We start from the raw sequence: 111584 nt of genomic DNA on the forward strand, positions 1-111584 counted from the left end.
AAGGTCAAGAGATTCAAATACATGGAGGAATATTATATTTATTTTCAATGTTTTACTTATTGAGCATTTTAGGTAAACTGTTGGGCTGCTTAAACAAATCTTACATTTTGGGAAATACACTCAGCTACTTGCCACATTAGATGAGAAGACTGTAGCTGTCAGTAGCCAGCTTAATTTAAAATCTTGAAACGGGCCTAGTGAACACCTAGCCTAGTGATGTCCTAAGTAGGGTTGGGAAATATATTGGTGAATAAATCAGAAATCATCGGTTGTTGTTTTACACATCACCCAGCCCTCGCCCTAACACAATTCACCCACCAGCACCTCTAAAGTTTACTAATTAACACATTTGTGTAGCTGGTTCAATCCTCACAAAAATGTAAGTGTAAAATGTAAAAACAACCGGCAGTAACCTCCTAGTGTCTTCTCTTGCTCCCAACTGGCAAAAACATACATGAAAAGTAAAAAATACGAAGGCTGAGAAATGAAGGTCAATTCTGGCTTATTTTGCTTTTCGTCATACGACGACAGACTGTTCAATCGCTCCACAGGATGATCAACATTAGAGTTGACACCGTTTGACGTAGTGCTGGCTGGCAGGTTCTACTCCACACAATGCTACTGTTGAAAGCCGAAACACCGGAGCCCAAGGGACGCAGGGCTGGCCCGGGCCGAGGTCAACAAGGACCTGTTTGGATGGGTGTGCCTTCGAAAACACACATCAATCAAGCCATATAAGATCACCGCCAAGCCACCCGATTGGCTGATGGAGACGCCAATGGACAGGAAATACTAAAAATAGACTTGACGGCCCATTTTGGCTTAATGAGCCTGTGAGACATCAGTGCGTTGTCCAGGTCCCACCCCTGCCTTGATCATGACTGGGGGAAAAAAGAACTTAAGCAGTCCTGGCACAAGCTCTGCCTTCACAAGGCTTCTGTGTGTATTTAACCAAGACCTACAGTATATAACACATGTGCCTCACAGATACATGACACACACACATACACGCATAAACGGCAGGCTGTTATTCATACTAAGAGCAGCAGTGAAGTGTAAACAAAGTTCTGAATCACAGCGAGGCCTAATCTAATCCAGCTGTGCAGTGTGTGTCTGTGTTAAAGCTACAATTTTACCCTCACCATCAAAACGCTCCTTAGAGAACCAGAAAGTTAAATTTAGACTTTATACAGCAGTTGAGGCAGGCTCAGGGCTGGTTAACCTCACAACCACAAGAGAGGGGAACCAGATCCTTTCTGCTCCAACTGCCAGAGAGGCTAACCTAAATCATCTACCCTCTCTCTCAAGCACAATAACCGACTATAGGAGAGCCAGTAAGTCAGTCCGATTTTTAAATTACCGGCACAGGCTCTCCAACACATGAGAGCTGTTCCAAGTCTATATGAAGCAAAGAGAAAGTAAATTCAGGTGGAAACAAACAGAAAAAGAAGGTAAAGTCTGCTCAGCAAAAAACGAAAACAGAAAAAAAAAAAAAAACCAACATCCCTGCCCCCTTGTAAAGGAACACAGTGTCCAAACAAACAGTGCTGCACAGCCAAAGGGGGCACGCAGGAGGATGAGAGCAAAAGTTGGGCAAGCATGACTGAGTAGCTGACTTCTGGCCACACGCCATTTCATTCCAACTAATTTCTTAACAAAGCCTGCAACCAGCAACACAACTAACACTCCTCTCCCCTTCTTCTGTCAGCTATAGGGACTGGCTATGTGCCATGCCACCGCTGTCCCTCTGTCCTCAACTCCCTCCCCCTCTCTCCCCTCCCACAAGTCAAGAATACGCCGCGTGTCTGACTACAGCAGAATCGCTGCCTGCTACAGCAGCACTGTCCTCAAATGTCTCCTACAAAACCGCAGCAGCATAACAGAGGGGGTGAATGGGAAGGAGAGGGGGACAGAGGTGAGGGGGGGAGGTAGGTCAGATGGAAGAAGTTAATGAAGGTCTGAAAATGTAAGTTAAAGAATTTTTAAAAAGCCAAGCCTGATGTCAACAATAACAATCAGCAGCAACAACAGCAAAGAGGAAGGAAAAGGTCACGGAAAGGAAAAAAGAGTAACAGTGACTTGGTTAACTACCGATAGAAGAAGCAGTCGCAGCACACCAGAACCCCCATCCAGTCGTTGGTGAAGCAGAGCTGGGGTGACGAGGCTCCGACCCACAGCACCCTTCCTCCCCTTCACCTCCCAGTCTCCGCTCCTCTCTTGCAAACCCGGCTACAGGTGCAGCAGCTCCAGCATAGCACCTTGTGTAATCATGCAGCTACTGAATCGGCCTCTGACTTTAATGCAGGTTTTTCTTTCTACGCAGGACGGACAGACGGATGGACTGGCCGACGGAGGCCTTTCAGAGAGTCAACCCAACAAACACGGCGAAATTCACTTTCAAAACAAAAACAAAAGAAATCACAAAACCAGACACACTTCTCTGAGCATGTTTCTCTTTCTCTCTCCTGTCCAACTACTGCAACTGCCTGCCTCACTTTCACTCTCTCTCTCCCTCTCCCTCTCCCTCTCTCTCTCTCTCTCTCCCTCCCTCTCTGCCTCTCTCTTTCTCTCTCTCTCGTTCACTTTGCTGGCTCTCACTTGAAAGGCGGGAAGATTAGCTTGGCAAACAGAGTCCCATAAACAAACTGCTGACTGCTGGGCAGCACAGGGTGGACTGCAGAGGAGAAAAGAGAGAGCGAGATGGACACAGTGAGAGACACAGTGAGAGAGAGAGAGAGAGAGAGAGAGAGAGAGAGAGAGAGAGAGAGAGAGAGAGAGAGAGAGAGAGAGAGAGAACAATCCCTGGGAGGCAGAAATCTCAGCGATCTGTATACATCCTAAACAAGGGCTAAACATCCTATCTCCACCCATCGCTCACACAGACCAAACACGCTCTGTTTGCTAAATCCGAGTCGGAGCCAAATCCTGTCAAACCTCTCTGGAAAGTTAATCAGTGCAGCGAGCTGACAGCCTCTACATGCATTTTGCACATGGAGGGATAACGTGACCATGTTAAACACAGCAGACGGCTAACTGTCAACTCTTAAGTAAACACCGAGGAGAGGCTAAACGAGCGAATGAACATGCGGCACGGGATGTACACCGTTTCGCGCACGTATACAACAACTGTGACTCTTCATTCACACAAATGATGCAGCAGTACCGGGTGGGAGGGGCTAGCGCAGAGACAAGCCCCCAGGAAGCGAGCCAATCACTGCAGAGTCCTGTTGTTATGGTGTGGGCAAATAAGGTGAAGGACACAGAGTGAATTATGGGCTTCGTTACATCTCTTCCCCCTGCATTCGTTCAATAAGAGCAATCACTTTCTTTTGCCCTCTGCTAGTCACTTCCTTCTTTACAGATCAAAACACACGGGCAGACAACGCACGCGAGGGCTGCAGTGGTCAGGTGGCGTGTGATGCTGTAATCGAAAGCTGCAGTCAGCGGCGGACTCGACAGACACCAGCACAGGATTAACCGACCATGACGAAGGCAGCCGACACCACTGAGGCTCAATGTCAAACGGGCTGACTCTGCTCTGTTCAGAGAAAACAAATGACTGCAGCCCGTGAGGAAAAAAAGAACGACAGAGGCAGAGGCGACAGTCACCTTCGGATGACGGCAGTTATGTAGCAACCGCAGGGAATGGTTCTGTTCTTATTCTGTCACCAACTTATCAAAGAGCTCCTTTAACAGTGATGGATTTAAGGAGCCAGAGCTGGCAGATATTTCCACCCAACCCCGCTGCACACAAACTTCAGACGACACAGCAGGGCAACGCTGCACGTCCTCCCTCTCCTACTTCTTTCTGAGATAAAAAGATGACAAAGACAAACTGCAGCAGCCCGGGCGAAGCATTTTTTCACATCCCATGACGTCACCCCTCCCTCCCTCCTCAAATACCACCACCACCTCCTCCTCCTCCTCCTCCTCCTCCTCCTCCTCCTCCCTGGAGGCCTGTCACCAGGAGCTGCAGCTAAAAGGCCTCCTCTTTCACTGCTTAATTACCTCATCCCTCTCACCTGCACACACACACACACACACACACACAGATGTGAATGCACACACACAAAGGAAGGAAGGGGGGGGGGGTGATAGTCATACGCACTTTTCTTGCACACGCTTCCTAAGTGAGATCAGAAAGGCGAGGAAGAGAGGAGGGGGTACGGGGCGATAACATGGTTCTCACATTGTTCCGCCTGTGTGGGTGTTTGGCTCTCATTAGCTGCCTTTGTGTTTCGGTACCTAAAAGTCAGGATGTGGGTTTTGTGTGTGTCAAGTACAGCAGAATGCCATTTGCCCTTCTACAAGGCAAAGAGGAAAAGGAGTGCCGGTGGAAAAGTGTAAGAAGTGAAACTGCCATTAAATCAACTGTCGCTTTCTTCACGTGTCCGTGTGTGTGTGTGTGTGTGTGTGCCTGTGTACTTCCTCCAACTTTGGGGCCTTATCACAAAATCCAGACAAACAATAAAAGCAAGACATCCGCTCTAACGGTTATATGGGCTGAATTCAAGAAAGCTTTGTGACTTGGTGGGCAGACAGCAGCGAGACAAAGAAAGAATTTTTCCTATAAACTTGTGACTTGGAGAGATAACACAATAAAGAGAGAGAGAGAGAGAGAGAGAGAGAGAGAGAGAGAGACTGAACCCCTCAGCAGGGGAAAGACCCGACTCGTGACCGGGTTTAGAAACACCAGGATATGAATAGAGGCTGTTGCAATCATGTCATGAGAAAGTGGGTTAAGGGGGGGAAAGAGAGGCGCACGCACACACGCGCACACACACACATCATTCACCCTGCAACACACATACAAAGTTGCTAGGGGTGATGGGACAGCAAGGGGGGGGATTTGTGTGGAGGGGAAGGAGGGAGAAAGATAAAGACAAGGGGAGAGATCATTTTGCTCTTTTCCTAAATGCAAGAAAGGAAACAAAAGAAGGAGCCCCCCCCAACGTCCTTAAAGTGAGTCAGACAGGTTTTTCATCCAGTCTCACAGACTGAACTACACGTGGGCGCCACACTGGTGAAACGGGGGACCCTTGACTTGAATTGACATATTATCAAAGCCCGATGAGGCATCATCCTGTGTCGGGGGGGGGCAGAGGCAATATACTGTAGATTTGCTATTATAAATAACTGCATGTTCAAGTCCAATCACAATAAAATAGCTCGCCTCCAACGGTGGCAGTTGCAGTTTGTGTGCAGAATATTGCATTAAACATATATATATATATATATATAAACATATAAAGCCCTCCATTGGTACTGTTGAAGATATGGTAGGAGACATATCACCATAAACACTATAAAGCCAGTATGAGCAGCACTGTAAGCCTCCATGGAAATACACACCGAGAAAGTGAACTGATTTATGAGCTCAGCATACAACAAAACGTGCTGTCCTCCCCTACCCTCCCTCCCTCCCTCCCTCCCTCCACCACCTCTCCATATGGATAACACATTAATAAGTTACCGCTGCTCACGTTACACCAGCCTCTTACCTATTTAGCGTATAGGACCCGTTCCTTTTAAACCTCATCCTGGACGACAGGAAGCGGATGAAGAAATCCAGAATTGACGGCGTTTCAAGCTTTTCTGTCGCACCCCGAAAGAAACAAACCTCTCTCTTTCTCTCCCCCTCTCTCTCTCTCTCTCTCTGTGGACGGCTGCAGAACAAACAAACGCGGAACAATACGGAGTTGCTCCTTGCAGTCTTCTCTCACTCCTCCAACACCTTTCTCTTTATCTTTTCTACGGTTCTTCCCAGACCTCCCCTCTTTCCTTCTCCTCCTCCTCCTCTGGTCCCCCCCCCTCTCGGTTTAGTTTCCGTTGGGGCAGGGTTAACGAGTCTTTTTCAGACTGCAGTCGTTTCGCTTAAAACAAGAAACAACAAGCCCGTATCGGCGACATGCGTGCGGCGCGGAGCGATACAAGTTGAAGTGGGGGGAAGAGAGAGATAAATAAATCTCGTGATATTAACACAGAGTCTGGTGGAGGCTTTGTGTCCACACAGCCTCGCTGACGTAAATCACCGCGTTTTAACCCCCCCCCTCATACAAAAAAAATGTGAAGCTTTTCTTTCACTGTCCACACCTACATCCCCTCCTCCGACCTCCGGCTCGGTTCGGCGACATAAAACCGAACTAAAAGCAACACAAAAACACACATTTACAAGCCGGTGATGCCTTTTATGAAGAATGGTTATCGATGCGAGCCAGTTTCCTTCTCTCCATTCATAGTCCTGAGGAGGCTCTCGTGTTTCAACAGCGTTTCCTATCTGAGGAGCTATATATATGTACACACACACACACACACACATCTATATTCCTCCATATGCTGAACACAAACCAGACTCCTCCACCCCAACGCAGCTCTTGTCAACGCCTGCGGGGTGAGACAGATTTGAGGCTAAGAATAGGTCTGAGGATCCATTAATGCCATTTAAATCCAAAGTAGCCCTTCCAAGTATATATGTGTGTGTGTGTGTCTTTCCAATGGACACACATGTGCTCACTTTACACCCCATGAAGCTGGTAAACAAGCCTAAACTCCAGGGGAATTAATTAGCAAATACACTGCTGGATTAAAGTAGGATGGATTATAAAATGATGTGGTTTAATAAAGAAAGAAATAATGGCTTCCTGGGAGTTATACGTTTGATACTTCAAAATAATTGTACAGGTGATTGTTTGCCTGGTAATGATGATACAACTGGCGGTCTACCTACTTAATCTGCCACTACTGGACCAATGAACTCCTGACCTCACTCCAGGTGCTTACTGTGAGGACAATGGTCAAGAGACTAATAACAATGGACCATAATCACTGGCTGGCTAGTGAGCAATATCCGTGCTATGCAGCATTTTCAGCATCCTCTCTGACAAACACTGTGAGGACTGACAATGAAATGAGTTGCAGGAATGTTAAAATGTGGAGTAAATGACAGGAAGAATAACTCCAAGTGACTTTGAGCAGACACAGAGGTGACGCTGGAATTGCTTTACAATGATAAAGTGTGATTTTTATCGCCGCACCCAGCTGCCTCCCTCCAGCTAGCCTCAGGACAAGTGTGTATGCAATGCCCCCGGGGAGAGGGGGTTGCAAGCTGCCTGCGCTGGATGTGTGTACACTAGAGGCAGCTATGTCCAAAGCTCTTGTTTTGTCAAGTTTGGATTTGTATGGTACGGGATTAAAAAAAAAAAAAAGTTGGTGCAGAAGACCTGGAGAAGAGAAAAGATAGATGGATGGGGAGAAAGGGAGAGTGGGAATATGTTGAGGAGAGGGCCAGACCACAAAGAGTGAAAAATGGAAAGACCAGATGTGCTTTTCTTACAGCCAGTTGAGGAAGCCCTGGGAAAAGGAGAAAGACGTGCAACAAGGGTCCCAAACTAATAATGTTAAAAAGATAATGTTTATGGTTACATGTAATATGTTTTAGTAGCTTGAACTTGTCAAGACACCCCCTAAAATTAAGTTTTTAGAACTTTTTACGAAGCTATCTGGAAGGTAAAAGGAACAACTTTCTACTGACAGCACTAAAACTACAAATCATCTCCATAATGCTAACAACAGAGATTAATTAAACGGATCTCAGCTCATCTAAGCGTGAACATCCAGTTCAAAGAATCCTGAGAACACCATGTCCACCAAAAAAAAAAAAAAAAACTAATAATAAAATAAAATGTCTCATTAACTTTTGTGTGTATAGGTCTGGAGGGATTAAAGCAGAGAGAAGCTCAAAATGATGAATCCAGGCAAGCGGTAAGTTTAAGAGCATTCAGGGTTATTCAGCATTACATCATGGGAGTGCGGTGCAGAGAGTGTGTGTGTGTGTGTGTGTGTGATTCCTCTACTCCCGCAAAAGCACTCAGGGTTGGTTTCAATGGCTCCAAGCTCGTTTATTACAGTAAGAGCAGCCTGGCACCAGAACTGCTGATCAATCGCACCGCCGCCGCTGCTGCTGCTGCTCAGTTAGTCACTGCAGAGTTACACAACAGCCACTGGAGGGGGGAGAGGAGGAGGAGGAGGAGGAGGAGGAGGAGGAGGAGGAGGAGGAAGATGATGGGAGTTCAGGAGGAGGAAGAGGACTATGGGAGGAAGAGGGTTAACAGAAGATGAGAAGATTGGAGTAGAGGAGTCAAAAAAGGGAGGAAGGCAAAGAAGATGAACACTGCATACCAGAGGCACAATTAGCCTGAGCTTTATTGATGCAGTTCAAACACCCCCCCCCCCCCCCTTCTCTCCTCCTATTCAGTCTCAATCCATTCCTCCTTCCTGCACCTTAACTGCCCCTTGATTTTATTGCTCCTTTTGCAGCCCCTTCATTAAGGTAATTTGAGTTAATTTCTTGCTTCTTTCGCAATCCTTTTTCTATTCAAGTCTCTTTCTCCATGCATCATGAGCCCCCCGTGTCCACCCCTCTTTATCTTCTCCCCTTCTGTCGTCCATCCAGCTCATTCCTCCTACCGGTGCACGAACGATGTGAACTTTAAGTGCGTGTCCGTGCATACTAATGGAACACTTCTAAGGAGGCAGCTGCAGATTTCCTGCGAAGGTGTTGATATGAAGAATAAAATACTCTTAAACTCTTTTCTTTGCCTCGTTCCCAGTGACAGGGAAGCTTCCAAAAAACAGTCATCGCTGGCTGAAGTGTGGCTGTGGAATAGCCCAGGCCCCTCCACTCCTACACACGCTTTCCAGGAATACATTGCACAGAGTCAAAACGCTGGACCGCAGTGCACAAAGACACACAAATGAACACACACACACACACACACTCTACTGTGGCTCCAGCAACTTGAGTTCATGCATGAGAGGAGAGCTTTAGAGAGACCATGTCACTGCATGCGCCAAGTTCCCCAGCACAGAGGTGATACTGACAGAAAGCACACACACACACACACACACCACACACACACACACACACACACACACACACACACACACACATTTGCTGTAATATCAAAAAACAGAAGAAAAGATTAATCTTACAAAACCATGTGTGTATTACGCAATTTCATTTACATAGAACCTTGCTGCCAAGTACCAAGAACGTACTGTTTCTCTCACTCGCACACCCTAAATATGTCTGAGCACACACAAACAAACACACACTGAGCACAGTTAGAGGTATATGTATGCTGGGGCCAGTCCAAGGGGAGCAGTATGAAAGGGCCTATATATACGGCCAGGCTGGGCGACGCCAGGAGTCGGTCAGTCTGTCTGTGTGTGTCCGTCCGTCACATACAGCCTGGCCTATATTGAGGGGACGCCAGCATAACTCACGTTTCAGAGTTAACCTCAGTGAATCTGAGTGTATAAAAGCTCATAACATTAGAGTTAATTAAGTGTGAAATAAGGATGATGTTGACATTTTCTCAAATGTCTCCTGGTTGCCCCTCCAAAGGCAAATGTTATGTCTGGGTATTTCTGGGCTCTGCACCCAATCAGTATTATCTTTCTATAACTAGACAGCCTTGGTTTTAAATTTAAATTCCAGGAAATGAAATGCAACCTTACCCATGCACTGATCACTGCTCAGGCATTTTGAGAATGTGAAGTTCAGTGCTGGCTTTGGAAAACCATCCAAGTTGTAAAAGAAAAAGAAAAAAAGTACCTTTTTATGCTTTAATTTAAAGACGCTATGTTAATGTCCTTTAGAGCTGAAATGATTAGTTTATTTATAGATTAGTAGATCAACAGAAAATTAACTATCTGCAACTATTTTTGACAACTGATTAATCATTAAAAGGTCCAGTGTGTAGGATTTAGTGGCATCTAGTGGTGTAGTTGCAGATTACAACCCCCTCGCTTCACTTTCCACTTCCAAGCATGAAGGAGAAACTATGGTGGCTGCGAAATTTGCAATAAACACGAATGGCCCTATCTAGACCCACTGTAGAAACAGTGGACGACGAACCGCAGCATCTGTAAATAAAACGGTTCAGTAAAAGGTAACAAAAACACAACGTTCAGGTGATTGTAGATCTATATCTGATGAAAACGTTAAGCATATTATTCTCCATTTCTGCCCATAGATCATTGTAAATGTTACACACTGGACCAAATTCACTTCTTTTATCCTCTCAAATGTTAGTGTTTGCAGATTTTCTTAGCCTTCTATGATTGTAAACTTGAATATATATTCATGTTTTGGACTGTTGGTCTGACAGAATATGGAAGATCTATGGATTTTACAATATTAGACAATGAAAATAAAACTTTTTTTCTTCAGAGTTTGCATTTAAGGAGCCTGGAGGGAGTTAACTTTATGAATTAAAAAATAAAAACAAGCTGGGCATTTTATAGGATGATTAGTGTATTTTTAATCTACAACATATTTAGGTTTAACTACTTTTAGTTCAACAAAATAATTAAATGAAACAAAAAGGGTTCATTATTAAATCCTGGCAGTGTGGAGACTATTTAGACTTTTATGTGTAATTTCCTTGTGTAATTCTGATTGTTTTTTGGCTATATGCCTCTCAAATTAAAAAATCATTCATTGTTTGAACTGTGAGCACTTTCCACATCCATCCTGTGACCAGGGAGTCATGATGGACACTGCTTTGTCTTATGGGCTCACATATCAAACCAGAGGTGAAGCACTGACATGGGGAGCTGCTGAGGATGGTGGGACAATGATGCCACCTACTGTTAACCAGAAATATTGCACCAACGGAGTGGAAAAAACAGAATAGCATCTCCACTTTCTCATTCTTTCTCTGAGGGGCTGCTGTGCTAAGTGAGTTGTGCTGATGGCTGACAAGCAGCGATGAGAGAAAGGCAGCAGGGCCGGGCTGATAACCTGCAGGCAGAGGTATAGGCAGTCACTGATGTCCTGTTGACTGGTATGCAGTCTGGTATTGCTGGCATGTGAATAAAGGCTTTGCACCAGTGATGGAAGGGAGCTGAGGATAGAAGATTAAAAAAAGATGAAAGAAAAAGACACGGGAAGGGAGGAGAAGGAAAGCAGCGCTGAAGCCACAGTGACGTGTGGCATTGCCGGTATGTGAAAGACATTGAGGGCACGTTAAGAATGGAGGGAGACGAGGAGGAGAGGCCTGTGGTGGCAACAAAACCACTAGGGCGACTTGTTGGCTCTCTGAGCACCCAGAGGATCCTTTGTGGAGAAAATGTACAATTTTAAGAACACATTTAAAAGCTTCTGGGGCTTTTTCCTCAAAGCATAGCCTTCAGTGAAGAAAAATAAATCCCGGAGAGAGGTTTTACATTAATGGGAAACCTTAAAAACTTAAGACGAGAGGATGGGATGAAGGCATAAACCATCAGTGTGTCCTTTAGCATCGAATGACTGCAGCGGGCAGCCACTGAAAAATCATTTGAATATCCAAATATTCAGACCCGGGTTTTGGATAAACACAAATGACCTCCTAACCTTCACTTGAAAATAAAAAAATAAAGTAAATTAAAAAGAGAGTGTGCCTCAGCGCAGAGAAGAACAAAACTATTGATTGCTGTGTGTGCCTCTGGCTGGTGGTGGACTGGTACTGCTGGTCTAATACTGCAGCCGCTTGATACAGTCATGTGATACTGGACTGGAAAGAGCCGACGGAGCCCGATGCACACTGGGAAGGCCTGCAAGCCATGATTATGCAACATCAAGATCTGATTTCATGCTCATTGGATCTCTCTCTCTCTCTCTTTCTCTCTCTCTATTCCCCCTCCTATTCTTCCCGTTTCTCTTCTTCCGAACTCTTTCTACTTTTATCAGCATTTCTCTTTATGCCTCCTACATCTCTTTTCTTTTTGAAAATGCTTCCTGTCTTGTCCACACACACACACACACACACACACACACACACACACACACACACACACACACACACACACACACACACACACACACACACACACACAGGGTTGAATACACACCACCCTCGCTTGGAAAACAGTGAACTGATATGACCTGCTAAAATCAATATGATTGATCAAACAAAGTTACACAACTGCTGACAGGTACGCATTTTCTCCCCAGTCAGTTGCAGGCTCCCGCCTGCTGGACGGTCATGTGAAGTGGACGTGTGCTGCCCTCTTGTGGTAAACAGACACCACATTCATTTTACAAGCAAACCATCAATTCTCCTTGAAGTCAGTTTTGAGAGCTGCAACACACAGACAACAGCGTGCATTTCAGATGAAGAAGACTGAGAGGTCCTGAGCTGGGGCTGTGGTGTTAATGGCTAAGAGACAAGATGAAAGAGTGTAAAAAAAAAAAAAATAGAGCCTGGCAAGCTGGTCAAACCAGAACAGCTAAGAAGAGTCTACAGGCTGTTAGAGCAGGGCAGGGCAGAGGATCGGGCAGCCACATGTTTACTAACCACAGAGAGACTGAACATGTGGGAAAAAGAAACACAGTTCCTTAAGATGTCTATCACAAGGCCCCAAAACACACCAGGAAAGGTCAAGGACATTTCAGTAATGTTCAAGGTCATTTTTGTGTCATTTGATTTATCTGCTTTAATCAAAACAGAGGCTATCCTTCCTGGGGTCCGAGCACAAACCATAACTTTCAAAGTCTTATTTAGTGATTTCACACAGGGCTGATTGTTTTACTCAGTGTTAAAATGGTGGCCAATCAATGCATATCTCCATCAGAGGTTCACAGAGGGGTATTAATAGATTTGGTAGTTTTATTATTTATTTATTATTATTTCAGGCTCATTCAGAGAAATACACAGACTTTTAACACTTTAAAAACTGACAACCAGCAAATGACCTTGTGGATGCAGACAGACTGAATTAAGGTCCGTAACTGATTTTGGCTGGATTATTTTATTCCTTATCATGTATAAATTCAACATCTTTAGTGCCCTAGGTGGTACTATTTAAACTTTTTATTGCAGCTAAGTCAAAGAAAAACAAAGTAATGAATCACAATGAACTGTAATCTAGAAACTGCAACAATGTGTGACTTATCAGAAATGCAACCGCTTCACTATCACTGTAACCAAAACATCCTAAAACTGAACTTTCTGGGGTCATATCCTCAAATGTCAGATGCAGAAAAAAACAACAACACAACAAACATTTTAGATCAATTTCTCTACTATTTGTACAGCAGTGTTAACGTGATCCACCCTGATCCGCATTACCAAACACTGAGCTGTGAGCTGAACCTGACGGCAAATTCAAAAGATAGGAAAATGTGCAGTGACGTTCCTTTTAATGTATTCAAATCTTCAGACTTGTGACAATACGCCACAGAAAAGCGTGCTCGAACACACTGAGCATGTCCCTGCAGCTCTGAGCTGATACTAAAAAACACCGTAGCCAGGTAGCTAACCGCCACAGTGGAAACGGTTCCCTATCTCCACACACACACACACACACACACACACACACACACACACTGCTGAAGTGTGCACTCCACAGCTGCCAGCAGTTATGTAACAGCTGTTGTGTGCAGCGGTGTGTGCGCGAAAGTGTACATTATCCAGTCCCTGCACAGTCTTTGAAGACACCAGTGACCTCTAACAACCTTTGCCCACAGCTGCTCACCTTTCAGCTGCTTAGAGACTCACTTCCGATAGATAACTCTAATGTACCAGCTTCAGTGAAGGTCTCACTGTATTGCAAGGCAAGAGGAAGCCATATGGCCAGGTCAGTTGCTCCGAGCAAAGAAGCAGCACAATGAAGAATTTATGTGTGTTATGAAAGTTTCTGGGACAGACAGGATGTAAACTGTGATCAATGTCGGCAGCTATGGAGATCTTTGTATATTTCCTGGTATTTTTATCATTCCTGTTGATAACTGCTCAAACATGGCACTTTCCCAGAGGCCACTTCATTACACTGTCGAATTAACACATATAAAATACTGCAGAAGACACAAACGCTTACTACTGATATTCAGGCATGCAGTGCAGCTGCACAGAGCCAGAGTGGTATTCACAGCAGAGGGGACACGTCGACTAAGCGAGACGGAGGAGACCGAAAGACTGAGAAAGACACGTGCGGCTAGAGACGCCACTCACGTTGCCGCTTTCTGATAAACCGAGCAGAGTGACAGACGCCCAGCTGGACCCTGCATGAGGTAAGCAGAGCTTCCTGTGTTTGTGCATCTCACTGTTTGCTTTCCTCTTCGGCGCAACGAGTGACGAAGACTTCCTGCGAGCTCCTGCTCCAGACTCCCAGGCTTGGGGGAGAGGCAGAACAATGAGGAGGAAAGGAGAGCTCGTTACAGTACAGGGTGGGGCAGAGAGGGAGGTAAAGGCATAACACACACACACACACACACACACACACACACACACACACACACACACACACACACACACACACACACACACACACACACACACACACACACACACACACACACACACACACACACACACACACACACACACACACACACAAGCCCAACACGAGGCCATATGCAAACAGAGGCACGGATACAGGTGTAAATGAGGACACACACCCAGGCCAAACAAGCTAACATGCAGCCACAGCACAGATAACCGGAATTAAATCAGGTATGACGTTAAAACAGGGGGAAGGACCGAGACCACAAAAAGACAGATATCAAACCAAGACTTATGACCTGTCACCCTGCACCAAACCTCAATTAATGCAACAAGGCTAAAATTATCATTAACACGAAAGAGTCACCACCACCACCACCACCTCAACAAGGCTGCAAAAAATACCCCTCAGTTAGGAGAAACGTCCCATCTGCACGCACTGCATTTCTGCCCCCCCTCTCTGGCCCTGAGCGACACATGAACTCACCAGAGCGGACCAAAACCCCTGACCTACTGTTCCTCTATGAGAGGAAACGGATGTGGGGAATGTCTCTCACTCGCTCTCATTCTCTCTCGCTCACACACGAAACAAACGTGCAAATTGACACATCATCCAGCGGATGAAACAGCTTACAGAGCGGATATCCAGAACCACCAGAGTTTGAACTCATATAGCCTCATCCAGAGCCATAGATACACCGTTACCATTCCTATGTCGCTCTCGTCAAACGCTGGCTTTTGAAGTAGAGTCAAGAAGGTCACAACGGCTCCGTATTGAAAGTGTTGGAAGGAATCTGATGATTAATGAGCATTTCACCTATCTTGGCCTCCTGGCTTTGGCTTTGGGAGTACAAATGTATAACAGAAAGCCTGCGGTACTTCCTGGAGCATGGTTTTTGAATGACATGGGCATTTATCAGGCAAGGGAAGACAAATGAAAGAGTTGCATAATGGGAAATGTAGGATCCAGTGTTTGTTTGATGCTTACTGTGGACTAAAAGCTAGGATATTATTTTTAGAGCTGCAACAATTCCTTCTTGTTCACACTCCTCTAAATGAAGACCCTCTCAGCATTGAATCCCTCCCCAACAGATAAGCCATTTCAACTGCACTTTTAAATACAGATCTGTTTAGACGTGTGGAATATTAGTTATGTGAATATGACCAAGCAAAACTCGGGGCTGCAATGCTGCACACAGAACAAGCTGTGCTGACAATGACAAACACTAACTTGTTGCATAATAATTAGACAACACAGGGAACATTGTTGGCTTCTCAAAAAAGCCTCAACATAACCAGAGCAGCTTTGCAGAGGCAACATGAGACACTTAGGGAGGGAGACACGTAGGCCGGGAATGAAGAGAAGGGCAGGGTTGCAGAGCAGAGGAGGGAAAAGATAAAGAGAAATGGTATGCAAAAGACAGGAAGTCAGGAGTCACCGTTTGCTTCACAGATCTTCTCCCTCCATCGCTCTTTATGTAGGCTAATCTCTTCCATCTCACCTCCCAGAGATGGCCAGCTCACTTAGCCTCATTTAACCAGCTAACAGCCGGTAATAAATCAGCACACACTCCTCTCACCTCTAATCTGTAGTAGCCTGTTCTGCTCGGCACACTCCCCCTGATATATGACTCAGTCCACTCTGGCTTCCAATAGGAGGCAGCTACTGTGGGTAGAAAACCTCTTTTGGGAGTATGGGTTCAGACGGCTACCAGAAAACAAGGCCGAGGACATCAAATTGGAAGGTTAAGGATGAAACCGTAAAGAAAGGGTAGGCCAAAGAGACTTAAGCCCTTCAAACACAGCCTGTTCACGGTGGGAATTTTTGCGCTGTCATGCCCGGCGGGTCATTGTTGTTCCACCTCTGAGCCGGCAGCAGAGGTAGTAACAGAGTCAAATCGGCGTGTGTGTGAAAAGGGTGAGGCTGCAGGACGGGACACACGTGTGTGTAGTTTATGTGTGTGTGTGAGAAGCGGACCAGAGAAAAAAAGTGAGCAGTGAGGTTGTCAGTCTGGCAGTAAATGTACAGCGTTGGTTACAGTTTGTCAGTGAATAGAGGCCGCAGCTTCTCAAAGTAAAGCTCGCCTGAGCTATCTATTTAAAAAAAAAAAATACACACACTAGGGCGGCATTATGCCGGCATTGTTTGGTTCAATGTAAAAAAGCAAAGACAGCAAAATGGCTAAATGCCCTAACATAGCAATACCAAAATGGGTTTTTCCATACCTTAGTTTGGCTAATATAAACAGTTTTCATCAATTTCATCATTTAAAAAAACCCAAAACTCACAGAATCTCACAGCTTGCTAGTTAACTTGCTAATAGATTACATTTTATGGTGAAACAGTCATGTGAGGATACTGTAGAAACAGAAAGACACAGTATGCCTCTCAGATTAATATTGCAATTTGTCACAGACAGATTGAGTTGGATGTGACAGTGAGAAGGAACTTCCTTCCCCCTGGCTTCCTGGATTAAACTGTGGCAAAGTGAGCTGCTGGCCTCGCTCCCACACTCCTGGACTCCTCATAATACCCCACGCTCCCAGCCAGTCTTAAGCGCAGCTAGCTTTTAACCTAGCTCCTAATGCTACCAGGCTGTTGGCTCAGTGTTGGTATTTACCGTGAGCCATCCAGCTCGGAGTCCACCGGTGATTAGAAAGGCTTTTGGAAAGGTCACGTTCAGCAGGTCTGCGGCTGGGAGCACACAACAGAGGAGAAAAGGCCAGTGTTGTGCCATCACGGCAGACACTGGCTGCGTTATAATGAAGTGCAGAAGTGTGTGTATGAATAGGACAGCACACGGACAGAGCATGTTCCCCAGAGCTGCCCTATGTAAACCCTCAGTCAGTCAGACTTATCTGTGTTTACAGACACACACACGCACACACACACACACGCACACACACTTCCTCAAGGGGATATCAGAGGCCTTATAGGGGTCAAATCCTCTGATGTGCTTCTTGTGTTTTTGTGTTGTGTCCAGCCTTGAGCTGTTCTGCCTCACTCCTGGGAGGCCTTGTCAGCAGCTCCCATACAGTGACCCCAACCCAGCAGCGGAAATCAGATGACCCTGAACACCAGCTCTCTTTCGGTTATTCCTTTGCCTTCATTCCAAGACAAACTCTACTCTGGAAAACATCTCCCTCCTCCTCCACATCCTTTTTTAGATGTGAAGCTCCTCATGGAGACGGCTTGTGACACACTACTGTTTAGCAGGTTGTCCACAAAGGGCCTGTGTTAGATCTGCAGATGCAGAGATGTTGTTCTTGCATCCGTCAAGTGAAGAAAGTAATAGCTGATGCAATTTTAACATTTGCGGCCCCTCCAGGCAACGAGCGTAACAGCTACTTTTATTCTTCAGCTGTTTTTGTGTGCATGATTTTAAAAGGTATTACATTTAACAATTACAACACCTACGACATGTGAAGACTGGCAGCTTTTCTCTGTTTTATATAATTGTCTATGGAATATCTGTTCATCAGACAAATAAGACGTATAATGAAAGTAATCATTAGGTGCAGCCATGGTCTTCAGATGGTCCACCTCTGGAGTAAACACCTGTGTGAAACCTGTATCTGAATCGATCAAATAGACGTTTGCTGAAAAGTTATTTCTGGAAAATTGATTAAAAGAGTTTATTATGTTTACTAAACCTGCCAGTCCAATTTGCTGACGCTGTTATTTTCCTCACTGTTAGGTTGAACGGGTTTGACACATCGTCACGGAGCGATATTTGAGGGGCGTGGATTTGGGTGTTTTACATCAATTACGTTTTAATTAACTCCTTAACAAGGACGTTTTAAGATCATTCGACATCAGCGCTACACCCTCGCTCCTCCCCTCACTCTATCTCTGCCCATATGCTGTCTGCTCCCTCCCTCCCTCAGTTGGCTGTCATGGCGGCAGGAAGTTGAGGAGATGTACAGGCCATATGTGCATATCAGAGCCATACGGCAGGGTTGTCAGCAAACACACGAAGCATATGGCTGCTGGTGCTGGCCTGTCAGCTATTAAGCTAGTTCAGTTTGATCGCTGTTTCCCTCTAATCTGACTCACTGCTGTTTAATTCCTTTCCTCAACCAGCATCCACATGTGCTATAAGAATGTTAACAGACACATGCATGTACAAATGCACACAGAGAAAGATAAAAAAGGTGGGTCTTTCTCTTGTATATCTTCCTACGGGTTGCTGAATCTATTCCCTTTCTTCCTGCCAAGCCAGCCTCTTGTTTAAACCTGTCCAACACACCTCACCACACCTGCTCATGTGTTACAATGATCAGTAACACCTGACACCTTTTAGTGCACCATTTCTTCAGTTGCAGCCAAGGCAGGGGGATAAAGTCCCATTTTTCTTGTTTTATTTTGTTTCCCTGGCACTTGCACTGTTAGTCGTAGATGGTGAGGAGCATGATTACTATAAAGTTTACTGGTATGTTGATGACCTGAGGATTTACCTTTCCCCTACTCATTCATTCATTCATTCATTCATTATAAGTCTCTCAAAGACAGGACCATCAACTAAATTAGTAAATTCCGTTCAAGGAAACATGGCACCTCCATGACACATAGATCACATGAATGAGCCACAAAGTGAGACAGACAATAAACAGAAAGAGACACACTATACCCAGTTAACGTCTTACTGAGTAGTGGTAGTAGTGCAATTTAAGATGAGCTCTATTCCGTGCTTCCCAGTTGGTGAAGTAAAGGAAACTCTTCACAGATTAAGCCCAGATCTGTCAATGTTCAGTAAAAATATGCAATCTTGAAATCGGGACTAACCGCCCAATGACACAAAAATATGAATCCAGTCCTCAGCTGAGTTGAGCCATTTTCACAAGTCCAGAGAATCAGGTCTCCTCCAGCGCGGGGGAGGAGGCCTCATTTGTAATGATGACTGTACATTTACAAACACAAACCTCAAATCTTAACTGTGATGGAAGCTGAGAAAGGTGATAGAAACAGAGGGCAGCCTTTGACCCTGGACAGCGAGGCACTGGCTCTGCTCCAGTGAAGACTGTCAGTGAAGTCAGCTTAACCACTTTGAAACCAGAAGGTGTTAAAACCTCCGATACCGGCGTCGGTATCGTTGTAACTAACCTAAAGGAGAACTTCATGCCCAAAACAATTTGTATTTGTATATCCATTAAAAACAGCAGTATTTCAGTATGGGGGTTCACCTTATTATAACTACAGTTGCTTTGCTGCAACTCCTATAATCCCATTGAGAGAGGGTATGCATGGCACACAGGGCTGATCTACATACATGCGCACAAACACTAACATGCATACCTGTACACAAAAATGCATGACTACACACACACACACACACACACACACACACACACACACACACACACACACACACACACACACACACACACACACACACACACACACACACACACACACACACACACACACACACACACCTACATATATACAGAAGAGCCAGAGGGGAAGGGGTGGGTAGTTGATTAAAAGGGGGATAAAGAAAATAGCAGAATGCTGCGGAAAGAAGAAAGTTTAGCGGAAAAAATGAGCAGTACAGAGATGAACTTGGCTCCCTGAGGCGTGTGTGCTTTTAAAGTGTGTGTGTGTGTGTGTATACTCCACTTGCGTACCCTGATGCAACGCAGAGATCTCTAATCCAATTACAGTTCAGACCGGCCTAGCGGCCTAGCCTCAGCCACCAAGGACAAACCTAGCAAGCTTACACCGACGCTAGCAGCCCACCGGCTCTGCACAGATTTAGCAGCTCACCACTCGGCTGAAGCCGCGCCCGAGGGTGCTGACCACATCTTGGTGAAGAATAAATAAAACCACCCAGAATTAAAGGCTTCCTCCTCCAAGACAAATTAGGTCTCTTATCTCATTGATTTAATGAGGACCTACTGTTCTGCTGGGCAAATACTCAAAATCTTGGTTTTACGGTTTTGGGAATCAAACCAATGAATGCAAGATCCAGAGAAGGAATGTTTTTATTTCTCTATCCCCTGTGTTCGCTTTTCCTCCATTTCTGACCTGCACTCGGCTCCAAACTCCATTTCTCTCACTGTCACCGGCAGTCCGGGCCCCTGCTGTTAAATCTCCCTCTCCGTCCTCTATTGCAGACCTCTGCTGTTTCTAATCTAGCTCTCTGACCCACGCTGCCGCTTCCCATTTATCTCCATATCTCACCTATCGTCTCTGCACTACTATCGTTTCCCTCCTTCCCTCGCTCTTTACCCGCACTTTCTATATTCTCCTGCTGCTCTCCCCTCCTTATCAGCTGCCCTCTCTTCCTCTGTCCCCTCTTTCCTTTTCTCTGGCGTTTTTTCAATTTGCACTGCGCCTGCACCGCATCTGCCCATCTTTGTCTCTGCATTTTACTTCCCAACTCTCCATTTTATTGCCTCTGTGTGTTAGTTAGTTGTTAGCCGGCCAACTGAAACACTTCTGATCACATATTAGTGACATTTATGGAGGCGGACCAAAGAACGCCTGCACTGAAGTCAGTCACAAATGTTAATTCACACAGAAAAGTCCAGTTTTTTGCTAATTTGACCGTTAGACGAGATTGTCAGGATCTGTTTTAATCAGATTAAGGTCACTGATTTGTCACCTTGTATGTTCACTTTGTAATTAGAGCAGCACATTGCAATGTCTGGAAAATAAAAAACTGTTTCCACAAGTCCACCCTAGAAGATTTAAGAGAAAAAGACACTGGTTAAATGCCAGACTAATGTTCAACAGCTCCTTTTGCTAATTAACCCAAAGCTGTGGGGCTGATCTGACCTCTACTGATAAGGGTTATATGTGTGCCTATTAGGTATTACCATCACATTTAGATTATTTTGAAAAGGCAAATGTAAATTCAAAAATTAAATGTGCCTCTACCCAAAGAAGAAAGGTATCATTAAATGTAATTTACAGCCAGAACTGAATATGAAACACTGCAACCAGTCCTAAAATAAATGCAGGGTGTTCTGCAGGGTGTCCCTTGTGGGTGGATGGCAACAACAACCCAAAATCCTGCTGCAGGGGGGTTCAACTTATTTTAGCTGATCTTAAGACAGCTCTAGCTGGCAGCAGTCCACGACTATGATACTCTCTGACAGAACAGTAGCTGCTCCCAGGCCCGTGGAGGCCCATCCTGCTATTGTATGAACCAGTTAAGTCGAGAATCTGTGTGGCAATATTGGCTTGAACTTAAAGAACATGCTTTTAGAGAAAATGTCCTCCTCCCACCAATAACAAGAGATAGAAGGCGAGAGAGAGAGAGCAGCTGATTTGTCATGTCTGTTCCTGCCCTCTGTCAGGCTTTTCTTTTCACCCCTGTCTCTCCATCCGTTTGCAGTGCCAGTTGCGCGAGCTGGGCAGGGCTGTCCAGAGCGTTACGAAAGAGTAAACACCGTCACAGCATGGTGCCACTCTCCTGCCAAGTGAAACACACACACACACACACATACGTGCGCGCACACACACACACACACACACACACCAGGAGCAACACAACAACAGTGTGGCCCAAATGGGCAGAACGTCTTCATAGTGAAAGCAAATCCGAAATGGGCGTGACAATTGATATTTAAATGTACAGGTGCATTATATAAAAAGGTCTACAGTGTACATAAGTGGTTACCTCACCATATGCATCAGAGGCTGCTTGCTAAATGTCAGCAAACTGTGCAGTTGACATTGTGAAATGCAGCCTGTTCAAGCTTTTGAACAGGTCAGGACCCATTTGAGTGGGCGGAGGAGCTTCACAAGCACAGCCAGCTCAGGTATTGAGTTGGGTTGCATTTGCAGCCTCTTGATCCATCACAGTATTGGGTTGCACCATACTCACAGAGCGTGTACTGTCCTCAGGCTTTTGAAACCTCATCTTCACTCAAACATGCTGGCAAAAAAAGGGGCAAAAAGCACCACACCTTGCAAGAGTTTCCATCTCAAGTGCTCGCGAAAGTGCTTAATACAGCCGTGCATGCATTTGGATTCTCCAATTATCCACTTATGCATATTCAGTGAAAGGCAAACTGCAGAGTCATTCTGGTATCACGTTCATTTCTAGGCCTCTCCTTGTCCCTGCCTCTGAGAAAAGGGGAAGGGAAGACAGGAAAGTAGAGAGAAGCGTCTCAAGAGACAAAACCAGAGGGTACAGCAGTATTCACTCAGGAGCGTGTCTACGTATGTGTGTGTTCTTGTACCCAGGCTATTTGACTCCTCAAAAAGGCATTCAATAGAGCCTTTATATCTCCCTCAATGATGCACACTGATGTCCTAAAAAACACTCCATGATACACTATTGTGTCTTCAAGCCTGGGGAAAGGCTCACTTAGCATTCACTCAGACCAGCTACAACATGGCACAGTATTTTAACCAATACTAACTTAAATTAGTTGTGGTAGATTTGCAGTTTAACGTCACTTAATTCAAGACACACAGTGGCTCTTTCTGTATCAACTGCAAACAATACTCGCTGGAGCTGCTAGTCATGGTTACTAGATCAACTACTGGCTCTAGGTGTCACCTTCCTGTGAAACCTGAAGTCATCGACACCTCTGAACTATGACAGATGAGCTTTTACGGTGTGGCAACGGCCACCTCGGCTCACTTCTGTGCTGCTGAGGAAGAGGAGGGATCTGCTACTGTTTGCCGCCAAATAACAGCCTTGATGAGCAGTGAACACCGGCAAATGTCAAGGAAGGGGGCTGATGTCAGGGAGGGGAGCTGAGGACTTGTTTGTTTAGACTCTGCCCCTCCAGCTCTGCTTTGCTTTCCACTGTTTTCCTTCCTATGTCCCTCACAAAAACAGCACGATAGAGCTCGTACAATAAAGCTCGGCGTATAGTCTATCCTCCTACATGATCAGCTTCGAGTACAGCCAACACCCTGCTAGCCTTTGCTGTTAAACATTTCTCGGAGAAGGCTGACGCTGCCCTGGGCCTGTTCAGCGCTGCCTTGCTCTCTGCAGCGGAACAGTCTAGCTCGGGCAGCAGTCAAGCACGCAAACGTCTCTGCACATCAGCATCCCGAGAGAGAGAGAAGAGAATTAAAGGGAGAAAGAGAGAGATAGATAGATAGAGGTAGGGAGGGAGAGAGAGAGAGAGAGAGAGAGAGAGAGAGAGAGAGAGAGAAACTGAGCCAAGGACTGAAAGACAGAGTGAGTTGGAGGGTTGAAAGTGACTGAAATGCCCTTTCTGGGGAGTAAACAAACCATCTAGTCATCCAGCCAATCCCTCAGCATGGCAGCACATCCCGGTAGAACAGCCTGAGGCCTGCCGCTGAGCCCCAGGCCAGGGCCCAGCTCCATTGAAGCGAGGCAGTGTTGATCTTAGTTTCAATTGGAAAACTGAGTTACATAAACCAATGATGAGAGAAGCATTCATCCCTGTATAATTGATTGCAACCCAATAGAAATGTCTTGTAATAAATACCGATTGGATCTTTTTTTGTTGATTCTGTGTCATAAATGGTGTGTAAGGTAATGTCGGGCTCTAGTTTTTGGGTTGGGCTGGTGTGAGCCACATTAAGGGGTGTTTCTTCCTCTTGTATGTAAATAGAGATGGACAAATTATTATTTAAATGTGTGTAATTCATCAACATCCAGTCCACACCTATCTGACGGTCTTAAATTTGTTTTATGAGGCATTTTAAGCTTCACAAGAAGGTATAGTAGTAGTTATTGCATGACTACAAGGGGTATGTGCATGACCCCTATAAAATGCAATGCAATTTTTCTGAGCATTGAGCAATACAAAACCCTTTTTTGGAAACTGATCATGGATCTAACACCATCAGTAAAAGGAAGTCGCTTATGCAAAACAACTGGTGTGAACCATGGAGTGGTTTTTCTCAGGGTTGGGTTTTGATGAGAGCTGATGTGTGCTGAGATACTGGGCTAACTGCCACTCACAACATGAGATGAATTTGTAAAACTACACCGCATTACTGTCATTAAAGGTTTGGCTGCCTTACATGGTCTCCAACATCTTGGCCTTGGGTGTGTAGTCGTAAAGTAACTTCAGTGCCAGACACAATAAATTGATTCTTAATAGAGCAGGGTTCTTACTGCGGGCTCTGACAAATGGGAGAGCCAACAGAAGTTCCCAGTTCACTGTAACAGTAACAAGCTAGTTAAAAGCTCTTTCTTTAGACCTTCTGATAAGCTGACTGCTACACCACCCTCAGGTTGGTCCTAATATCAGAACAGTGTGCCAGAGAAACACTGCAGATGATTGTAAAGCTTGAAATAAAAACAGCAAAGTCAGCCTCCATCCTTGTATATAGACCAAGCAATGCAGTGACAGCGTTGGTTAGTTTCTATTCTCGAGCAGGTGACTGCTTTGAGACGATGTCTGCTCATCTGTCACAGCCTATTATCAGCCCTGTATCTGCGGTGCAAGCAGCGGAAGCAGCCACCTGGGCCGAGGCTGTGTGCAATGGTGTGCGCACGTGTGTCGACGTGCGTGTGGAGATGGAAATAAGGCTGTGGGGTTGCATAAGGACAGGGTTGCAGTGTGCAAAAATACCCAGTGGGAGCTTCTAGGTATACATGCAGAGCAAGGCAAAAGCAGAAAAAGGGATGTTACTCAAACACACAGACTTTATCATAAAACTACAACCCCCGTCACCCAAAACGCTACCACAGAGATTCTCATGCTTGGGTTCAGGACCGCACGTAGAGATCAGTTGATATGACTATACAGACATTTCTCAGACCCATTTTTGACCTCTTTTGGATATATTTTCTTACATTCCTAATACAGTCCATGCACCATTTCACTGGAATATGGTTGCAAGGAATCTGCTTGGGTAGAGCTGCTGAAATTGTTTAAATTAGATACCGCGTCGCAAGTGTTTTCCCCGCATTTCATCGATTATAAAAAACTTCAAATGGAGACACAAGAGTCTGCTGCATAATTCAAATTCTACTGGGGTATGTTATGGCCATCAGTTATCTTAAAAAGGTTTCGTCTTTGTACCTGACAATGAAGTTTTTACCCACTGGAAGTTAGTCTGCTGAGTGCTGCTACAACACCCTTGAAGCACCCTTGAGCCTCATCCATGGAGAAGACACCAGCCACAACAGTTACACCACAGTTCGTATGAATATTCAGAGCACTTCCTGCACTACAATTGCTAAATCGATCAGTTAAATCCGAAATACAAGTCACTTGATTGAAATTAAAAATCACAGCAACAGAACTGAAGTACGGTCAGTTTCTTTCCGCCATGCTCTGTGTGTCTCCTAGCGGCCTTATCTACAAAATTATATGCAAAGGTTGCACGCCTTCTTTTTTTGGAAGTAACCTTTTAAACATTTGATGATTCAATAAGGTGGTTTCATGCTCATCTATGTGTTAGAGAGACTCCAAAAAGGCCAATCAGCCAAAATGGAAAATATGAATGGGACTGATGTTGTTGCAGAAACCCTCTGGTGCCAGATGTGATTCCACCCATTTTCCTACTCTATAAATACGATCAAAAACTGTAACAGAAAAAGATCCGACTAAGCAATAGTCTCTAATCCATGTGGTGTTCTCTCAATGCTTTTAAACTGAAATACAGAATCTGTCCCACTGCTGTGGTCGTGAGAGTTTCGTCAAATAAGAACGTGCTCATGGGCCACATAACAGTTGAGAAAACAATGTGAGAACAAGCACGGGGGGTAAATAGCTACAGTAAGACGTCTTTTTCGGAGATAAGCCACAGCGATGAGACAGAACATTGCAAACAGACACTGTAGAGGAAGCTCAGCCTATAAGTGGTTGTGGTAAATTCCCCTTCTCTATCTGCCATCAGACCAATCACCTGACATCATCTTTACCCTCGTTCTTTATTTTTAACAATTTTAGCTGACAACATGAAAGGTCAAAGAGGAAGAGACGAGTACACACAGACTCTTGAGTGGTAAAGAGCTCGGCCGCCTCCGACTGAAGCTGTATTTGGTGTTGTTTGAAATTTTCCAATACTGGTGCTAATATGATACCCATATTTTATGACCTATACAAAAAAAAACTTTTTCAATAGTTTATTTTGAGGAAGATAAACACATTTTCTTTACAAAACAAACCAAATTTCACAAACATATCAGTGTTTAATGTCGTCCCACAAGAACTTTGCCAAACATGACAAAATAAAATGAGCAAAACTATGTTTTAAATTACTTAAATAATCTGACAAAAACTCTAAACATCGTGCCTAAAATGTGTTTTCCACAGACTGAGAAGATACAACAAACAAGCCCCTTTTTACTGGAATCTTTCATACCATTGCTTGCATTACTCCACTGATGTAGGGTAATGATACGCTGCCTTTTACACCATTAAGTCACAGGTGATGCAGTGTGAGCTAAGTGTACATTAAATCTGACTCTTTGCTCCAGGTCAGGCGGCCTAAAGCGGCGCTCCACTTAGCCGCAGTAGTTTCCATTCTCCCGCTCTTCGTTCGGCATTACCAATCCATCACTCAAAAGCAAAAGGGGATTAAACATCTGTCAAAGCCTGCCCGTTTCACCCAGCAGGAAAAAGACACATTGAGGCGTCGTGCATCCCCCCCCCCGGTGATTTAACGTCCTGTCTGACTCTGTTATTGTGTTATTTGGAGCTTCCTGCTGAAACCGCAGACAAGAAATTCTGTTCTTGTGAATTTGTCACCCACCGTAAGTCCTCCTATCACCGTCTCTATGTCCCCTTCTTTCAGTCTATCCACCATTAGTAGGCCGTCATGTGCTTTTTATCTGCTACAGACCTCCATTTGATTCCCTGTGGAGCTTCATCCTTCCCATCAGCTGCTCCACCCCTTCCCCACCTGCTCATTCTTCTGGTTTCCTCCCTACTCAACCCTTCCATCAAAAGCCCTCACGTCCCATTACTCCATCCTTTTCCTTCTCATCCATCGGTCAAAACAAATACCGTCTGCCATCCCTCCATCCCCATCTTAGATCACCCTGCCTTTCCCGTTTTCAGTCTCTCCTCTGTCATTCATCACGCTTCTTCCTTCCTCCCTTTCTCTCTTTCTCCTCAAATCAGCTGCTTTCACCACTCTATCCCTCTGTCCTTCCATCACCCTTTAGCTCTCCTGCACTCCCTCTCTTCTCCCCCCTTACTTCCTCCCTCCATCGGTTCTGGCTGCAGCGTCCTTCACCCTGGGTCTGTATTCAGAGTGATTACATGCTTGGTTAACTCATTCATGGACTCCACTCTGTCAGTGACGCACGCTGGACGCATGCCTGCTTGCTTCCAATGCAATCAGCTCACTCACACACAAACACCCATACACACCTTGCCCGCACATATAAACAATAGACAACGTGTGACTTTAACATGCAGGTAAACACAAACTCTCAAAAATACAGAAACGCTGTTAGTCTTGGTCGGTGCGGTAAAGGTGTTACAGCTCCACAGACAGCTGGCACTGATAACACATTGTAGATACCCCACTTCACTTGTAATGAATAAACAATTGTAGTTCATAGATGAGCATGACTCATTTATCTGTGAGAGTTTAGAGCATGACAAACGACTTAATTTAAAGGGCGCCACTCCACACAAGAAGATTCAGTAACTTCCTTAAGATGGAGAATATGAATTAATGCCGATTACATTTAGTAACATCCATGATAATCCTGACCGCAGACGGTGGCCTTCTCTTTCACTCGTATGCAGTTCTTCCCTTTCCTCACTTCCTCCAACGGCGAGACGTGACTGGGTGGTGCTTTTGAATTCCTAACAGATCACTAAGCAAACCAGCTTATGGCTGACAGCACCAACCGTTTGGGCAAAAATTTATAATTATTTCATGCGAGTGACTTAGGGGAAAAAGGAAGAGGAGGTTTAAGATCTATAAAATCACATTTACAACTGAGAGAACTGATGCAACTTGAGACGAGTCAATGCAAGAACCAGTTACCAAAAACAGGAAAACAAGTGTCAGAAGGAGAAAAAAAAAAAAAAAGACAGAAAGCTCTCAGAGAGTGAGCACTTTTATCAAAACTGCACAACGTGTTCAGGGATTATAGTTTATGTGAATAGGCCGTGCATTGAAAAAGGAAATACCAAGAACACATCCTTATTTTTCTCAGGGTCATTCAAATTTAATGTTTGCCGGGACTGGATGAAATGTAATGTTGCTCATACACCTCACGGTTCAGGAGTTATGACTGAGGATGTTAACAGTTTCACAAAAGTGGCAATGAGGTGTCGCCTTCTGCACACAAAACTCACCACATTTTCCTCTGCCTGTGGCCTAACTGTCTAATCTGTCAGGCACTTTAACTGACTGACATACAGAGAGCATTTCTTAGCAAAGGTATTAGTAAACACTAGTATTCTGGTTGGGGGGGGACGTATAGAGCGGACTGCATCGTTATCTTTCAGATAAAATGTCCTGATGTGAAGAAACACCCCTGTCAACATGCCTCCACCCTCCCTCAGTCCTGATCTGGCCTCACACTGCTGCGACCAGCCCCGTCAACCTGATAACCAGTCAGCAAATAAAAAAAACAAACAATAACCTCACAGCGACACATCTTACTTGTGCAAGTCCAAACCTTTTGTGACACGCCAAAAAAAAGGGCCTGATGTTTCTCCTGTGTGGAAACATATCTGATCTCACTGCGTTTCAGTGACACTAAAGCTGACCACGTGGATGAAACCGTGTTAAAATACAGAAAAGGGAAATCACAAACACACCTTGGATTGTGAGTCCCCTCCTTCACTTAACTTAGATTCTGTGCAAACAGCGTAGTGTTTGCACAGCAAATACATAAGTAAATGCAAGATAACGCATATGAGCTCTGCAACAGCAGTCTGGGGCCGGTAAGTTACTCTATCGCTCACACTGATGTCAAGAGGTTAATCCTGAATACAGTCATCACGGCCTTGATGTTTTCTTGGCTGTATAGCAAGTGTGAGACTGACTGACATCTCGAATACAAGTCGTACTAACCACCAGCTCTCCCTTAAACGCATCACTTGAAACAAAAAGTCACACATCTGCGTCTGTCAACCGTCACCTGCAGCATCAAGGCAAAAAAAAACTACACAAAGCAGGGAATAAACACAATATGTACACACACACGTATATATGTGTGTGTGTGTGTGTGTGTGTGTGTGTGTTGTGTTGTGTGTGTGTGTTGTCTGTGTGTGTGTGTGTGTGTGTGTGTGTGTGTGTGTGTGTGTGTGAGCACTGCAGTCAACCCCACTCTGCGTAATGTTTATTCATCCATCCTCCAAGGTTGCCCATCTCTCAAGCACGAGAACTACAATCTCCATCAAGTGAGCTGGTTGACACTGGAGCCTCTGTTGTTGTTGTTGTTGTTGTTGTTGTTGTTGTTCCCTAAAATGTAGCTCATTAATTAAGCAACGTTAAAGTTAGCATGCTTGCTAACGGCAGTTCCCTTAAAAAATAAAGCAGCCAGCGCACCTTGCAAAGGAAATAAACCACCTCCACCCTCCTCCTCCTCCTCCTCCTCCTCCACCCCCGGGCACAGCCGCGTTAGCAGGACTGACAGGCTGCTAACATTAGCCCCCTCGCTGCGTTAATCATTCCTATAAATACGATCCCTGTGCAGCGACCTGGCCTCGCAGATATCCTCACGACCTAAATCTGGGCGCTGCCATCGTTGGCTCGATAGCTGCAGGCCACAGAGAGGACCCCCCCGGGCCCCGGCCCCCCCCACCGGGTAACCTCAGGTTGGGTTGCCAGCTTTGCTACCAAGCTAGCATAGAGCTAAGCTAAAAGCTAGGGCAACATGCTACCCCCACCAGCCCCCCCCACACAACCCCAGCCCCCCCACCACCTCCTCCTCCACCTCCTCCCCTGCTTATGGCTACAAGGATGCGGTTATAAGTGGACATTTGACAGTATTCAAACCCGACAGTGCACCTGTCTGACCCCGTGGTGTCCGCCCCTGTGCACCGGGGCGGACTGCGCAGTAGCCCCGGTGCACGGAGAGAGAGAGCTGGGTGAGTTAGCGGTCGGTACTCACCCCATCAACCAATCCATGGCGCTGTTCTGGAGCTAGCTTTTAGCTAACGTTAGCAGGCAGGGGATAATAAAAAAAAAAAAAAATCCACCAAGGAGCTGGAGGCGACCCCCTCGAGTTTATCCAGCCACCACCCCTCGCTGCCCTGGTTGCCTGGCTCCCTGGCTCCCCCCCCGAGTCCCGTCGCTCTCTCCTCGGGTCCCGTCGCCTCGCTGTCGCTCTCCCCCAGCTGCTGGATGCTACAGCCGGTCAGACACACACACACACACCGCCGCTTTAAACTTGGAGCGATTGTCCTTGTTTTGCTCCTCAGCTAGCTCGGATCATGAAGTGGCAGTAACACGAGTCAGATCGGTGTGTTAGCTGGTGACGGGGAGCGCAGCGTTGAGTGACTTTGAGCACGAAGGAGAGCAGGAGGAGAGCAGGAGGAGAGCAGGAGGAGAGCAGGGCACCGCTGTGTGGCTCTCGCCTCGCCTCGCCTCGCCTCGCCTGGAGTCGCCGGTGTGCAAGTGCCGCCGCCGCCGCCGCCGCCGAGTGAGGCTCGTCTGCTGGGTCGCCGCTGGTCAATCCCCGGTAACCTCTGTCATGAAGCCTTGTATGGCTGCCGTGTTTAGCTGACAGCCTGAACCTCCACTGGAGCCGCTGCTGTGTCTGTGCGAAGTCTAAATCGGAGTCCGGAAGTAAACACAAACCCGACCCACTGTCCCTCCTGTGCGTAAAAATGCGTGTCACGCAGGGCTGTGTGAACATGGATGCAATGGGATATGTAGTGAGTTTGAGTCCCAGTAAAAAGCTTGATGGTGATTACATCTGCTGTTCACGTACAGTTGAGTTTAACGTGAGTTATAACACCTGTGATCTTATTCTAGGGCAGTGCGCAGATGAAATTAAGATTTTAGTGCCGCAGTTCTCTTTGAAAACCAAGGACAATTAGACAATGCATGCAACTGCCCCCGGGGGCCACAGACCCCCAGGGGCCCCAAATGTCAATGGGTTTTGGTAATTTGATTTGTTAGGGTATTTGCACCTCAAAAAAAAAAAAAAAAAAGTACATGTTGTGCTCATATTCCTAAATAATCTAACTCATTGCCACAGACAATAAAACACAAGCAGTATTAAAAAGAATAGTGTCAGGTCGTATAATGAAGCTGCCGTGTTACAGTCCGCTGTGCTTGATGGGAATCTGGGATGACACAAAATGTACATACACAACGCACAGAGGGTGGTAGGTTGGGGGGGTTAATAGGGAAAGAAACCCTCCAAACAAAACAAAACAAAAAAAAACCCAGAGTAACGTCATTGGAGGCCGTAAATCTCAACAGGGAGGCATTCATGTGCACTGACCCTCACTGTGAACCTGTGCAGGCAGGGCAGTTACAGTAATGACCAATGTATCACCGGCTAAATTATTAAATACTATCAGCCGTACTGCTCTGCTCGTTCTTAAGACTGGGCAGCTGCTTTTAATGCCTTCACCCACTGACGAGCTGCAAACACTTCATTCAAAGGAGGAAAGATGACATTTGATCAGTTAGTGTAGATTTCTCTGGTACGGCTGTGTTTTTGTCAAATAGTGCTAAACAGTTGATTAATTGATCAGGAGAAAATTAAATTTCCAACTCCTTTTTAAAGTCATTTATCAAGCGATACTGCAGGGCGATGCTGTAAATGGAAACATGTTTAAGTTCTGGATTGTTGTTGGAACAAAACATTAACGACACCAATTACAGATTAATGGAGAATTATAGTGACTGTGAACTATAGCTAGAAAATACTACGTGATTTAGTGTCCCATACATTCTTTATCTTTTACCATCTTCTTTTTTTTAATTTAGGGGTTTTCTATTTTTGGTCCAGGAATACATTTAATTCTATAATTCATCATCAGGCACTCCTGCTTTAACCTCAACTCTTGACCATTCACTCTATCTAGCTTTTTTAATTCCCTTCTTCTTCTTTTGACCCATTTTCCTCTGTAAGAAAACCATCAATCAGACAGATGCATTTAGAAAAAAAAAAGAAATGGGATCAATGTGCACTCTGCCCTATAAAGATGAATTCCCCCCCCCTCTCTCTCTCTCTCTGATAGACCATTAGAGCAAGACGTATGGTCGTCATCAAATCAAACCACTCCCCTCTTCCTTCTTCTTTTTCTGTCTCACCCTCTCCTTCCTCGTTCCCTCCCCCCTCCCACCTTCCCTTCCTCTTCCATGCTCCACTCCGCATCCTCGGGCTTCTATAAATAACAGTAGCATGCAGGTGACGGAGAGGGCATTCAGAATAGGGAGCCCTGTTAACAGGAGGCAGAGTCACATGATTGGCTCGTTGTCACTCCCAGCGCCCTGCTGGCCTCCAATCAGCTCACTGAGTGGGCGGAGTTAAGGTGATGATTGACAGGTTGGCTGGTGGTGCGTTCATACCCTGGTTGTAATGCTGATAACCGCCACATGGAGGCGGTGTGGGATGTTTATTGACTCAGACACACACTGCACATTTACTCAAGTCTCCGTGTATCATACAGGAATGTTGTAAATACCTGAGGAATCAGCTGGTCCAGGATCTGTGGCACAAGTGGTCTTCCACTCAGGGACAAAATGGAGAGAGTCTCTTTTCTTTCCTCGATGCTGATCCAGTACCTGAACTCTGATGTGACACCAGTCTTTCTCCTTTTAAAATCCATGCACCCTGTGTTAGGATTATTCTCATACAATGAGGTATAACATGATATAACTTCACATCCTCTGTTGAATGTGCTGCATGTGAAGAAATGTCATATATCAGCCATCTTTTATGGCTTGTGTGAATATTAATTACTGAAGAAATAGTATTTAGAGGGTTGGTTCATCCAAATTATAAACATTATATTGTTATCTATCTAACTATCTTTGCATTTATCTGCATGCTCATAGCTTCACAACTTTGATTGGTTACATCTGTTTGGGCAGAAATAGACAGCAGAGGAAATTTTGGTTTAATTTTCCATCAATTTGTGAGATTTTGTGTGTTTTTTTTAGAAATTTCTGTCCCCACTAATGTACAGTTAGTGGATTTAGTTCCACGAATCAAAAGAAATAAATCAAATCAATGCATTTATTGTTAAATTATCATTATTTACAACAATTTACATGCCAGGAGAAGTTTATTGTTTGAGCTTTTATTGTGAACTGATGTCTTCATATCTGATCTAATAGATGAAGATCATATCTGTGCATCACAAGCCTCTGTGCCTTGCTCGTGAGCAGCTGGTAGGGTCTGGCTCTCTACCTGTTTATATTAGCAGTTATAGCCTCTCTGGTTGCCTCTTTTTCACAGGAGACATTTAACAACTTAATGATAGCTGAATTCCATTTACTTTATCTCCTCCAACCTCTCCATTAACTCTGTCTGACCCCTGCTGTTAATGACTCCTATTACCAAATTCATGACAGCATTTCAGCATGACTACAATGACTTATGCTCAGTCTGCAATGCAGTGACCTCAACATCAGACCAGTGAACTATGTTTACCTCTCGAAAGGATATGAGCTGCAGTGTGTTCTCAAAAGGCCGGCTGGTGCCAGAGATGTGCTCTGTGGGAAAATGAGCCGGGCTCTGGTCAGGTGCTCGTCTGAGTTAGTCAAGGTCACTTCCTGAAATCCATCCACTCGTCAATACCGAGCCATTCAGAGGTCGATATGTTCCCATTCCAACATCAGCCCGGCCCGTGTGGTACATGAGAGAGCTCAGCGTCAGTACATCCAGTGTTTCTATACAATGCAATGCAATATAACCGCCCTCTTTCAAACGCTAGCACTGTCGACCTTATTATGTTTAGATTTAGCTGAGACCGACACATAATTGTTGATTATTAGTTGTTGACAGTGTTGTGGTGGTTAAAAAATGGATTACATATTATAAACTGTATCTTATGTACAGAGGGGACAGAGAGAGCTAAATATTACACAACAGCAGGGGTGACCCTCAAAAACGTAATGGTGGGCCACGGGCCAAAAGCAAGCACCTGTTCTATTGTTAAGGTGCAAAATGGTACTAGGATCCCAAATTCCCTTAACTGACTGACTTCCTGTGAGCAAAAAGTAAATAAAACAGCATAAACAGCTATTTATACTATACATATATATTTGATTTAATTAAACAAAAGTTTATGCATTACTTAGGATTTCAAATAGGCCTTTGAAGAAGCCAGTGTGCTCAATACCAGTGAATTTAACACCTACATGAATTGAAGTCATTATCAACGCTATTAATTACACCTGTGCTGTCCCTGCCATGACATACCAAAGTATCTGTCTCCACAAAAAAGACATATTATGAGCTTCATAGAGGTGGTATTGTTGCATGGCTGTTGTAGTGGGTGGCATTACACTGTGTCCACTTGGCGTATCTCCTTGAAAGGGGCGTCCAAATATCTGTTCTGATCACAGCACAGATGATTTGTTCTGTTGTAAAGAAAACACAGTCTTACAATTTCACTGTTTATAGTCATTTGTAGCGAGGCCCGTATGTACAGTAGGAAATAAAAACATCCATAATTGGTCCTTTTTCACAGCAGAAGGTTTGACTTTGCGTAGTAGAAAAACTAATGACATTATCAGACGTCTTTTTTCCTGTAAAATGTCAAAATAACCTTATTGGAATCAGAAAAATTCTCTGAGAAAACACACACACACACACACACACACACACACACACACACACACACACACACACACACACACACACACACACACATACCTACAGGTCAGCTCAGTGCCAGGGTGAGTGAGGTATTGGCTACACCATGACTGATATGATTTATTCATTGCTGGCAGCGGTAACTCAAAAAGCCATTAGGAGGCATTAAAACGGAGACACCTCACATTACTCTTGCATGAATAATAAATGTTTAATAGATGCAATGAGGAGCGTGTGCGCGCGTGTTTGTGTGTTTTGCATAAATTACGCAATGACTAGTTGGGACATTTGTTTTGAAGCTTTAAAAAGAAAATTTTTATGCCCTGATAAAACTAAATCTGTGTTTTGGTTGGAAGTGTTTGATCCAAAAAATCCTTCTAATATTATTTTCACAAAACGCAAATGTTCAGGCAACAACCAGAAAACAGAGCTCAAGATCAGCATGTTGTCTGAATTAAAATAAACTCACAATTAAATATTGCTAGTGGAATTTGTCTGTTCAAAATTTAAAAAAAAGTACATTAACCTAACTAGTTTCATGCACACAGACGGATTTGTGTGTGTGTGTGTGTGTGTGTGTGTGTGTGTGTGTGTGTGTGTGTGTGTGTGTGTCATAGACATGTTTACTGTTAGCAGTCTGATCTCATCACTGATGGATTCATTTTCAGTTTCTCAATAATGATCACATAATATAAGGTGATGATAATGGCCACTTGCATGACTGGGTTTCATATCGTCGGCACCGCCAAGTCTGTCTGTCTGTGCGTCGATTCAGTATATACTGTAATGTGTGTGTATGTGTTTGTTCTTGTGCTTGTGTCATTGCTGGCTCCACGCTGACGGCTGATGTCTTGGCGTATGAGTCAGTCTCAGCCACATTACTCATGTCTGCAGACCTACCTGGCTCCAGCGTTCCCATCCTAGAAATAAGGAGCGAGGTGGAGGAAAGAAGGGGATGGGTTTGAAACTCCAGATGGAGAGAAAATTCAGCGTTGTAGTGTTGTGACGTCGGTGGGGCGAAGGAGAAACAGATTTCAGAAGAGGAGAAAAGTGAAACCAGAAAGACTGGTAGACCAAATGCACTGAGAACTATTAGGGATTTTCAAAAAGGGGAAGTAGAGAGGAGAGGAGGTGAAGCACTTGCACAGTCTTGCCTCTGGTGTATCGAACCTAAACCAACAACAGTAGTCTACAGTCAAAAGCATCCTGTTTTAATGCAGTAGATTTTCCATGCACACAGTGATACAGTCCCCCCTCCCCTCTTTCTGTTTCAAGCAAATCAGACATGAAGTCATTTTCAGCCAGAAGCAACTCAACAGAAATAGCTTGCATGTGGCTCTGAGGTCATGGGCAAAGAGAGGAGAAATGATAACAGAGCGGCAGCCACAGACACTGTGTGTCAGCAGCAAGCAGTCTGCTGTGTGTGTGAGATTCAGTCTTTGTCTTAGCAACATACAAGTCATCATGTCTGTGCTCGGTAGACCAATCCGCCAGACCTAATCAGGGATTTTTGTTTTACAAATAGGTCTGTTTAAAGGTATTTTCTGTGTCAACCAACAGGGGAAAAAAAACCTTTAGATATGTACAAATATATTATTGACATGTTAAAGCTGCTGTGCATTTTACATTTACATTAAAAAATGTGTTCTCACAACATGGTTTGTAGATACCGTATGGCCAACAATTGACCATGGTGCTTCTAACATACATTTACTTAAGGCCTTTTATCCTTTATCATATCATTATACGGCATCTTCTATGTAAAAATATACACAGTCTTAGTTGTTTGTCATGTGTGTCGGTTTCCAACTTTTAATTTATTGTTAATAGTTTATTTATTGAGAGTTTGAAAGAGACGACAATTCACAAATATGTGATCTGTTGTGAAATATTTTCACAAATATAGCCTCAAATTTAACAATGTAAAAGTAGCCACCATACTATGAGATTAAAGAAAATGGTTGCGTACCTTATTGCAAGTAAACTTTGACCCCGATCCACTAAAGCTGTGTGTAAAGACAAAACAGTGCCACAATCAATTTAAAGCATCCACAAATTAAAGCTCTACATTGATTCAGTCAGGAATACCATTATGGTCAGTGCCAGAAGAAAAATGTGTTTTAAATAGCTCACACCTGATCATTCTGATGGATTACCTTTAGTTTAAGGCAGTAGGAAAAGGATCGTATTGAACAAGAGTACAATGCAATGGTTATAAGTGTTCCCTCAGGACCTAAACACTGAAAAGGGGCAGTTATGGTTCTTAACTCCTTGAGATGGTTAGCTCAGAGCTTGAGGGGAAACTATTAACACTTATTTATGTGTCAAAACCAAACCTGTGATTACAGCAGTCTAGTTTTCATACTGGCCTGGATCATCCACAGCGATGAGGCAGTGTCTGACCTTGTGTCAGCAGTGCCACATCCACCTGAAGCTCTGTCGTCTTCAGTGGTGGTCCAGGATGTGGTTTTGGAGGTGCAGACGCTGAGATATGGGATATGCGCTGCTGTGTGTTGCCGACTGGCAGGAACAGTGTGTGTATGTGTGTGTTGACGCATTGATGGGGTTTGGACCTGGGCAGAGAGTGCTGATGGGGCTGATGCTGTGAGAGAGAGAGAGAGAGAGAGAGAGAGAGAGAGAGAGAGAGAGAGAGAGAGAGAGAGACACACACAGAGAGACAGAGAGACAGAGTTGCAGTTTGTTCCACCATTAGAAAGACAGAGACAGATGTCAGCACCCCCAGCTGCTTTAGTCAGCACTTTGAACATACATACACACCCACACACACACACTCATTGACAGTGAACAGGGGGTGCCTTGCTGTTACATACAGGGAGGAAATGGAGATAGACACACTTTCTCTGTCTTTCTCTTTGTCCATTCATTTACTTTTGTTGCTGAAAACAGAAGCTAAGCGAAACCTGAGGACTGACAGACTGATGCACATTCAATCTGCTGCTGGCTTGGCGGGTGGAACAAAAGTATTGATCGCCTCTCACCTTCCTGTCAGGGGACAAACCTGGAGCTGCTGAGTTTGACTGGGAGCCAGCAGTAGGTGGCAGCAGTCCGTTACCCAACACCTGCCTGAGTAATCAGAATGAGTGCCTCTACTTTCTGGTGCTGCTCTGTGCACAAATCAAACCCCTACATTCTCCTCCATAGATGAGTTACACTGGACCTGTCTCTGTGGTTTATGAAATTCAACCAGGTGGATCCCGGAGTGTCACCATGACCAGTTTCTGTTGTTGTTGTGCATATCAAAGGGCTCGAGACAGCACAGTGTTCCCCTCTCAGCTTTTCTTTGTTTTCCAGTGATTTGCCAGTCTAGACACCCCCTCTTGTCTTAACGCTGCGGTGTGTAATACACAGGTGGCCATGACAACGCTAACTGCATTAAGCTGGATTACCTGAGGCCTGCTGAGCCTCAGAGCCAGCCAGGGATTCCTCCTCACCACAGGCCGCACACACACAAATAAACTCTTGCCTGCTGCTGCAGAAAATGCACTAATGATCTCCCTGCGTTCATTTATTTAGCTCATTTCACTGCGGTGAATTGTAATTCATGTTGAAATGAAGACGGACTCATGAATGTACTTATGACTGCACGAGGGCAGCAGCAGGAAGAGAATATTGGACACATATGTTTGTACCAAGGCTCTTGTTGGCCTGGCATAGAGGAGAAGGGGAACTACCACAGGCTGCCCGGCCTCCCAGGCCACAGAGCTCAAGTTTTTGCCTGTTTGCGTGAGAGATGGATAGGGATGAGAGAGAGGTTAGAGAGGGAGACAGACGGAGAGAAATAGTAGGACAAGCAGGCTGCCAGACTACAGGGTTATATAAGGACAAGAGTTTTCCATGGAAAAAAAAGGGCAAGAAATTCTGTTTGGAGGCAGTCATCCTTGGTGACGCGTGGAAAAGTGTGGAATGCTGTGCTGACGCAACTTTCGAGCAGTAAATGTGTGTAATGAGTTGAGATAAAAGTGTGCGAAAAGGAGCAACACAGGGAGAAGAAGAAGAAGAAAGTGGGCATGTTCTGTGAAAATATGTGTGTGTGCGAGTGGAAAAGCGGAAAGAGAGTGCCGTATCCTGCTAACTGTTCCTAACTGTTTCCATATAGACGGCCTGGGACCAGGCGCCAGGCAGCCCCTCAGCATGGATACGTCTGGTACCCATCAGCCAATGTGAGAGGGAGAATACACACTCACACATGTGCACACTTTCACACATGCAACACACATGCACGTACAATTGTGTCAGACTTTCTGTTCAATTTTTAAGGAGCTTTGCCGGCATGAAACATCAACATGCCAACACTAAACATTCAGTCATTCACATACACAAGTGCATACAGTGTGCACGTGCATGTAGGCAGGTTGTATCCAAACACACATACAAATACAGTTATGAAGACACATCTATACGCACACAAACTGTATGGAAAAGCAGCAAACAGCACATTTATGCAAACATACACAGAAAGGAGACAAAATAAAGGACAAATGTGACTTTGTTTCACATTCCAGCTTCATTTGCTTTTGCCTTTCTCTCTCTTCTTTTGTGTCACTGTACATTGAATATCTTTAGATGGTTGGTCAGACAACACAAGACATGCCGTTTCTAACATCTCTGCATCTGTAAAATCAGATTTATTTCTATATATAATTATTGGTAGAGGCCCTATGCCTTTATTACCTACCAAGGCCGATTCCTTGCTGCAGTGGCCGTGGGTTAGACTCCTGAGAAATGTGACCAATAGTTTTTTTATTTAAATTGAGTCCTCCTCTCTAAACTGTTTCTCTAACTGCTTAAGAACAACCAAAGACATAAAATCAAGCCATCTGTACCATATTGGATTGCAAGCATAATTTATTTTGCATCACGTCGTATAGCACAGTGTCGAATCCCACTGCATCGTAATAGGGTAGAATATTGATATCATATTATATCTATACTTATCATATGATAAGTTATGTATTGGATTGTTAGTAAATGGATTTGTATTTTGTAATTACGTTTTTCTGGTTTCAATCAATGCTCACAATGATACTGAGCTCACCCATACACACACACGCACACGCAGGCACGCCACGCACCACACACACGCACACGCACACGCACACGCACACGCACACGCACACGACACACACACACACACACACACACACACACACACACACACACACACACACACACACACACTGACAGCACAGCCATTGGGAGCAATTTGGGTTCAGTATCTTGACCGGACTGGGGGAGCTGGGAATTGAACTACAACCTTCTGATTACTGGACGACCTGCTTTACCACCTGAAACACAACCACCCTAATGGTAATGCACTGAGATCACATCAGCCTCAGTGATGAAGATGCACATCCCTGCTAAAAATACACATGGAAATATATATTGTCAGTGAATGCAAACATAGATCCCATATCTAGACACACACACACACACACACACACAAACCAAAGAAGGAGTTAGGATAGAAATGAAAACAAAACACAAACTATGAAAACTTGCATCAGAAAGCTATTTCTGTCCACTGAAGGAGTACAGTACATTGGCAACAAGAAACCTGCATAGAAGTGCAGACTTCAGCACAGTGGAGGGGAGACTGTAGACTTGCAGTTACCCGAGATGCAGATCCATATAATACGAGCTGAGGGCACCTTGAAAAACAAACACACACACACACACACACACACACACACACACATACAGAGGAAGCATATTGTGAAAGGATTATCCGTTATGATCCAGGTGATAAATACACACACCAGCATGCTGGGCTCATGTTAGAGAGAGTGAAAGTGAGAAAGTGAGATTTACAATGTATTCCATTACTGTGGTGGTCTTGTCATGGGGAATTCCCATGATGGTCATAAAATGAACACACACACACACACACACACACACACACACACACACACACACACACACACACACACACACACACACACACACACACACACACACACACACACACACACACAGAAGTGCAGAAGGACTCAGCTGGAGATGCTGGTAATGTCATTACTTCTGCCTGTCTCCTATTGGACTCAGTGAAATGCTCATTAAGACAGCATTGTGCTCGCTGAAAAAGGCCAAGGGCCATCTGGTTTTGCATGTGTATGTGTGTTGAAAGGATTTGCTCCTCCTTACCTCACTCGTCCGTCCCACAACAACACGCCGGTTGTTCTGGCTACAGATTGAACCAAATTGTGGGTGCTTTGTTTGCCCGAGAGATGTTGTTTGATTGCGCGAGGTGAAATTCCACCATGACGTCACGAAACCAAAACTGCCTTTGTAGTCAAGCCCCCATTGAGGGGACGCGATGAATTGGCCCCCCGCTGGATTGGGACGCTGTTTTTTTGTAACATCAGTGTACTCTGTGTCCTCTGGGGGCAAATACCTCTCTTTGTCTTTCTCTTTCTCACACACTACACCACTACCTCACCTCATTCTCTCATCCCCTGGAGGTAAGCACTGTTCAAACACATCACATCATTGGCAAACACTGCAGCCTCACCAGCCGCCCTCCCGCTCCTGTGCCCACAGACAGCCAGAAATAAGGAAGAGGTGGAGTGAGGAAACTAGGGGGGGTCATGTGTATGTGTGTTGAGTGTGAGAAGAGGAAGCAGAGGGATAATACCAGACACTGAGTCAATCTGAGAGAAGACGGGGAACAACAGGGTGATGTTGCTCAGAGGTGTGGCTAACAGGTCCCTTATCTCTTCTCAGACACACACAGGTCTATATTATTATGTTTTCTTTTCCTGTAAAAGGTGTGCCTCAGGGGTCTCTCTTTGGACTGTATCACTGATGGAGATACGGTTTATCTACCTGGTTTATTTCCTCTGTTAGATAATAGTGAGCTAACAATGTCACACAGCCAACATTGACTTCTGGATGTAAAACATTTTCAGTGACCGAGCAACTGCGGCAAAAAAAATGCTATTAAAAGGACCAGTATCTCGAGCCAGTGTTCAGTTTGTCTGTTCAGGGCTACCGTAGAAACATGACAGCTCATTCTAAGGAAATTCTTATTTTCAGGTGATTACACACTGGGGAAAACATAGTTATGAATTAATAACACACTGAAATGTTATGCTACTTTGTAGATACTCCACTACCTTTAAGAGGGAAATATTATTTCTTATTTTCCCTCTTGCCGAGAATTAAACGAGACGATTGATACCACTCACGTGGCTGTAAGCTTAATATGAATCTATATCTAGCAGCAGGTTATCTTAGCTTAGATTAAAGACTGGAAACAAGGAAACAGCAACAGGTAATTCTACTTTTACTTTCTTCCACAACTGTTAACATTTGTGTTTTGGAATTATCTTCCAGTCTTATTACACTGTAATGCATGTAATGTAATAATTCGGTGTAAACTTCATATTAACTCGGGCGTGCCGTTCTAGAAAGTAATGTTGAAAACATCTTCTCTCTTAAATAATTCACCATCCCATCAGCATATGGAAGCACGTGGCACAAAAAAATCAATGAAGCTGTGCTGTGTGGTCAGAGTGGAGTTGGTTAAACACAAAATCAATAGCAAGACTCCTGGACTCTCGATGTCGTAATGTGTTGTTGTCTGTCTGGTGGAATTCCCTTCCCAGCCCCGTTCAGCCCCCATGCAAGCACACAAGAAGAAGAAGAAGCAGAGAGGAGTTTGTATTTTGTCATGTCTGTATTTTTGTCTCATTTTCACAAAACATGTACAGGGGAAGGAAAAGCCTTTCAATAGAACCTGAGGTATTTTTGCGTCAAGCAGCCTAAGGTATCAGGATTTTCTTTTAAAAACTCATCTAAATTCATCAGTGTTCTTAGATGCGTTGCTATTTACACAACATAATAATAATAATAATAATAATAATAATAATAATAATTGATAATAACAATTTTAGCAAATGGGACAGCCTGCATCATCTTTATTACGTCATAAATAATTCTAACAACATTTCTTAAAAATATAGGGAGAAGGGAGGGAGAGGAGAGGAGAGGTTGCTTGAGCATCGGGGGAACATAGGAATCTATCTGAACTTACTGTAGCTGCAGCAGCCCAAGGTCAAAGGTCAGAGATCACCAGAGAGAAAAAAGCTAATCAAGGGTCAAAGGAAAAATAAACACAGTTTACATCATAAATAAATAACCATCTCGCACCAGGAGAGCAAAGTTTTCCTTTCTTTCACCTCAAGATATGAAGATCCTCTTTTTTCTCCTTTCCATTTTGTTATGCTGTTTTTATCAAAGCTTTGGAAAATAAGAAGTAAGAGCGAAAAATAAAAATAAACAGAGAGAGAGAGAGAGAGAAAGCGAGGGAGCTTTACGGACATGCATTGTGCTGATGTACCAGCAGCTGTGTACCCTGTGCCGGGCTTGGCTCACTGAAAGATCCCCTGAGAATGAACAAAAGGGTGTGTGTAGGGCCTACGCTTTACATGTGTGAAAATACGTGTAAGTGCATACAGTATAGGGTGTGTGTGTGTGTGTTGGTTTCAGCTTTGGTGGGACGTGCGATGATGATGATGATTAACTGGTGCTGGCTCGGAGAGGACACTCGTGCGAGTCTATAAATTTCAAAGATGTGAAAGAGTGTGTGTCCGTTTGCATATAGTTGTTGTTATGCAAGTCCTCATGAAACTGGCAGAAAATAGTGATCAGAGTGTGTGTGGTTACTTTGTCTTCCTCTGCACATGGTCAAACAAAACAGTCTTTTTCTTTAATTGCTTGAGCCCTCAACTGCGATAAATCCATGAATACAAACTGCAGATGAGTCAAAACAGAGATTCTGTTCTTATAGATGTTACTACTGAGATGCCTGTATCATCCTCCAAATACAAAACAGAGGCTTGGTATTTGTTCTAGCGAAACTCAACACTTGGTTTTCAGAGTATCATGTTGCCAGGGTGTGAGGGGTAACTGAACTTGGTTATCAGAAAGCAGAAAAGTGCATTTCAAATTCATACATCACTCTCCCCAAAGAAGGAACAGCACATATTGCTTGCTTGATTTTGTTGAATGTGTGTATTTGTTTGTTTGTGTGTGTTCATAAATACCATACAGCAAATAATAATAATAATAATAATAATAATTCAACAAAAGAAAAAAAGGAAATAAATCCACAAAACATTATATTATTTCTCATTACCAGAATGAACCAATACAATAAATTAAAACTATAACTGAACAAAAAAGTCCATTAGAAGTCCATTAAAATTGCTATATATATTCATATTGTATATATAGTATTTGTCTGTCTGTAGTCAGCCTTTCTGGTGCATGCTCAGTGGTGACCATAGGTGATGACTGGGAGCAGTGAGAGGGGGTTGGGGTGGGGGGGGTCTATAAAGGGCCGTTAAAGCGAACCCTCACCACCATCCCGAAATGTCAGTCCCATCACGCTGTTAACACTGAAAACAAGGGAGCCAAAGTCAGGAAAGACACACTGTGCTTTAGGGGGGAAAACACTGCCCGTCGCTAAGAGTCTTCAACTCAAAGTCTGTTCAGCAAACAAAATGCTGAGGATCCTTCATTGTTTGGATTCAGTACCGCCTTTAGATTTAGTCCTTGGGATCTCTCTGCCGTGTGTGCTGTGTTGATGTGAGGAGACGGTGCTGTAAAGGAGTCTGTTATTGTCGCTGATGTTGTTATGCAGAGTCTGTAGCAGGCAGAGCCACTTGGAAGGGGGGGGGGTTGGACGTAGCCGTGCGAGGTTCTGAGGCTTTCTTACACCGGGGTGAAGCTTTGGGAGGAAACACAGGGCTTGGTTCAAATCACAAGCTATACACCCACTGAAGCACACTACATTTAACCGCAGGCCAGCAGTTTGTCTCCGAACTCTGTCAAAAAAGGGGTATTCTATATATTAAGGATGCAACATGACACTTGCCCTGGGTCGTTTCTTTTTATCTGTGACAGAGCTCAGTAAAATTAAGAGTTCCAGTACCTACAGTCACCCCCTTTACCCCACCCTCCCCCAGACTTTTCTTCAGATTTGTGTGAGAGTTCAGGATGGTTATGGTCTGCTAAGCACCACGTCACAGGCTCTGTCTGTCCAGGTGCAAATGCTAGCTTGCTTGCTAACCTTTTCACATTAACTCTCTGCTTGTGAATCTATTTGTCCTTCTCTCGGTTGGAGTCTTTAACACTGTCCGTGAGGGGAGCAGAAAAAAAGCCTCTTTCGCTCCCCGTCATATGTCCTCTTCTTGTACTCCCTCTAACCAGATCCACTTGTGCCCCCAAGGGACAGCTCGGATCATGTCCATTATCTGTCAGGATACCTCGATGATCTCCATGCTCCCAGAGAAGCTTGACTGCTTCCCGATCTTCCCCAGTTCTTCTCGGGATCGCGTCTCAGAGATGCCCTCCTCGAACTCCATCTGACAGCTACGCCGCTTGAACTGCTTCTCTGACGCAGGCCCGCTGTTGTTTGCACTGTTGGACATGGTCACTGTGGATGTTGACTTGGAGTCCCGGTGGTCTCTCTGTGTCTGTGGTGCGGATGGCTTCTCCCTCTGAGATTTTTCTCGTAACCGCACACCTTCGCTGCACCCAAACGCCACGTACGCCGAGCTGCTCCCAAACCTCACCGACGACTCCTCTCCCACTCCAACCCCTCCTCCTCCTAGCTCCATCTCTCCCTTACCACCCTCCTCTGCCCCAAAGTGCCAGGGGGCATCTGTGGTGGGGGTGACAGGAGTGACAGGAGTGGTGGCCTGAACAGTGTCTCTGTGTTTGGTCCACATGACCCCAGACCCCACGGTGGGCAGGGAGGGTAGTGACAGGAGCAGGGAGCCCTTTAGGTTCTCATCCAGGCTGGGGCTCTTGTTGTCCAGCGACAAGCTGAGGGACTGTGGAGGTTGGTGTGGTTGGGAGCGGTTTGGGGAACTACCGGAGCAGTGTTTGGATTTTCTCCTGGGTCTGGATGAGGAAGAACCAGACCGATGGACTCCTTCACTTCCTCCAAGCCCCAAACCTCCAATGCTGCCCCCGCTGCCAGGTGAGGGGAACGGTGAATCGGAGGAGCTGGGGCTGTCTAGGACGGGAGACTGGGAGCAGACACCATTAGAGGTGCCTGTTCCTGGGCTGTCAAGCTTGCACAGCTTGGGGACGTCTTCAGAGTGTGTGGGGGCCAGGCTGGGGCTGTTAGGTGAGTAGACAGACTTAATGTCCAGCGAGAAGGAGCGTTTAAGCCGGTTAGTGTCCATGATCCTCTCCGCGGAGAGGTGTAGGCCGTTGAAGCCTTGCTGGAGGGAGGTGGGTGATGGCAGCTTGGGTTCTGGTGGGATGTGCGGCTCTGCCACAGAGGAGTCGTAGTTGCTGCGGTGACCGTTGATCTCAAAACCTGCGTTGACTCCATTGACCTCTGAGCATTGCTTAGTGTTGTTTTCAGAGATCTTGTCATCAGAGGTTGATGTTAAAATCTGCAGCAATCGCAGGCCCTTCTCAAACTCCAGAAGCTGACCAAGGAAGTTGAAGTTGGGGGATATGGACGGTCTTCGGTCTTTTACAAACCTGCAAGGATGAGAATTGAAAAATATTAGTCACAGGTAAGTGGTTTTAACAAGGCTACTCTTGTGAACTGTTTGAGTAATATCTGAGGCCAAGGTTTAACCTAGATGTCGTAGGGTGTGAACAGTTTTACTGATGCACAATACATAATCCTGTGCCACTGTTGTCCAGACAAGACAAAGCAAAGCCTTTTGTACACGCTCTGTTACGTGGCAGCCATCAAACAATTTCATTTCTCACGACAGGAGGGGGGAGGATGAGAAAATCGTCTAGCATTACTTTCAACAGTGAGTTGCCTTTTTACTGGGGCTGACACCTTAGTTCAGCTGGTGGTGGATGGGAGGAGCAAGCGTACCTGTAGGCATCATCTGATGACAAGCCCATTGTCTTCATGATGTATGCAATGGCGATGGTTGCAGAACGTGAGATTCCAGCCAGGCAGTGCACAATGACTCTGCAGTTTGACACCTTAGCTTTGTCTGTTGGGGGGGAACAAACAGGTATGAATACACATCTTAAGCACAAAGTCTCCGGAGACAATCAACGTCTATTGAAGGCAAACTGACATTTCCTGGATGAGTATGGGGGGGTCATCTGAGCGGATGTGTTATACCTGATGCTATTGTTACCGCAGCTGCACGTGAACGTTTATTAACTGTGACAATGTGCGGATATGCTGTATTGAATATCATGGCATTCTTCAACTCATAACTTAAGATGAATTTACTTCCTTATAAAGACACTTCCCTCTGTAGCAGTTGTGCTTTTTACTGCTAATCTTCACCTTCAATCCAAACACACTATCGTTTTATTACATTTTCTCTCTTCTTACCTATGAATTCATTAGTTTTGTCCAGCCAGGGAAGCAATTTCTCGCAGTAGTTGTCGTTAACTGGGATGCGCATGAAGTGGCTCTCGCTGATGAAGTCTGGCTTGGGGCAGGTGTTGCTGGCATTCAGCACATAGGTGATACCATTCTGAGCCATCAGATCCTGTGAAGATCGAGATTAAAATTAGTTCAAGGTCATGTTTTGTTGCCAGGTAACAAAAACAAGTTAGTTATCTTTCAGTGACAGTAAAATCAATTCTACCGACCTTGTTGAGGACGTCCTTCTGTGAGCCCAGATAGAGGTGTGGCAGGATGCGAGTGGGCCCTACATTAGCCACAGGCAAGCAGGGCTGGGACAAGCTCATAGGCATAGCAGTGGCAGGTTTCCCTTCACACAGGCCGGGGAAACAGGAGGAGAAAGCAGCAAAGCCTCCTGCACAGAAAGAAGAGAAGGAGAGAACTGGTTAGGTACATTAATGCTTTTCCATAGAGCAGTCACACAACACACTGGGAACTCTGCAAAGAACATTGCACCACCATTAGCAGAGCAGACGGACGCTCTATAGCCTTTCAGAGGTGAGTCTGGGCTACAATGTCTGGGCCCTGCTTTGTGCAACAGGAGCAAAAAAGAGGCTCTCTTTGCTTCAGTGTGCAAGTTAGGTTAACTGCTGGGCAGCCAGGAATGTGTGCTTCTGGCCCTTTAAGAGGCAGGCGGCTCCACTTTTGGCAAATGTGTATATAGTGTGTGTGTGTGTGTGTGTGTGTGTGTGTGGCTCTGTTTCCTGCATGAGCTCATGTCCTGTAGCAGTGCATTGCGTCAGGCTGGGGGAATGAGAGAGGCCACAGGTGCAGGGCCAGGACAGAGGCCCAGTAACATCCCCCTGACAACCGCGCAGCACAAACACACACACATATGCACACACACACACGCACACACACATTAACAAGATGTTACACTCCAAGAAGACATGATCACATAATCTTGCAGTCGACATATGCTCAATATTCACTCTCACTGTCTGTAATTCTCTGTCTACATACACACAGCACATAGGAGCTGCTTGCCCCAACTCCTGCACACACATATATACACACAAATACCCACACTCATCATTACTCTGCAGTAGCGTGGTTGTATAACTACAGGGTGGGGGCCAACGAGAGGAGGTGGGGGTGAGGTGCGCGTGTATTGAGGAGTGGGTAATGACCTCGCTGAGGAGTGTGTAGAAGGGAGGGGAATGCTTCAAGGAAACCCTGAGCCCCAGAAAGGAGATTAGAACCTAATCTAGGTTCAGCCCTGCCTAACCCAATCTGGGACATACCACAAACACACACAAACACACACAAACACACACACACACACGGTCACAGAGTGAGAGTGAGTGAGACATTACATCACTGTTCTAAAGTAGCACACACAGCACAGTACAGGCAGGCCATTGCCTTCCGTTGTAACACACACCCAGATGCACTACTCATGTATCAACGGCTGGCCAACACACACACACACACACACACACACACACACACACAGAGCACACAGTGTCAGCAGCATGGACTGTGTACTCAACAGATATGAGATCTAAAAAGCTGCGACATAAAGTTGTGCAAACGGTCAGAGGACAGCAGCTCTGGTATTTCGCGCTGTTTCACAACACCACAGCTTCTGAGGGCTCGGTGCATGCTCATGAGCAAATGCTATTCCGAGTGCACTGTCCCTTTAAGAGCACAGCGAAGAAGGGTTGTCTGTTTCCAGCTATTAATGGCAACCGGCGGAGCAATGACATCAGCGCTCCACATGGGGGGGTGGAGTGGAGGGAAGGGGTAGATGGATAGCTGCAGAAAGAGCGATCAGATAACTCACAAGATACAGGGAGGAAGGCTTAATGCAAAGAAGCAGAGGCCGAGGGGTGGCTGCTGCGCTAGCATGTGTCTATGATCTAACCTTTTTGGCCTCTTTAGAGTAGACTAAACAGCCATTTGTAGGTCACAGTTTGGCTTAAGACTTTGCTGGCACTGTGTAATTTCCACCAGAGCTTCTTTCTAGTGATCCTATGGGCGGTGCTACAGTGTCACTAATTGATAAAACAGAGGGAGGAAGGGTAGTTCTTTGAAGGGTTTCTTCCTGGTTTTCTCTGTTCCCAAGCTACTGGTATGGAGTCTACGCCACACACACACACACACACACACACACACACACACACACACACACACACAGGCAAAGAAAATAAATGGTGGTACATCGCCCCCACCACAGGCATATATATACTGTATCTGTGTGAGGAAGCGGTATATTCCTGGAGACAGTTAAATCAACAGGAAAGACCTCACGTCACACAGCAACCATTTCCTTTTCGGTGCGGGAACATTGTTAGAGAGTTGTTAGAAGGACAGAAGACAGGACGTTCCACAGTGGAGACAGCGTTTGTTGTGTGTGTGTGTGTGTGTGTGTGTGTGTGTGTTTACCGCTGAAGAGAAAGTGTGTTTGTGTGTGAAAGGAAGTGAACACATGAATGTAAATACTCTTCTAAAAATATGGGCGCTGTTTGATCTCATGCGTGTCAAGATTAATAATTACAGCCACGATTGCGGGAGATGACCTCATCTCGCGTTGAATAAACATCAAAACGGCAGGAAGACTGGTGAGCCAGAGTGAGTAAGGGGTTACTGGCATGAAGGTAGACTGAAGTCAGAGATAAGAGATCGGGACTAAGTGTGCCGGCCTGCTTTTTAAGGGCTATTACATTACAGTGACATTACGTCAACACAATTACAAACACCTTCCTTGTAGTCTTTACCAGGCCGGCGCTAATGGACGTTAGTCACACATCACACAGGAGATAGCGTGTTATTGTCACCTCGTCACCTGACCCCACTCTACTTAAGGTTGCCAGGACGACGAGAAAGGGCATTGATGTTGATGACAGTTGGCTCATCTTGTCCCCCTAAGAGCCATCAAGATGGAATAAAACACACAAACACACACAGTGTCCGAAGGGCACACGAACACACCGGCACACACTCAACAGTGAGCACCAAATAACCCAAAGAGACATGGCCTCACATTCTCCAAAAGACAACGATGACACATCCGTCCATTCCAATCTAAGCACACAGAGCATACACATAAACACACTGTACAGTCACACTGAGGTCACCGAAAATACCCAGTGACACACACCAGCCCAGCTGTCCATGAAGATGACATCAGAAAGTCAACTGGGAGAGATGAGTTCACCTTCAGCGCAGCATGATAATCAGCAGAGACCAACAGGCTGCTGCATTGAACTCAAGATATGAACCAAACTCCAGTATTTATCAAGAGGCGGCTTGTCTCAGGTTGTGTCCTTGCCTACAGCGTAATCTGAAAATGTACAGAGACGCCTTTTCTCTTGAACAGAGATAATAATAATAACCTTTAAGAAAACCTCATTTTTTTTAAAAACTCTTCAAACCTTTTATTTTTGGTTGACTAGATCATCTTTTTGTGCACTGCTACGTCATGTGTCTTTAACTTCTGGAAAATGTACTTGGGCAGGATGTGACTAACCCAATTCTGAACACACTCTAGAAAAAAAAAGAAGAGAAAATGTTCGGGTAGAGAGAAAAAAACACAACCGGGAAAGAGGGCACTGTGTCGCCATCGGCAATGCTAGCCAGCGGTGACTTCCTTTTTCCGTTTTCCTCTGCCCACTTCATCACTTATGCAACTGCTTATTTTCCTCTCTTGCCCTGTCAGAGCCGAGCACTCAGGCCTGCTTTGTTTGCTGGAAGCGAGCGGTGCCCCCCCCCCCACCGCTCATCAGTCATTTCACAACTAACTAAATATTCACATTTCAACTTTGAGTGTGCAGGTTATTAGATGAAAAGTGATGAAAAGTGTGTGTTCAAGATATTTCATTATCAAATTCTGGTTTTTTTTGGAGGGGGGGAGGGAGGGATGGAGGGAGGGAGGGTCACCCTGCTTCGTGAATCGATGCAGTGAGCTGAAGGATGAATGGAAGTGGAATCCCGGAGATATTGACCGGACGAACAGAGACACACAACACCTGCCTGGCTGTTGTGGTTAATGGGAGCTCTGCTGTTACATCACTGCAGCTGGTACAATTGACTGACTCGTCAATACAAGCCCCCCCCCGCTTGCCTCTGTATGTGTGTTATAGTCTCTTCAGTCGCTTTCAGTTGCCCTCTTTAACTTGCCTGTTAATGGAGAGGGGACACACGCATGTACGTACACACACATACACACAACCCTCCGCAGCCTGGGGGCATTGATTTGCCTGAATGAGTACCCTGCACCCCTCCATCCCTCCCTCCGTCGCTCTCTTCTGTGGTTCATATCGGGGGAGACATGACGCCATCCTCTGTGCCCCTCCAGCTGTCCCCTCCACTATGAAGCGACATTAGCATCTCAATGTGACCCCCCTCACTCCCCCCCCCCCCCCCCCCACCACCACCACCACCATCCCTCCCCCTTCAAACATGACATCATTGCACACATGTCCCACTCAGCTCCACAAAGGCAGTGCTGCAGCCTGGAGAAGCCATGGGAGTGTGTGTGTTTTAGGGGTTATGAGTGGGCCACGTCTGTCACAAATGTGTAGATTGACAGAGCATACATGAGCTAGTGGGATGAGGTCATCGCTTTTAATGCAGGGCGTCAGTGTGATGACAAACGGGAATGACTGTATGATTAATATGTCATCCTGGTTGATGGTTAAACTGTTTATTGTTCCTCTATCTTAGTGGATAGATAGCGGTGCAGTATGTCACTTTGATCAGTACTGTGTGATTGCAATACAGGACTGTACATTCTCCTGTAATATAACCTGCATTCACAATTTAATTTTCACTTGCTGATGGCCAATGCTATTGAGTTTGACACTTCCGGCAGAAAAACCTGGCTGAGATGAACTGAACACGCACATGTGCACGCACACTAAGAAACACAAACCTATCAGCGTGAAGTATGGCAGGTGTGAAGGGCTGCTGTGCTAACTGCTTTGAGCTGGTTTTCTGATATGTACACAGTATCTGAATTTGCATACAAACGTTTGCAACGTTTATGACCCAAAGGACCTAACTGTAGCGCCAGCAAAATGCCTGACTGCATAGATACTTAGTGCAATATGCATGTAAGTGTGTTGCTATATCAAAATGATTTTTCCACAGCACTGCATTGCCTCATCGCTCTGTGTGAAAGGTGTTATGTCAAACACCTGCAGTGCACACTGCACACATATTGATAACATAATCTCCACAAGACACCATTCTGCAAAGAGAGAGAGAGCAGGAGCGAGACAAAAGCCAAGAGCAGAGGAGAAGAAAGAGAAAGAGAAAGTGGCTTTGTGATAGTTTTACATCTCAATGACCACAGGCTGAGAGAGCATGAGCACTATGTCATACCGCGGGTCACGGCTCTCATTCTTCCCTCCCTGAGCCCTTTTTCTCTCCTCTCTTTCCTCTTCATTGCTTCTCGTCTTCATAATGTCATCCTCTTAATCCTTCTTCTTTCTATTCTGTCTCTCTAAACACATTAACTGCGCAAACAAAAAGGTGGGAAAACAATTAGCGGGTTTGGCTGGGTCCCATGCAATGTATTCTTTTAGCTTGCTGTAGCAGTAGATTTCACTATTGATCCTGAACGCCTTCTTTCGTATCTTTCATTTGCAGCATGCTCGGATTGGAATACCTCAATACCTGAGAGCCCACTGTGCCTTTGTACTCAGCAGCAGTGCACAAACCATCATTAAAGGCTTTCCTCTCATACATAACATCTTGAACTGTATACGGTGGTGGATGTTCTGTGCATTAAATCATACTCCACATTCTTTGCATCTTCACTACGTATGATCGCCCTGTAACCTCTGTACACAAAGGCCCACATCCTCAACATGTTACTTGCAAAAAAGGGATGTTCTCATATCCTTATTAACTTGCACACATAGAAACACACACACATCACTTCTCCTGCTGAGTCCAGGTGGATACACACCTCGTAGCTCTCTCCCCTCCTTCATTCGGCGGACCCTGATCTTCAGCCTCATGTCTGTGTCCTGCAGGTCCGGCCAAAAACAGTCCTCTGCTGGGGCAATCACCACATCCAGAGGCATCCCCCAGAACACACTCTGTCGCACGCACACACACACCAATGGAAATGTTCTGGTGCTCCTTCCTTCAGGGATGGAGCGAGCCCTTGCCGCACAAAAATGTCTGAACAAACAAACAGAAGTGCTCCCCTTAGAGGGCTGATTGAGGTGAGCCAACAGTCTAAGAGTGTAAAAATCCCAAGTTAACAAAACTCCTGCTGGCGCTCAAGTCCACTCTGGTTAAGTTGGCTGTTCCAGTGTCCAGGCGGTGACCCTCAGAGAACAGACCCAGTACAACAAAAACTAGTCCAAAATGTCTGTGGACAGGCTCCAAGTCCAAGTCCACCTATGGCCAAAATCCCATGCAATGACCACAAAAATTCCTAAAATGCCCCTGCGTCAATATTTAGTAATTCTGTGGTTTTGTGAAGAATGGTCTCCCACACAGAGAGCAAGGGGAAAAACAAAAGTGATGCCTGTACGTATAAACCAGCTGTAATCTGTCTGCAGCTGGTTTACAGAGCGTCTGTGTGTCTCTCTGAGCGCTCTCTCTGTCTCTGTGAGTCCACAGCCAGAAGAGCAGCCCACTATTGTTGTGCTGTTCCACTCTCCCTGTCTCTCATTCGCTCAGTCGCTGGCTTACACTCCTCCCTCTCCCTCCCTCCTCCCCTTTCTCTCTCTCTCTCTCAGCAAAGAGGATGACGGAGCTGCACTCTCTCCTCGAGCTCTGGGGGTGAATGAGCTCACTTGCCGTGAGCTCAGACTCTACCCTCCCTCCCTCCTTCCCTTCCTCCCTCCTCCTCCTCTGCTACCTCCCTCTCTTGTGGAGCCAGCACTCCGTCATAGCTAATGTCTAAGGCATGTAACCACATTCCTTACTCACCCAGCAAATATGCGGCCACCTCAGGGGCCTAGCTGTGGAGCAGGGCTCTATCAGGGAAGGATGGAGGCGAAGACACAGCTATATAGATAGATACACGCTGCTACAAGACTGAACAGTCTGTGTTGCTGATTACAGGGAAGAGAGGAAAATGCTTGGCTTATAAAAAGAAGCTTGTGTTGATGTGCTTTTTCATATGAAAGATTGCTGAGGGTTTGTGAACTTGACAGTTTCAAAGCAATAAAAATATGCAGAATTATGTTTTTTAGATGTGCTATTTTGCTTTCATATTTACAGATGGCTTTCAGTTACAGATTCTGTAACAAAGCTATAGAGAAAGTCAGTAAGCAGAAGCTGAATACCTACATTAGGTTGATTGCCTTAAATGTACTGTAGCTGCATAGTGCAGGGGGGATTAAGACTGTGTCAGTGTGTTGAAAGGTGATTTGTCTCTGAAGGTGGGGGAATGTGTGTGACTTCACCATGTTTCCTGCGCTGGTTCATGTCTAACGCGCCTGTGTTTGGACACTGTGTTCTCGTGTTTGAGGATGAAAAGGTGGAGAGGAGAGGAAAGAAGAGGACAGAAAGCGAAGCTGTAGAGAAGGCAGGAGCAGGGGGAAAAAAAGGAAACAAAAGCAGACAAAAGAGAAGGGGACGACTAGAGGTGATGAGAAGACCAAACAAGCTTGTGGTCGGCAGCCATCATCCATTTGACAGGCCACAGGCTCCTGGTACTTTACTATGGAATGACAAACATGTAGGCCACAAGTACAGCTATGGAAACAAAGCAGCAAAGGACGTAACATAACTGCTGGAGTAGATGACTGAATGTTAACTGAAAGTTAACTAATTATTATGCAGGCACAGCTGTTTTAAATACAGTTTAAAGTCCCGTATGATTGATCAGCTTAACATGGCTGCCATTCTCTCTCACTCAACCCCCTGCTTGTCATAAATAGCACACATTTCTTAAAACAGCACATGTCCTGAGTAGGCCAGTCATATGTAGAGGCATCACGGTACACTGATTACATTCAAACAAGGTCAGATGGGCTTCAAGTACATTAAGTCATCGCCACAGTGAGTCCAGCTCCAAAAAAAGGCAAATAAGCTTATACAAGCTGTCTAGTTAGGGGGCCAGCTGCATGCTGACTGACTGACCTCATCTCATCACTGCAGACCCCTGAATGATCACACACGGGTGAGAACAGCCTTACGTCACCCTCTGTTCAACTGCGGGTCACTGAGAGAGGGAGCGGGAGAGGAAATAGTTCACTTGGTGATGATGAGCTTTGTGAAAAATGCAGACATTGGTTTTGGGGGAACCAACTCACAAACGCACACTTTGTTCCTCGTCTGCAGCTGGTTGGAGAAGGTGTGGCACTCCACAGTGGTCAACTGGGGTCACTACACTTCAAACACACCGATCATCACCCTGGTTTGAATCCACACCTCGGTTTCGTTGTTCTGTCTGTGTGGCTCGAGGCCATAAAACCGACTTCCTCCAACACCTGCAAACCCACAGCAAGTGGAAGCCAGCCGCTACAAAACAAAGCAGCTGCTGATGTTTTAATGCTCAAACTCTTTTGGTTTCCTAAAGCAAACAACATGCCCTCACTCTTTATACCCCCTCTCCTCCTCCTCCTCTAGTCCTCAGCAGGGTAACAAGGCTCAGAATAGTAGGTGTGTTAATTAGAGGATAACAGCCAAGACACTATAAATGACAACCAGGCCTTTTTTATTGACTGCACATGTGTGACCTGCTGCGACAGAAATAGGTAGGACGGTCACTCCGGGCACCCCCCTCCTCTGACATCTCTTAGATTTAGAGCGTGCTTTTATGGTAGAGGACTTGTTACCAGGACAACGCACAGTTTACACACACATACACACACATAGAGATCAGCCAAAACAGAGGGGGAGAGGAGCAGAGATGAGTATTAGATAGCGGTGTAAGACAGAAAGAGAGGTGTGTAAAGGCCAAAGGGGCCCTCCAAGACCAGAACAACATATCACAGCCTGTTTGCACTGGAAGGCACGAGGCGCGATGTGAATGTTGCAAACAGTAATCAAGAATGAATGTAGCTCATGTAGAAGAAATGGATGTTAAGACCATTAGATGGTAGATTAACATATTAAAGACTATCTGAAGTAAAAGCACTATAAACTGACTGGCATGAATGTTGTTTGCTATTTTCTCTCTGAGCTATTTTCTTCACTCTAAGCACTTTTACACTTCGGCTGCAAGTCTTTAACTTACCACACAATATTTACTAAATATTAAAAATGTTTGTACATTATTAATTTAATAGTGTCATTCTTCCTCCATATTGAAAGTTTTTTGTCCTGGAGGAAGAATTCCTGTTGCTCTTCCTGAGGGTTTTACGCCTTTATTTCCTGTTAAATATATATTATTATTCATTTGACTTATTTTTGAGTCGTTTGAACTTCTGCGCTCTGGGTACAAATAAAGTTAGTGACAGATTTTAATGTTATAAAGTTGAGGTAAAACCCTCAAAAATGAGCTACATTTTCACAACTAAAATAACCAGTGCAAACAATAATTCCTAAAAACAAATCTAGATTTATATTCTATATAAAAACATCAATGTAAGTTTGTACTAACATCATAATATAAATAAAATATTTTTTAATTGAACATATTTCATCAGTGCCAGTTCCACCATCCCTCCCCAGTGAGACAGGCGGCGACAGGAGTGTCACCCTACACCGCAGATCATCTGTCAGGATATCGCAGGAAAGAGAGACGTCATTCTCCGGATAGGGCAGGTTAGGGTGATGAAGACTGTGAGTTAATGCATGTGTGAGTATAAGTGAGTGTTTGTGTGTGTGTGTGTGTGCGTGCGTATAGGCGAGTGTGTTTGTTGCAACCTTGCGTGAAGAGGATGAATGGAGCAAGGTGAGAGGAAGACAGAGCGACATTGCTGCAGGGGTTAGGGACAGGGTAGACAGTTATTTGGTCCAATATGCATAAACACAAGCATATGTGCCAGTGCACAAGCCTCTGTGTGTGTGTATGTGTGTGTATATTGGTGTGTGTGTGTGTGTGTGTGTGTTGATAGTGCTGGTTGTCAGGGGATCAGTAACAAGGCTGCTCTTGCAGTGATGTAATGCCTACAGGAGAACACAGCTGCCATGCCTGGGGGGTGAGGTAGTCACCAGGGGAGGGAGAGGGGAGGATGGATGGACGGATGGAGCACTGGAGGGTAGGGAAGGTGCTGGAGGAGAGAGGAAGGGGAGATTAGATAGTTGGGGGTGCTAGAATTAATGGAGGGAGGAGGGGGGGGGGCTTGAATCCATAGGGAGACAGTAGCTGAAATGATGTGGTCATATCGCAATGGGACATGAGTGGTGGGTGTGTGTGTGTGTGTGTGTGTGCTTGGTCTCAATCCCCAATACAATACCCAATACTTTAGTACTGGCTGAAGTTCATAGCCAATTATTTAAAAATGTATGTATTCTTCGATTAGACATTTAAGATAAATAAATTCTAACTTGAGACTATATTTTATTTAAAAAGGTCCAAAAAGAGATTTCAGGATCGAAACTGTGTTATCATATTGCACTGATTTCTGTTTCTGAACAGATAACAGAAGCTGATGATGTCAAAAAGAAAGACTAAGGAGGTGAAATCGAGGAAGAAACCACAGAAAAATGGAGGGTAGTTCTTCTTAGATGTAAAGAGCAGGCGGGAGGAGGGTGTATGGGATTAAAAGAGCACTGGTGCACTACTTGGTCGTGTGTGTGTGCTCACGCATGAGGTAGTTTCATCTCTATCTCTGCAGCCTGGAGGGAGTCCTGCTCGCATCAGTCACGCAGCAGACCCCCTGCCCTCCAAACAACTTAACCCCCTGGAGGAGCTCATCACCCGGGGCTACTGCACCAGTAAATCTATCGCACTGGCAAAAAATTTGTTTACAAACACACACACACACTCAAGCAAGCGGGTATACAGAAGCCACACACACACACACACACACACACACACACACACACACACACACACACACACACACACACACACACACACACACACACACACACACACACACACACACACACACACACACAAGAGAGAAGAGGGTAGGCTATCAAACACACCAAGGGGGGCTTTCAAGACCAGACGGGTCCTCATAAACCAGATGAACTACTTAAAAATCCCAGTTGGAGATGTTCAGCAGTGTGTGTGCATCGAGAAAAAGGGGGGACTGTTAAGCCTCAACATGAAATGCCACTGGAGGCATGTGCTTACAGTATGTTTGCATGCATATGATGCCTGGGCATTCACTTTGTGTAAAAGTGTGCGTGTATAATGTTTAAGTTAATTTTAGCCGAGAGTGAGACGGCTCACAGCTGTTTTCTGAGGTTGTGCATAGATGAGTAATGTGTGAGTGTGAGAATAATGGCTAAATACTGTATGTGCACAGTGCACATCAGTCTTCAGGAATGAAAAGATGAAGAATGTGTGTGTGCGTGTGTAAAAAGAGAGTACACACTCCGCTCTCCCCTCTGATTTCCCCAGAGGTGAATTTGTCTACACAGGTTCACTTGAGCATAACGGATTGTTATTTCATTCTAAATGCTAATGGCCTAAGCTGGGATGCACAGGGTTTCCTTGCAGCACTTGAAAGCAATAACACACTGAAAACACACCTCACCTCTCTCTCACTGTCTCTCGCATGTTGGGCAGTCTGACACAAACACACGTGTGACAACTGTGCTGCTCCGACAGCGAGGAGCTGACAGTGGATCAGTTTGTTTTTAATGAGCTTGTACCGCTGCTACATGCAGACTGACAGGCAGATCTCAGATCAGTTCAGTGTTAATTAGCTCCTATCAGGGCAGCACACAGGCTGACACACACACTGTCCTGACACCAGTGCTGGGAGCCACGCCATCTGGTCCTGTTTTAGTTACACGCACACTCCTCAATGTCTACTAGTCTCTTGTCTACCTGTCTCACAATTAGCTCTGTCTGTGCCTGTCGCTGAGTGATATGATCACCCCCCCCCCCCAATCTTCTTTTACACAACACCTCCTATTATCACACACAGCATGACTCAATGAAAGGCAGGCAGAAAATGAGTCCCAGTTTTTCCACTGACCTCAAATGCATATCAGTGCTTAAGGAAAAAATTATTTTCAAATCATTCTTCTCCAAAATGAAATGGAAATGAATACTTCTGCCGATGTTGCAGTGAGATAAAATGTTCCTGAGCATAAATTTGTTTGTAGAACTGATTTTTGTAAAAGAATTGTACATACATTAAAAACAAGACATAATCTCCACATTAAGTGGACAATGAACACATTACTCAACTTTTAGTCACTCAGCAGTGTGACACAGACACAGACAAAGACATGAAGCAAAAGTTAGGCGGCGCACCCTGGAGACTGTATTTGGGCGTACAGGACATGGTGACAGCAGCTATCGCAACACCCATGGTTAGGGTCGGCTTTCCTGCCATTACAGGCTATGGAGACGCCGTGTGTGTGTGTGTGTGTGTGTGTGTGTGTGTGGTGTGTGAATGTGTCACATTCGCAACTCTGCAGTGACATCACTCCAACAGCTACAGAAGAACAATAGAGAAGGAATGACGTGATGCTGAGAGGAACTGGGCAAGCTGTTTCTGTGTGCGCCCTGCCAACGCCTTCATGATGCCTTTAAAATGATTTTTAAAGCTGACGGTGGAGCTTCTGAGTTTTTTTTTCTTCCTGAATCAAAAGACAATGTTAAAATATAAATACAAATAACATGCATTTGTATACAGACATGCTGAGTTCCCAAGGCGTCTCCCTCTTTCACCCTGGGAAGCCCTGATGTCACTTTATCAGAAACAGGAAATAGTTACACAACCGAAAGGGAAGTGGCCTCTCTGTAGGCTGCCTTCATCTATGCATGTGTGTATTTGTTTGTGTATGAGTGACCCTGTGAGTGTGTTTGTGTTTATGTGTGATCAGTGGGGGGAGATATCAGGAGGACCGGGAATGATCACAAACTGCTACATTCCTCAATCTTGGGCCTCTAAAATTAGCCTGTTGCTGTGGCAATGGAAAATCTCTCTGCTTTATCAGGAAGCAGTGGCGGCCCCAGAGGTTCAGCCCAAAAGTTTGTGTGTGGTCAGCATGTATTTACGGTAATAAGACCTCTGTTACAAGTCAGTGTACATACCAGGAAAAGTGTTAAACCGCTGAGGATTTAAACTCTCTGCTCTGCTACAGGCAACTAGTCTACTCCTGTTCCAATGAGCCTGGAAAAGAAAATCCCCCTGTCTTTCTTTGGAAAATGATTAGCAAACTGCACATTAAAATAGATTTTCTCATACTGTAACACACTTCGAAAGGCTGCCAAGAAAATAGAACCTCAACCGCATGGCGGAGGTGCAGTCTAAATCTGTGTGCACCATGGCAATGGCAACCAATTAGGTAAATAAGGAAGCAGCACTGCAGCATGCCAGAGATAAAGACCATCAAAGATAGCACGGTGATAAACAGGAATCCGCCATTGTTCCAGGGAATGACGCTACGACAGCAGCGGCAGTGGGCAGTCCGAGCATGAATGGAATCTGGTGGATGCAGGCCAAATCTGGGTAGGATAAACTAGCGTCATTTTCGCTCTTTTTCCTTTTCTTCTGCCTTTGGAAATTTCCACTCCACATGTGTGTCAGAGTCATCAGGATAAATGCTGCAGCGGTAAACTGATGGCGCAGCAACCAAACTACGGAGCACTTGGCCCAAATTCACGGTGAGGTTCGAGTTATGAGGTGCTGATGGGGGCGTAGCATGGAGAAACCGGGCCTGGGTTAGCACGCTGTTCAACTTCAGCTCCTGTTGACCTGATGTGTTGACACTGCCTAGGTAACAGTTTAAACAAACTATTTTTATTCCATGCTGGATGAATGCATGACAGGGGCGGGTTGGGATGTTCAAAAGGCCTCCAGATAGATTTCAAATGCAGCAGGAGCCAGAAGGTATGCACTGTGAATGGACTGTATACACAAAGCAGCTTAAACAACTATGGTAGAAGTATTTAGGGCACAGTGGTACAAGCACTGTCCCACAGGATTTCTCAACAACCTTTACTTCTTATGAAAGGCAAACTGCATCTTGTAGGAAAAGAAACCAACAATTGTTATGCATATCATATTTAATTTGCTGTGTAAGGTCTACACTTAATTGTTGATTTTTCTTATTTCACAGTCATGCTTTAAAGGTGCTCCACATTCAAATTTTTTGATTGTATCCCGAGGCAAACTCACGTACCTAACATGTGTCCTAAAGTCCCCAGACTTTGCCACACAGAGCTCTGAATAACATCCTTAGTCTTTCATAGTTATTTAGTTATTAACTTTGTTGTGACTTGACAAAAGGGTCACGTTACGACATTTTCAGGGAACTATGCAACATAACTAAGACTTCCTTTACTGTGTCTGTGAATGGTGAATTAAAATCAGTTACGGTCAAAGTTTACACTGATCTTGTGACTTTTACGACATAATACAAGTTCTTCAGCCTGTGTGCGTACAATACAGTGCGAGATGAACAGACATGGTAGTCACATCTAAGCTTAAATATCGTGTGCGTCTGTACTGGCGTCTTGAGCTCTAATCTTAGAATTTATGTACATCTCCTGTGCGCATCTGGGTATAAAATGTCTTCTTCTTCTTGGCATGCTAGAGTATATACATATGACTGTTTATCACTGTGTGTGTGTGCGTGTGTGTGTGTGGCCCCTCCAAGCCAGCATGGGACTCTGAGTGATGGAGGAGAAGGGGAAGAGGAGCAAGAGGCAAACAGAGCAGTGAGATCACGTCATGGTGGAAACATTTGGCAGTGGCTCGCATAAACACACACACACACACACGCATAAACACACACACACACACACACACACACACACATCAAACCGTGCGTGCAGACACACACACATGCTGGCCTGTTTTTGTTCTCCGGTTTTGAGGGAAAGAAGGGGAAAATGACATCAAGCTCATCATGTGAGGCCAATGAGACAGACGAGGGAGGGGGTGAGAACACTGGCAGAAACAGAACATTGTTACATAAAACTCAGTACAGGCCTCCTCTGGGCCCTGTTACCATATTATGTGTGTGTGAGTCTGTCCATATGTGCATGAATTTGCTCACTTGCAGGAGTGTGTGCGATTTAAGCATTTTCACAATCAAGGTGTGAGCCTAAAAAAAGGAGCTTGTTACATACCTGTAGAGTGACTGTTTGCAGAATAACAGAGCATTATGTCACTCTGCAGCTCCGAGGCTTCTCAAAGTCTGTAACACTTTTCAAAGCAGGGAGGTGATGTCATAGATATTTTTGTAGGCCATTTTCTTTGACCTTTGAGCTCCTTTGGTGCTGGCTGGGGTGGGCCAGTGTGTGTGTGTGTGTGTGCGTGTGTCCTTGTGCGTTTGTGTGTTTGTGTATCTACAGCCCAGGGTGAGAGCACCGAGGCCACTGGCGCCAGATGTGACGACCGCAGGAGTCTGGGCCTAAAAATAGTGCTCTGTTCTCAGCACCGTGAAACAGAAGAGAGGAGAGAGGGAGGAGGAGGAGGGAAAAGAGAGGAAGAAATAGGGGGGGAAGGTAAAGGAGCTGAAGGAGAGATGGAAGGAGGGATGGAGAGGAAGGCGAGGTCATTGAGAATAATGTGTCAGATCTCCCTGGGGAAGGTGAGCTCACCTCCTAATGGCACCACTGGCTCCTTCTCAATGAAATCATTGATCTGCTGGAGCTCCCCACGGCGTAATGGAGAGGGGTCAGATGGAGGGGGAGGCAGAGGGGGAGAGAAAGGGGCAAGGAGGTGCAGAGAGGGCAGGTTAGGAGGTTAAGAGAGACGGTAGAGAGGGGGATGAAAGATACCTGGAGCTCATGATTAATGTGCAACCTCTCTGACCTGCACTGTGGCCAATCACAACACACCTGCAGGCACAGAGTGGTAAATAAATGCTGATTGATCATGTCAACATGATGTCCACCACACAGGTATTTCCATAAATTAATGTTCCAGTCTATCTCTAGATGGCGCTGTTGGCAGCGACTACAGATGCAGACCTTTGGGTCACCAGAGTTTCTAATCACATAAAATGGGTGATCTGTGTCTGCCAGAGCATCCTGCACACACTTGCACTCTACAGCTCTGCGGGTGTGCATGCATGTGTGTGTGTGTGTGTGTGTGTGTGTGTGTGTGTGTGTTTGTTCTGGCAGATATTCTGGTGGCTTTCTCTGCCTGGGCTGATTCAGAGGATGTGGAGACTTCCTGCTGGGCTCCAGAAGGAGAAGAAGAAACCGTAAAGCAAGACTTTCAGCTCTGAAGAGGCTGACGAATGCAGCACAGGTCAGCATGACGGCCTGTCTCACTGAATGAGATCTCCGACCACACACACACTCTGGCTGACACACACATGAATGCACATAAATGTAGCCAACCGAACACTTGCACGCACACACACACACAGACACTAGACCTACATGAAGAAGACACACACACACATACACACACACACACACACACATTCAGTATGAAATGAGGAGTATTACCTCATCTCCTCAATAGCTCTCCTCCTTCTGTTTTGTCTTTTTCTTTTTCTCACACATGCACCCTCAAACATTGCCTCATGCGCGTGCACGCACTACTTCATATGCACATATTCATGCACACATGCGCGCAGACACACAAAAACAGACATACACACTGACACAAACAGACCTCCTTATGTAGCTCATTGGAATGTCTCTGTGAACGGCTGCATTGTGAGATTCGGCCTCCCACGATTACCTCACTTCTTCAGCTTCTCTCTGATGCACATGTCACACACACACACACACACACACACACACACACACACACATATACATACATACATACAGGGGCCGCCGCCCCATTGTATAACAGCGCAAAAGAATGACACATAACTGAGTTGACCTTTGTACCTCTGTCTGTGCAGTCACACCCTAACCTGATCTCATCAAAGCTCCGGGCTACACAGCAGCTCCTGTGTGTGTTTTTAGTCTCTGTGAGCGAGGGAGCGAGGGAGAGAGAGAGAGAGAGAGAGAGAGAGAGCAAACAAACGAAATTGAGAGAGAGGCACCTTTCATCTCCTAATGCCTCTCATCAGTATGTCATCACCATGTCTCGTCTTGTGTGCTTCTGCATTGAGCTGGCAGGCTGACAGCGTGGGAGTCAGCATGCTAACCTGTAAAAACTATGCCCCAGTTAGATACTACATATTAATACTACAGCATGTACCATATATTAATCATGTTTTTAAGTCATAAAGAAATGATATTAAAATCCAAAAAGCTACTGCCAATAAAAATTGACAGAGAGAAAGCTATTTTTGGGGGTTTTCTGTCTCACCACCATCAATAAAATGTTAGATTTCATCCAGTTGTGAGCATCTTGGAAAACAATTACCAGCATACAACAAGTATACTTAAATATGAGAGTGCTTAGTTTTGACATGTTTTAGTGAGACAGCAATACACTCAAAACCTGGTAAGTCTTAGTATGTAGTATGGAATGTGACACAGCTCAAATCTCAACAGGTGGAGGTCAGACTACATACCTACCTATCTGCGTTACAGCTTGTGGACTGGTGAACAACTAGTTCTGCAACTAACAATAAGCTTTATTATCAATTAAGATTTATTTTGTGATTAATTGCCGAATCATTTAGTCTCTAAGTGTTGATTCTTGCCACACTTTCCAAGAGCCAAAGGTGACGTCTTTAAATAGACTGTTAGACTGACAAACAGTGCAAAACCCAAATATATCCAAATTACATTGACATAAAACAGAGGAAAGCAGCAAATCCTGAAAAATCTAAATTGTTCTGTTGAATAACTTGTTTTAGTACTCAAAATTAATGCTAACTGGGGACTGTAGGTTAAGGCAGTGCTCAGATGTCACGTACACAATGCCCTCCAAGTCTCCCCCAGTGCAGAGAATCAAGACGTGTCTGGCACGTGCCGCCATCCCTCGCCTCTGTCTCATTTCCTTGCAGGGCCCTTTTCTCTCCTTTCGCTCTCTCTGTCTTTGACCCAGTCGTGTGGCGCTTTAGTAATCCGGCGAAAAAACACTGGCAGATGGCACTATGGAAGATTAGGAGCAGTCTTGCACATCTGTAATCGCCACACACACACACACACACACACACACAGACACACACACACACACACACACACACACACACACACACACACACACACACACACACACACACACACACACACACACACACACACACAGCAGATTGATGAAATACACACCTGCAAACCTGCATCCCTGTTCCTACACCTTAATTTCCTCTTTCATGACCTAACTCTTTGTCCTTCTATAATCCCCTTTTTTGCATTTGTTCTATTTTCCCGGTGTACTAATTTCCAGTTTTTGTGGTACAAAATGTGCGCGATATGAATAAAATGCATTGTCATTTTTATCACCACCTCCCATCCTCTTGAAACGATTATCCAACTCGCTTTTCCTCAGCAGAACATGAGTGCATATTTCACACTTTCAGCCCTCCCTCTCTCTCTCTCTCTCTCTATTCCCTTTTTGTTCATTATTCTATTCATATTCTTTCTCTAAAGCTTCTTCTGCTAAAACTAGAACATGAGGTCTGGAGGCCAACATCAAAAACAATTCATCCTGGCAGGCCTCATCAGAGCCGATGTGACGCATGACACAGCTACGCAGTTGGCATCAGCTAACATACCACCTAGCTACACACTAGCAGGCAGTGTTGTCTTTGGTTTGGCTGTGTGCTGCAGATTGGTGGGAAACACGCAAACTTTAGACCCACTGGGGAGGCAGCTGGCTCCAACCAAGCGATGTTCTCCTCCTCTACAAAAAACACACACGCAAACACACACAAAGTCAGTACTCTGAAAAAGGCAAGACACATCAGCCTGAGCTCCAACTGGGTGAGATCATTGCTGTGGTAAAAATAAGGCTTGTCCTCAGAGAGACATGTTTTGCACACTTTCACACAGTCGATGAAGTAATAACGCAAACATACGTGTGTACACAAACATACGCGTAAGCCACGCCGCGGACACATGTATTTACATGCACGCGCACACATAAACATTTTCCAACTGCCACCGCCACCGCATCCTGTGTGAATATATATTTCAAACTAAACATAGTGTGAGAGTCATTCGCTACCCAGATTACTCGTCTCATTCACAAAAAACAATGGTTCTATTGGGACATGGCTTGTTCCATGACCTCATTCACATGTAGGAAGTGGTGTGGCTTCTGAGCCTGAGTTATTGATTATTTAGTCAATGGACCGAAACCTAAGAGGAGTCACCAATTGCTTTCGGATCAATACGCTCTTAGTACATGAGCCACGGTTGTATAACATGTCATTCAAGCAGCTTAACTGCCAAATATGTTCTGCAATTAATTCACTGAGTTTAAGGAAAGTTTAAGTCATTAGAATTTAGCTTTAAAATATGAAAAACATATACCCACTTTAGAGAAGTGTGTATCTGCGAGAGTGTGCCCTAATCTCCCTTTGGCAGGCTTCTGCATAAGTAACAGTTAAGGCAGAAAATCCTCTTCTCCCCTCAGACAGTAAGCTCAGTAATTATTCTTTTATTCACCCTGTCCATCCCATTTATGGATTCTTCTCTTTTCATCTCTCTATCTGACCCTCCCTCCCACTCACATTACCCCTCACTTGATTTGCAGCAATGTTACGGTGTGTACTGTGCGTGTGTGGCCTGCATACGCGAGGCTGAAAATAAGTCGTCAGTCAGATATGAAGTCATTGCAGGAATTATTAGCATCATAAATCAGAGGTTCAGTAAAGGGGCAGGGGGAGATGTGGAAAAGAGTAAGGTAGGGGAAGAGGGAGGGCAGAGAATGAAGAGAGAGAAAGAGGGAGGATTACTGTTTGCAATTTTAAAGTACCTTGAATCTTTAAGAATGTGAGAGGGGGAGTAAAGCCAAGTAAAGCCAGGAATGAGGGGAAAGACAGAAGGAAAGGAAGAAAAAAAAAAGTTTTCTAGAGCCCGTGGTGACGTCTTCAAATACGTCTGCTTGTTTTTTCCAAACAATAGGCTAAAACCCAAATATATTCCATTTACAGTGATAGAGAACAGAGACAAGCAGCAAATTCTAAGATCTTAGAACCTGGAACCAGACATTGCATTTTAATTGTAGCCAAAACAGCCAAGCAGCCTCTGAAGAGTTCACAAATTCTTAGTACCCCATTTAAGAAGACATATCCTCTTTTAGACCACATAGTTTGTTGATTGTAAAACAAAAACTGTACTAAAAACACATGATTAAAATAGTCTTCCCCATACATTTTCTAATTTGCATCACTTCTGGTTATTTAAATTGATCGAAGAAGCACGGCTCAAAAGCCTTAAAAAAACATTTCCCCTTCTTGTATCTCAACGTCGTCTCTGTCATGAAAAGTCTGCAGCTTCAGATCCTGCAGCACTCATCCCAGTTATCATGCAGGCACGAATGCATGCATGCATACATACGTGTACACGCAACACGCTCCTATCTGCCCACCCACCCATATGCACATGAACATCAAGCATGCACAGACACAGGCTGCTAGCTCCACTGACCCCAATAATACAACCACCCAAACAACAGCCAACGCCATTGGCTGAGTCCTTCTGGGAAATATTCTCTGCCACTGTTGTCGTGGAAACAGCAGAAAAGCAGGGACAGAAATGGAAGAAGTGTGAGTCCTCTTTTTTTCCCCTGAAGAAACGTAGCAAGAGTGAGCTGAGGAGACTGATAAAGAGGAGGGAATCGCTGACAAGGGGTCTTTCATTAAGAAGGGTATGATGTTCAAAAAGGAAAGAGGAAAATCCTGGCTTTTGGAGACAATCAGCGTGTCGTCATTACTTGTGTGTGTGTGTGTGTGTGTGTGTGTGTGTGTGTGTGTGTGTGCACAGTATATGCGGGTGTGCCCAGCCTAAGCATGTGCTCAGTACATCTCTGTGACTGTGACTAATTGTGGAGCCTGGGTGCTTTGAGGCAATCCTCAGCATCTATGAATGACTCATGAAAAAGCGCTAATCTCCCAGCGGAGGGAACTGAGAACTGAGAGGAGGAGGAGGAGAAGAATGGGGATGTGGGGATGCAGAGAGGAGAGCAGAGATTTGCCCGAACAGCATGCCACTGCCGTCTCATTTCCAATCCTGACTGAGGCAGATTACATTCTCCTTTCTGTGCTGACACATTTGGGACGGATTCATAAGCCTCTGCTGGTGGATGGGTGTGTAATGCCGTCCCTTAAAAAAGCTGCAGCCACCGCAATCGAGATGTTATTAACTCAATGAGGCTATTAACAGTCTTGCTGGGGCTCAATTATAAGTCTTAGTGTGCTTAGTGGACACTATGACAGGATAATAACTGTGGTAAATAAGGCCAGTGGATTGAAGTTAAGCTTCAGCTTTATTTCAGTGATGCTTGGTAAGAAAACGACGCCAGGGAAGCTTAAACATCAAAGAGTCATCAGAGAGGCTTTGTATGCAGGCATCATGCTTTTATACTTCCTCCTCTCCCTTCTATCTCCACATATACGTGTGAAAGTCTTACTGCCGGTTCAGAAATGAGGAACAACTGGTATAATGTGACTGTGGAGATAAAGCAGACTTGTGATCATCAGTGACATCTGCTGACCAAACTGTGTAATGACAAACTAGACTCAAATCAGGCAGGGAGGGATGTGGTGAGGTACACCTGCCTGCTGCACAAAAGCATTAAATAGAGAAACAACACAAACATATAAAACACAGACAGAAAGAACAACAACACCACCATCATCATCAGACACACACATGTTCCACACGTTCTCACATACCGGTGAGCAGGGAGACTTTGTGGAAGGTGCTCTCCAACTTTCCCATGAGAATGTGCATGAAGCCTTCTTTGGACAGATGCCCTGCCTCTTTGGAACTCTGGTCATAAACCACCACTTCCTGCTTCCTGCCCAGCTCCACCTGCACAAAGGATAAACAACAAGGAAGAGAGGAGAGATGATTTTCAGTGCTGCTGTGGAAAGTATGTCAATCATCCTGGACCAACAAGGAAGAGTTAGTTAATATGACAGCACCTATTAAACAGGTATACTGCACAGTTTAAATGAGAATTCATTGCATTTCTTTACACACACACACACACACACACACACACACACACACACACACAGAGTGCATACTGTACATTAAAGATGTATATTTATCAGACCTCTTGGCTGAGAAAACTAGTACATTGCTACAAGACATTAAATACACATGAGCTGCTGCAGGGTTCGAGCCTGCAACTGTTTGAGCCTGGTATAGTTCCTCTGTAACACTGTATAACACTTGAGCACTCTGCTGCCCTAATATGCACCAGGAAGCAGCAGTAAGGAAAACCCACACCACTGGGAGTTATGACAATAAACATTGGCTTCATCAATGCAAAAGACTGCACCAGTAAGCAGGAAGAACTACAGGTGATTCTGGAGTTAGTTATGAGGATAAAGCACAGGGTTATGAATAATGCATTTGGGCTGAGTGTTGCTCTGTGCAACTGTGACTGCAATATTTACTGTGCAAATATTGCTGAGAGGGTTGTTCGTTGTAATGGCGGGCGGTATCAGTAAAATCATAAAAACTGGATACACTGGGTGTGGGCATCCATCGATGTATCAGTGTGATGCTGTTTATATCAGATTGTGAGAAAGATGACAGGGTATGAGCATGCGCTGGTGTGATGCCTGTGTATGTGCGTGAGAGAGTGTGAGCACGTGCATGTGTCTGCACACACAGCAGCCCGGGCTGTGTTGTTCCCCATGTTGTCAGGCAGGCTTTGGTCACATGACCATCAGGCAGCGCCTACTGCAGCTATGAATCACTGCATCATTGAACCGCCACTGGACAGGAGAGGAGAGAGGGAGGAGGAAAGAGGGCGAGCGGAAGGGAGGGATGAAGAGGGTGGGGGTAGCGGAGTAGCGGGGCAGGGAAAGATGGAGACGAGATGAAGAAAGATGCAAGAGGAAAACAAAGAGGAGAAAAAAAAAGGGGCAGATGGTGGAGGAGGAACGGGAGATGGAGAGGGACGAGGATGAGACAGGACAACTCAGTGCAACGCTTCCTTGTTTACATTAACATACACTGAGCCATCCTCATTAAAAATGTGCTACTGAATAGCTGCTAGCTCCCAAGCAAACTGCACTAAGCGTGCCACCCATCTCTTCTTCACTCTCTGTATGCTGAAAGGCACACTGGTAGTGATAGCTCATGGTACAAACAGCTCCACAGTGTGCAAAGAGTGTGCCTGATTATGTTTCTGCCTACAGAGCAGCTGTAGCAGAGTGCCTGGGCAGACAGCCGTGCAGGTGATTTAGACAGGACAAGGTCACTCTCTGATGTCTCATTACAAGTAACTGGTCCAGTAAGACCCGGCTTGGCTCTGCCTGCCTGCATCCAGCATCAGTACTGACATACAAGTAGTGCTGGGTGGTGTGAACAAAAAATTCTATCATTGTATTTTGTAAGACTCTGGTGCTTTCACAATAAATCAAGGTTTCTTTATTATTTTTTTGCATCACTAGGCCTTTATATAGGTTTATAGTTAGATAGTAACTATATGGTCAGTAGAACATAAAATATAGACATTTTAATGTAATCATATATATACTGAAGGCTTTGATTACTATGGGTTTTCTTAGCCCCACATACTGATACACTATTTTTATTGTGCAAACTGCAACATAGTAAAAAAAACTTAAAAATAAAAAAGATATGCCAACAACTGTAGCATTGCTTCCTTTTCAAAACAAAACATTTTAAAATAGTTGCATAAAGTGACATAAAATACTCGTATTAGTACTAGTATTTAAGTATTTGAAGAGATATTTCTCAAATGTTCTATTGCCCAAGGAACACACGAGTTAAAGCGGTTAAATAAATCACATCATACAGGAAATTAAAGCCGGTATAATGGTTCATCTGGTATATCGCCCAGTACATAAAAACATAAAAAGCTGAGGCAGAAACTGTAACCTGTGCCTGATGGGTCATGAGAGACTTCAAACAACTTGCTTTCTGGTCTTTAAAATACTGTGATTACACACCTGAGAGGTTAACTGTTCACTATTTGGATTACCGTTTGTTGAGGCGCCCTGCTGAGTCTGAGTCTGGCCGCTGAACTTAGTTGCACTTCATTCCCCGTCTCTCTATCCCCTTTTTTCCTGTCAAACACAGATGACCTGCAATACCATCTCGCCCAGTATGTGCTTACATCCAAACTACTGCATTAAGATATATGATCAAATAAAATAGCATCGTGACTGCAAGCATGCATTTGTCCAGGAAAGACATCAATGCAACGCTACAAATTTAAAACAAACAGCATTTATACAACTTACTTTAGTCTCTACCTGGCCATAGCACTCTTTTATTATTTTTCCTTCTTAATGCCTCTTTCCTTGTTTTAAATTCCCTCCACCCTCCATCTTTACTAACCCTGGATAATTTTGGCTAATAATCCTAATGGGATCAGGTCTAATTTGGGAGCCTGATCCAAACACCTGAGGATTACAGGCCTTTAACTATACATACATGCATAAATACACACACAGCATAGCCAGCTGCACAGTGTGTGTCAGCTGCACAGTGTGAAAAGTTTCACTTCTACGGCAAAGACATAAAACGCTGCAGTAAAAATAGAACTGTTAATCAGTCTGTTACTCACTGTTGGACAAGCAGTGAGTCATTTATCTCTGCTTTGTAATTTTATAACTTTCTTAACAAAAACTTGAACTCTTCTACACTATTCTATCTCACTCTCTGTAATTACTGACTAGCACTCTCTTAAGGTTCTTGTTCTTGTTGATGTCATGTTACAAAAAACACATGACTGTTTAAATTCTGCTGGAAAATACAGAATTAACAGTTAAAACACTGTTTTAATCTGTATTGTTAAACAAAATGCAGTAAACGTGGAAGGCTCATTCAGTGTTTCAACTGAGAGGATGAAATTACACCTCCGCTCATCCGATCTGTAAGGGTTCCCTGCGAGTTAGGGAAAAAAATCAGCGGTCTCTATGTTTTATAGAATGATAGTAAAAATAGTATAGTATTAGAATGATAGTAAAAATAGTATAGTATTGATATATATACACACTTCAGTGAATAGGCTACACATCAGTTCAGTATGTGATATGCATAGAGTTTGCTGCAGTGTTAGAGGTCAACGACCCGAGGGAGCGTGGGGCTGGCTGTCAGACTGCAGCAGCAGTACAGATCTCTCATCCCTCTGCAGTGCTACAGCATCACTACTACTACTGTACTGGCCCAGGCGCTCTGACGCATGCACACTGCAGGTAAATAAGGAATGCCACTGGCAGCGAAAAGGAAAGAGGAGGAGCCATGGAGTGAGAGGTGAAAAGTGTGTGTGGGGGAAACCAGGGGGATATGAGGAAAGAGGAGGGGGAACGGAAGAATGGGATCAGAGAGGAAATCGAGGAGGGAGGACAATCAGATGCAGAGAGAGCGACTGGAGGGAGGAGGAGGGTGCAGAGAGGGACAGAAGGTGGCACTGGCAGACAAAATGCGATGATCCTGCTGCATTCAAGCTTCCTCTAAAGGATCTGGAGGCTGAAAAAGAGTTTAAAGGAGAAAAAGTGAAGGTGAAATTAATGTTTCATACTGACCCCGTATTTTAAAACATAGAAAAAGTGGGAGGAAAAACAAGGTCTGACACGGGGCTGTGGGTCAAGGCTCGGCCTTACTGTCAATGCTCCTCTCTAGGGAGAGCACACACGCACGCACGCACGCACGCACGCACGCACGCACGCACGCACGCACGCAAAATATATTTGTGGAATCGTGGAAACAGCCCATGTGCATACGGTAAGTGCTCGTGTAAGAAAGTGAAACATGGTTTTCCCCGACCTCAGCAGTGCTGTTGACCAGTGACAAGGTCAGTGCTGAGAGGGACAGTATGCATGTTTGTGTGTGAATTGGCCTGTGACACAACATCAGCACAAACAGTCTAAAAATGGCCCCACATTCCTGAAGCGCAGCCTGGGCCCTCTCAGTGTGTCCTCTCCGGGATGTCCCACAGTCGACTGCATTATGAGCTCACTTCAACCAACAGCGTTTTTCAGCTCAAACTGTGAATAGGAAGCTGTATGCAGCCTAAGAGCGGCCACATGAGAATAAAATACAAATGCATTTGATGTTACTGGTGCTATTTTAAAAGTGGTCACAAGAGTCAGATCTCATGCTCTTACATCCATACTGTACATATCTCCCCTTCACTTACTAATTATTGCTCGACTTGGAGGCACAAGCTACAGATTAATATATCAATCTGGCTAAAACTGGTTTAATGGTTGGGCACTCACCTGACACTACAGTACATTAAATACTAATAGAGGACCTGCTGCAACAGGCAGTGACCTCTCCAAACAGTTGATCCGTCAGTTTAGGACTCAGGGTGTGACATATACCACTCGCCGCTGTTAAGATACCACCCTGGGGCCAGATGATGTCATTGACGGACACTGGCAGCTGTCACTTCCATGTGTGTAGGTGTGATGTGTGTGTCACAGTGTATTTCTATCCCTATGAGGACCAACTGTAAAGTAGTTTTGGGTTGTGTGTTTAAGTAACAAGTGTAGGTTTGTGTTTAGAATATAGCAAGGGGTCTAAAGGTTCGGGACTTCATGTCATTAGTGGAAAGTCCTGTATTAAACCATGGGTATGTTTGTGTGTTTCAGACAAGGATGTGAAGATGGGGGAGGGTGGCGAAAGTCCCCGATGCCTCTGTGCATGTGCAGTGTGAGGTCATCACTGATCATTTCTGAGAGGTGGTCAACTGATCTGGTCACACCCTCACACCCCTGAATGTCAGAGGACCTTTAACACCCACACTGTAGGATACACATTCATTGCAAGTATAGATATTTACATACAAGTATACAATTTCTCTGTGTGTCTCTCCCAGTCCGTCTCTTTCACACACTTTCACACACACACAGACTAGATTGTTGTCTATAAAGAGCACATGCATGCTGTAGATCCGGTTATACAACGTCATCCTCCTCACTTTGTATATAATGAAAGCCACATTTCACATCATCTATGAATCCTTTCTTTCATTTACATCCATGATTTAAAAATAAACTTTTACATAAATGTTACTTCTACAGTACTGCATGGTTCAGTAGGTTATGTCCTAAACTATATACAGTGTGTGAGAGTGTGTCTATGTCAAACAGTAGCTTTAAAGCAAACAATGATTCATGCCATGACCTCATCAAAGTAAACACATGACATATCCGGCTGTAGAAAAACCACCACCAGCTACAGTGTCTTTGTTTGAACTTGGCAAAAGGAAAAATGTGAATGAAAAATAAAACAAAAATTCCCTGCGTTTGCCCTCTGGGTAATCTGGGAAACAATCCACACAGTGTGTCATCAACAAAGTTCTCAGTTCTGCTGCTACCGTCAGGGCAGATGACACATGAAACACTCATGTGTTTTCCTTCATTTTGAAATATTGCACTACAGTTACTGGAAACTTGTGTGCCCTGAACAATATCATTAGGAAAACTGTACGGTGTTTTCCAAAGACATTACCAGTGTCTCTGCCCTGTGTCTGACACTTAAATAACAGGCAGAATCATGTTGTCTTTGTTTGTTTTTACACAATCTCAGGAATACTCGCCCTTGATTCTTCTAAATGATACATGATTTTCGCATCATGTATTATTAGAGCCAGCACCCTCCCAAAGAGGATAAACACAGCAACATATGGTGCATCATCAAGTGGAATTGATGGAGATCGTCTTCATTGCATAAATGCATTAGTAGGTCACGTGCATAGCTCCCCCTGTGCGAGGCAGCAGGGCACTCAGCCAATCCTACCAATTAAGATCACAGACAAGATCACAGACCCATCGCCTGGCTCTCTTTACTGCTACGTGGCCATTATAGCAAACAGCAAAAATTGGGCTACTGTTCATTATCATGACTAATATGCTGCTATATAACGCTTGAAGACATATTAGAGTGTAATTACAGGTGTACAGGACTTTACTGTAAACAACAGCACAAATAATGAACTATCTAAGTGCTATTCATCTGTCACAAAGGTATGATAGTAATGGCAAATTAGCAATTATCTTTATCATCTATAAATCTGCTGTTTTTCTTTTTTAATTAATCTTTTAGTTCATACAGCAGGACAGTAAAATGTTTAAAATCCCCATCACAATTTCACTCAGCCTCTGTAGATGTTCTCAATTTGCTTGTTCAATCCAGCCAGCAGTACATAAATCAAAAGTATCAACTTTACACCATGAAATGACTAAATGATTGTAAAATTATTTGCTTGATTATTTGCTTTTTAATTCATTTTCTATTGACCAGCTTATTGATTTATTAATTAAAGTTCACCAATAACACTTTCATTAGTTAATTTTGTTAGTTAGTGGCCAAAAAGATCACTCCACAGCTACAAAATAGGAAAGCAACACTTTTTCTACCCAGTACTGATTCAATACACAGATCCGAATATAAATATCATATATAAACGTATACCACACTATGTGGAACTCACTGTAATCAGTGAATTTTACAAGGACGCTGACGGGGTAAAAAGGAGTTTTTAATGTGGATTGGTCACATCTGGCTGATACCTGATCCACTTAAATAGGTCAGTATGCCGACCAAGTGGATTTCAAGTTTACACCAAAAATGTCAAATCACAAGCAAATTTATGGCCCAGTTGAAATCCTCTGCCACAAAAACTACAAAACTAAAACTTCTAAGACTTGAAACATGCCTGTGGTTATAAATATTTAAGTTCCACTGACAGCTTGTAAGAGTAACGTCTGTCTCTATGAGTAGGCTCCTCTCTACTACTGTGGGTCCCATTCATCCGAGGTCTGGTCTCCATGCCTGCATGCAGGAGGAAGGGTGCTTCCCCAGGCTGGCTGCTGGTAGTGAAAACCTCTGGTCCATCTGTCAGGCCTGCCTGGCCGGCTGTCCCCGCCACAGCAGCAGGGATTAGCCAGGCTTAAGCCAAGAAACCAGCCGCCTGCCCTCCAGCCTGTCAGTAAAGGCACGAGGAAGCACCATTCCCAACTAAGCCGGTGCCATCCCTCTCCCAGCAGAGGTCCACCACCACCTAACCTACTGTATCCAACTCCCTCTGACCTACATTAATAGAGAGCATAAACAAAGAGGTTATGAAGGGATGGGATGTGAAAGGGAGAAGAAAGAGGACACCATTTTGATTGCTGCTGTGCTGGTCATGGATGTTCATTCAGCTCAGTTAACTGAAGCGTTGGTAGCTTCTATGAAAGAGGGTGAGTGCAGCAGCGCCTTGGGGGATGCAGGCTATTAGTACTCAATGGGATGTGAGGCGGGAGGCAGCCAGGGAGGAGGCGGAGGCAGCACCCATCCATGAATACCCTCAGTGCTGCTCTCCCGCTTCCTGCATTCACTTCCCCAACAAAGAGCCACAATGGTGTCCTTTGCTGTCTTGGCTGGCTGAGGCAGCTCCTGGCGATGCTTAGAGCCATGTGGGGGGTAGAGAGGATGGCGTTTGTGTGTGTGTGTGTGTGTGTGTGTGTGTGTGTGTGTGTGTGTGTGTGTGTGTGTGTGTGTGTGTGTGTGTGTGTGTGTGTGTTAGGGGTTAGCTGGGAGCCGGCTTTAACACCACACAGCTAGTCTGCACGTGCCCAGCCCGCGGCCTGCCAGTGGCCGCACAAAAGGGATGATGTCATGCTTAGCCAATAACAAAAGAGTCTGGGTCCGTCGGGCCCTCCTCTCTCACACGGCTAGTTCCAGCTTTATCCAGCCTAGCATTAATCGCAAGCCTTATCCTCTTTACTGGGGGTGGGGAATGGATAATAACAAACCAAGCCATGGGGCAACACCAGATAGGGAGAGGAGGAGGAGAGGTAAAATAAATGATGAAGGAAGCTGCAAGCTATGATTGTAGGAGACGGACAGACAGATCTGTCATGAAATTGAAATTGAAAGTGAGAGAATTCAGGAGGAAGCATGGCTCTATGGGGTGCCACAGTGTGAGACCTGCCAACCACAGGGCCCCACACAGAGATGGACCCAATAGACCCAGCACATACACACACTCAAGCTTGCTGCACTGACTAAAGTAATGAAACTCAAAGTCTGACTAGATCCAAAACCTCTCACACTTCACAGCCCTGCAGCTCCAGCTTTTCTTTTCTTCTGTTTTCTGTAGACTGGAAGAGTAGGTCATGCATCCTCACAACCCAAAATAAAATCATTATTTGGGCAAAATTGGATCTCTGGTTGGGATGAGTCATGAGATGCAGGATCTCGCGTGTGGCCTTCAGGCTGAGCAGCTTCTTTTGTATCCAGGTACATGTAAAACTGGCAGAATGCACTAATACAAGAGGTGTTGTATAAGATCCTTGTCCAGTTAACAGTGGTACATTTTGAGTGAGAAGAAAGGCATGTGGCTTTCACTGCCAGAACCCCTTGCAATAAAGCTGAATTAAAACTAATTGGTATAACAGAGAGTCAGTGCGAAACAGTCGGCGCATGGTGCCTCTGAGCCAATGTACCAATTATACAGATGCTATTAGCTGAACTGAGGGTCATTTTACTTGGGAAAGCCACAATAATCCACAGTTCTCCTCTATTTTACCATCTGACCATAAGGAAAGTGTCAGTCACCTACAAGCGTTAACTGTAATCCAACAGGAGCGGCAAAGCAATAATGTATCATTATTTGTCGTTTGTTGGGCAGGGCATGTTTTTGGTGATTAAAGTTCTCTGTGTACAAAATGGAAATACTGAGTCAGTTGGTTTGCCAGAACTCCAGGACAGTATCTACGGGGCATGAAATGGGAGCAGGTAATAAATCACATTCATAAGTAGGTTCAACTGACGCGTTGCAGGTCAGACTCTAAGACTTGCTCCTGCCAACTAGGAAGTAAAGCAACAAAAACAAAAGCACCAGCATTTTATTGGCTGCCATTAAAACCCAATGTGTCACACCTTGGAAAGAAATTTCAATCACCTGTTATGTGTCATCGGCGTCTCTGAATCTGCATTTTATTGCACTGGGTGTAACGTGGTTAAATGTTAAACAAACAACCTAAAAATAATAGACCAGGAAATTCATCTGCTATCTCCACAACTTTGCTAATGTATTTGTCTTGTCGCATAAAAATGTTGGGTGATGTGGACTGTGCACACGCAAACTACATGAGAGCACAAAACAGATCCCACACATAAAACACACAAACTTCCCCCCCCCCGCCGTCTCTGCTTAGGTTTCCCCTCCCAGAGTTCCTTCAGTTTCACACAGCGACTAAAAATACTGGAGACAGCGTGCCACGGGTGGACAGGCTATGGAAAAAAGGCTGTCATATTCGTAGGAGAAGTCATGGAAAACGCGAGGATCCGATTTCAGGGCCACTGATAAGCAACAAACCTACAGTATGCCCGCCTGCCTGCCAAATATAGCACCCCCCCAATGTGGTGCAGGCTTGGACTAGCACAGAGGAGGCCAATCTAAAACCACAGTAGCACATGGGTCAGGATGTTGGAAATGTTCTAGGAAACCCATGGAGATGTTACGGACTCAGTGTCTTGCTCAAGGACATTTCAGCAGGGTAAACAATTGTTGACATGGGAACTTCTCTGAATCCGATACCTCCGGTTCAAGGTCTTTGCCCTGACTATCTCAACGTGTTGCATCTACTGTATCTCTGTGTAACAAGGAACACAAACAGTCTGTGTTTTTTTTCCCTCTCTATTACATACATACATTTTAATTATAGTAAAGAGTATAGCCTAAACTTTAACCCCTTGAACATAGCTGTAGACAAACATATTTCCTGCGGCTCAGGATATACAGCATATTTTGTCACAAGAGTCCCTGCTGTATTCGTGTTTTGCATTCCTGTGCTGATTCTCCCGAAACAAGCAAGATTATGCTGACTTGTCCCGATGCACTGCACTGTAAATGCACCATTTCAACTTCCAACCCTCATTTGCAAGAAGAGTCACTAGGTTTTTCTTTGTATGCCACACAGAAATCCTGTAAATCCCAAAAGTGTACTTAGTGCCCATGCATCTTTTTAAGTCAAATAATCAGATTTTGTTGGGTCTATGGATAAGGGAATTTACTAAACACACAAAGAACTACATAAAAAAACTTGAACTGAGCCAGGAAATCCACAAAATCCTGCTGAACTGAACAGAATTTGGGGAAATACACCAAAGTGTAATAACCACAATTTGGCATTTTAAAGGTAAAATGTGCTGAATTATTAACTTGGTGGGGATTCAATGTCTTGCCCTTATCAGCAAGGTGGAAGCTTGCCACACAGACACTTTGAATCCAGTCTGGCACATCTTACTATCCAAAAAGCATCAACTGTCAGGTCTGCTGAGCTTTAACTCACCTTCACCTTGCCATTGGGTTGCAGCAGCTCAGTGACAGACACCTTGTCCTGCTGCAGTCGCCTCTTCACCAGCTTGGAGCAGCAGACGTTGACCGCACCTTGCACATGTGACGCATTGTACTCAGAAAACGTCCTGCTGTCAATCACCAGCAAACGGCCCGTTCCTCTCTGGATGAGGCTGGCCAGGCGCTTGATGTCCATGGCGCTTCGCTTAGTCGGCCCTTTCTCTCCTGCCATGATGTAGGAGGGGCGGAGTGGTCACAGATTGTGAGGTAGTCAGGGATGGGGTGTGGAGGAAGAGGGGTCGATGAGAGAGGGAAAGGTGGAGGAAGAAATGGGGAGAAGGAGGTGAAGGGGAGGTCAGCGGAGGAGGGCTACCACCGGAGCAGGCGCTGAGAGATCCATGCTGCCTGAAAAAGAAGAGGCAAAGAGAGAAGATTTGTAAGTTACAAAAGACATTCAGTGGTTTATTTCATTGCTATTATTGGCCAGCAGTAACATTCAAAACTGCCACTGTCAGCTTTGAGATGCTGTTGATCAGACATCAAGGGCATGATCACCTCTCGTCCAGAGCTTCAAACCACTCATGCGGGTGCAACAAATAAAAGCACTGCTACAAAGCGACAGTGACAATGATGCATTCATTTCTAAACCACAGTGAAGTGCACATTGTATTTTTGTGCATTTGTATTATCTTTTATTGGCAGACTTTGAGCACCCTGAATATTAAAAATAGCCTCAATGCTGAACATGAATATAAAAGTTATTTAAAGGCATAAAAGCCAACCGGATCATCCGCTGGGATTTATCAGTCCTGAGATCTGAGGGAATATCACACATCCAAACACAAAGCCAAAGACTTAACTTAGACATGCACAACAATAAAATGTGGGTGTGTGCGTGTCTGTATTAAGTGTGTGTGAAGGCTGCTTGTTGTTGATCGAGGGTCTCTTGTGTGGTAGCTCATGAAACAGGAAACTGAGGGCGTGAGATAAATTAAGCCAGGGGAATTCAGAGAGCAGGTCTGGACACAGGCAAACAGCCTGTGTGACATCCTGTGTATGTGTGCGTGTGAATGAGTGTGTGAATGTGAGAGTGTGTGTGTTCCAGAGAGCCGTCCACAAACTTGATGAACTGCCTCCTCCGATCTATCTCTACTAATCACTCTGTTCTCCTCCCTGCTCACGTTCACCACAGCGCTTGTACATTTAAGGTGAGACACACACAGACACACACACACACACACACAAGCAACTATTTATCAGGGTTGGAAGATCAATGACAGCACGTGTGTGAGAGAGAAAGTCGGCGAGGCTACATATGACTTAAGCAAAAACCACAGTGCCATTTGTTTGAGAGAACATGTGAATAGAAACCCTGTGTAGGCTCAGGACCACTTCCTTGGTCAACCAGGTGTCATACGACAAGCGAGAAGGTCAAAATGTGAATGCAGTCATGTTGTTTTATTCATCTACAGGCACGCGGTTGTCATGAAAAATAAATGGGCCTCCTCTCATTTACCCTAAAGCCTAAATGAAGGTTTAAACCTTGGTTGAAAAGGGAGAGTACGACAGATAGTGGAGGGAGATAAAGCAGAAAAACACAAAAGCCTCACTTCACACTATGCCACTATGAAATTAATCATATCAGCAACACATATGTCCACTTCATAAAGAAAAAAAAGAGGGGAAATGATAGGGGGAAATGGCAAAAGAAGCAAAAACAATAATAATCACTTCATGTAGGCGACAAGAACCAAAAGAGAACTGTCTACGTGAAGCAGAAAAAGAAAAACCTTTTGCACAACAGAACAGTGCTGAGAAGGTGGGCGAGAAAAACAGAGACTGAGAGAGAGGAGATGTGGAGAAACTGGGTCTCCTGACCAGTAGTGTCGTGTGGGAAGACGTCCAGGCTTCTCTGCTCTGCAACTTTTCACCTCTGTTCTGACACCACTGCCGCGGAGGGAGGGAGAGAGCAGGGTTGAGGTAACAAAGGATGTTTTTCAGTGAGGATCTCTCCAGCCTAGCAACTCAGCCAGCTCAAGGTAAGGGAGGGGACAATTGTGAAGATGGAGCAAGGAAGAAAGGAGAAAGACATTGCTTGAAAGAGAGGAGAACTCGCTAATATCTCATAAACTAACCTGCAGACGACTGCACCAAACCCGTAAAGAGGTGAATGTATAATAGATAATCACATGTCTCCTATAGGCTGCTGGCCAAGCCTGAACATAGATGTGCACATGCTGATGCTGCCTGGCAACCTGCCTGATGCAAGCACAGCAGCACAGGAACATGGAAGAAAATCTAGATAGACAGTAACAACTGCCTGCACTGTAAACACAGCCAAACAGCTGCTGTATCAGAAAGTAGCTACTGTAACACTAAAGGCATGTGCAGACACAAACAAGCCAGAACACAAAAGTCTCGGTTATATAAAATATATATGTTAGTCAAGTCAGTCAGTGATGTATGAATGTGGTACACACAGTACTCTGCACAAACATAATGCAGCATCTTAGCAACACAGACAAATACTTCTAATCCAGTCAATCTAATCTGTCTGTGTCGTGGTGATGACTGAATGTGGATTTCTGCATTCATTCTTTAAGCACAATGTTGTGACCTGCAGCGATGCAGGACACCAGCATACTGACATAGTGACATTTCCCCACTTTTCCCATTGATGTGCACCCCAGCAGCCATTCTGCAGAAATACTAAGCGTAGCTGCAATGCCAGCGCTCCCTTACCACAAACAACCCCTGCCACATTACGACCTGCCCCATCACCTGTTATACCATACCTTATATGGTGCGGAGCCCTTTAGCCGAGGAGCTAACAACACAGCTTCCAGGGGTTGAATCTGTCTCCCTCTTTTTCTGTTTCCCTGCTGCTGAGCACAGCATCTGACGCTGCATATGTCTAATGGCGACTGCTCTCCCACCCGCCCAGCCTCTCACTTTTTCTCTCTGAATCCCTCCTTCCTCCTCTATCACTCTGTTTCTTGCTCTTGTGCGGCGCACGGGGACGGGGAGGGGAGGACTCTGCAGGTTTACATGTGTGGCGGCAGCAGAGAGGGAGAGACTGGTGCACTCTGCACCTTTCTGCGCCGCTACACAATCATCCGACGGTAACCTCGCTCTCAGTGGGCCCTGTTTGTGTGGACAAGAAGGGGGAATGTAGAGAGGAGATGACATGAGGAAGTAAAGGAAACAGAGAGACAGATAGAGACAGGGAATATCAGAATATGGAAAGAGGGGGAAAAAAGATACTGAATGATCCAGAGATGGAGTACAAACCTCAGTATGCTTACTCAGCATAACAACCACAACCCAACCCCCTTATGCAAAACCATCTTTCCTCCTCCATCTTGCATCCAGGCAAGAACAATAAGGAGCAAAAAACAAACAAGCTCCTCAAACTAAAATAGGCAGCAGCCAGGAGCTTGCTGAGAGGCTCTGGCTGAACGGAGGAAAACAAGCCGAGAGGAGAGAAAGTGAAGAGACAGAGGCAGTGCATACAGGCCCGGAGCAGATTCTGTTGTTGCCATAGAAACAGCCCGGTTGGGGTGAGCAGGGGGCACGGGGAGGGTGATTGTGATGGGATGCTACTGGTGCTGCTGACGCTAGATCAGGATACAAGAGGGGCGAGAGCTAAAACTGACAGTGCTACATACACTTGTAGAATAGAGTCTCAACTTAAGCTGCACATTGAAGTTATGGTGTCTACAAGTTGTTGATTAATAATATCTCTGAGATTAGGTCCGGGCCCACGTCTCAGACAGCAAATTTAACATCTTTTCTTCTGATCGCTTCTCCAAAAAACGTAGAGAATGTGCAAACAGTTGCATATGGACAAAAGATGTAGGCGGACAAGGTTGTGCACCTCGTCAAAGGTGAAGCAATGCAGCTACACCTCGACTACTGGCTGAAGGCAGAAGAACAGGATCAACTGGTCCATTTTGAAGGATTTTTTTTTATCTAGTTGGGGGAATTTGAATATCTGAATTTACCTACAGTGCTTCCAAAGCACTGAAATTGTCAGTTGTGTGTCATTAATAGCATGACAACCATGAATGCAAGGGTACATAACAAACCTGTGTTTACACAGAGCGTACACATGTATCAAACCTAACCACAGGAAAAGTGTGACTCTCATGTCTAACCTGCTCTTCAAAATCGTACAAAAACAGGTGTGATACATTTTCTAATTGACTTTTTTTAAGACTGATTAAATCATTAATCATACACTACTCAACAAGCTGAACTGATGATCAATATAATTGTTAGTTACAGATTTAAAGGCATATATGCTGAAAAATGACTGTAATAAGTTGTTTTCAAACAAGAGAGGAAGGAGGAAATCCCAGAGATCCATACATTTCCCCCTGGCTTGTCAAGTAGAGCACAGTCTCACAAATCATCAACAGACTTTACTGTTACTCTCTTTACGGCCGATAACAAAAGACTGATAACAAAAAGCGTCTTTGTAATAGTTCAATAAAAAAACAAAGTTGAGGAAGTAACTTTAGGTCCATAAAACAGATAATCCACGCAGACATATTCATAGGTCCCCCCCTCATACAAAAGAAACTGTGAGCTAAGCATGATGGGACAGCTCAATAATGCCATATCACACATCAGGTAGAGAGAGGCAAACACAAAGAGAGCAACTGGAGGGCAACTAACACTGATGTAATACCATCCAGGTTATTCATTAACTTCTGCATAACGTCACCTGTGGCCAGATCCTCAAAGTAGATGTACTGATATAAAGCTGGCTTGTAGTTTCATACAATTGAGAGTCATGAGCTTGTTTGTTTAGACCACAAACAATTACATCATCAGAGCATCTCATGGCCTTTACTCTGTGCCACAAGCTTCTTTCATGCATTAAAGGGTTTGCATGTGCGTATGTTTACACACTGTCTCCTCTGAGCGTATGCGTCATTAACACTTTAAAGCTCGAACCACAATAAGGGGACTCCAGACCAGCACCATCAACACAGGACACAAGAACTAGAGATCATGTTTGCGTATCCTGATAGCGCCCTCAAAACATGGGTGGGATAGTTATTAGTCACCAGAGAGCTAATCTGATAAGAGTATTCTTAACCTATTTCCTCTTTTGTCACATTAGTTTGCATTATTTCTTAGCCAAATTAGACCATATTTATTTGAAATGAAGGCAAATAACTTTGAGTGTATAGAGCTGCAACAAAAATCATTAAATTATCATTATCATTTTAGTTTTTTTGACTAATTAATTAATTGCTTGCTCTATAAGACACAAAAAAATTGTGAAAAACAAATCAGTTTAAATTCCCTTACACCCAAGCTGCCTGTTTTAACAGTCTGAAACCTAAATATATGTAGTTTACTATCACATAAGACAAAGAAAAGCAGAAAATCCTCGAGAATGTTTGGCTATTAATAACAATTAATCACCTAATCGAGCGTTTTGATTTGAGTGTTTTGAACTACCTTGCCCTGTCACTGCACAATCAGATACAACTCATCTTAAATTCATCTAAAACACTTATTCATGGATGCCTATGTGGTTTGCTAGCAATATATGTGAGCGGCTGGATGTAAATAATAAATGTGTTCATCACAAATAAGGTTAGTAGAGTGACAAGCCAGGGGTGTGTAATACAGGGAATGGGGGGGACAAAAAAACATGAATGCTCCTGTTACAGTGATCATGTAATTTGGAAAAATCAATCTCAGAAGCCCCATCATACTGTAAACAACATAACCAAATATAAAGCCTTCTGGTGCCCTTTAATCAATACTCTGGCAGTGGGCTGCTGCAAATTGCGGGCTCATATAACAAACTGGGATAACCCCGGACTCTTCCACAACAATAATTACGAAATGAATACGGATGCAAAAAGAATACCTGATATGCCTAAAAATAGGATATAAATAAAAATAAATAAAAAAAACGTGCGGGTCTCGTTTTTTTTCGATATTGTGATCAATAAAGAGACAAAGAAAAATAGATGAGACATTGTCGGCCCTGTTTGATAGCGTTAATAACAACGATGGAGGGTGCGCACTATAATAAACCGACCTAGAATTAGATATAAGAATAGCACACAATGCGGACAGCGGGCATTGCCTTTGCAAAACGTTACATAATTAAGCATCAAGTAATGTTATTATAAGAAATATAAGTTTGAGTGGAGGGGAGAAGGGGGGGGGGACCTGCTCTGTGTTGTTATGACGCGTGGATATGTCCGCATGCGAAAAAATGAAGCACTCCATTGACGGTGATGATTATAAAGCAGCAGCGCGCAAATTAAACAGAAAATACAGAGAGGAGAGAAAGAGAGAGAGAGAGAGAGAAGGAGAGGAGGAGAGGAAGGAAGGAGGGAGAAAGAAAAAAAAAAAACATCTTTACCTACCTTCAAATGGTCGGACGGTGAATGAACAGATGCTTTTCAAAATAAAAGAATCGATAACTTCAGTCTGGACGGGTTTAATTCCCATTATAAAGACGGGCGCGCACATAAAGGGGGTGTGTGTGTGTGTGTGTGTGTGTGTGTGTGTGTGTGTGTGGAGAGAGAGAGGGGAGGTGAGTGAGGACCGGGGGGGGCGGAGGGGGGAGAGTGCGCGCTGACAGCGTCGCCGCAGCAGGGGAGGAGGAGAGGGAGCAACCGCCGCTAACGTTAGCTCTGTAGGGTAGCAACGCACTTGGTAACAGCAGCGTTTCTAGGGGTTGTTGTTGTTGTTGTTGTTGTTGTTGTTACTAATCAATACAAACACACTCACCTCGGGCTCCACGCGGCTCCTGTGCGGTACTCAACTGGCCTCCATGCGTGAGGGGGACGGCGGGCGGTGCTGTGTCTTCATGTAGGCTGGCCGGTGTTTACCTGTGCTGTGAGGATAGGGGAGGGAGGGGTGAGGAGGGGTGAGGAGGGGTGAGGTACAGCTGACAAGAGGGTGACAGCGCCACGAGCAAACGAGACATGAAGGAGCGGTTGACACTAACTGACACTAACTGACACTAACCGCTCCTTCAGCCGTTGGATTGATGCGTGGTCCGGCTCGTGGAAGTGCGGTTCAGATTAGCGATGCTAGGCTAGGTGTTAGTTTAAAAACGTGTGTGTGTGTGTGTGTGTGTGTGTGTTAGTGAGAGAGGGAGGGAGGGGGAGAGAGAGAGAGAGAGAGAGAGAGAGAGAGAGAGAGAGAGAGGAGGGGTGGTTAGTTACAGAAGGTGCACTTTAGCACTTTCTTGAACTAAAGCGATGAGGTCATGGTTCAGGAGGGAGGGAGGGGGAGGGAGGGGGAGTGAAAAAAAAATATGAGGTTGACGTCACTTTCAGCCAATCAGCGCAGGCGGCTCAAGGGATAGGTGACGTCAGTGCTTGATCCGCGGATTAAAGGGACAGTCCGTTTTTTTTTTTTTTTTTTTTTAAAGGAGACGCGCTCATGAAGCGTGCCACAGCAATTAACCCACGGTACATTTAGTAGTTTTACATCACCGTGATTGTCCAATTTTTAATGAGTGATTAAGTAATTAGTAGTTACGCATAATTTTAATACCGCTGTCTCACCCGTCTGTGGGCCAGTACTGACTGGAAACTGCAAACTCTGCATCTCTTCGGTGGCTTATGTTAATTTCATAATGATCCCTGCTCCCTGAAGTCGAGCAGCAGAGGTCAAGGGACAGTGTGCGAATACTACTAGCCCATTTTCGGGTGAGTGAAAATATGCACAAAAAAACCCCCTAACATTAACAAAAGATAAATAAATAAAATCAATGTTATATTGTGCTAATGGTTGCATTCTTTCATAATCTAGACTGTTTCTATGGGTTATTTATCCGTTTCCATGTACAATTTAAAAGGAACAACCAAAACAAACCTCCTAGTCTCCCCATAGGTGTTCAATTGATTCACATAATTTTCATCAAACATTTCAGTGACTTGTCCTCTATAAAAGCATCTGCATTTGTCATCTTTCTCCGGTAATTCTCTCAGATTTTCCTTTAATTTGTCACCCGGCTGTATATAGATTGTCATAAAAAACATTATACAATGGCTGAGTTGTGTTAAACCCAAATCTCTCACAGATATTGTAACAAAATCCTATCCTTGCAGAGCACTCACTTAGTGATTAAAATAGATTAAAAAAAACAACAAACAGATTCTTTTTTTTTAATTGTGAATTTAAATGAAGTGTAGAGTAAATCCTTTCTGACCCAGAACAAAGTAGCACAATGCTGCTTCCACACCTGTAGGAAAAGAAAGTAGCATACAGTAAAGAAACATTTTGTATTATATATACTCATCTATATATATATATATATATACTCTACATGGTGTTTTAATTATTATTTAGCCTGTTAGGTGCAGGGACTAATTTTGATTTTATTTACACCATGTGGTCTTCATCAAATGCACATGACATGATCTGATGCACGGGACATTTTTAATTGAATTGCGCCTGTAAGAGCTGTCCTGATGTTAGCCCAGGTTTGTACGCCGAGATGCACAATATTTTACAATCCTCTTTAGATACCATTCATTTAATTTTGAATATGTTCTTGAAGACGATGTTTTAACCACATACTCTACCACCAACCACAATTCAGCTGAAACCAACTAAACTACAAAAGATCATGAAAATCACATTAATACAAACTTTCCAAATTGTACATTAACAGCAAAATATTTGCACCACAGACTGTTAAGAGTTTTTTTTTGTGGCATATAGCAAAAAAGCGAAATAACGAATAAGCACAATAATACCAATATTCTGATTATCACATCCCTTCTAACCACCGAATAAAACTGTTCTAATAGGTGGTTGTTGGGTGTTTGAATCCACTATCATGAATTCTCTTTGTTTGTTTGAAAGCCTTTGTTCTGTGGCTCTGCAATCTAAACGTGCTTGTGAGTAAGCAGATGGATGCAGGGTGATGGAGCTACTGGCATGTGCAATTACATTGTAAATACTGACACCTAGTGGTACAAATATCTAACTGCACTGTCACAACATGAAGCCAACGCAGCTCTGACATAACCGGAGCTTTAAATCTCTAATTTACGTTTTCAATACAATCTTTACATTTTACATTTAGATCACACTTTACACAGTGATAGCTTTACTGATGCTCTGGTTTAAAGGGAGGCTTGTGTGTCATTAAAAAAGAGATATATATAGAGAGAGAGAGTCAGAGAGACAGCAAGACAGATTCATGAAAATCTACCTTTATTTGGATGCAAAAACTCACAACTTAAAGCAATACTGTAGCAGAGGAGAGGAATACTGATTGCTGGTTGGTTGTATGTCTGACTGACTATTTCGTTATCCCCGTTTTGATCTTCAGAAGAGGACCAGGTATATAAGCATTGAAAACAAGCACTTAAAATAAAAGCATTGCAGTCAAGGACATTATCAGAGGATTATGTCAAAAGTCTGACAATAGATTGTTGCTTTTCTTATCAATCCCAGTCCTATTTTCCTATAAAAGGTAATTTTGGCAGTTTAATTTGCTTGATTTGATGTTTATAAATTGGTCCAAGCCCACGCAGGTAATTCCATCCTCTGATAATGTTCATGACCGTTAATTTGATGCATTAAGTCAAGATAGAAGTTGTTTGAGTGTGACTTTTGTTACATAGAAAACTGTCTTCACTGTTTTAGCTGCCTTACACATAGCAATTATTTCTCGTGTTGTCAACTGAGAGTGGCCTAGAGTCACAGATGGAATCGAGTGGGGACTGCGTAGAAACTCAGTCTGAGGTAAAATTCTCCAAGAAAACGATAAAAAACATACACAGAAAGCAAAGCATATTAAAGCAAAGCCTAAAGGCATAAAGTAATAATACTGAAGACTGAACATAATCTATTTATTTTCTGTACTGTAAGGTAACTTAGGTAGTTGTCACATTTTGTTCTGTCAAATCTTGCAATATAAACCGATGGTTTGATCCACAGTATGAGCTACATTCCATCATGGTGTAAACGGAAATATACACAAGGCATCTACTCGAAAGGATTGTATCAAAATGTTCTAAAAATATCTCTGGTTGGTTTCACAAAAGCAAACTGTATCAAAAGCATTGGCCGAGAGCAAGCAATATAATAGGCTTAAACCCTTTTACACAACAAAAAGCAGGACAACCAATCACATCGCTTTGATTGTGGACCTATGGAGTCCCATACAGCACATGCAATCCATTAAACTCAACACAATCAAAACACAATACGGAGAAAAAAAAGAACTTTTACAGCTGAACATCAGAGACAACCTTAGTTGGTCTATTGTGCTTCATACAGATTAGGCCTGGCCTGTCTATACAACAATCATGGACTTCTTACTTCACGGATGTGTTCAAGCTACTGTTGAAAGCAGAGGCATCACAGAGAATGTAACTCTGAGGGCAACAAGCGTCATGATAGTAATGGGACATTTACAAGTAGCTGTATGTGACCAACATTTGGCTTTCCTCTGCATTGCGTATCCCTGTATGTATATATGTCAGATTTCTCCAGAGCTTTGATTGGGGCTTTGCAAGGGTTTAGTCTGACAGTCGGATTATTTTCTGGCCTCCGTCCCCTCAGTGTCGCCAGCTCTGTGACACCTCTGAGTGTACATCTATGTGGCCTTAATGCAGGAGTTGTTTACTGTAAACATCATGGACCATGGAGACTGCACAGGCAGCATGGTAAAACTGTAATACTGTAGATTGCACAGAAATCCTAATTAGTTAATTAATAACCTAATTGTTATACATTCCTATGTTCCATAACATTGCACATGCCTTTAATGAACACTTAGCACCATGCAACCTGAAGATGAGGTGGCTCCTGAATGCATCAAAAGTTGAAACAGGCCTTCTGTAATGATTTCTTTACATTAAAAGTGAGAGTCAGTGAGAGTCAATGAAAAATAAAGGTTAGTTAACTTATATTTTATGTGAACCTTTACATCTATATAGTATATCATATTAGGCTGGCATTTGATAAGTTCTGTAGATTTAAATTATGCTGGCATTTATACTGTAAAGGCTCCTTATTATTGACACTAACTTTGGGACATTGAACTTGAATTTCCTCTTTACAGCAAACTGACACTGCTGCAGGTGATCTGATTATAGTGTGTGTGTGTACTAAATGAGGCTTTGATGACTGAGACTAATGTACAGTAACGTGATAAAAAACCCCAGCAGTGCAAATGAAGCGATGTCGGGAGTGCGGGGTTGGATTATTTGGGGCCTGACTGTTACGACTCTCCAGGACTGTGTGGATCGATGACACTTTAGTGCCTGATCTGGATTTTTTGAGGGGGCTATTTCAAATCCCATCTCTCTATGTTGTTCCGCTCAAAGACATACAGTAAGCACAGATTTCATGTCAACTGTTCAGTCCTGTCTGAGCGAGCCTGTCTTGGGTGAAGAGAAGAGAACATGGTTTGAACTTGTTAAAGGGTGAGATTGAGATGATGCTAGGTACAGTGGTGCATACCACCAGAGGCGGTACAGTGTACAGTGGTGTGTCTCGGTCGGTCTGGGTGTGGCTGTAGCGCTCACTCTACTCCTCAGCTGTGTGAGACACCTGCTTCTCATACAGGCTGAGGACGTGATGCACAAACTGGTACTGCTCGCACGTCTGGATCATCCCACCCCTGAAAAACAGATACAAGAAGCACCATTATACAGATTGGAAAAGAATTGTAAGCCATTTTATTTAGCCATGCTATCTCAACAACTACCGAATGAATTGCCATGAGACCTTGTACAGAAATTTGGTCCAATCGTGGTCAAAGTTTTCAGTTATCCAGTGAAATATTCAGGTATATCCAGGTTGGTACATTCATGGTTCCCAGACAATGTATCCTAATGACTTCAGTGACTCTTCCTCTAGTGCCACCATGAGGTTAATGTTTGGTTTTGGGTAAAATGTCTGTTGTAACACCTAGAAATTTGACATTCGTGTTTGATTCAAGATGAGGCACAACCATCATCAGGACAAAATTTTAACCCCTCCAAAATTATGGTCAGTAAAATTAATGATATTCTCATCAGGCTCAGCTAAGATGGTGGACACGGTAAACATTTATTATTATAAATGCCTTCTTCTTATTTTAATAAAGCTATTAAGTATGCTAGACCTTTGGTATGACATTCATCAAATATATTGTTAATGTAATGTACAGTTTCCCTCATCCCCTCTTATCCTGTTAGATGATCAGCTACATGACAAAAGTGCAAAATGTCTAATAATTTCTTGAGAGACTCTTCTTCTCTTCAGATAGTTTGTGTAGCCCAGAGATAGTTGGCTCTGTCTGAATTAACAGTTCATCCAATATCAAGAAATTTCTTTCTTCAAAACAGAGAATCAAATTATATAGGCATCTTCTATTTTTGTAACATGAAACTGAGTACATTGGCTACTTTTGTTTTGGTACAGCAAGTTCTGCGTTATTATATTACAGCAGCTAATTTCTTCTTCCTATCAAGATGCAGGTGTTACTGTAGCTGCTTTTTTACTTCTACTTAGCTACACCTAGTTCAGGGCAAACCAGTTGTTCATCTGATATCTAGCACAGCTTATTGAGACACTTAAATTACATATGTACTTTTTCTGCTAGTAAAATATTAAAGGACCAGTGTTTAGGACATCTAGTGGTGAAATTGCAGATGGCAGACATTTGAGTTAGAGAAACTATGGTGGGCACAAAACTTGCAGAAAACATGAAAGGCCCAATCTCGAGCCAGTGTTTAGTTTGTCCTTTCTGGGCTACTGTAGAAACATGGTGGTCCAACAATTCTTATTTTCAGGTGAATATACACTGATGAAAACAGACCTATGGATTATATATTCGATTTCTGAAAATAGATCCTCCTAAATGTTACACACTGGACATTTAAATTAAAGTATCTATTGTGAAAGAGCTCTATTACAGTTTTAGTATTAGTATTGGACTTATTATTGGCCATTTTATGGTTTTCGGAAGTGTGGAAAATACCATAGTTTCATTCTATAAAAAGTAAGTCGTGATTGACTGAAGTGGCGTAACACACTGTTTGGTAGTCTTACAAACTTCAAATTAAGCCCACAGTGAATTACTGTAGCTCACGATTTTGAACCAGATAAACTGAAACTTGGTCAACTAACAAAACAAATATTTGATGCCAAGAACTAAAGATAGACATGGATAAGGGCTTAGAATAGCTCACCTGTCCAGACGGAGCTGGCAGGTGGTTCTCAGGATGTCAACCACACCCTCAGTCCTCAGCTGCTTGCACAGGATGGAGGTGGCGATGAAGCAGCCGGTTCGACCAATTCCAGCACTGCGAACGTAAAGTTGGAGGGGTAAAGGGACGGAGGAGAGTGGAGAAAGAGAAAAGGGATGCATCGGTGTATTGATTTGCTCTAATCCCGCTAATTTGATTAATGCCAAATCCTCCCTGGGGAAATCAGATAGTGGAGAATTGGAAGAAGACACATGCTCTGCTCTGCCAAGAGTTTTATATAGTACAAAACAGAAGGGAAAAAAAGGGTTCCTCTAATATGAAACTGGGCAATTTATCCTTTGGGTGTATATTATCAACATAAGGAGTTCACGTTCATCCCTATATCACAAATAAGCTTCTTTTGTACCTGCAGTGGACAATTATAGGGCCACTGGAGGGCGGGGCTTCCTCTCGGGCCCTTTCCACTTCCTGCACCAGTTCCAGAAGAGGTGGAGCCTTATCTGGAGTCTTCTGATCAGGCCACGAGGTGTACCAGTACTGCCGCAGACTACGTTCCTCTCCCCCACACTGGTACAAAAAGGAACAGACGTATAGATTCTGGCATAAATTACGGGTGCGGTTATGTGTGTGCACACATGTACATGAGACAGACACACAGAGAATAATTTCTGATCAGCCTGTTGCTCTGCATGTATGTCCAAATTGTTACCTTGGTGTTAGTTGCTACGACAACAATGAATGCAGTACGCAGAGCAAGACAAAAAAAGAGTGAGGGTTATAAAAAAATAGAGCTTACATAGTCTCTTCCTCCCTTGCCTATGCTGTAACATAATCAAATCAATCAGCTGCCTCTATTCCCCGAGTATCAGTCTGACAATCAATCCAACAGATAGACAACATAAACCAGAGGAGCTGAATAAACAGCCAGCTTTTAACTCGGTTATATAATGATCCCCTGGTGCTTAGTAATCAGGCTGCATTTACTGAATTATCATGTTTGGCTTGCTAAGAACCAATGCCACTGTGACCCTAAATTAAATATAAGGCACCCATCATGAACACATGAATGGAACTGAAAAGCTACATCAGGAATGTTGAGAGTAAACCACCGCCGAACACACACATCTGTGGGTGTTTTGGCATGGTAATGTCCGCCTTTTGGTCCACAGCTTCGGTCCAGACTGATATACAGTATCTGATCAACTATCAGATGGATTGCCATTCAGTTTTGTGCAGATATTGATGGTCACCAGTGGGTGAATCCTGCTGACTTTTTCCTCTAGAGTAGGGCAGCATAATTGCCCGGTTCCCCCCTTATACCCACTGACTCTTATACCCTCCCTGTATATACAGTATGCATTACATTAATGCACTCCCGTCTTCTGCAGAGTTTTTTTATCTGTCTCATCTTTATTTATTTATATTTTGAAAGTACTTTATTTTTCTGTGTGATTTTTGCATGATTTGTATATTTGTATATTTTATGCACCAATGCACCAGGACACATTCCCCGTAGGTGTAAAAACCTACTTGGCAATAAACACTATTCTGATTCTGATTCTGATTAATTTGAATATTATCAAAATATGTGAATAAGTGTAAAAATCCAAATCACAGAAGCATGAAAATGTGTAACAAAGCAGCATTATAAATAAATACTAAGAGATGCTCTGGCCTACAAATCTTGTTCTCCAGATTTAAGATGACATGTTTTTTTGGTACAGACTCCCAAGAATTTTACATCAACATGATTTGAAAAGTTTTTTCAGTGAAAATAAAATTTGCAATGCAAAAATGATCACTCCCACGTTAATCAAAAATCATATCACAATCAAAATATCTGTAAACATAATTGCAATATGATGTTTTCATCGTGTAGCCCTACTTCTGAGTGAAATGTCAACATATAGTGTTGTACACACATTCATGTCCACCTAATGATGAATTGTAATAACTTTTTATTAGCACCATCATCAGGTCAAAATTATAATATGTCCAATACTTTAGTTTGTGACCAAATACCTGCAAAAGTCTGAGTCTTAGCTGTACTTATGTCTGCTAAACATCTGCATATTAGCATTGTTATTGTAAGCATGTTAGCATGCTGATGTGTTAACAGTGCAGCCTCACAGAGACTATTAGTTTTGTACTGTTGTGCATTGTATTCACTCTTCTTGTGTGACATATTAACAGTATTTCTGTGTCTTACCTTCAAAGTAAAGACCCTCAGACTGTAGTCATCCTCCTGGGTTACAGAGACAACGGTGATCTCGATGCCCTCATGGGTCACAGTGTCCTCAGGCCAGTACTCTGCACATTTCTGCAGGACACAATGAACACAAAGTTGGGATATTTTGACCAATCATCATCATCATCATCTTGTGTCTTGCCACGCTGACCTCGTTTTTCTCCTCCAGGTTGGTGATCATCACTATGATTGGGCTTCTCTCCTGCCACACCATCCTCCAAAAGTCTCCCACTGTGTTCACGGTGGGACCCTGGGTGGCAATGTACGCACGCTCCTCATCGCCATAACCCTGCACACACACACACACACACACACACACACACACACACACACAGAGTGGGATCTATCTGTTTCTACTGACTGTGAGCAGGAGACACTGAAAATCACATTGATGGAGAATTAACAAAGTTACAGTGGCTACCTCACAGAGCCCTGCTAGGGCAGCATTTTGTTTAAATGCACATATTTTCACTTACTTTGAGATAATTAGCATTGATGTAGGTTGTGAGGAAATCATCTTCATCCTGTGAATTCAAGATCACTCTGCTGTGTGTGTCTGGAGGTGGACAGTTTGAGATTATCATGAGAAAAGAGAGACAGATGGGTTGTAAATCAAAGAAATAGCAGCAGAAGAATATGGGAGGTAATATTTATGCATACATACTATATTACATCTATACAAGCTCAGTTTTATTACAAGGTTGGTTCGTGTCTTTTTGTGTTCTGCGTCTCACTATGAGTATTAATATTCTGGTGCACAGAGACACCTTTTACAAACACATCTGAGCTAAATAGTTGATGAGTATCTGGAATTATTAAGGATTATTACAAAATTTACAGCTACATTATCTCTCTTTTAGTGACTGTTTCAACCTGTGTGTTGCAGCTGTACTCACTGGGTAAAATGGTCTTGTAGCGGTTCTTTCTCACCAGCCCTGGGTAGTTGTACTCCTTAGGGTCCACAAAGTTCATGGGAGTTTCCTGCCGATGGACACAGAACAATGGGTGCAACAACAATCAGTCCTTGCAGAAATGAAGGGGAAGTCCTAGCCTTACCTTCTCCAGGGCAACAAAACAGTATGGAAATAATATCCAACATTAAGTCTGCCCTTCACACTAAACTGTTGCTGTCTAATTGTACGTGATTGAAATTCTACTTGTGTATGATCTGGAATGCACATCTTTCTGCCTAGCAGACACTGGAATCCTCTGTGGGTTTTCATATGCAAATATGCCTCTATCTATCCTTCCTTCGCCCACTAACAGACAGTGGAAAAGCTTACGGGTGTGTGCAGAGCTCCACTGGGTGTGTGTGTGTGGGTGTGTGCATTTGTGCCTGTGTCTGTGTGCGTGTCAGCGTACGTCTTTTCCGGTGAGTCTCTGTTCATTCCTGTTAATCTAAAGCGTGTGGGTGGGTGAGCTGCTGTTGCTGTGCTCACATAAAACTCAGCCTGCAGGCTCTGGTCATCCATGGCCCGTGTGTGTAGCATGGCAGGGGTCAGGGTGTGTGTTCCCTGTCGGAGGTACTCCTGGGCGGACTGGTCTCTGGGGGAGAGCTGGGCTCCGTAGCCGTAGGGCTCAGTGCAGCCTGGTGTACACATGTCCAAGGTCAGGGAAACATTGGAGCCCCTCCTGTGTGATACATATTGAATCATATAGATGTGTATACATACTAAGCATCTACTACAGCATCTGCAAACTTGGATTTGACATGCATTAATACAGTGAATGCCTTCTTGGGATCGGGGTATAACTGAAAACAAACTTCCCACCCTGCAGCCCTCTGCAACCCACTCTAACCTCTCCTGAAGCCCCACTGGTGTGACAGTGAGGGTGGCGGCGTCTCCCTCCGTCCTGGTGTCAGTGCCCATTTCAAAGACTGGCGTCTGGGGCACGGGGTCCATGTCCAGCAGATCCTCCTGAGCGTCCGTCCACTCTGACAAGGTAAAGGAGGGCTGGCGGCTCACAGACTGACGCCGATCACCAATGTCTCGCGACACTGTTCCTGACGACCACAAGCCAGTGCCATATCGCCACTTACACACCATGTGGACGACCTGTTAATCATGAATAGACATATCGATCACGAAAGAAACTAGCCAATCTATAAATGAAGGAATTAATGATTCAGTCAATGGAGTTTCATTCAAAGACTGTTGTGTTCCTCCATGGTTAATTTAGCATAAAAAACAAGTTTTAAGTAGGAATTGAATGGTCCATCCAGTGTCTTACCATGATAACACAGATGGCCACACCGATCCCTGCAGTTCCATGGACAATCCAGTTGTGCTGTTTGGTGTCTACAACCTCCCTCATCAACACCATGGACTGGCCAGTGCAGAGAGAGAGAAAAAAAAGGATAGAGGCCGTTAGAAACAGACAACACTAAATTCAACACATCTGCAAGGCTTCCAAAACAAACTACTATAGGTCAGATCCAGGACTGACACTTACGTCCACTCCAAAAATCGGGTAGCAGGGTAAGATGAAGCCAAGGTAGAAGTCGATGACCTGCAGGGCTTTGTAGATGGAAGAGAGCGGTCCGTTTCCTTCCACCACAAAAAACACCCAGTACCCCTGGGAGGAGAGAAGGCATATTGTCACTGTGCACTCTCCAGTCATTCATGCACCGGTAATCAGGCAGGCTGTAGCTGCTCTCAGGTGAAAAGCAAACAGAGAAGAAAAGAAGATGGCCTATTATGCAAACAAAAAATATGTAAATTGACCACATGCAGTCCGGTGTCATAATCATGGCCGCATTTATTTCAAGGGTCTTCTTTTTTTACGTTGCACCTGTCCTTTTTTTCTTGAATGAATCAAACATGAAGTCAACACAGACAGAGATGGGAAGAGAGAATGAATTCTAAAGAGACGTCCAATTTTAGCCCCAAATTTTGCCAGAATAAATGCGCTTTAGAGAATATGACGCAAGTAAAAAGAAAATCTTCAGTTTAGAGAATACTTTGTGCTCAATTGTTAAGGTGATATTTGCATTGCCAATGTTGCAATTACACACTTTTTGACATGCTGGTCTACATTACATGCTGAGCTTAAAATCAAAGCTTGTGTAGTAAGGTCTGAACACAGTCTAATTTAGAGCAGACAAATGTAAAAAAAGGTTAAGATTTTATCCACTTTTACTTATTTTTCTGCTTTCAACTGACATCCACTTGCATACCGTGACTTGGGAGATGACAAACAGTGCAGCCCAGCAGTGGATCTCAATCACCAGTGCATACACCTTGTGCATAAACACTTCCTCTCCCTGTGGGTTTGAACCCCCTGCGGGTCCGTCTTTGCATTTTGGGAGCCTGTCTTTTTTAGGGCCTCCGTCGCCTAGTTTTTCAGCCTTTGTGGGCTCATCCAGCCAGACGGGGTCTTCGTCGGGCCTCAGGAAGATGGAGTCCTCAGTGTGGGAACGAGTGGAGCTGCTCAGCCGGCGAGTCATGATCCCCCTGTTAAATAAGGCTCAATTTCGTTAAAGGTATTTGACATGTCTTCCCTTTTGTGATCTTTTACAGCTGGATTCTGACTTTTTGACATTTACTTTTATATTATGTGTTTGCCATGTTTGTCATCTGAAAATCTAACAAAATACTGAAAGTGTGTGATCGCAAAGAAAGTCCAAAAAACACTGTTTAGATAAAATAGATACAGTCTGTGCTTTAGCTGTTACTTTAACCCCAATAAACCAATGTGGGTCATAGTTTTTTGGGGGAACCTTTGACGTGGTGGTAGATTATAAGAAACCTTGTGTGAACATTTAACATGCAGACATACATCAGACAAAATAACGTTTTTTTTATGTTCACGTGACCATTAAAATGTTTTAGTAAGTAATCACACTTCCATGTTTTTTGTCTTCTTTGCTTTTCTAATAATGTGCACAGATGAAAATTGAACAAAACTACATATTGATTCCCAGTTCATTACGTGCTAGCTGTGTTTGTCTGATTGTGTGTTTTTAAATGAGCGCGTATATGACAGAAAGGGTTGCATTTATTCTGCAGACCTATTCAGATGTATAACTAAGCGGACTGGAGTGGCTCTCATCTCCGGATCCTCTTGTCTCCCTCAGATTGAACTCTATTGTGTGAATCAGAGTGTGTGTGTGTGTGTGTGTTTGAGAGAGAGAGAGAGAGAGAGAGAGAGAGAGAGAGAGAGAGAGAGAGAGAGAGAGAGAGAGAGAGGCTCTATTGTGGAGAGATGAGTCAGGGGTAGCGTGTTTACAGCCCTGTCCGTCGCCTTGGCAACAGAGTGGCTCTCATCCCTCTCATCCGTCCTGAGCATTATCATCTACTGACAACACACAAATACACACACACACACACACACACACCTACACACACACACACACACCTACACACACACACACACACACACACACACACACACACACACACACACACACACACACACACACACAGCCTCTCTGTGTCAGTCAGCAGTGTATTCAAAGCCCTTTTATGTCCTACACTTTTGTCCTTCAACCATTAATAAAGGTGTTTTGTACATTTGGCTGATTACCGCCACGTGGTTTGTGCGGATGTGTGAATGCGGGGGCCTGTGAGAGTGGTGGTGTACTGTTTTGTGCACATATCACTTTTGTCTGAATGTGTTGCTGATGGCTAAATTTGTCACGAGTGAGTTTGGAACCAGTTTTCATCAATGACTACCAACCAGCAACGCAGGGGGAAATGATTTCCCAGTTGGCTTACTGGAATATCAAAAGACTATACAGCCCGTCACATGACTCACCTATGATAGATGGCAGGGAACTGGGGAGGGGAGTCAGATCACATGATCAAGTTAAATCCTGTATCCTGTGGCAACCAGCCGTTGTCAGCCATTGTGAGGCAGAGTCAAATCTGAAGGGCAGAAGACAAACATCACGTCTCACACATGTGTTCGAAATTCAAAAATTAAAGAACAGATAACTAAAACAGCAGGTCATTTAAACACATTCCCAACCGTATCCAAAAATACTACACATGTAGTAGAACTCAACTGGTCACGCTGAAACAGGTTTGGTAATCTAGTTTCATCTAAAGATGGATCAGAGTAGCACCCTTGTCAGCACCCAGCTGTGCTTTCATGAGCATGAGGATGGTGATGTAAGGTGACAAAGTAAACTGTCAATATTTCTTTCCCTCTCTTTCTCTCCCTGCCTCCCTCTGCCTCCCTAAGAGGCAGGGATGATTCGAGCCCCGGCTAGGCAGACACCCCTCAGAAATACATTCAGATTGCTCTAGTTGAATCAGTATGCATGAAGTCAAGTCTTCTCTGCTCTCTCATCTCCCCTCCTCTCCTTCTGTGCCACTGGACCCTGTTGAACGAATGAGGTGAGCTCAGCGGAATATAAGACCACACCAGTAGCAGGAGCTATATGTCTATGTGTTTGTGTGTGTGTGTGTGTGTGTGTGTGTGTGTGTGCGCGTGTGTGAGAGGGAGAGAGAAAGTTAGAGAGAGAGAGAGAGAGAGAGAGAGAGAGACACAGAGAGAGAGAGAGAGAGAGTGCAGGTGTTGAACAGAGGGGAGCTGTTTTGAGTCCTTTTCTATCTCTCCTTGCTTGCTGCGAAGGTGGTTTTGAAGTGATGACGCCAGTTATCCCGGCCCGTAGTCATAGCAACGTACATACATACAATGTACACACACATATATATAAAGTATACACACACACACACACACACACAGAGAGATTGTGTTGTATAAGAAGAACTGCTTCTGTTTTTGAACAGTAGATGGACAGGTAGATGAGTGGAAGGAGAGATGAATGGGAGGAAAAGCGGCTCTTTTTTGTGTGAAGGTTGTCTGAAGCAGTGACGCAGTGAGGTTGGCGTTATGGTAACTGTGGCAACCAACATACTTTAGCGTGACACACACACACACACACACACACACACACACACACACACACTCACCACATAAAAAAATAAAAAACACAAACACACATCTGCACCGGGAGAGAAGTGACAATATTCACATTTGTCCAAAGAAAATTCTGCCTCTCTTTGCTTTTATTCTTTGAGGTAAACATCTTTGTTTTTCAGTCACTCGCTTTGATTGCTGAGTGCTTGTTTGGTGAACTGTCTGGTACATTTAACCAGGGCTGTAGCTTGGATTGTACAAATACTGAGGTCTTGAGTCCCCCCCACCGTTAGAAACATTTGACCAGACACCAAAAATGAAGTCTCAGATTATTCATCAACTGTTAACCGTTCAATTATTTTATTTTCCAACATGCTGTGTTGAAGTCTTTTCTCACTGCCAGAAAAATACTAAATATTTTTTTATTCATAGATGTAAAGGTAGTAGAATTTATATATAGTAGTACAGGAAATAGTTGAAGAATACAGAGCGTAACATCCCCTCATGAACCAGAAATAGAGGACATGACCTCAGTGTCCTCAATGGTGGTATGGCCTTGAATTAAAACATTTAAAGGTCCAGTGTGTAAGATTTAGGAGGAAATGGAACATAATATTCATATGTATGTTTTGATTAGTGTATAATCACCTGAAGATAAGAATTGTTGTGTTTTCGTTACCTTAGAATGAGTCGTTTTTATCTACAGAGGGAGCGGGTCCTCTTCTACAGAGTCTGCCATGTTGGACCACCATGTTTCTGAGGTAGCCCAGAACAGACAAACCAAACCCTGGATCTAGATAGGACCTTTTGCATTTTTTTTCAACAACTATCACAGCCACCGTAATTTCTCCCACACGCTTGGAAAGCTGAGCTGTATTGAAATGGTTGCAACCTGCAAACCACTATACCACAAAATCCTACACACTGTTCCTTTAACAAACTTCTCTTGTTTTCCCTTTGACCTTCGAGTAAACGTGCCTTATTTCACTCTGTTAGTGTCACTTTTATGTATATTTTGTCAACTTGTTCCTCTTTATTGAAGATTTATGATATTAACATTGAGAAAAACATCACACCAAGGCTCCTTTGTCCTTTGTGGCCATACCCCACATCAAATGGAAAGGTTCTAGTCTTGTGCACCATTATATACACATTTATCCAACATTCTTCCTTTTTTTATTGGTATCTTTGGAAACTCTGGGATCCAAAGAAGAATTTAAAGTAAAGATCTTTGGGTCTAATGATGATGGTTGATATTAATACCTAGAAAGTGATAAAAAGCTGGCTGTTTTTAGCTTACACACAATGTCCCTGTTGATTGTTGGGAAGCTCATAACGCACATTAAAGTTTTTATTCTAAAATTACACGACCAGGCTGCAGTAACAAACTGAAACGGCTTAGACAGCCTAAAGATCAAAGTATTCTGAGAAAAATGTTCAACAGGCCAACTGGATTCATGGCCAATAAGTCAAATCTGACAGCTAATTCAGCCTCATTCCTCACGGAAGGTCTACTGTCTTTGGGTCCTTACAAACACCACCCCCTCGGTGTTCAGATAGAGTATGTGTGTAGTGTTTCCATTGATCTGCGTCCATTCAAAGCACCCAACATCCAGCTGAGTCTAAACAGAGCCATACAATAAGCCCGTGGCCTCTGTCCCAGGAGCAAGGGGAATTAACGTAATCTTTTTTTTTTTCTTTTGGTGACAGCTGGCTCAGGTTTTAATGGACGTTCCTGATTCTCCATGTGTCTCTGGAAAAAAAAACTCTATTTCTTTTTTTATGTGTCCACATCATTATAGCAAGGCACGGTTGCATCTCCTGTTTCCAGGTGAATCAAAAGCGCGTGCAGTATCGAGTTGTTGAAGTGCTGAATGTGGCAGGGAGACGAGGTAAGAGGAAGCTCTTACTGAAAGTGATGATGGGGTGGTAACATGAGATAAAGTCACGAGGGGCCAAGACCTGCCTCATCAACCTTCCTCTGTCATACACACAGATAAAATCTTGATATCAATACATACATAGGCTGACAATGACCTTAGAATTAAATAGCCAGCATGCCTGCAGCTTCCTCCAGTATATCACAGAGACATATAATCAATCAGCTCTATTGTTTACATACACTCCTACAATCTCTTGCAGCAGATTCCAGGGGCATTTCAAAGAGAAATTTCATTAACACATGTATAAACTTACAATTCAGCCTTAGCTATACTGTATGAATAATTGAAAATGTGCTGCATAGCGAATTGATTTACAGGCTGCTGGAGATAAATTTGGATTCCCGGTGACAAAGGATTGTGTTACATGATTACACTGCATCAAAACACCAGTGCAGGAATGGCATTCTCTGGCAGTCATTCATACTAAGACAAAACACCATTCATATCACGTACATGGCTACGGTGAGCTAGAGCGACCACACAGTGCAGAGCTGGATGGATTAGTAATGAATCACCCAGGGAGGAGGACTGTTGCATCTCTCTCTGGTAACTCCCACATTGTCACATAGACATGATACAACACAGTGGAAATCAAGCTTTGAATGATAATAGATAAGAGAAGGAAACACAGCTATAACAGCATCAAAGACCCAACCTGTTGGCAAATGAGTTGTAAGGATCTGAAAATAAACACACGCACATATGGAGGCTACATCACAGATCCCTACCGTTTTACAGCCAGGAAAGAGCAGCAGCCATATGAACCGTGGGGGTTTGCTGAGGAATTGGTATTCACCTCATGTCGCACAGGGGGGGGAAAGAGGGAGAGACAAGGGGAGTAGAGGAGGGCTGGAACAGTCACTCACCCAGAGCCTTAAGTCTGGTTAGGATAAGTCCTCTTACCTGGCTGAGCCCGTCTTCACATCGCCATCTGCCGCTCTGCTCCCTCTGAGCCAGAGACCAGGAGCCAAACACCAAGAACCACGCCAATCCCTTTTACTGCTCCTCTGTCTGGGAGAAGAATGAGTGTGTTTGCATGTAAGGAGACAGACCGACAGTGAGAGGCAGAGGACGTGTGTGAGGTTAAGAGAGGAAGAATCTACGAATGTGGGTGTGTGTGTCTGTGTGTGAAGGAGAGATGGAGGTATAAAAGTCTGATGGGGTTTCTTTTGTTTGTATCCTGGAGGAGAGAGAGATCCACAGGCGGCAGCTTCGTCTAGGTATATGCAGCAAGAGGCTGTGCGGTAGCCTTGGCAACAGAGCCAGAATGAGGGAGAGTGAGAGAGCGAGTGAACAAGTGAGCTGGAGAGCGAGAGGGAGAGAGAGAGAGAGAGAGAGAGAGAGAGAGAGCGAGAGGGAGAGAGAGAGAGAGATAGCGTGAGAGAGAGAGACTCTCTCTCTCTGTGTGTGTGTGTGTGTGTGTGTGTACGCATGTATTAATGACATTGTGGGCACATAAATCTGTTCATACAGTCATACATTATGAGAACTCAGCTCCAAAGGATGGTTCCCACATTTATTAAATTTAAGGGTTAAAAAAAATTATATAAAATATATATTCTATATTTTGATCACTCACAACAAACCATATAGAAATGCCAAAACCAAAAGTAAATGTATCCTAATGTAAGTATTATATCACCAAAGCCCCATATAGCTTATTCCTCTGTGCCACAGATCTCAATCGTTGCCCCAAAAACTATTAAAAACACATCAATGAACCACAACGTTGCGCTGTGTGACACCATCTTTCATTACCATGAACACTGTAGTTTATTTTCAATCAATCCCACATACACAATCCTGCTGCTGTAAATACTCATTAGTGCATCAAATGTGTATTAATCCACAAATGAATCCTCAAGTAGTCCCCCCTGAAAAATGTTGATAAAATAAAATAATTGTTCTAAAAACTACAGTGCCCAGCAGTTCTGGGAAATTATTTAGCCTTTTGTAAAGAATGAAGCAATATATGTATTACTAGTTTTTTATATTTATGTCTCCAGTAGGAACGAATGGGTTTGTTGCTGAGAGCAGTTGTAGAGTATTAGGAGACAGACTAACACAGTTGGCGGTTTTTGGCTCTTTCATGGGATTTGCTGATATTTCCAGTCTTATAATTTATAATAAAGTCTCCCTGAATGAATGTAAGTCAATGCAATGTCCTCCTAAGTGACAGAAAACACGTTTGTATGTGTGTTGGGGGGGGCATAACACATCACTGAGCAGTGAACACCCCCCACTGTCACTTCCTCCGCTTCCAAGTTGTAGGCTCTGCCACCCACCTCTCTCGCCCTGTCTCACTCATCTTGAGTGAGAAACACATCATCACCCAGGTCTGTGCTCTTTTTCCGGTCTCCATCGTTTTTAACCCCATGCTCTCACTGCTTATCCTCTCGCGCGGTCGCTCTCACTTCCTACGCTCCCCTCCCTCCCCCTCTGTTGCTCCCTCTCCCTCTCCTTACAACCTCCTGTCATTTCTTGTCTCTCCCCCCTTCAGTGTGTTGTGCTCTCTCTCTCTCCCTCCTTCCTGTCTTGCCATATGGTAGCCTTTCCCTGTCAGCTCTCTGAACTGACCAGCAGGAAACAGCCACTATCTGATGAACACAAATTCTGGGGAACACAAACATTACGTAGATTTCATTTTTATTTCAAAATTCAAATGATCTTTATTGGCAGGACCGTACAGCATTGTCAAAGTATGTTGTGTAAGGTTTACATTGTAAGTATAATAATTCTGAATGTTGTGCCAAAAAGACGGCATGGACTATTTAACAGTGTACATAGCATAATGAAGACACATAAATCTTTGCAAACAAATCATTTAAAGCTTAATTTGGCCACGTGGGTGCAGCTGATACAGGTCGTAAACACGGCGAAATTGTTAAAGAACAGTTATCAAGTGCAAACCTATCATGACGTCACCCGTTGGTTTGAGGAGTACCGCTTTTTAAGCCTAGAGTCTGGCATTGTGGTCGGTGCCATGTCGGTGTAACGGAGTTGGCAGCAGTGACGTAGCCAATGGAGCTGCCCCCTGCTGGCCATTACAGAGCATAAGACACATTGCGTTGTCTCGTCTTCATACTGTCACTGATATATACACATCCAGAGGAAACAAGTTACATTAGTAGTCTCTGCTCACCGCCGTACAGTGAACAGTGAGCTGAAAGACGATAAGAAGCTTTGCTGAGCTAAGGGGAATAACATAGTGTGATAATTATCTGTTGGTTTGTCACTAAATGTTGAGAGAAATTTAGCACTTAGCAGCCAATGCACCGTGAATGACCAAAAACTGAGAAAGACAAATGCAGACTAACAACAAGAGGTAGACACAGCAAACAGGCAAACTTTCAGCTACACTGCAAGACACAAGAGCCAAGTTCTTTATTCAAATAAAACTCAAATACAAAACATTTGACACACTCTCAAAATTCTGAATTTGGGAATGCAATGCCTTAAAGGAATAGTCCAACATTTTGAAAAATGTCTTTGTAGTTATATATAGTTAGATGAGATGATTGATACTGCTATAGCTGTATGGTAAAAATTAAGTAAGAACCAGCAGCCGGTTAGCTAAGCTTTTGTTTTGATCTATTTTAATTATACAGACTTATATGCTTAAATTCAGTGTTTTCTTCTCCCCGACGCTTTACAATCGTTCTATTAGACAATTTACTTTGCTTTTACTTTTCTTCATCGAAATGAACAAAATACTGAGATTTCGGCCTACTGTGTATATTTCTGTAGTTTTCTTGCACTCCTTTAAATCATCAATGAGACCCCTCATGAAGCTTTGGTGACGCCTAGAGGGGTTCCTGACCCCCAGGTCGGGAACGTATAAACCCAACATAGGATTTATTGGTTTATGGGTATGCACAACAACACGAGACTCCTTCTTAATGTATCTCTTTTTTTTAAATACTTAAACCAATACTATTAAAGTACTACAATCTCATCTTATTGAATACACTTTCTCTTTCTCTCCTCTCTCTCTCTCTCTCTCTCTCTCTCCCTCCTTTTTTCACTATTTATGACCCACTTCAGAGTCCTCTCCTCTCCAGCCATGTATCTCTCCCACACATCCTCATCCTCCCCCCCCCGCCTCCAATCAGCTAAATGAACTCCTCTGTCCTTCTTTATCTTCCCCTCCTGATCCCTTTTTTAAATAACCTCACCTCACCTCAGAACACACACACACACACACACACACACACACACACACACACACACACTGTCACACAGAGTAATAGGTGAGCGTGAAAGCATCATCCAACCTAATTAATGATACAGGAAAACAGGCTGATATCCGGCGGCCTTGAGCTGTCTGGTTCCCTCAGCAGCTACATTGAAACATTAAACTGTTACATCACTTCCTCATTTTTTCCTGCTGCGTTACGTATTAAAACCAATCTGAAATATTTACTTCCTGGAAAAGTAAATGTGAGACATACAATTATAATAGTATCAAAAGTGCCAGTATTGTAATTTGTATTCTATTGCCTTGTATTGTATTGTAATGAGAATGACAAGAACTAAAACATTCTCAGTGTATGTCAATGAGACAATGGAGGAGCAGCCTTTCACTGGTAACAAATGGAGGCATCTAGTGGTCCTAATGGTTCACTGCTGGTTTCTTTATGAATGACTACAAGCCTGCTAAGTCTGTCTCAGTATAACATACCACTGGACTGTGTAGCCAACTGATATTTAGTGTGGTGAGTTTTAACAGGCTAATTGGACTTCCTGTCTGTTTTTAAACCGATGCCAACATCAGATTTGACTGTGACTCACCATATCACACCCAGATGAAGATGGCAGCTTCCAGCCTGCCTATCTGGAGCCATAAAACACACGTCTAACACAGACAGTCGGGCTAATCTTGCTGCACATTTGCATTGGTGGGAATCAGGGAGCTGTTAAGTGTTCATCTGATGACCGCAGGCTGCTGCAGTCAGCTTGTTTCCTGTAGACACACTGTGATACTACTGAGTGAAACAGTGTTTATTTGAATGCTAAATGAAATATGGTGAGATATGTTCAGTTACAGGTTCGAAGAAAACACAAATTGAGCATCAGAATTAAAGTGAAAAGGGCAATTCATTGTCACTGATACAAGGGTAACTCTATATACACAAGTGCCTGTGTTATTTTCAACTAAAAAGACAGAAACTAGGAACTAATTAAAGAGGAACTCTACTGATTTTTACGCATAAAGATCAGTTTACTGATCAGGTCATGGGAAGTACAGCTGAGCCAGGTGAGGTTTCTAAAATCTGACACGAAAACCTCTGATGTCTATCTAGGTTTGGTCCCAAAAGATTAAAAATTTATCATGGAAAGCCTGTGTTTAGAAAAATGTGGGCTTCTACTAGGCAGGGAGGAGCTAACAAAATAGGCTACATCCTGAATGACTAATGATGAATCTTATTCCCAGTAGGAGATGCTGGTCAATTGAGTGGACACAAAATAATAAGAAACATGTAATAATTCTCACTTTTAAGACAACTGATACTATTACTATTTATAATTCGTGTAGTTATTGGTTAAAAATTCAAGTGTTTATTATGCAAAGTAATCATTTGACAATGGTTTATTGACACTATTGTGGTTATGAAACTCAGAAAAGGTCCTATCCAGAGTCAGTTTTTTGTCTGTTCATTCTGGGCTACTGTAGAAACATGGTGGTTCAACATGGCGGACTCTGTGGAAGAGGACCCGCTCCCTCTGTGGATAAAAACGTTTCATTCTGAGGTAACAAAAACACAATAGTTCTTATTTTCAGGTGATTATACACTAATAAAAACATACCTATAAATATTATATTGCTTTTTTTTTGTGCTAAATGCTGCAAATGGAGCACCATAAATGTTACACACTCAACCTTAAAGTAACTTATCATTATCTATTACTGTGTGTAGTCCTTGATTCAGAGTTATTCAGTAACTTTGGCACTTTGGCAGCTATTCATTAATTAGCATTTAGTTCCTGATTTACTCCTCACACATTTTTTGGTAACCACTCCAGGCCCTCATGGTTCTCACGACTTTTTTGCACTTTTCTTACAAAATGACAGTAATAGTCAGAAACACCTCCTCCCAGTTCCTTTGCCTTTAAACTACTTTGACACTTTGTCGCTTGAGGACCAGAGATCTGAACTTGACTTCTAGTACTTAAAAGAGTGATATTAAGCTACTATAACCTACTGTGTAATGCAATTTGTAATTACAGTTAAGGGGAAGTAAAACATTATCAATGCTATCGTGTTATGTGCAGTGAAAGTAGAAGTACTGGAAATGGCACAATAGTGTGTTTATCTGTGAATGAGTGTGTCTGAGTTAGTGCTTTCCAGACAAAGAGTGTGTGTAGAAAGTAGAAATTGTGCAGGATTGTGTGTGTTTATGACGAGTGAAGAGTAATAGTCTATCCAAGGCTAGTCTGGGATGTCTATAATAGAGTTTTTAATGGAGTGTGAATGTCTTTCTAGTGTACTGTATCTCTACCGTCACTGCAGGGCTGTTCCAGCGACCACACCACCCCACTGTTGTTAGTAACCTCTTTTAAACATTGTACGATCCCATCAAGGGACACGACTTCAGATTGGACAGTTTCAAACGCTAGATTAGGAGTCCCTGTTTACTCCAGTGTTCAAATCTAAACAACAAGCTCTGACAGCGAAGATGTAAACACACATGTTCATGGGTCATAGCAGCAATTATGACCATTTGCTCAAAATAAACAAACAAATGAGAGACAGTCATGCAGATGGAGTGACGGAGAACAGAGTTACAGAAGGAATATCCTGCTCTGGTTGCTGTGACCAACTTTTTTGCACACGCATAATTAGAAAGTTTCCTCTAAACACAGATTTAAAAGGAAACATCCCTTGTTTGTCCCTTTATTGTGACAGCGTACTGTCAAACAGAGGCAGTGTGATCCATGCTTCTGTAAAGCCTCTGTAATTCTGTGGAATTAAGATTTTAAAGAGTATGTTTATTTTATGAGATTGAGAAGAAGACAGAAAGAGAGAGAGGGTGGGTGGTAGTGGGGGAAAGACTGATGCTCCAGGAGGCCTGAGGTCACTGATGGGGCAGCGGCAACATGGACACTATTGTAGATCTGTGGTTCCTGACCTTTTATGACATACCCCCACAACCCTTGGCAGATAAACTCCACTTCCCTTCTCCAGTTCCCTTGATTGTACCACCCATCATATTCCAAATGTGTTCATTTAAACAGATTTTAAATTATTATGTTATTAACCAATATCATTTTTTATAAAGCAATGCTTTGATACAATTGAATTTTGTCTGGTAGACTTGTAACTATGTTTCAACCATTTATCTGTGACTTTTAACTTAAAAACTATCTATATGTTCATCTAGCTATCCATTAAAACCATTATCCCTTTTCTTCTAACTATTTCAATCCTTACTTTTAGCTAAACGTTTCAAAAGTTGCAAAGATAAAATCCTGTCTAACTGACAACAGTCTAGTACTGAGACGTCGCAAATAAAAGTTATATTGCAGGTTAGACAGTGTGCAGGACTTTATCTTTTTAATTTACTGACCTACTCATCCCACTCCTACGCACCTGTCTCATGAAATGGATATGTAGACTTTTGTTTGGCTGTGGTGAGCCAAATATTCCCACCATTTTCCAGACTAAAATAAATAATAAATAGAATGCCAAAATTTAAATAAGAATTGTTGACAGTCTTCTTCATTGTCTCTGCAGATTTCCTGTGCCATTAGAGTTGAGTTCAGTGAACTGCAAGCAGCTCCCCCGGGGCTGGACTCAAGCAGCTGTAGCCTGAATGCAAATGGCCCACAGATAAGAACCATTATCAACTAGTTTTAGCTAAATATTCTGACCATTCATCAATAACTTTTAGCTTTTTTTCCAACAATTTATCTAATACTGTTTATCCATTACTTTTATCTGTTTGGATTTCTATGCAAGCTTACTAACTGCATAAGTACCCCCTGGGGTAAAAGTATCCCAGGTTGGTAGTCATTATTGGAGATATGATTATATAATTAGCATTTGTTTCTGTGTTGTAAAATAGATTTTAATCATGAGAAGCATTCTGAATGCAGGAGTTGAGTCTCCACGGAAGCTCCCACACAACTCTCCATAAAACTCACAGTATGGATCCTGTCCGACAAGGTCATGACCTCTTGATTAAAGTATAACCAGAGTGCAGCTCCCTCCTCCCTTCCTGGCTGAAGCCAGTCAGAGGTGAGTTGGGGTTCACCTTTTTTTGGGCTGTTTTGCAGTTGCCATGGTCACCACCAACCTAAAGTACCAAAAAAAGCCCCAAAAAATGGGTTGAATTTAGAAATATTAAAAACCTGTAAAAAGAGAGTTAAGACAAAGAGACCACCTTGAAATGGGCAGCAAAATAGAGAGGGGAAAAAAGCCCACATCTAGCTCTGCTTCTACATTCATGAGAATGTCAATCACAAGGTAGCCAAGCCCAAAAGCCAGTTTTTTTTTGTCCATTTTACTCTAAATGTGACCATAATTTACTAAATAGAATATCATGCTGTATGGAAAAAGACTTGACAAGCAAATGAGTCCAAAAGCTTATTAGGAAACTGTT

General features: G+C 43.9%; 3 protein-coding genes across 8 annotated transcripts in view; all 3 read right to left on the bottom strand.

Moving 5' to 3' along the window:
* Nucleotides 1–30908, bottom strand: part of mob2a (MOB kinase activator 2a) — a 61344-nt gene extending 30436 nt beyond the window's left edge. The window contains exon 1 of one of the 3 annotated variants that reach the window (XM_051380762.1): nucleotides 30248–30908. In XM_051380762.1, the coding sequence (XP_051236722.1) occupies nucleotides 30248–30264 (17 nt within the window). In that variant the 5' untranslated portion in view covers nucleotides 30265–30908. Of the gene's footprint in view, nucleotides 1–2091; nucleotides 2478–5501; nucleotides 5775–30247 lie in introns of those variants that run through there. The other 2 variants (XM_051380759.1, XM_051380761.1) reach the window with 2 other exon arrangements.
* Nucleotides 30909–42595: 11687 nt separating this feature from the next.
* On the bottom strand, nucleotides 42596–86808 carry dusp8a (dual specificity phosphatase 8a). Of its 4 annotated transcripts, none has more exons than XM_051381904.1 (7): nucleotides 86486–86808; nucleotides 79713–80122; nucleotides 69108–69246; nucleotides 47534–47700; nucleotides 47271–47430; nucleotides 46794–46917; nucleotides 42596–46441 (listed from the first exon to the last, which is right to left on the bottom strand). In XM_051381904.1, the coding sequence occupies exons 2-7, from the start codon at nucleotides 79947–79949 to the stop codon at nucleotides 45199–45201; spliced, it is 2070 nt and encodes a 689-aa protein (XP_051237864.1). In that variant the 5' UTR covers nucleotides 79950–80122; nucleotides 86486–86808; the 3' UTR covers nucleotides 42596–45198. The 4 variants fall into 4 exon arrangements, with proteins under 4 accessions (XP_051237864.1, XP_051237863.1, XP_051237865.1 ...); XM_051381903.1 differs by lacking the exon at nucleotides 86486–86808 and adding an exon at nucleotides 86119–86249; XM_051381905.1 differs by lacking the exon at nucleotides 86486–86808 and adding an exon at nucleotides 82513–82645.
* A 2105-nt stretch (nucleotides 86809–88913) lies between these two features.
* ptpn5 (protein tyrosine phosphatase non-receptor type 5) lies at nucleotides 88914–104251 on the bottom strand. Its single transcript, XM_051382451.1, has 14 exons — nucleotides 103885–104251; nucleotides 99929–100038; nucleotides 98349–98625; nucleotides 97625–97747; nucleotides 97403–97498; nucleotides 96971–97227; nucleotides 96610–96802; nucleotides 96067–96151; nucleotides 95647–95726; nucleotides 95322–95459; nucleotides 95132–95242; nucleotides 93329–93489; nucleotides 92905–93018; nucleotides 88914–91349 (listed from the first exon to the last, which is right to left on the bottom strand). The coding sequence occupies exons 3-14, from the start codon at nucleotides 98616–98618 to the stop codon at nucleotides 91256–91258; spliced, it is 1722 nt and encodes a 573-aa protein (XP_051238411.1). The 5' UTR covers nucleotides 98619–98625; nucleotides 99929–100038; nucleotides 103885–104251; the 3' UTR covers nucleotides 88914–91255.
* Between the last annotated feature and the right edge of the window lie 7333 nt (nucleotides 104252–111584).

This window comes from Dicentrarchus labrax, unplaced genomic scaffold (genome assembly GCF_905237075.1).
Source record: "Dicentrarchus labrax unplaced genomic scaffold, dlabrax2021, whole genome shotgun sequence".
In the NCBI taxonomy this organism is placed as follows: Eukaryota; Metazoa; Chordata; class Actinopteri; family Moronidae; genus Dicentrarchus; species Dicentrarchus labrax.

What these genes read in the sequence shown, in the direction of transcription:
- dusp8a (XM_051381904.1), bottom strand. Translation starts at nt 79,949, where the DNA reads ATGGCAGGAGAGAAAGGGCCGACTAAGCGAAGCGCCATGGACATCAAG. An exon ending in CAAAACTAATGAATTCATAG is followed by an intron (nt 46,918 to 47,270) that starts GTAAGAAGAGAG and finishes CCCCCCCAACAG; the next exon opens with ACAAAGCTAAGGTGTCAAAC. An exon ending in TCATCAGATGATGCCTACAG is followed by an intron (nt 46,442 to 46,793) that starts GTACGCTTGCTC and finishes TCATCCTTGCAG; the next exon opens with GTTTGTAAAAGACCGAAGAC.
- ptpn5 (XM_051382451.1), bottom strand. Translation starts at nt 98,618, where the DNA reads ATGACTCGCCGGCTGAGCAGCTCCACTCGTTCCCACACTGAGGACTCC. An exon ending in TCAATGCTAATTATCTCAAA is followed by an intron (nt 95,460 to 95,646) that starts GTAAGTGAAAAT and finishes GTGTGTGTGCAG; the next exon opens with GGTTATGGCGATGAGGAGCG. An exon ending in TGAGGGTCTTTACTTTGAAG is followed by an intron (nt 93,490 to 95,131) that starts GTAAGACACAGA and finishes TTTTTGTACCAG; the next exon opens with TGTGGGGGAGAGGAACGTAG.